The 130,079-nt window shown below is 37.2% G+C and overlaps 1 protein-coding gene across 1 annotated transcript; it reads left to right on the top strand.

The window, feature by feature from the left end:
- The first annotated feature begins 9,791 nt into the window (after window positions 1–9,791).
- LOC139729235 (cyclic nucleotide-gated channel alpha-3-like) lies at window positions 9,792–71,092 on the top strand. Its single transcript, XM_071640166.1, has 4 exons — window positions 9,792–9,865; window positions 24,611–24,754; window positions 66,434–66,650; window positions 69,430–71,092. The coding sequence occupies exons 1-4, from the start codon at window positions 9,839–9,841 to the stop codon at window positions 70,893–70,895; spliced, it is 1,854 nt and encodes a 617-aa protein (XP_071496267.1). The 5' UTR covers window positions 9,792–9,838; the 3' UTR covers window positions 70,896–71,092.
- The last annotated feature ends 58,987 nt before the right edge of the window (window positions 71,093–130,079 follow it).

The raw sequence follows: 130,079 nt of genomic DNA, 5'->3' as shown, positions 1-130,079 counted from the left end.
GAAACTTCCCAGAGAATCTGTATTGGGTAATAAATGCATACACTAAGTTTCAAGAAAAAATCCTGCTGGCATTGCATAGATAAGAGGGAAATAATGGCATTTTGATGAGTGGACCTTGACCTTTGACCCATGACCTTTGACCCATGACCCCTAAATTGATCACTGCCAGTCAGTGCATGCATATATATACTAAGTTCCATGAAGATACCTTGAAATATCTGTGAGATATGGAGAAAAAAAGTGAAATTTTAACATTTTCACTTGACCTTTGACCCTTGACCTTTGATCTCATGACCCAAAACTCTCTCTGGGGAATCTTTATTTGATAAAATACCTCCAGGCATTGCAGAGATATAGGGGAAATAGTATAATTCTGAGCATTTGACCTTGACCTTTTGACCTTTGACCTCGAGCGTGTGCACCCAAAAGTTGATAGGCACAACTTCACCCACTCATACATATACATGCCAAGTTTCATTAGGATTCCTCTCACAGTTTTTTAGATACGCTGTCCACAAAATTGATTACGGACGGACGGACGGACGGAAGGACGGACGGACGGAAGGACGAACGGACGGAAGGACGGACGGACGGACGGACGGACGGACGGACAACCCGAAAACATAATGCCTCCGGCGACACCTCGTGGCGGAGGCATAAAAAGGGAAAGAGCAATGTAACCTTTATACCTTAATTACCATGACAACAGAAAGCGCCAATTCACGCTTTCGGATGACACTCCACTTCCATTACCGCCTGCTCCTGGTGATAAATCTGGGAAGGTAAACATAACGTTGTTGACATTCCCAACACTTTAAAAAAATGACCGTTGATCGTAATATGAGAATCCAATAAAAGCACGTCACTTTTACATCTTACGACTCTGAACAATGGACGGACGTCTATCTAGTGTGATCAGGACATTATTTACAGCCAAAATGATCGACATCGAGAAAATGATATTGAAAATTCGATCGCTCAAAATCTCTAAACCTATCTTTGGTCTCCCCCTCCCCCACCCCCCGAAAAAAAAACACAACAACAACAACAATGTATTTCCATCTGACAACTGTTTTAATGGTAGCCTCTTAGTTTTGTTTCAAACGTGTTTAAAAAAATCACCAGATTTATTTACCATGTAATGACTGTTTAATGCTTACGTCATGGCCACGTCCGGGAGTTCTCTTCAAGTGACAAGGTAAGTCAAGGACTATCAACTACTGAGTATCAACTATGGCGCGTAGTAATCTCCCCTCCCCCCCCCCCCCCCCCTCCAGCTCTCTTTTTCTCTCTATCTCTTTTTCACACATACACACATTAACGTCTCCTTTTCCCTTTCTTGACGTCATTTCTGTATTTTTTTTTCTTTCCTCTTCTTTCCCCCACACATTTTTTCCCCCCTGCGTAGTGTGTGGGTTTCCGACTTGCTTACAAGTTTCCCACGTAGTACAATGGACATGTCATTAAAGAAAAAGAAGCATGGTACCTTGTTTGACTTTTAGTGTATAAGAAAGCGTCTTAAGATGAGAGTTAATGTATTGCAAGAAACACCATCTATGACGCACAAACACGAATGTACTTGTATTAAAACATTACAGTTCTCTGAAGTTTCTCTAAAAGTGCTTTGATAAGAAACTATTTTTGTTTCAGTATCTCCGCTCTTCTGTTTTCTGTTTTGTTTCCTGCTCATAGAATAATTTGATTGTTTGTTTGCTTCTGATAGTAATTGCCCGCGGGAACAAATGTTTCCTACTTTTTTTCCACTTGTCTTATTTCACTTTCTATTGTATTGACTCACATAAACACTCTCTGTAACGTATTCTTCATGTTCTTAGTGCAATTTCAAGAGACACCGAATGAAGGAATATGATCAAATCAAATGATTTTTCTGGGCCCTATTGCACCATCTTCCATTATGGCTCATTCTACTCCATTTTGTCATATTTCCCTCTATCTCTCCTTCCTTTTCTCTCCTTTCCCCCCTTTTCTCTTTCTCTCTTTTCTCCATCTTTTTCTTAGTGTCTTTTTTTATACTTTTGCTCCTCGTCTTACATGTTTGTCAGATTGTCATGTCGTTTCTCTGGTTCACTTTCGTTTTCCGGTAAATGCTCTCATCACAGATATTGTCTCACCAATCCCTCTGTGTGTACACGACTGTCCACATCTCCACCCCATCTTCCACTCACACACATACATACACACTCTCTCCCTCTCCCTTTTTGTCAACGCCATCTCCCCCATCAATATCTTTTTTTTCTGCATCTCATACGTCTCTCATCTGTCATCTCTCCCTCTCTCCCTTTGTCCCTTCTTCTCTCCTTCCATGAATCTTTATGATATATATGAAGAGTTTGTTCGCAAAAACCGATAAGTCTATATTTGCCAAATGGAGATATTTGCGATTAAAGGTCAAGAAAAATAAAGAGAATAATAAGAAATTTTTTGCTTCTTTTGACCATAACTTCAAAAATGTACCTTTATATGTAGTGAACAATATATCATTCAAAAGGTATTTTGTACTTTATGACAGAAACCGTACTTCAAAATCTTCAAAAATGGACTTATCGGTTTTTGCAAACAAACTCTTCATATATATATATATATATATATATATATATATATATATATATACATATATATATATATAATAATTGGTTGTTGTTGTTTTTTTAAACCTTCTTGTTGGATCCATGGCGTATATGAGACTCGTTCTTCTTTAATTATAAGAACGAGTCTCAAATACGCCATGGATCCAACAAGAATTTTTTTTTTTTTTTATTACAACATTTTCAGCCTGCCTCAGGCCTTCGTCAGTGTAGTGCACATACTGAGAACATGAATCATGAATCATAACAACAGATGTTGTTATCATTCATGTTTGCAAAAACTTATCAATGTCTCAGCATGTGCACTACACTGACGAAGGCCTAAGGCGGGCTGAAAATTTTGTAATTAAAAAAAAAAAAAACCTTCTTGTTGGATCCATGGCGTATATGAGACTCGTTCTTCTTATAACTATGAGAACGAGTCTCAGCATATGCACTACACTGACGAAGGCCTAAGGCAGGCTGAAAATTTTGTAATAAAAAAAAAAAACCTTCTTGTTGGATCCATGTCGTATATGAGACTCATTCTTCTTATAAATACAATGTATAAGAACGAGTCTCAAATACGCAATGGATCCAACAAGAAGGTTTTTTTTTTTAATTACAAAATTTTCAGCCTGCCTCAGCCTTTCGTCAGTGTAGTGCACATGCTGAGACAATGATAAGTTTTTGCGAACATGAATCATAACAACATCTGTTGTTATGATTCATGATTCATGCTCTCAGCATGTCCACTACACTGACGAAGGCCTGAGGCAGGCCGAAAATTTTGTAATAAAGCAAAAAAAAAAAAAAAACCTTCTTGTTGCATCCATGGCGTGCTTGAGACTCGTTCTTCTTATAATTACAACATTCGAAGTCCAACACGTGGAAAGTTCCAAGATGAACATTATATATATATATATATATATATATATATATAGGCCTATAGTAAACGAATCAGTAGAAAAAGAACGCCGTAAAAAACAATAATAAATCCTAGATCTTGAAGATCTTAAAAACGGAGCATAGCTCTCAAATACTGAAAGGCAAGGTCACACTCTTCATCAGTGCCCATGGTGTGACAAAAGATCTTAATCAAACCCGTTTCTGAAACAGACATGAAAACACGTCTGATCATGGGCAGACGGATTTTGAAACTCACCTTTCAAAGAAGTCACTGCGCTAAACAGATGGAGGTAGCGCACAGTGTCCATAGTGACGCATCCAATGACGCGTAGTCATGACTGCAAGATGACATGGCAAATCTCCGGCTCCAAAACAGTGAATCTGAAAAGGGCCTCATCGCCAACAGTCGGAAGAGTAGCAGAAAATGTACACAGTACAGAAACGTAATAAGAAAATTGGTCTGCTCGGCATCTTGATGATAATAAGTAAACGAATCAGTAGAAAAAGAACGCCGTAAAAAACAATAATAAATCCTAGATCTTGAAGATCTTAAAAACGGAGCATAGCTCTCAAATACTGAAAGGCAAGGTCACACTCTTCATCAGTGCCCATGGTGTGACAAAAGATCTTAATCAAACCCGTTTCTGAAACAGACATGAAAACACGTCTGATCATGGGCAGACGGATTTTGAAACTCACCTTTCAAAGAAGTCACTGCGCTAAACAGATGGAGGTAGCGCACAGTGTCCATAGTGACGCATCCAATGACGCGTAGTCATGACTGCAAGATGACATGGCAAATCTCCGGCTCCAAAACAGTGAATCTGAAAAGGGCCTCATCGCCAACAGTCGGAAGAGTAGCAGAAAATGTACACAGTACAGAAACGTAATAAGAAAATTGGTCTGCTCGGCATCTTGATGATAATAAGTAAACGAATCAGTAGAAAAAGAACGCCGTAAAAAACAATAATAAATCCTAGATCTTGAAGATCTTAAAAACGGAGCATAGCTCTCAAATACTGAAAGGCAAGGTCACACTCTTCATCAGTGCCCATGGTGTGACAAAAGATCTTAATCAAACCCGTTTCTGAAACAGACATGAAAACACGTCTGATCATGGGACGTGTTTTCATGTCTGTTTCAGAAACGGGTTTGATTAAGATCTTTTGTCACACCATGGGCACTGATGAAGAGTGTGACCTTGCCTTTCAGTATTTGAGAGCTATGCTCCGTTTTTAAGATCTTCAAGATCTAGGATTTATTATTGTTTTTTACGGCGTTCTTTTTCTACTGATTCGTTTACTTATTATCATCAAGATGCCGAGCAGACCAATTTTCTTATTACGTTTCTGTACTGTGTACATTTTCTGCTACTCTTCCGACTGTTGGCGATGAGGCCCTTTTCAGATTCACTGTTTTGGAGCCGGAGATTTGCCATGTCATCTTGCAGTCATGACTACGCGTCATTGGATGCGTCACTATGGACACTGTGCGCTACCTCCATCTGTTTAGCGCAGTGACTTCTTTGAAAGGTGAGTTTCAAAATCCGTCTGCCCATGATCAGACGTGTTTTCATGTCTGTTTCAGAAACGGGTTTGATTAAGATCTTTTGTCACACCATGGGCACTGATGAAGAGTGTGACCTTGCCTTTCAGTATTTGAGAGCTATGCTCCGTTTTTAAGATCTTCAAGATCTAGGATTTATTATTGTTTTTTACGGCGTTCTTTTTCTACTGATTCGTTTACTTATTATCATCAAGATGCCGAGCAGACCAATTTTCTTATATATATATATATATATATATATATATATATATATATATATATATATATATATAATATATATATATGTAATATAATAGTATATATATATGTGATATAATAGTATGTATATATGTATATGTATAATATCATATATATATATATATATATATATATATATGACATAGATTATATACAATTGAAAAAAGATACATCCCTGTCTTATTTTTTCTCCCCTTCCGTAAATCTTTCTATACATACATAATATATAGATAGATTCATAGATAGATAGATAGATAGATAGGCCTATATGTATGTATTTGTGACATACAGTTACACATAAGGAGAGATATGTGTAATCTTGATTACATTCCTGTCTTGCTGCCGTCTCCCTACTTCTCTTATCAATCTATTTTCCCTTCCTCTCTTCTTTCCTCGTTCTCCCCGTGGTTTCTCCCTCTCTCTCTATAACACCTGTACAAATTCTTTTTCACTGTCTCCCTTGTATTTCTCTCTTATCACTCATCTCTCTCGCGCTATCATCCTCCCTCTCTCGCTCCACATCTCTCTCCCTCTCTATCACGTCCAATCTCTTCTTCATCCATCCTCCTCCTCTATTCCATCTCCATCCTCCATCCTCCTCCTCTATTCCATCTCCATCCCCCATCCTCCCTCTCTCCCTCTCCCTCCCATCTCTCCTTCTGTTTCTCTCATGGACAAATCAGCCATGAGTCAGAGTCCCTTTTGCCTCGCGCTCCGGGATGATCATCAGTATGGCTCCTCCTCGCCTTTCAAATTAGATTTTCGCCGTTGCCCCTGGCAACGCGCAAATATCTCCAATCGCTGGAGCGTGTAGATGCCTGCATCCAAAATGGGTTGGCGAGAGATATGCGCGTAGTTGCGCTTCGAGTCCATTATTTGCGTCCTGCAAATTTCCAGAGTTTCTCATCTTCTCTGCACTGGAATGAAAAACAAAAACAAACGCGAACAAACAAACGATCAAAAATGAAGATAATTCAGCCATATCTTTTCTTAACATGTCAGCGTTTGGTTATTATCGTGAATGTCAAATAAAATTCATTATGTTCTCTTTTGATAATGAATTGGTGCTTATAAACATTTTAATTGACAGAGTAAATCAACATTTTTAGGAGAGCAACGCCCAAATGGAGTAGCTAATGATCTTTTTTTTTTTTCGTTTTTAATCAGAAATGAAATTATGCATCCAAAGGTCAACAAAATTCGTCAACAGAATGCTTATATTTCTAGAATAGAATATGAGAAAACGTTCAATCACATGGAAATAAATAATGATGAGGGGTTTTTTAGAAGTGTAGCTCAAGCAAAATTTCTGTAGAAGACTTGTGTTCAATGGCTATGTTAGTGTTTTTCATTCATTTTATTTAATCCAGCGATCAGTGCGCTTAGTTTGGTTTGGCTTGGTTTTATTTCTGCCTTTTTTTCCCAAATCAAACATGATAAAAGAATACATGCATTAAAAAAAATAACATTACACAACGCATAAGCTTAGCACACTATCTTACTAATTAATTCAAAGTACAAAGAACATGACAGTATTCGATGTATAAGACGTATAGCATGATATCACACACGAAAAAATGAAAGGTTCAGAAGGAAATCGTGAAAATAACAGTTGTTTAATTATCTAACTGATGATTGATTGTTCATTCAGAATGTGTCATGTCGTTACGATAAAAGAAATTTAGAAAAAAAGGGGGACTTAATATTAATTGATTTTAGAAATTGTGCATTTCTAGACATTGTAATAACAGAAAAGCAGGAGACCGCGATTATAAGCAGCAGCTTCACATAATTATATGATCGTAGGTAATATGTGTAATTTGTGATAATACTGTAAAGATTGATATCAATCTAAAAAAAGGGATGAAATTGTTCTTGTTACTATGTGACTCACCGTTCTAAACCTTTAAAGTCTTATAATAAAGTCAACCCAAAAAAAAAATGAAGACCAGTGACACGTTGCATATTTCATGATTTCTAAACTTGATTTCGCATTTTGTTTATTGTAAAAAGAAATATATATGATTTTGATAAGGTTGCGTGTGTAGCTGCATTCATCAATAAAATGCTGAAAACTATATGCTCACGCTTAGAATCAGTAGAGCGAAGTTTATTTGCCCTCGTAATGTAAAGATAATTACAGTATCAAGATTTATATGTCAGCAGTTGACACCTGTCAAGCAGTTATTATCGGTTTTGATAAAGTGGAAATCGATATTTTGTACACATTTTGCACTCTCCGCAGGAAAGCAGCGTCAGCTGCATAACGAAACGTTAATATCTACCGAAGACAGCAACCCGTGAGAATCTATGCACCTGTTGGCTTGTCGTTAAAACGACTGGGAAGCCGAGGTTACGCATGCTGATGAGATCTAAATCATCAGTTTGGAGGGCAAAAAACAGCGCTCACTACGAACAGCTACATCGCTCTCATGTGTGTATTCCCATCCCGGCTGTTTTGGTCGCTTTTGTTTTTGTCGTGTCTGTTTTTTCCCCCTATCTTAAACCGCCCGCATCACGATTGTTATGGTGAGTTGTGTGGTGATCCCGGGCAGGCGATTAACCGTTAGTGTCTACGTGGACTCACTGCGCCCGCCCGCGCTTCTTGCATGCAATCAGGGGCGAAAAGCCCCTCACAAAGAGACTTCCGCGCGCAGACGACTCCATGACACACAACAAGTGGGATGCCTCTTCAGTCCAGCCCTGTGGGTTACTGTGCCACTGAGAGATGGGGGAAAGCCATTTTGGAAACGCACGAAAGAGACACCTAACGCTTTGACTTTTATGGCCATTGGATTTCGTTTATCTGTTTTTTTTTTCCATCTTCGCAAGAGGACGGCCTATAAGCTCGGATTATTTACCGCCAACTTGTACGGATCCAAAGAAGTAGTCAATCTGTCCTGAGTGAGGGTTACGTATTTTACACCTGCTCTAATGATTTACTGGAGAATTCTGCAGGTCAAACTAACACAGTAGACTCATTTAAGTGCCTTGCGACAAAACCAGGAGAAAATCATTCATTCTGCAAACATTAGTAGCTCGTTCATATTTTCTTTGAGACATTTCTTTGAGATATTCACACCTGCTTTTCTCTTTGGATTCCAGTGGGACGTCGATAACAGCATTCTTCGCAAAAGTAGACACGACATGTCGTTTCTAGCTGTCTGTTTACTTGGCTGCAGCTTATTGGAATAGAAAGTGGAAACATCATTGTCACATACAGACAATTTTTTGACAGGTGGGAAGGATGTATCATCTAGTTTTTTGAGAAGTGATCATCAGTGAGTGCTCTTTCGCGATAACCGTCAAACTGGCCGACAACAGTGTGAACGTCTTCGCGCTCACTCACTGTGGCTTCCTACACGCAGGTGCAACGTCGCCTTGGTGACTCACGGTAGCTATAGCAGGTGGAAGTTGACTGTGATTTTCCATCCACGCATTTTTCTACTTTACCGAATCGTATGCGTAAATGTCGGTAAAACATCTGCCATTTTATACCGGAATGATATTCGAGGCGACTGATAGGTGATTAGTAATATCATGCATGCAGCGAGTTTCATCAACGAGAATGAGAGCGGAATAGTTTGCAGGGAGAGATGTCGGCCATGTTTGATGGCTTTATCATCTTTGAATGTCCAACGGCTTTCCATGCTTAACGCATGTCGTCACCTGGCGTGTGCACCCTTTTAGCATACAACACTGTCGTGTCGGGTGCATAGAATGTTCATTATTCTTTCATTAATCAGAGCCAAGCAGTAAATTACGGATGTGATCTTACGCGTGTGGAACAAGTTGGATGGATACATACTCACTCCGTTTCTATGTCATTAGATTTTCGTGGTAATATACGACAAAAATACTTGAATGACAGTCTAAGAGTGAAGATCAAAATTTAGTGCCTTAAAGATTTTACAACTAAAGAAATAGAACAAACTTGTAACGAACAAATTCTTTCAAAGATAGAGCACTTTTCTATAAATTTCACGTCAGCTGTATTTTCCGCTGTCACTTTTTCAGTACCGAACAAAAGCCTCAATATATGGATGTGTGAGAAATGATTACCAGGGAAAAGTATGTAAAGTAATATTTCACTGTCTTTATTATATAGTAGAAATATATATTATGCTTCATATATCAAGATCAAAGTTATGGCAGTAGTAATGGTTAGTTGATTAGTACATGTCACTTAATATCGTGACTTTCAATGCAGCGAATTTATATCGGAACAAAGTTTGGGTCTCTTATCGCCAGATAAATGATATATAACTAACAAACGCGTGATGGTGCAGTGACATAAAAGTGCTTTGCATCTAATAGACAAGAGAGGAAGCAAAATGGATCAGAAACAGGATCCGCCTGGTCAGCACCAGAGCCAAAATGATGACGGTGGTCAGCAGTTCTCCAGCCAGCAGGAACTGGTCCCGCAAGAGCAAAGTGTTCCCGTGGAAAGTGACTACTCGGACCGAGAGGGAGGCGGGGAAGGCACGGCGGGGGGAACCGCGGAGGAGGCCGAGGAGGAGAGGGAGAGGCGCATTAGCGCCATGGGAAGGATCGTGGGCACACTACAGGTTAGTTTTCTCCACCGTATTCATTACACTGCGTGTTTAAAGTATCACTCTGTCCCAGCTACTTAGCAGCGAAGAGAGAATGAAATAGATTCATTCTATGAAAGGACTTGTTTGAAATAAACATACTTTTCTTTTTAAAGCTATGTCATATCATTTTGCAGAAGATAGTAATTGTACACCAATCACATCACTATCGGACTGCTCATAAAATATTTGAAGAGTTTGTTCGCAAAAACCGATAAGTCCATATTTGCCAAATGGAGATATTTGTGATTAAAGGTCAAGAAAAATAAAGAGAATAATAAGAAAAATGTTGCTTCTTTTGACCATAACTTAAAAAAATGTACCTTGATATGTAGTGACCAATATATCATTTAAAAGGTATTATTTTGTACTTTATGACATAAACCGTGCTTCAAAATCTTCAAAAATGGACTTATCGGTTTTAGCGAACAAACTCTTCATTTGTTTCTAATCTCCTTACAGGGAAATCATCTGCGGTAGAATCAAACACGATGTTAACTCTATGGATATCGGATATAATGTATTGCAATTTAATAATTCCTGATCGTAGGGATGTACAAAATGAATAGTCCACATACGCACACTCCATTACAGCACAATGAAGCTTCGATGCTGTACATACTGCAACGAGATTTAATGTCAGAAAAGCCGGAAAGATAACAGAATAAAGTCTCTACGCTCTGGAGAAATTCTTGGAGTCAATGAAACGTGAAATATGAACATGAAAGTTAATAGGGAAGTAACAAGAATATTCAACAATATGATATATGCAAGCAACAGTGATATCATACAAGTTGACAATCTGTGTTATTCTTGATACACCAACCACTAATAACCGTTTGTACATGTGACCCACAGGAGTCATTTAACGACGTTTGCCTTTCCACTCTGGAGATTTCAAGAGCTGCGAAAAAAAAATGGATATCCTTTGAAGACGCTTAGGTTATTATAATGTTGTTAGCTGCAGTAAGCTCATGCACTCCTAAAAATAGGCTTAATGCACGTTGGAGATCCAAAATTCCACTGATCATGATACGCTATATCCTAATTGCATATTATAGACTAAAATTGGACATTTGCAGTTGTGATTCTTTGTAACAGTGCGCCACCTGGATATCCACCAACTATTATTGGCATGAAGAGCAGAATTACACACTAGTCCAACCAAGAGGGTATAGACTGAAAGCTCTAAGAGTAAATAGATTAATTTTGCATATTTGTATCATTGGTATACTTTTTTTCCGAGTAATCTAGGTCATAATTTAAGCTTTGCTTCTTATCACTCTTTTCCAGGATATATTTGATTTTTGGTCACCACTGCAATGTGTGCATTGTTCTCTTATTATTGATATTCGTACGTAAATTTTGTATAACACTTTAAGAATTGCACATCGATCAAATTGTGAACAAACAAAAAATGTGAATTGACCAATAATGCATACTTGGTATTCTGTATTACTTTTTGTTTGATGGAAATAAAGCACAATGGAATTGGATTTTAATTGCATTGAAAGAGAAAAAGAAAACAAAGTGAAGATCAAACAGTCAAAGATAATTCAATCCGTGAAATCAGTGTAGACTTCATGCCGATGACCTATAATGTTATTTCAAACGGTTATATAAGAAAAAAAAATATTTCGACCTCAAAACAAAATAAAGAACAAGTCAGGACCATAGTCACTGCAAGACATCTATTTCTCCTTAAACATGTTTAACATTAGGCCTAGGGCCTAAAGTTAGATGCACCGCGCCTTTTTTTTCTTGTTTTCAAATCCACCGTAACTTTCGCGCATGGGATGACTTTTGCATCTGAAAGAAAACACTTAAAAAAGAAAAAACGCATATAACAATAATACATTAACATTAACATAACAAGCATACATTAACATGTTGAAGGGGAACTTCATAGTGCACTTCAATAAGGCTCCAAAATGTCTTTCTTCGTGCTTACATTTTATAGTTTTTATTATGTTTGTAACATGAAATCTTCTCTTTATTTCAAAGCAAATACTGAATAGGCCTCGTTACCGTGTTTTTTTTTACTGCAGTTTCACGAATGGTGTAAGTTGTCATCATGACTTAGTGTAAATCACATCAACGTGTGATTCTGTAAGAGAAGCACCCCCAATAGAAAAAAAAAACCAACAAACAAACAAGCAAACAAACAAATCATGGGGGAATCATGTGAAGACGTGTGACGTTGCCAGAAATAATTTCATTCCTGTCTGGTTTTTTTTTATGATAACGTATCAATCATGTCAATATTTCAGGGCCCCGTTTCATAAAAAGTTGATATGATAACAACTCTTGCTGGAATGTCAATTGTCATGGTAACGACATGAATTGGTAATGCAGCTTCCTGATTGGCTGTTGCTATAGGAAGTTGTCATTCCAGCAAGAGTTGACATCTTGACATCTTTTATGAAACGGGGCCCAGGTCTATCTCTTTCAGTTTTTCATTCTGTTTGTTTACAACCTATCTGATAACCATATCTGATGAGTATGATTACGATAAGTCTAGTAGGGCAATTTGTCAATCAGTTGCTGAATGTTTCCGTTTTTATTTGGCAATATTAGGAAACACTTTGTCACTGCTTTCTTGCCCGTCATTAAACACATCATTTTCTTTGACTGACGATACGGCATAAATGATATTAGATCCAGGTAGATTTTGCCCCTATGTGGGCCTCGTAGGGAATGTTTGCCTTATATTATCCTCTTTGTTTTACTGGTTGTGGACACGCTTTACCAATATTTCAGTGTATAATGAAGTTTTAGAACTACGGGGAAAGAGTATCATATTAAGGTCGGATAAAGTATCACATTGTCCGAACGACGTAATAGCAAGGACCACTTTTGCATGCCCCTACCTTGCTCATCACTCTACACCTGTTGTAATTTGATGGAATATAGGTTCCCATAGCAACGCTCACTAACCAATCAGGACCCAATCAAGACATCCCTGCGTGAGCGCGCGATCGGAAGACTAAACAGATGTCCCTCGTGGCGTAATTAAGGAGATTGCAGTTTGTCTACTTTCAACTGTAGACTGATACCCATAGACCCGCCTGATACTAAGCGTCTTTGCAAGCTGCCGGGGTTAATACGGCGTTAATTTACTCTTACGTAGCACCACTGACAATGTCCCCGTGTACTGGGCTCCTTGAGTGCTATTACCCCAGACTGTATGATACTCGCGTGGCGTTGGTGAATGTTGCTGCTCTTTCACCCACGCTATCAAGTTCTCCGATTGAATTTCAAGGCTGTAGCCATGAGGCATGTGTGCATAAGTACCGCATTCTTCATGAAAAAGCCAGGTGCAAAATGTTATCACTGTGTGTTTTCTTCATGTTCTTTTCATGTTAATTGTGACCCTGGACCTCAAAACAAACAAAAAGTCGCCAGACATGAAATTTTAGTTAAGAGGATATTCTAAAAGAACAGACTTTAAGCTTTAAAATGATGTATAACTCAAATCAAATGGACTCTCCTAACCTATCTAAATATTGGAAAGAAAGCACAAACTCAGGAAAAGAGTGAACTGAGAAAAGAGGCTCTGAAGTACAGTGTCTATTCAAGCGCTTAATCTTTACCAAACCGTGCTGGCTGTGCGATGAACGGACAAAAAACAGGAAGTAAACCACCAGAGTAACAACAATGAAGGGATTATCAGATTAACTGAAATTAACCGTGCCTCATTAACACATTCTGTGCATAATTAATGACAACTTTCAAAGCAGTATCACCGAGGTGCACGGTCACAATTTATATATGCCTCTTCTGTGCGTATTATTATATAGATTATCATTCACATGTTTCAAGACACCCTTCTGAAGGCATGTGTATTAAGATGTCCTTATAGTTTACTTTCAGTTTGTCTTTGATTTTGATAAGGACACTTGGCAGTTTAAAGATAGGTCATCCCTTTTGCATGCAAATTTTTGAAAATTTGGTGAGAACACTTAGGTATTGAAGAAACACTATTTGGAAACCTCCAGTAAATTTTGAACTCAAGAGGGTCTTTATTTGTTGAGTTAAATTGACCGTTAAGATTCGAATAATCATTTCGTACTAGGAAAAATTACAAATCTAAACTACTAGTCTAGTTTTACAGACCTATGTGATGCACTTATCTAGTTCATGTAAGTGGTGTGTTGTTATTTGCCATAGATAACAAAGTAAAAGAAGCTGGTGAATTCTTCCTTTCTGACAGCTTTAACATGCATGTCTTTTGTTTGAAGTATAAGTATCATACAACCACAGGAGGATTAGTATATGCAGCTATGCCTCGTACACAGAATACGTTACGGTGAGCATTTGGTGCATTATGTGAATTCTAACGGCTAACAACCTTCAAATATCACAGAAATGTTATAGCTTTACAGTAGTCTTGTTATTCTGGTGGAATATATCATGTTCTGTGCTATACTCAGAAAAATGCATTAGAAAAAACAAACAAACATTAAAACTGCATGATTGAGAGCCACTGAAAAAAGTGTAATAGGATACGAACAAGAAGAATTGAAAAATGAGTGAAATGATATTGAATGTTTCAGTTACCCCTTCCCCTACCAAATAAATAAATAAATAAATAAATAAATAAATAAATAAATACAATCTTTTTTCAATCTAATTCTTTTGCATTATTTCATAGTGCTGGGGTTTATGAATCCTGAGAATGCTACTTTTTTTTTTCGTAAAGAGCAATACTTTCAATGTAGATTTACTTGCAGGATTTTGGCAAAATTAGAACGTTTTCCCTTCAAACAGAAGAGAGAGCAATCTCAACTTGCGAGCAAGAGAAAGAAAGCAAACGATATTTTTTAGGCAAATGCTTTTAGAACATAATTGTGGACATTCATCTTATATATTTCTGTGCAAGTGCGTGTGATCTTGTATGCGAATGAATTGAACACTTTGAAAATTATTTCAATGTAGACCTACTTATATACATATACGTTTCCACAAAATGATAACCACATACGCAAATTAGGCGAAATCCAGTTGGCAAAATTTGGTTGGTAAAGGTGAATTCCAGACGATTTGCATGATTTCACTTCATGTAGTACATATTAAAATCGATAGTGCCATGTATCATATTTGAGGAATTCATTTTTGTCCTTGAGCAGATAAACCAATACTCTGAAAATCAAAAACAAATTACACTGAGCAAGGATGATATGAGGTTCACATATTTCAGTAAACATGGTAAAGTAGCAATGAAATCCCATTACCACAGCACTTGCTCGACAACTTCATCTGTGTGGAATTTATGCATGCTTTCTTCTCCTGTTCTGCTTCCTTGAGCATCCAATCATGCATTCTTATGTGACGCTGCTATGTCATCATCCTCGTTCATTGTGATTTTGTTATGAATTTTGAAAACATACTTATTCTTTATCGCAATCCTAATAAATTCTACAATTCTGTACCCAGTACAGCCAATTTATAGATGTTCAAATGCAAAAGTCTGAAATCATCCGGGTGTCTCCTTTAAGGCTCCAGAATTTATCATTGATCTGCACACAAGTGTTTATTGAATACTTTTATTACGCGAGAATATTTTGTGGACTAAAACTTGTAAGACAATTTTGTAAGTGGTTGAACTGGCAATCGAATGTACTTGCGTAGACCAATTGACCAGACTGGCCCGTCAATACGCTTAGGGAAGCATCCATTCGATTATTTTGCTTTGGATTATCATGAAACCTCTCTCTCTCTCTCTCTCTCTCTCTGCTGATATTGCCAAATTATTGGCTTCAATTAACACATTGTTGCTGTCATGTAGATGTATTTGCGAGCACGACTTATAATGATTACTGGAATAATCGTCACATAACAGATGCTTTGTTATCTCAGTGAACGAAAAAAAACAACAACATGCCTTTTATTACGAATGATTTTCTTTCTGTTCATGAGCAAAGAAGAACTATAGACAAAATGGTTTCTTAGGGAGTTGAGAGGTTATATCATCATCAAATCATTTACAGGAAAAAAAGAAGGTAAAACTTCAGCTTTTCCTACCTTTCTCATTTTCTGCCTGGTATACATAAAATTTATACCGTTCTCTTATCTAAGTTTTCTCTGTTTAGTAAAGCCAACCTACATACTATGAGGTGTTTGATTGCAAAAGGATTTATCTCCATTCCCTTTGAAATAAGATATTTACAATTAAAGCTGGTGAAAACAAAGAAACAAAATAATACGAAAATGTTAGATATTTTTCATCATAACTCCGAAATATTTCTTGTTACGTACCAATTGAGGTATCGCTGGAAAGGTCTTACATTGCTCTATCTGATGACGGATATTACATTGTTTAAAATGTCACTTGAGCCGTTTTGTGACCAAACTCTTCATTCTTTGACATTGCTCTTTGACCCATGCCGTCCTAGGGAAATAAGGCTGCAGATTTTCATGTTGTCCTGAATGAAATTGACACCTCTGAATTAAATTGGTTTAGTTCGTTAAATCTTCATTAGTCATATAGGAATTCCGAAATTTGTCAAATTCGATTTTCGTTTGTATACATATCTGTAGAATCTGGTATAGATTTAGGAATGAAGAAGATTTTGAAAATATTGCAGCAGACACAAACGAAAATACATGTGAACAACAAAAGGGCTCACGAGATTGTATTTTACTCTTGCTATCTTACGAAAAACTGGCTGTGAATAGTAGGGTCGTACGTGTATGGAAAATACTAGAACTCATAACAGCCCCAAAGCAAAGAAATGTGGTTATTGGGATGCGATGGGTTAAAGGTGATATAGTTCTGCACTTGTGACGTCCATGAAATAAATCATTTCTCATTCACTGAACGTCAAGACTTCACTTTCATTCTGAGGCCACCTCAATGGAGGGCAAAAACAATTAAATTACTGGTGTCCTGATGAATGATTACGACACAAGTGCTTCTCAGTAAACAGACGTTGGTCCAACTTAGCCACGGGAACGAAGTTTTGATATTTAGGCCTACGTACATCCTTTATGAAAATGAGTTTGGCTGCTTGTTGGAATTGTGTATTGCCAGACTGACATTATGTTTTGTTACTATATTATCACCATTTATGTCTTAAGATGGAGTGTCACTTAGTGCGTTTTCAACAGTTTTGTTTTCACTCAGCTATGTTGACGGGGAAATTCCCTTTCAAGGATAACCGGTATAACCAAACATAATGTGAGGGAGGTGAACCTGTAGTGATACGATCATGCACGCATGCACATTATGCAAATCATGTGCATGCCCATGTGTGTGTGTGTGTGTGTGTGTGTGTGTGTGTGCGCGCGTAACCTGGTGGTTAAGTATGTTGTGCAGTAAGCAATTCCATTATTGCATTGTTGACAATGTTTTTCTTTTTCTTTTCTTTTTTTGCTCATCCTTTCCTTTCCCATTATATTTCGGGTTTTGTTTTTGTTTTGTTTTTCTCTCTTTTCTTCTCTCTGACAGCACATTTCCACTCTAGAATATATCTTAAATCATGTGAGAAAATGACTCGACGTAGATTTGGCAGCAATGCTTGAACGTCGTTGATCCTCGAGGACCTCTACACAAATATAATGTCACATATGATGCCATTTATCATCCAGCAAGCAGTGTTGTCAGGATTTGATAGCGTAATCGATGATTGGATGATTTATCCTCGCTGTTACAACGGTCATGAATTGTAATGCGTTTCCTCGAGGTATGTTTCATATCAAGGTGGAATGGGGGGGGGGGGTAGGGTGAATCAAGTTTGATGTATATCTTCCAGTGTGTTCAGAACACATTCGCAGTGTAAGAGGCAAATGGGCTTGAGCACGGATAATACGAGATCCTCTTATCATGAAACGATCTTTGATAAACACAAGATGACTTCAGGAAATCTGATTAACCTGTTTACATGATTATTTCTGAAACATCGCGAGACCATTGCAATTTTTTTCCCTTGGTAATAACAGTATGATTAGAATGGAGTTGATCGCTCTCAAAATTATCGAATAGAAAATGATCCCTTTAATGCTAATGAATTGATTACTCCTAATCAATGATAGTTCTTAGATCCTAGTTCGTCAGAACTTTGAAATCCCTTCCTCACCAAAAGGACTTAGAGATTCTGCAAACTTAGTTGAGAGGGTACACGAAGGTTCTCGAAGAGGATTGTTCCTAATTGTTAAACATGTTTGTTGTTTAAATGAAAAGCAAGGGAATATTAAGCAGAGGGGTGACGATATGGGCTATAAGTTTTCTTTAGTTTGTCTCCAGCATGTTTATTAAAAAATGTAGATCAGCAGTTGCGTTCTTTACAAGTTTCATTTACAGAGCGAGACAAATTAAAGAAAACTTACAACCATGTTTGTTTGTTGATGTTGATGATGACGATTGTTGTTGTTGTTGTTTTTATTATTATTAGTAGTAATAGTATTGTTGTTGTTGTTGTTGTTGAGTTACATTCCGATCATTGTGATCATACCACTGTCAATTCTCCTCTCACTCGTAAGAACGCTGCCAACCGCACAGGCGAGAAAACGAGCAATCAAAAACGTCTGCATCCGTGATGCGCGTTACCATGACGCAAGAAACAGTACACCTGGAAGCAGGGTCCGTCGTACATCGAACGCGCAGTCCACAAAAAACATGTATTGTGTTACCGATTGACTGGTTGTCGACTGCCTCTTCTAAGATCATTTTTATGATAATTTGCCACATCTTTGCATTTATTCGCGGCAGTGGTACCACGGGTGAATTCGATATGTGTGCGAACAACCCTGCATCTAGTTTCCTCGTAAGAATGGAGATGAAATAGTCGTTTCTCTGCGTTAAACAGACAATGCACTGGAATAGAAAGTCACAAACATAGTAGACCATGCTTGAGTGAATGCAGCGCACGATGCCAATGCAGCTTGTTCGGTTGACTCGCTAGGTTTACAGTCGGGGAAACACCGGTCTGTGTTCTGTCTAAATCACTCAGAATTGGGATGTGGAGTCAAATCTGATAAACTAATTGGCAAAGATTGTTGTAGCTTTAGTAGCTCTCTATCTCTTCAGCCTACTATTCATCCGATTACGTATGTGACAATTGAAAAAGCCTGAATTATGTACTAGTATTTGCAAACTTGATGGTTTACAGTAGTTTAAAATCAATACTTTATTAAAAGCATAATTCACCATTTACTGAAGAAAACAAAAGCCCAGCATAAAGTGCTTTGAAATAGTTCTAAAATGTAAGTTAGAGATAGAAGACAACCACTGTAAAAAATTGATTCCGTATAATCGATGTTAAGGATTGTTAAATACACAAAATGTGAACAATAGTTATAATAAAAAATGTTTCCAGACTAAACCGTCTACGGTTACGGTTTAATGAGAAAAATATTGATATCTCCTTGTATTTTAGGCTTTATTGCAAAAAAATTTATACGGAAGGATGTTTTGTGATTCAACAGACGTAAACATATGGATCAGATGTGATATCTTGAACAGTTTTTTAAATCACTGCTCCCAAAGGTATTAAACAGGACCTTTAACATCTATTTCAAGTCTTTTGTCAGTATTACCCATTCACCAATAAGCAATGCAATGGCCTTTCATGTGGCCCTAAAAAATGTAAAGATATATAGGTATATACCGAAGAAATTCAAATAGAATGACACGGTCCAAACCAAAGATATATTACAAACTAAAGTAAATGATTATTAGTATGTCATGACATGAGTTCAAACAGAATGGCGGTAGAAAAGAAAAATGACAAAAATCAAATCAATTCCAACAATTTCTTTATTTCAAATGAACATTAACCAAATGGATATTATGTACACAGAATCGTTTCAATATCACAGAATATGAACTAGTCTATGTTTGTCTGTGTTGTTTACAAATTACAACTTTGTTAAAGCAATTTTGAATAATGAATTGAAGAAGAAGAAGCTGTTCCGATCGAATTATCTACCCTATTCCATTCAAATATCATAGAAGATGCAATTTCAATACACTGTTGTAACAAGCCATTGCAAAATCTTGGCACACGTTCACTTCCACTGGCTATTTGCCTTGGGAGATGTACATCATTAGGCTTACCGACTGAGTCTACCTGAAAGAAAGAATGTTATTATCTCTACGTATTCAAAATTGCCTCAGGAACAATTGCCACAAATCCCTTTTTTATCTGATTTACTCATTCCCTGTATTTTTCCATCACTAACAGATTAAGAAACAAGGAGGCAAACCACGGGTATTATGAATAAGTGTAGTGCTTGAATGGTCTTCCAATGTGCACCTTGTGTTACATTCTTTTAAATCATTAAATGATAATAAATTACATGTGTTAAGTTGTGACTGAGACGTAACTTTGTTGCAAAAAAAAAAAATGAGAAGAAGTACACAGTTAATGCGAGTTTACAGCAACTGACGTGCATGCATGCGCACTGGCAGAAGGACATGAAGGACATCCCGTGGTGTACTGGGACCGGGAGAGAGCGTTTTGATGGATAAATGGCGTGTGTAAACATGGTGAATGGTGCTCCCATTGCGTACGTTTTGATGGATGGGACGTGACACGGATTCATACGATGTCACTTTTAAAAGGCAATTACAAGCAGGCGAGACAAACGCCTCAAACATCCAAAGCAAACAGACGGGATGAATTGAGTACTATCATCCCACAGTGTGCCTAGGGAACCTTACGAAGCCTGTTTGGGCCTGATATTAATGCTTCAAGTAACTCGCAAGATAGCTAACAGTTGGAATGAAGATATTTTGATGATGATTAGAAAAATGATTGATGATAGAATAATAAAAGAAGTGGGGTACCAACTATAATGGTAAATTATTGCAATATTAATGATGACTCCAATTAGAATACTGAATGTTCATGACAATGTTTAACATACTGTACTGCTAACATGCAGCGCAAATCATTGGCAGCTTTCACGCACATCAAATGCATTGTTACAATCATGTAAAACCATTAAAGTTTGAAGCATGTTACTCTATCACTTAACATTGAAATTGCCCTACTGGAAAGAACACAGTAATGCCACAGTGTGTTTATGTTCACATAGTCGACTACATTAAAACGCTTGAATTTAACAGTGTGAAGATAATTTCATACTGTGGTGTGGTTTGTCGCACACGTGTTCACATAGTGATGTTCTGTTTCACACTGTGAATTTATAGATGATTCACAATGTGTTTATGTTAAAACGCTTAGATTTTAACAGTGTGGAGCGATTTCACGCTGTGTTTCAAATAATGTTTCACATACACTGTGGGTACTGTTCAAATCAGTCAAACTATCCATAAGTATCCAAACACCTTGGAAGAGAGTGCAAGGTCTTGACAATGAAGTCGAAATCAAGAAGATATAACACTTTGATTTGCAAAAGATAAAATAGATCAAAATAAAACATGAAAACAAGCAATAGAGAGCCATGTCCATCGAAAAGACAAACACTGCCTAACGTACGAGATAGAATGAGAAAAGGTTTTGAAATAACACCAGTGCTTCCCTCTCCTTTTGAAAACTAATTAAAATTTTCAACGGAACACACATCGCACTGACCTCTCGAATGCAGTAGGAGAGATTAAAATCATCATGGTGACTTTCCATCACAAAATTGTACATAAAAGTACGTATGACATCAGCAGTAAAATATCACTATGAAAGAATTTCCTCAAAAATACATTAATTTTACATTTAGTTCATTCCTGGAAATGACGCTGATAGCGATGAAAAAGCAGCGCACATACAATACTGGCTTTTCGGTAATGTTTGAATCCATTCACACGTGAACATGGTGAATAGATGCTGACTGTTTGGTATTTCTGTTCAAACAATATCTGTCTTCACTCTTCAGATGATGAGAGTGAAATGGTTGTAGCAATAATGCTGCGTAAAAATGTAATGGTCATCGATGTGCCCTGATTTCGAAACAGGCCAAAGTCCTATTTCATACACAGAAGCAGTCGAATGGAACTGAGACTCCGCCTCCAGTGGTTTCGTTGGTAAATAACGAATGCCTTTTAATTGTATGATACAGAGTCTATAAGATAATGAAAATACTAATGATGATTAACCAAACACTGCAGAACGGTACCGGTAATCGTGATAATACTAACTACAGCAATATCAATGAAGCCAAAGTAACAATGAAAGGTTTAAAGGAGACCTCCGGATGATTTTCAGGGTTTTTTTTTTCATTTGAACAACTATAAATTACTTATGCTGAGGACAGAGTTTTAGAATTTGTGATAATTGGGATGAAGAATAAGAATATTTTCAAAATTTAGAACAAATCGCAATGAACAAGGATGATGACATGGCAGAGTCACCATAAGAATGCATGAGCTGGGGCACAAGGAAGCAGAACAAAAGAAGAAGGCATGCATAGATTATACACAGGTGAACTCGAAAGCAAGCGGTATCGTAATGGAATTACTCTGCTACATTTCTGAAATATGTGAACCTCCTATGTCATCATCCTTGTTCAGTGTAATTTGTTTAAGGTTTTTCAAAGTATTGTTTCTCTGCTCAAAAACCACAATAAATTCCACAATTCTATACATGGAGTCGTCAATTTATGTACTACATGATGTGAAATTATGAAAATCGTCTGGATTGTCCCTTTAAAGGCATCATTTACCATTTGCAAATGAAATAAACCCAGCCTTAGTGCATCAAGATAGTTCAAGAATGTGACTTGTGGATAGAAACAACCCAATGTAAAGAAAAAAAATAGTCCTTATAATCAATGTAAAGTATATTGTTAAAGGGATCGTATAGTTTTGGTTGAGACCTAATTTCAGGTTTCTAACATTTTTTTGGTGAGAAATGAGAAACCTCTTATGAAATATGACAGCACATGTAATTCCATGAGGAATTCAACGTTTATTTGATGAAAATTGGTTTTGAAGTGGCTGAGATATCCAAAACAGAGCGATTCTAATAAAGTGTGTTTATTACGGTCGCTTTGCTTTTCTTTGTTTTTGGATGTTTCAATAATTCCAAACACGATTTTCATCAAATAAACTTTGAATTAATCTTAAAATGGTATGCTACGTACTATTTCATGTTTTTTTCTTGGTATCTCGCAAAAAGTTAAAAGCCCACTTCTCATCTCCACCAGTACTGTACCATCCTTTTAAATAAAATGTGAGCAATAGAAAAAGTGTTTCTAGACTAAAGCGTCTACAGTTATGGTTTATTGATGAAAATAGTGATATCTCCTTATATTTCATGCTTTTTTTCGCGAAATTTTGATATGACAGGATGATTTGTGATACAACTAGTCTACACATACGCATCAAATGTGACAACTCGAACATTTTCTAGATCACTGCTCACAATACATTTTAGCATTGGAATTTCACTGTAGTTGAGAGCATCCAATCACATTTCAATAAGAACATGGCATTCTGTTGTTTACATTTTTTCTTTTTTTTTTTAGAACAAGACCATTCAGGAGAAATGGTGCGTAGTAGAAACATACACCTCGTGTGAGGGACAGGCATGCTATACAGGTATTCAGTTAATGTTGTTATCTCCGTTTTATGATTTAATGAAGATATTCATACATCGAGCAAAAATGATAATGACTATGATAAAACAGGATTAGTATCTATTAGCGATCAACTGGAAATCTCTGACTCGTCAACAACTATTATCATTCATTCATTTTTGTTTCCTCAGGACATGCAGCGTCTCCAATTCTCTAGCATCATCTTACAACTAATTCATTACTTATCTATCGCAAAATTCATCAGCGTCTTTGCTACAATTAATCATGAATGCGTGTAACGAGTTTCCCCTGATCAGCGTAGATAGCACTTCATTAACCAAACGATTACATCAATCATCAGAGTGAAATTTGTCACCGTTACCTTGAACAATAGTTGGATGTTTTTAACCGAAAATCATCATCACTAATATCAATTCAATTTCAATTTCAATTTCAATTAAATTTAAATTTCATTCATTTCCATCCAACAAAAGGTTGAAACAAGATACAAAGCATACATTCCATGAATCATATTGCTTTATCGACGTGTAAGAAGTACATCATGGCACGTGAGTCATGAAGTATATTATAAAACATATACGTGATATTATGTAGAATAACCATTGTAGCTGTATATACTTTGCAAGGAAGACAGAAAAAAAAGTGTAAAACGTGGATCACTCATATGTAAGATAAAATACGTATCATTCAGAAACTATTCATGCAGCGAAAATATAGCTGTCAAATGTATAAAAAAAACCTAGTAAGGATATTATTGTAACAAACAGTTACTATTTCAAAGTGCACGGTATCTGATACTAAGTTAACAATGTTACAATGTACAGACACTACTAATTAAACCGTGTATACGTATATACATAATTATGATGAAAGTAAACGCACATAGGACATACATCACCGAGACACACGAACTTGCCCACACACGTTTGAAATCTCATAAATACATCTATACAATCATCGTCATCGTCTACATCAATAGCTTTCTCTGCATGTATTCGATTTCTTCACTCCATCATAAGTATCAATCATCACCATCTCCCAAGCATCACTTTCTGATATAAAAATCGGTTTTACTCTCTAACTTTCTATTTCTTCCTCTGTATGTCTGTCTGTCTGTCTCTCACACACATACTCAGACACACCCTCTATTTATGTTTACATTAATTCCTAGTACTTCAAGCGCAGTTAACTGTCAGTATTTTCTTCTCCGTCTAACCTTTCCAGGTGATCAAAGGATGGATGACCAGAGGTGGTACGGAGGAGCCTACGAGGAGAGCAGACTCTTTCCTCGAGAGATTCGCCCTGGGAGGACCGCAGATGGAAGGAACACACAACATGTCCGGTGGAGGCACAACCGGAAATGGGTACGTTTACACAAGCCGTGTGCACACATACGCGTCTATGGTGGAAACCGAGGACCTGTTTTACCCACAAGAATTTTACCACATAACCGAGGACCTGTGTGTAAGTACGACTCCTGTCAACCGAGGACTCATTCGTATATTACCATTCAACCGAGGACTTATTACAATAATGCTAATTGAGGACCTACAAACATGTACCCCTGCATGCAAAAGCAGACCGTTTGGAATGGTCTGCAAAGCGAGGACGTCCTCGGTTTTCTGTGCGTCCTAGGTTTAAATGTAAAGTTCGTGTGTGTGTCCTCGTTTTTCACCATGGATAAGTGCACAAGCCTTTCTCGACTGTATCCCCCTTTTCTTCCTCCTCTTCATCCCCCTCCTCTTCGTCCTCGTCCCCACCCCCCTCCTCCTCATCCCCCTCCTCTTCGTCCTCGTCCCCCCCCCCCCTCCCTCCTCCTCCTCCTCCCCCATCACCGCCTCTGTGATGTTGGATAATTTATTTACCACTGCTACTTCTAATTTCCCCTATTTTTCTCTATATACTAGAATTACCACCACCACACTGAAAAAGAGAGCTTATTTGGTGCCATCACTCCAGTAATATTTTTGAGATAATACATGTTTAATCATTCATTTCATGTGAGTATGCGAGTGTATTTGTACAGTTCTGTGTATAAGTGTAACTTTTTTTTTTCAAAATCAGAAAATAAGTATGAAGATGGAGAAAAAAAAAGAACAGGAAAGAAGCTGTGAAAAGGAACGAAAACGAATAGAAGGACGGTGTAGATATCTGGATATCCATGTCAACAAATTAAAGATATTGGAACGCCTGAAAACTGGCGGTGGGTGCCGAAGGAATTCTTTTCGATATTGAAAGAAATTTATCTAAGCTACACGTCTATATGAAAAGGTACATCATTCACAAAGCTGGTCATTCATGCAGTGACCGAGTTTGCATGTCCGATGGGTGTGTCTGCACGTTTTTCCGTTAATTCATGCCGTATTTGTGCGTCTAGATGTAATTTGGTCGACTATGCACTACGTCAAATAGGAGGCAGTGGTTAAAGATTTTCAGATATGCAGCCGCCACGATGAATTCAAAAAAAGAAATGTTGAATGGACGTATTCGTCGGTAGAGCTTTAAGCGCAGACTCGCAAAGCGCCTTATCTCTATATCTCATCAATGGATTTATCTGTGGTATCTGCATTATGGCGTGTCTGTTCACTGAGATTTTTTTTTCCTGGCATTATGCCTAATTGGAGTGTAGTTTCTTCGAATTAATAAGACTCGTATAACATAGATACAGAAAATCCTACACAAAAGGAACGAGTGAGAAAGAAGAAGAATGAAAAAGGAGGGGTTGTTTTGTCATAGGTTTTCCCATTCATTTTCAAACTTTTTTCATTTAATTTCGCAAATTTTTACTTCATTTTCGTCGCGGAATGTCGGGAATAGGCCAATCTAATTTCACATTCGTCTTCCGTCCTTCATTTTCAAATAGAGTTCATTCAATTTAGTCATTTGGCATACATTTTCGTCATTTACAGTTCAAATTCGTCAGTCTCACTCGCAGCACTCAAAACAGCAGGATCGATTTCGTCTTTTGTCAATCATTTTCGTTAAATTTTCATTCATATTCGTCTCATATCTCTATCCGATGTGATTTCCCAGTCATTCATGTATTCTTTTTTCTGTAACCGTTCACATTTTACATTCAGGAGTTGACATACACACAAGTGTCCCCCCCCCCCCACACACACACACACAGAGAACCACAGATAGAGACACACACACAAGCAATCCGAGTACACACTGATACAAACAGACGTACCGTCTCGCATACGAAAACACTGACAAACGATTTCTAGGCAAACATGATGAAAGACAAAATTTTAAGTGTAGAATTGTATCCTGTTTAATGTCAAAGAATGGATAACATAATGTGTAAGGATACAATTTACTAGAGAGAGTAAAAATATGTCGGCTTAAAGTTGGTTCATCCTCAAAATAAAGAATCGACAACATCTGGCTAATTTGAATGAAAAATTCATGAAATTGTGTGAACAAACGAATTTGATCATCACATTCTGCGATCCGTCAGCGGGAAGGATGATTTGGAATAAAATTGACGATTTTGAATGCTATGTCTTCGAAAATGTTTGACGAAAAACGTATTACAATGACAATTGCCAAAATTGAGGTTAGGATTTGCGTTCCACGTGTTCTCGGGACGAAATTGAATAACAAATCTTTGAAATTAAATGACAAAAGTGCGAAAATAGATGGGAAAACCTATAATTTTTTAAAAAAAGATGTTAGTTGTAGTATTTGTGACAACATAGGACACTCATAATGCATTGCATCGTTAACACACACAATATCGAGATACCTGTGCAAACATTAGGTGTTTGACCTGCTGGGATTTATCTTTATAACCGTCTTATTTTTCAGGCATTACAACACCTCACTAGTAAATCCTAAAGATACCTGTTACTTAAGTAGTATTCCATGAAAAAGGTTGCGAAGCATTCATCATAAAAATGAATGAAAATGGATGTTAGATGTGTTAGAGAATAATAACGCAAAAATCATCTTCTGTGGAACCTGAAGTGATCGAGCTAAGTTAATACTATGAGTTACAAGTCGAAAGAACTACAGTGTTTGCCAGACTGATGCAGTAAATTTATTGAGATTTGACCAGCTTGTGGTTCAGTCGTATGAGGGGGATCTACTCTTTCTTCTCAAAACAAAACCCACTGAAAACTCAGGTCAAAATAGGGAAAAAAATCATGAAAATGGTCTTCACTCCTTCAGAGGATTAGAATGAAAGGTTCATCGCCGAAAAACAAAGACAAGAGCAGACAACACAAATAAAAAAGAAAAAACCTGCTGAGTTAACATTCCTAGTAACAGTACTGCGTGTAAGTCAGTATGGGGAGTCAGACATGTTCCGATTTCTCTGACGTTTAACAATATCGCGCATGCAAACTTCCCCATACGGCAGTTGCACGACATGTTTGATTGGGAGATTAAACAACATTGCGAGCAAATGCTCTTTCTTGTATAGTCCCCCTCAATATTACTGTTAGATCATGAGAATCGAAGCGTCGCAATACTAATCACCAGATCAGGAGGCAAATCACGTCTCTCCTCATGGACTCGCCTTCTCCCTTTCCTCCTCCAACGTGTATCGTTGCCTCGCTCTGTGTGTTGCCTGCCTATGCTTGTTGAAATTCTCGACGAGAGAGCTAAGACTCGGGGGAGACCGCCCGCGCGCGGGATGCGGTTGCCAAGCGACGCTTTATACAGCCATCTATGCTGATGTGGTATGATTGAATGCTGAGTGAGGCGTGGAGGAGGATTTATGGTTGGACGGGTATCTCTATGCACAGGACGCTCCAGGAAATCATGACAATGCAAAAAGCAGGATTTCCATTGCATCGTTAACACACACATATACACACCCATGCAAACATTAGGAGTTTTTGACAAACAGAACAGACCTCGTGTTGGGATTTATCTTTATAACTGTCTTATTTTTTCAGGCATTAAAACACCTCACTAGTAAATCTTACAGATACCTGTTATTTAAGTAGTATTCTATGAAAAAGATTGCGAGGCATTCATTATCAAAATGAATAAAATTGGATGTTAGATGTGTGGAAGAATATGAAAAAATCATCTTCTATTGAACCTAAAGAGATCGAGCTAAGTTAAAACTTGGAGTTACAAGTCATTTTTGTACATGCAAAATGCATTGAAGTAGGTGGAGAAGCATTAATTATCAAAATGAATAAAACTGGATATGTGGTGTGTTAAGTTTAAGTTAGTCATTTTGTGTGTGTGTGTGTGTGTGTGTGTGTGTGTGTGTGTGTGTGTGTGTGTGTGTGGGTGTGTGGGTGTGTGTGTGTGATTGCGGGGGAACAGGGTATTTCCTGCTCTGTTTATTGTGTTTCATGAACTCACTGATCCAAGTTACCAGTCGTGGGAAAATTTACTACGTAATAAGTGGCCACAAAATCACGATAAGGACACTCGAAGTCAGACACTTACTGAAGGTTTTATTCCCCTCCTCGAGTTGTAAATCACATAAATTATAGGAGAAATCAATACCAAAACAAATATTGGATTTTCCACTGGTCGTCAACGGAATATTATCTAGTGTCACAATGGCAAAGAGTTGCTATGCAACCGGCTGACACTAATCTATGTCGATGTGCTGCGATTGTATACATACAGTGGACGGCAGGGAAGATATATTTTCGTCCGAGTAACCCGCGCTTTTATTCTTTCTGTTCTTACGCGAAGATCAATGCGATGACGTCATTGGCCTGGTCTGTGGTTGGGTTGGTTTAATTTTCATAATGTTGAGCCAGTCTTCCTGTGCTGAAGGCACTAAGGTCGCGCCTTTAATAGGCAGCGCTCAAATCTTTGGTCGCCATCTTCCTTTCAGCAGTGTCTATTATACGTCACACTGGGCTCATCCAGCTCAGCAGGGAGGCTTTTATTCCGTGTCTTGCCATGCTTACTTGTCGAATTCTAAGTTTTATTTTGATATTGAGAAGATAGAATGATCCAGTATGCAAGCACAGACACTTAATTGAGTCAACATCACTGAAAAAAAAGGTCACATGTAAAAAAAAAAAAGAAAATTTGGTAGGGACATTACATTTAAACGAAGAACACAAGACGCAAAAAGTCGTTAAGTGGTTAAAACGTTTTGCCCCCCACACACAATGACTATATTCCACACATAAATCACACGCTCACACACAAATCTTTTCTTTGCGTCTTCCACATCAATTTACAATGTTCATCTTAATTTGAGAACAAAGCGATACACCGTATAAAATGCAAATACAAAATGAAAGCCTTGGACATGTGTATGAAAATAATTATGTTGTAGTGTATCCATAAATCATTAGTATCATTAAATGAATTTCTCTGTATGTTTTGAGCAAATGCGTTTTTCTAATAACAAGCTGAAGCCATGGATTGCTGACTGTTAAAAATTATCCAGTTATATCAACTAATTCCTCTGCACTCATTATTTCAAATTGTGACATTCACTGTAGAATGTAAAAGGAACTTCGGGATCAAATCTGAACAGTACACTCTCAGATGTGTTATCATCTCAACCTTGTCTTCGGATACAAACTTGGTCATCAGTCTCAATGATTTACAATACCATTTTGATAAACACACATGCATGGACACACAACACACACAAACAAACACACACACACACATGTACATGTATGTATCTATGTACATGTATGGGTTAAGACCACAGGTATAGTAAGATATCTTTTGAGAAAATCACGATTTAAAATTCCTTTTTTTGTTCATGTGTACTAAAAGTTAAGAGCATATACCGTTGTCAAATATTCCGTTATGGTTTGATACGGGTTGGAAGCAAAGAATTGTCCAAAAAGAAAAGAAAAAAAAGAACTAGGTTGACATGAAACCGAGAGGATATATACGCTAAGAATGTGTTGATAATTGTTTCTCTTCCTGCCATAAAGCTGAATGTGCCATTGAACAATTTCCAGCAACTGTTCTTCCTTGAACTGTGTTGTGAAAATTCTTCAGGTGCAAGTATCATTTTGCATGATTCCTAAACCTCAGAATTCTTCGGGTTTTTTTTTTTTTTTTATAGCATTACGATCAAAACTTAACATGTACTCATGAATGGTTTCACAAGTATTTCACAGCTTGAATCCCCAAATAATCGATGTTAAAACAGACTCGATAAAAGACAAAGTCGCGTAAAAACATAATAAATACATACAACTGTAAGAATACAGGGATAAGCGTTTGATAGCGTTTTCTTGTTACCCCCTGCGGCACGATACCATCCAATAGTGTGCACCATGCAGTAAATTGCCACAAATCCGCGATCTCGCAACGGACACTGTGCTGTGAGACACGCGCCGGTGTCTTCACCGGACAACGAATGCGAACGTGATATATAATCATCGCGATATTTTACTCGATCTTCGAATAGCCGAGGGCAATCTTTTTGCGCTGGGATTGGAATTGATTTTGGAAGAGCCTCGAGGACTGCTCTTTCACGAGGAGATGACAAGGCAAGTCTGCCGCATATTAATGATTAGGAAAGACCTCGAGAGTGCAGAACTGGGGGAAGAGAAACGCATGCACGAAATGGCCTGTACCATTCAGTGGTTGACTGCGGTTTTGATTCACAATCGTGTGCACTGGATTGCCATTTGTGGCAAGTATTTCACATAATATTGTCATGAATTTCATTAGAATCGAAATTATCCTCAAATGACAGTTACAATAAAACAACATTTTCATCAACTGTATTATCATTGACATGTATACTCTTCACTATTTCTATCTTATAAATGAAATTATCATTTTCAATAAGCCAGTTCGGAGTTAGCTTATTGGGACGCTGGTACGAATGACCTTTCTTTCTTTTTTCTCAGTCGGTTAGGGGCACTTCACTCATTTTCAGAGCGACAAAACGCATTTAAGCTTTACGTAACAATTCATGCATGGGATTCACCAATCCTGTTCAAACAAAGAATGAAAAGACCAGAAGAGTAGAATAATCTGTTAATTAACACTTTGGAAATCATTCATTTCACTGTTTTGCATTGTATGCTATAACAATCTCTTTCCATTGATATTGCCAAATACCACTTTTGCTGTCAGGTGTATGCACTGGCAAACAGCATTTATAAGGGTTACATGAATGATCATTACGCTTATCCCAGTGAATTTAAAAACCAGCATGCCTGTTTGCACGATTGACCCTTTCTTGCTCATGCGCAAAGTGGAACTGCGAACTTGCTTATGCAACTATTGTATAGGTTTTCCCATCCATTTTCGCACTTTTGTCATTCAATTTCAAAGATTTATTATTCAATTTCGTCCCGAGAAGCACGTGGAACGCAAATCCTAACTTCAATTTCGTCAATTGTCATTGTAATTCGTTTTTCGTCAAACATTTTCGAAAACATAGCATTCAAAATTGTCAATTGTCATTCAAATTCATTCCTCCCTCTGACGGATCGCAGAATGTTAAGATCAAATTAGTTTTTGTTCACACAATTTCATGAATTTTTCATTCAAATTAGCCAGATGTTGTCGTATGCGAGACGGTACGTCTGTTTGTATCAGTGTGTACTCGGATTGCTTGTGTGTGTGTCTGTGTCTGTATGTGTGTGGGGGGGGGGGGGGACACTTGTGTGTATGTTAACTCCTGAATGTAAAATGTGAACGGTTACAGCAAAAAAAAAATACATGAATGACTGGGAAATCACACCGGATATAGAGATAATGAGACGAATATGAATGAAAATTTAACGAAAATGATTGACAAAAGACGAAACCGATCCTGCTGTTTTGAGTGCTGCGAGTGAGACTGACGAATTTGAACTGTAAATGACGAAAATGTATGCCAAATGACTAAATTGAATGGACTTTATTAGAAAATAAACGACGAAAAACTAATTTGAAAGTAAGATTGGCCTATTCCCGACATCCCGCGACGAAATTGAAGTAGAAATTTGTGAAATTTAATAAAAAAAAGTTTGTAAATGAATGGCAAAACCTATAGTAATTTCAGACTATTTAGTATCCTTATGAATGAAAAAAAAACAACTTTATATAGAGTCGAAGTGATCCTTGTCTGGCTGAGAAGATATTTTTATACTGGTTTTTAGTTATATAGGTTTTAACTTTAGCTTTAAAGGTAGTTTCGTATTCACTTTGGTAAACATGACTTATATCAAGAAATGAATCTCACTTTTAAAGGAAAGCAAGCAAAGCAAAAAAGAAATGAAACAACAAATGTTACTTTGGCATCACCCTAGGGATATTGATATTCACTGATATTGCCGTATGAGAAAAAAAAAGGAGTTAGAAAGAGAGAGCACAATTGCATATAATACCTTGCCTTCACTTACATCATCGAAATAAAAGAATTAACAATTATATTCTAACTTCGGTCAATATCAAGCAACGCGCAGGGCTCGATGCTGACTGTAAACACCTAATTGGCGTATCATTCATTTCTTCTTTCCTATAATATGCTTTTTTGATTAAAAATATTAAGTTCACCAAAGAAGTCGGGGATATATAACTTCGGGGAAGTGGAACATTGACTAAAGGGAACGTCTACAAGGTATGATTATCATTGTCTCTTACAGGCAAAGCCGCGAGGTAGGTGGATTACGATAATGGTGGAAGGATTAGACTGAGAGACTGTTTACACTTTTTCTTCATACAGCTATAAAAGAAAAGTGTAGAGGACAGGACTGAACACTGTACATCGTATTTTTATGAGGGTATTCGATAGATGAAATAAAAACCAAGTTCTACAGTCTTTCCAGAGCTACCTCACTGCTGGGGAGTAAGTCTATTGTAGTCACCTGTAATGGTAAGCATTAAAGTGGAACTTAATTCTCACAGCCGTATAGAGAGAAGGTGCAGTACAATGACCTTTGGAAAATAACCACATCCCCTGTTGAAAACCTTGCTAGCACTCATTGTTATTCCTTGCCAAAAGCATAACTTTATGTCAGTCATGTACCTCATTCTGCACGTGACGCACAGTCATATCGACTTCAGCATTTTCGTCTATGATGAGTCGAGCATTCTATCCTTTATGTCTGGTATACTGTATGTCTTTGTCTCCGCAAAGTTTCTCTTTTTCTTTTTCTGTTTTGTCTGCCAGGGTAATTTTTTTTTTTTTTTTTTTGGGGGGGGGTCTCTTTCATCTTAATTTCATTTGTCATAATTGTACGGTTTAGTTCTAATGTATATCGTGTATCTATACATCAAGAAATTGACTCATTTTACGTGTTGTATAATGTAGAATTATATGTATGTGTACATATTATATTTGTGTGTGTGTCTGTGTGTGCACGCGCGTGAGCGAGCATGCGTCCACGTTCATGTACAATTTGTATAGGTGAACCGTGTAGAAATATGTTAGGCATATTTACAATATGCAAATCTTAATCACATCTTTATTTTGTAACTCTCACATTTGTAAAATATTCAATTTCAAATTCTATCTTAAATTTACTTCACTTCCGCTTCTGCCTCTAGCGACATCAGTGGTATAGGTGCCAGAATGATGCGATCTTAAAGTATACATAAAAAAATCAATGGTATAAGTCGATGAGTTACTGCATACTCCCTCATCTATATTGTGAGAATAACGTAGCAGTGCTCATTTCCAGGTGACCAAGGCTATTTTGAAAAATTGTCACTTTCAAAGCTTAATGCTGTAATAAACAAGCTAATACTGGTGCTAGCTAGATATCAGAGTTATCTTAAGCATCTTCTAATAAGGACCGCTTTCTTGTGCACTCTAGGTTACAAGTTTATGTTTTATTCGTTCTGAACACTAAAAACAGTAAATAATCATGTCATGATGACCCAATGAGGCTGTCATAAAAAGTAATTTATGTCAGTAAAAAAACCTTAACCAGATCCTAACGTTTCAACATCCATATGACAAAGTAGACAAAGTAATGATCATGATGGTAACAAACGTTTGCCCGAGAAAGCAAACACCTGACTAAACTAGAAAAAGTTCTAATTTTCTGATTTATATCAGTCGAATAGGTTCACAGAAATGAGAATGAAACTTTACACCAACTCAATAATTTACAGCAGCTCATTGACATTCGGCAGGAATAAAACTACTAAAACGAAAGTATAGAAAATTAATAAAAAGATATCCTTGCTTTCTCATTTATGTCGGTTAAATAGGTTCACAGAAATAAGAATGTAACTTTACACCTACTCAACACTTTACATCAGCTCATCGACATTCGGCCGGAATAAAGCTAATAAAAAGAAAGTAGAATATTAATAAAAAGATATCTTCATTTTCAGATTTATATCGGTCAAGTAGGTTCACAGAAATAAGAATGGAACTTTACACCTACTCAACAATTTACATCAGCTCATCGCTATCTGGTGAAAATAAAACTACTAAAAAATGAAAAAAGAAAAGAAAAGAAAACCAAACAAACAACAGTATCATACTCAGTAAGCCCACATGCAGACGTCTAACTTCCCATTGCGGAATAGGCCAGGTGATGATAAGTCACAGAATAGGGATTTCCTGCATGGTTGCTGTGTTTCTTATATCGTAGCTTCTTCGTGATGCATAAGTTCTTCCACTTTGTCATAAAAACGAATAAATAAACAGAGAAAATAAGAAATATCTCAGATATTGCAAGAAAGCCTGAAACCAGACAAAATTTTTTGCTAATTTGTTTGTTTCTATTTGTTCGTTTGTTTGTTTTTTAATCGGTTTTGATTTGGAGCGGCTTCCAGGTGTGCAAGAGACCAGGTATTCAGTCACAAAAACAGATCAATGCTATGATCATTACATGTTTTCAATTTCAAAAACAGTCTTAGCCTTTGACTTCCTGGATATCTGGCTTCTGATCCCCCAAAACAAAGACTACTGATGGTATATAATTTGTCTAACTGTCTTATTTTGTAGTTTTCTCAACTTTAACTGAGTAAACTATTGCTGTGAGTTGGAGACGCATCTAGATTGCGAAGAGCTCGTGTGATTTCTACATAAAGTTAGTTGTTGACACATACAGATACTTACGCGAATACGATGCAAGAGGACCGAGAATTATAACATTGTTCACTTCCGACACGCGCGCTGGTCCTTGACAGCCATTCAGTTGTCATGGAAACGACTCACATCCTACGATGGTCCTCCGCTGGTGCATCATCGTGCGAGAATTGGCGCTGCGCCATCGGACGTGCATGCATGTGTACACTTGACCTTTAGTATTTTTCTCGAACTTTTGCCGAGTTGACGGAGCGGGAGTATGGCAAGCCTTTTTTACATTTAAAGTTAATTTCTGATATCACAAATTCCATTTTGTGATATCAAAAAATAAAATTTTTGATATCAAGAATTCAATTTGTGATATCAAGAATTAAATTTGTGATATCACAAATTCCCGTAAGTGTAGCACATGAACTTAATTTGTGATATCAAGAAATCGAATTTGTGATATCACAAAATCCATTCTTGATATCACAAATTCAATTTGTGATATCAGAAATTCGAATTTGTGATATCTAAAATTCAATTTGAGATATCACTAAATGAATTTGTGATATCAGAAATTCGAATTCTTGATATCAAAAATAGGTTTCACGTGAAAACCAATGGTAATTCGTGATATCACAAAATGATTTTTTGATATCACAAATTCGAATTTGTGATATCACGAAATAAATTTGTGATATCACTAATTTGAATTTGTGATATCAAGAATTCTTATTTGTGATATCACAAATGCGAATTTCTGATATCACAAATTCCATTTTGTGATATCACGAATTGAGTTATTGATATCACAAATTCGAATTTGTGATATCAGTAATTCACAGGGAATTCGAACGTTAGTTTTGCGCTGAAATTCAACTGTGAATTTGAGCGTTAGTTGAGCGCAGAAATACACGGGGAATTCGAGCGTTAGTTCAGTGCAGTAAATCCTTGTGAATTCGAGCGTTAGTTGAGCGCAGAAATACAAAGTGAATTCGAGCGTTAGTTTTGCGCTGAAATTCAACTGTGAATTCGAGCGTTAGTTGAGCGCAGAAATACACAGGGAATTCGAGCGTTAGTTCAGTGCAGTAAATCCCTGTGAATTCGAGCGTTAGTTGAGCGCAGAAATACAAAGTGAATTCGAGCGTTAGTTTTGCGCTGAAATTCAACTGTAAATTCGAGCGTTAGTTGAGCGCAGAAATACACAGGGATTTCGAGCGTTAGTTCAGTGCACTAAATCCCTGTGAATTCGAGCGTTAGTTGAGCGCAGAAATACAAAGTGAATTCGAGCATTAGTTTTGCGCTGAAATTCAACTGTGAATTCGAGCGTTAGTTGAGGGCAGGAACACACAGGGATTTCGAGCGTTAGTTCAGTGCAGAAAATCGCTGTGAATTCGAGCATTAGTTTAGCGCAGAAATACAAAGTGAACTAGAGATTGTAATTTGTCATCACTGACAAATTAAGGTGATCCGATTTTTTTATTTAATCAATTATTCAAGTCCTGATCGCAATAGGCATGACCATGACAGGTTTCATCTGTGTTCAGAGACATTGGCCGTGTGATGTTTGGATTCTCATTTAGAAAAGGTAGTCATATCTGCCATCTTTGGTACCAAATCTGTATACACTATAACGAAGATACAGCAACAAGTACATATGACCTTTGACCCCACTTTGCACAACCTAGATGGCATCTGAGCAAAAAATGGTTATTTTGTGAAATGATTCTTGTAACATGATCTTTGCGTGTGCAAAATATGGGAAAGATAAGACATGTATTCACCAAGATACAGGATGAAACATTTGTGACCTTTGACCCTAATTTACATACCCAAGATGTTGACCGATCAAGTAGTTGTTATTTTATAAAATAATGTACGTGACATGAGCTAAACATGTGCAAAATATGGGGGTGATAGGGGCTGTTTTTCTTGAGTTATTGCAAAGAAAGTTGCAGAAACATAGAAATATCTCAATACAACGAAGATAAGCTTAATTTCAACCAAGTATTTTAACATGATCCCGACATCATATGAAAAAACAAAGGGCACGTAACGATAGCGCAAAGACTAAGTTACAACATTTTAAAATCTGAGAAAAATTCACCGAAGGGTAATTGAGCTAGTGCTCGATAAAGACAATCATGTCAATTTTCACATCTAGAAAAATTCCCTCCCATAGAGATAACACGTCATAACGAAGAAACAGAAAGAAGTACATATGACCTTTTGACCCCACTTTGCACAGACAAGATGACATCTGAGCAAAGAGTGGTTATTTTGTGAAATGATTCTTGTAACATGATCTTTGCGTGTGCAAAATATGGGAGAGATAGCACATGTATTCACTTAGATACAGGATGAACCATTTATGACCTTTGACCCTAATTTACATACCGAAGATTGTGTCCGATCAAGTAATTGTTATTTCATGAAATGATGTACGTAACATGAACTAAACATGTGCGAAATATTGGGTAGATAGGGCTTGTTTTTCTTGAGTTATTGCAAAGAAAGTTGCAAAAGGAAATTAATATGAAAATACATCGAAGATAAGCTTTAATTTCAACCAAGTTTTTGGACGTGATGCCGACACCGTATGAAAAAATGAAGGGCACACTTACGATAGCCCAAAGTCTCAGCTACAACATATCGAAATCTGGGAGAAATTCACCGAAGCATAAGTGAGCTAGTGCTCGAAAAAGATAGTCATGTCAATTTTCACTTCCAGAAAAACTGCTCTCCCATAGAGATAACACGTAAACTGGTCAAATTTTACAAGGATGCTTTCAATCCATTTTTACGAGGTGATGACGTCATCCAATCAAATTTTTGTAATTATAAATATGAAAGTACATTTAATAAGCTACAACATACTGAAAACTGTGTGAAAATTGGCAAAGGATAAGTGAGATACGCTCGAGTGAACTTGAAATTTGATGACGTCATTTTGAAAATTTACTTTTTTTACTTTATTAAGAAATTTGATATCTTTTAATCATTTTTTCAGTATCGCCAACCCATGAAATGATATTTACAACTCATCAGCTTTCAAAATATGTAAAGAAAATGGGGGGTTACCGTCCATCCTGACGAGTAAAATCGGATTTAAAATTGGCGGTTTTTTTGCATTGTTGCACTGTATATCGCCATTGACGCGCGCGCGGAATTTCAACTTTGACGGGCCCGTATGACGTCATATTGAGTCGGATTGACTTGAAACTTGGAAGAAATATTCCTTGACATTTTAGGCATCTGATAAATGTGAGAAAACGGGAAATTTCTATTCCATATGACCTGTGCGTGCGTATATGTGCGCGCGCGTACGCGTCCGTCCGATTTTTTCAATTTTTCAAAAAATGCTCTAAATGGTCTGAAACGTGTGCAAAAAGATTTTGAGCTCGATTGGAGCATACAAATATTTCAACGCGCGCGTACGCGCACGTTTTAATAATAAATATGAATTTTGATAATATGAGTAGAATGCGCTTGACTTGAAATATATGTGACGTAAATTTCATTGAAAATGTCCATTCAATTAATGAGATATGAATGAAAATGTGTTTTCATATAATGACGTCATAGTGACGTCACGGTCGACTGATCACTATGATTTTACTTGCGCTGTCGTCTTTGCGACATGATACATATATGGTATAAGTTTGACATTGAGAGGCAATGCACTTTCTGAGCTAACCTCTGCACAACTTTTGAGGAGAAATAAAGAAAGAAACAAAGAAAGAAGAAAGATTCAGTACAGATACAGAAGGTGATCCGAGAGGATACTCGGATCACCTAATTCGAGCGTTAGTTGAGCGCTGAAATACACAGGGAGTTCGAGCGTCAGTTTAGTGCAGAAACTCGCTGTGAATTCGAGCATTAGTTTAGCGCAGAAATACAAAGGGAATTCGAGGGTTAGTTTTGCCCTGGAATTCAACTGTGAATTCGAGCGGTTTTGTTTTGTTGTGTGTTCTTTTAGCGCAGAAATACACAGGGAATTGGAACATTACTTTTGAGCTGATATTCAGATGGAAGGTATACTACTGCTAACTTTTTTTAGAACAATGTTCAAAATACCAATAACTATATATGAGAGATTTACACATCCATCATTCCCTAAATAATCGTCAAGGTATATTCGATGAATTATTGATACAAATCAATTGTTTTGCAACATGTTATCATGAATTCAATGATACTATGTTCACTTAAGGCCTACATTTAATTCATCGTTTTGGTCCTCAAATTGTCATCTATTACCACATTATTGTGGATTATGATACATTTTTCATGTGGTAATCCCCTTTACAGTAAGACTCTTCCACCAAATCGATGATAACTATGTGCGGTTGTATGTGTATGTGTGTTATAAAAGCATATACCATGTGTTTGTATTGCGGAGGACCGACCGAGGGCAATCAACAATCTGGTCTGTGTATGTCAGCAGCGGAGAATATAGAGAGAGAGACTGTGAGTCATGCGGGGTGCGAGAGGGAGTCGTAAACTTGCCAATTTAATGTCCACCACTGGTGTCGGCTGGTGGTCACATAAAGCAACGTGTTTCTCCTAAAGACATTTTCTCACTCCTCAAAATCAGTCCTCCAAAACAAAGGGGTGTATCCATTAAGACCAATAGTGTTGGGTGTACAGTTTGCCTGCCCCACTATGTTTATGATTTTGTAAAATAATTTAAAGTGTAATCATATAGGCAAGTTTATTCAAGAATCAAAACTGGGGAGAACAAAACTGGAATGCACAAGCCCAAAAGTCTTCAGACCAGATCAAGAAGAGTGAAGATATCCAGATCTTATGAGGAGTTTATGCAGCAGTATCCATGGTAAACAAACAGTTAGAATTTGTAGTAAGAAAAAAACAGTGGTACGAAGGACTTCATTTTTGTTAATCTGCGCAATGAGAAATCTCTCTTATTAACCTCGGAGGACTAAGAGGGGGAGGTCGGGAGAGAGTATCTTTCACGTGACAGAGTAAAGAGAAACGCAAACAAAAGTTGTAAGTCAACCAGTCTCTGTCAAATCAGTGGCGAGAAATGGAGAAAAAAAAATATAATAATGCCTTTGAAGTAATTGACGACATATCAATAATGGCATTTTAGATATGTTGCTAAACGATTTATTTTCATCGATTCTTTTAAAACCAATTCCTAATCACTTTAAATGAAGACGAGTTGCCAAAACTCTTCATTTAGGTTTTTTTTTTTTTTTTTGTAACTATCGTTATATACTATGAAAAGATAACACCTGAAATTCCATAGGAATATCTGCGCTAAACTAATGCTCGAATTCACAGTGTATTTCTGCGCTCAACTAACGCTCGAATTCATTGTTGAATTTCAGCGCAAAACTAATGCTCGAATTCCCTGTGTATTTCTGCGCTCAACTAACGCTCGAATTCACAGTTGGATTTCAGCGCAAAACTAATGCTCGAATTCCCTGTGTATTTCTGCGCTCAACTAACGCTCCAATTCACAGTTGAATTTCAGCGCAAAACTAATGCTCGAATTCCTTGTGTATTTCTGCTCTCAACTAACGCTCGAATTCACAGTTGAATTTCAGCGCAAAACTAATGCTCGAATTCCGTGTGTATTTCTGCGCTCAACTAACGCTCAAATTCCCGTTGGTTTTCTGCACTGAACTAAAGCTCGAATTCCCTGTGTATTTCTGCCCTCAACAAACGCTAGAATTTACGGTTGAATTTCAGCGCAAAACTAATGCTCGAAATCAAATTATTTCTTTGCGAAAGATATGTGCTGAAATTCCATGTAAATTAATGATATCACAAATTGGAATTAGTGATATCACAAAATGTATTTCTTGATATCAAGAATGTGATTTCGTGATATCTCGAATTGAATTCGTGATATCACGAATTTAATTTGTGATATCACTAATTCGATTTCGTGATATCAAAAATTGGTTTTACGTGTAAACCAATGGGTATTTGTGATATCAAAAATTGAATTTGTGATATCAGAAATTCGAATTTTTGATATCACGAAAGGGAATTCGTGATATCAGAAAAACTTTTTAAAAAGTAATATGGCTTGCCATACGGGAGAGAGAAACGCAAAGTAATAACCATCTTGCTTGAACATGCTTGCTGATCACTTGTATGTGTGTATGAGTGTGTATCTTATCGTTTTGTTTTGTTGCATTTCTCATAAGAATACAGTCCGACCTCTCCTATCCGGCCTCTCTTCATCCGGATCTCTCAATTATCCTAACGCGATTTCGCTGGGATTTTTTTTTTCAATGTGTATGATAATTACGGGGGAAGGGGGATTCTAAACTCAGACAAAATTCCTGCACAAACTCACATGAATTACATATTATTCAAAATATAATTAATATAGGTTTTCCCATTCATTTTCAAACTTCTTTCATTCAATTTCACAAATTTTTACTTCAATTTCGTCGCGGGATGTTGGGAATAGGCCAATCTTACTTTCAAATTCGTCTATCGTCGTTCATTTTCAAATAAAGTCCATTCACTTTAGTCATTTGGCATACATTTTCGTCATTTACAGTTCAAATTCGTCAGTCTCACTGGCAGCACTCAAAACAGCAGGATCGATTATGTTTTTTTTTTTTGTGTCAATCATTTTCGTTAATTTTCATTCATATTCGTCTCATATCTCTATCCGGTGTGATTTCCCAGTCATTCATGTATTTTTTTTTTCTGTAACCGCTCACATTTTTACATTCAGGAGTTAACATACTGAGTACACACAAGTGTCCCCCCCCCCCTCCCCCTACACACACATACACACACACACACACACACACACACACACGCAATCCGAGTACACACTGATACAAACAGACGTACCGTCTCGCATACGAAAACACTGACACTAATTTGAATGAAAAATTCATGAAATTGTGTAAACAAAAACGAATTTGATCTTCACATTCTGTGATCCGTCAGCGGGAGGGATGAATTTGAATGACAATTGACGATTTTGAATGCTATGTCTTCGAAAATGTTTGACGAAAAACGAATTACAATGACAATTGACGAAATTGAAGTTAGGATTTGCATTCCACGTGCTTCTAGGGACGAAATTGAATGACAAAAGTGCAAAAATGGATGGGAAAACCTATATATATTTACATCAAATTTTCATCTAAATAACATGCATTCAGGCATACACTGCCCCCAATCACAGCGATAACATGGACAGAAAACTTTAATTATTCAAAATCAGGGCACGGTACAGGCGATTGGTCATAGAGCAAGTTATCAGAAAATTCTGAACGCAACCTGCACTAGAGAAGAACTTGCTATATAACTGTATATTTGTACTTTTTTATTTTGTTTTTCTCTTATGTTCCGGTCATTGTTGTACCTGTGCTCCCCTTCTCAATCTTAAACTCGTTTTTAACCGGGACCTACGCTCAACAAGCTCGCTTTTAAGTAGGTTCCTTCATATTTCTTTAGCATTCATTCACAGATTCCAAACTTAACAGATCGACCACTATTATGTTTTACATGATTATTTGCAATATTCTATGTATGTCATGTATTTAATTTAATTTTGTTATATTTGATGTAATTTTTCATCGAGAAATATGAAAATAAATTGAAATTGAATTGAATTGAAAAGGATGTTACATGTTCACGCAAAATTGATACATGTACATATAGCTACAATTGGGTAGGCAGCTACGTGTATTTTAAACATTGAGTCTTCCAAATCCGGCCAAATCCCTTATCCGGATGAGCGCCGGTCCCGACATGTCCGGATAGGAGAGGTCCGACTGTATGAAGAAGTCTCAAATCGAATGTTAGTTTCCAAGGCTCTCAAATTTCGAATGGCTGTCGTCTAGCTGCCCTGACAGATGAGCCGCAAAGAAAACAATATTAATAAAGTCTATTGTTTTTCCCAAAAAGCTGTATAAATATTCATGAGACATTTAGCAAGGCAGCCATTGGAGCGATGTGTTTTTGTACGACCAGTCGACTTTGATAATCGAAGTATATCCTTTACGTGAAATGTCAGTAGAACATTGATGCATAGGATATCACCGTTAATGTGATGAAACGTTTTCTCACCCTTGAGTCAAGTCTTGAATTTTGGAGAATTTTTCACATGTCGTTGGCTTTATATTGCTTCAGTTATTATGATCAGCTAGACTAGAAATTTCTCTGTTAAAGTAGGAAACGCATCAGTGCATGGTAACGGGGAATCTACAAACTGGGGGAACATAAATGGCGCTCACTTCACGATACCCTCTCCCCGCCCCTCCATCCACCCGCATACCACCACTTCAAGCTTTTCACTCCTTTCCTCTTTCCTTTCCCCTCTGCCTTGAGACACCGACCGCAAAATTTTTCACCATGTTCCATTTGTCACCTCTTCTTTAGTATGATATGTGTAGGTGTCTCCGTAAATGTGCACGTAAGTCGTTTGTATGGGCATAGACGCATGTCAAATTTTGTATGGGTTTGAACGCGTAAGTGTAGATGTGCATGATCAAGTAAACGATGTATTTTAGTTGAAGGTGATTTTTTTTTTTCATTTGCTTGGCAGCAACTTCAATTTGATAATGAAAACAACAACAAAAAAGAAGTCCAAATGGGATAACATTTCTAGAATTATTACTTTTTTCTTATTCATTCTCAAAATGAATGTTACAAGAAGGAAATTCATGACTACATCCATCAGCTAATGCTGACTATATAATACATTTATTAGATAGCGCTCCTTTCGGAAAATTGATTTTATTCCTACATCAGAGTCACGATGGAATTGCGAGTAAACCATAGTCGAATGTCAGACGTCAGAGGGGCCACAGAACTGTCATCTGACTGCGTAAATATCACGTGATTACCACCCAATGATATTACGTCACCTGAGAATTCTTGTCTGTATGTGCGTTTATTTCAGGGATATCTTCATTATAAAACTTTGAATCAAACACACACACACACACACACACACACACACACACACACACACACATCTTAGATGTGTTTGTACGATGCACCTGGATCTTGCAACAACAACAAAAAAAGGAAAAATGTCACAAGGGAAAAGACTCAATTCATACCCCGCTATTCTTGCAAGACATGTTGCTGTCCTCCGGGACTTCTTGCTACACTTTTTAAATACTCATGACGTAATTCACTATTCAAATTCTTACATGGAGCTTAGTAAAGGCAAAACGGTATGACGGAATATATATAGGGACCCCATACGTCGGAATCCAATTCCATCAAATTTGATTCACGGGGTGGATGCGAATAGATGGAGGAACCCATTTGCCAAACGCGTAATTAAGATAATGCATTTTATCCAGCCTTCCGCGCAATGAAAAGCCGACTCATATGAATCGCGTCCATTACTTTCTTCCATAGCGCGATAAACAATAATGAAGATAACAACGAGAATAACGAAAGACTCGCCTCGGTCAGACCTCGACCTGCCATGATAATTACTTGATGATAGAAACGCTGTCCTTCAACGACATGTAAATTCTATGCCAAAGTGACAATCCGTTAAGCTTCACAAATGCACCTTGTGGGCATGAACGCGTCGGCTGTGTTATAATAGCTATACACACGCACTCACAAACACACACACACACACACACACACACACACACTCACAAACAGACCAAACAAAAGGCAGACGCAAACAAGACTTGGACTATTTTATGCGAAAGCACTGGACGCGATGTTTACAGTTTGTAGATGAATTATTATTGGAATGTCTGAAAATTTCCCTGGTTTTAGCATATTCTGTAATAAAAAAATAAAATATTTCGGTCATAATCACAGATAGCCTCCAATTGCAATGTACACACACACACACACACACGTAATATATATATATATATATATATGTGATAAAAACCTTAGATCTATTGCCATTTTAGGTTTTTATCACATATATATATGTATATATATATATATATATATATATATATATATATATATATATGTATATATATATATATATATTCAAATTGTGGTGCGATGCAATCTACAGTTTCTGAACTGTCTTACACTCCCCAAACAATGTAATTATACTATGACATTCCATTTTAAATGCGTGGACTAACCAAAATAATAATATAATTATTCCAGTATTTCTCATTTCATTTCATTTCATTTTATTCAGTATTATTCATTTAACAGACGGGATGGTGCAATACATGAGCGTATAGCATAATTATATACGCAAGTGTTCACATATTATAAGAAAGAGTAAAACTAAAATAAAGAACTAATTCATATAACGCAATCAAGCAAAGAAAGGAAAAGAAGAGAGGGAGAAAAAGGAGAAGAAGACGAATAAGAGCTCCAATAACATAAACGAAGTGAAAAAAGATAGACATATAGACGGAATATAAACAATATAAAGGGAAGAGAAGTCAGACATAAAGTATATAGCAGGTAGAAAGACATGTTTGGATTATAACAAGAAAAACAATGCAGGCCTTGCTTAAACAAGGACAGAACATCAGCGTGAATACACGAGTGGAAATAAAAACAATGATTTGAAAATAAAGTTACACTCTATAATACTCCTCCAGACTGAAGGTTTCAACTGTCATACATTCAAAATTCTTGTACTTCGACCTTTTTCGACATTATTTGATGTTTACTTCAACTTTCAGGTTACATCACTCGCACCGAATTACCTTCTTGAAAAAGAGTGTTGAAAGCGCATTTGACTTCAATTAGGGAACAGCCAGAAGGAGGGGATTAGATATTTTGATTCCATGATATTGGAGAGACTACAGCTACTTCATCTCATTGTCTTGAACGTTTTTGAAGGACTTCGGAGTCAACGACCTAAAGCTGCTTTAACAAAGGAAATACAGTCACGTGACTGCGTAGTTTTCATAACTCCGCCACAGTCTTCGCACTAAGCACCTTCAAGCAGAGCTGAAATGATGGAAAATAGATACGTTTGGCATACACATTATCCATCGCCGAGGGATAAGGTATTTAGGGGCTCTACAGACTTTACTCCGTTGCCTGATGAGATTACCCTTTCTGGTTCTTTCCTTTTTATTTTTAGCCACTTTCTACTTTTTTTCATGTTGAAAATGCCAATGAACGGAATTCAACAAGAGCATATTCGCACCTCAAAATCAGCTGATCAATAGACAAACTAATTTAAAGTCTGTCACTTGTGTAGCTAATGAATTCATGAATTTGTATTAGAGTTGTTGGTGAGAATGCAAAATGTGAAATCCTCCGAAATCGTCAATCTAATCAATATGCATTGATTTCTGTCTGATATTGATGGTCTTTGGAAATAGGGATTTCCAGTTACTGGCAATGCATGTTGAAATAATATGCCTTTCAAAATTACATGTATACAGTACACATGATCAGTTTTATATAATTTCCATAGATAGAAAGAATCTGTACGCAGAAAAGGCTACCAGTCTTCTCCTAGGTGTGAGGCATTATTGCAATGATAAATGGCCCTTGTTATGGAGTATATATTGTGCTGTTATTTTCGTGGTGGAACATAAAACTGTGTACATTTTTTTTTTCTCGAAAATTCGATATAGCACCAGGCTAATCGGTATCAGGCTACGTTTCAAGACAGCACGGAATTACTCAGGAAAGACTTAAAAAGAGGGAGGAATGCACGAATATCAGTTACTGGATTGTAATGTTATTTCACCTTCAAGACGGCGCTCAGGAATAGAGTAGTCCCCCCCCCCCCCCCCCCCCCGCAAAAAAAAAGCAAACCACCGTGACATACAACTCTCAAAATTTGACATCGACTATGAAAGCGGTAGCATTTCAAATATCTGTTCCTTTGTCCTCAAACTCGGAGTCTATAGCTATCAGTGTTGCATGCATGTCATGCGTATCCAATCGCGAAAGTACAAAGAGTATTTGGAAGGATAACGCTATACGCGGGAAGATAATCACTCGTTTGATATCTGATTTCTGGGAAAGGTCGCATCAGTATAATTTTCATCATGAAATTTATATGAACGCACACCTGCACAGTGATAGAACAAATACTAAAATAAACGTTTTAAAAGTATACCATATCAGCTTTGTGAGAACTGAGTATACATGTGGTAGATAAAGATGAATTCATTTACAAAATAAATCTCATTTCGAAGCTGATTTTGATTTCGTTTGAATTTAGAAGGAAATATTTTTGTTTCGGCGTACATTATCAAAACATGATTATGTATTTTTCCCATTTGTGGAAACTAGTTTTCCTTTTTAAGACCCTCCAGATGTAAACCTTTGTAAATTCCAGGACTACAGAAAAACAAGTTGGTGTACTCGAAAAAAAAAAAAGCTTTGGAACTATAATTCCACTCAACCACTTTTGATTACCATCTAACCATTGCTTCCATATGTACGTGTGTTCCTTCACTTCATAAATTTACCCAGATTCGAAATGAAAGCACCATTATCCAGGCTGAAATAAGGATTTTTTTCTTCATGCTTCACATCGTTTTCTGCAGTCAACCTATTTTGATTATCAAAATTTTATGACGCTATCATCATAAGACCATTTTAATTCTGCCAAACATTGCTCTAAATTGTAAGGAGATATGCACATGCACGATGTTGGTATTTTTTTATCCGCTTTCACAGTGTGTTGTAATAAAAAGGTAAAGGTTAACGTCAAGCTCTGCGAACTACAGTAAATAATAAAGGGTTTACTAAATCTCCGAAATACCGCTCATACACACGCACACACACACGCGCGCGCACACACACACGCACACACACACACACACTAAAAGAAAGGGACAGACACACAGATATATTTACAGACAGACAGTTTTCCAAATAAAAGTCTTATTACTTCTAGAACATTAATCGCAATAGTACTTACGCCATGTATGGGTATGTCTGCATTTGTATCCGTGCAAATAGGGAAAAACTTCATTTGGTATTGATTGCGACGATATATATTTATCTCAAACGCATGCTTGTTTGTGTGTGTCTAACGACTGTCTGTAATGACGATTCCAAAAAAAAAAACCAAAACAAAACAAAACACACACACACACATAAAATCCCCCAGAAGATTTAATGAAAATGTCACGTGTACATGGTGCGCTTCGTGAAGCGATTGTACGTCGTGTGCTCTGTGAAGCGATTGTTCGGATTGACATCATCAAATCCATGAGGGAAGTATAACTGAAGAATAGATCGTGACTACTGGCAGACAGTAGTATGCGTCTGTTCTAGACTAACGAATACACCAAAACAGTATACTAAAAATATTAACATTTATAAGACAATACGCTGTAATCTAAAATACAATTAAGGTCTATGAGAGCAATAAGCGATTCCTACAATGACAAAAAAAGTGTTTGGAAATTAAAAATTCAGTAACTAAATAATTGGTATCTTTACCTAACATGTCATTTAAGGCATAATTTACCATTTGCAGATGAAACAAGTTAAAAAACCAGCATTAGTACTTCAAAATAGTTCTAACATATGAGCTAGGGATAGAAACAAGCAATGTAAAATTTGAACCAGTATCATTGATGTTAAGTATTGTTATATAAAAAAATGTCAACAATAGTTCTAATAAAATGTTTCCAGACTAAATCGTCTTAAGGTTTAATGAGAAAAATAGGGATATCTCCCTATGTTTCAGGCTTTATTGCAAGACTTTTATATGGTAGGATGTTTTGTGATACAACTGACCTACACATATGCATGAAAAGTGATATCTTGAGCATTTTTAAAATCACTGCTCCCAAAGGTAAACAGGATCTTTAATGTATTTAATGTATGGCTGGTTAAAGTTAGGATACAATGGTGAGACATGCGATATTTCATTATCTAATCTTTTTGTTAGCTGCCTTTTTGTACAGCGGTAATACCACTTTCGTTGTAGAGAGGGGTAGGTATTCATAATGTATATGGACTTCTATTTACTTTTCTTTACAAAAGAAGAAAACGAAAACTAAAGATGCCAACAATTAGGTTAATTTTGGCACGCTTATGCATGACGTGATTCTCCGAGTGCAGTCATCTTGAAGTAAAACTTTATACACTTGATATCACCCAACTGAGGCCATATGAAACGGAAAAGAATAGATGATTTTTATTGAAAACCCCAAAATGAGAAAAGAAAACACTTTTTTTAATCCAAACGCTACCTAATTCACTGAGACAAATACTCGAGATTAAGACAAGGCTTTTGTTCAATTCACCAGTAGGCCTACTGTCTACCCCCAACGACTTATTGGCAACTCTAAAAAGCGGAATAGCCAACTCCCTTTTCCAGTTAGGGAATTGTAATATAATTTGCATTACACGAATACACTTAACTATTCGTTTCTTAGTGCCACATGTCTCTAACCAAATAGACAGCAAGCTCGTAATGTAATTAGCAGGGATGGTACGTCGCCTGATTGAGCGCCGCCATCCACCGTTGCTGAAAGTGATGCGGGCGCGTCACTATGGTAACTGCATGCGCCTGCATTATGTAGGAAAGTGAGAAAGGCCGGCGAGCAATCACGAGGACTATGGTAATTATGGCTGTCTTTCGACACTCAAACGTGAAGTGCGGGACTTTCGGACTCTCGCCACGGTATACAGAGTTGTCGGGCATCCGAACAATGAGCGACGAGATGTTGCCGAATTTAGAATAATGCTTACTATATTTATCGCGTTTTATGTTACACATAAACTCAGCAGTGGTCGGATGATGAGCAAAGTGACAGGAGGCTAACCAGTTTTTGACCCATTGCGTAATGCAGTTTTTTGTAGTGTGTTGTGATAGGAAGGAATTCGTTTACCAGAAGCTTTTCAAACTACAATTTACTAAATCACCGAAACGCACATACACACACAGACACATCAGGGAGGCGGACACACGCACGCACACACACACACACACACACACACACACACACACATTCAGAGCACTGAAAAAAAGAGGCAGAAACACATTGGTACATACAGAGCCTTTCAAATAAAAGTCCTGTTACTCATGTAATCTTAATACTTGCGTGCATGTCTACATGTGTATCTGGGTAAATCAGGGGAGACTTATTCATGAAAATTGATTAGAACGAACATTGCAGCAAAACGCATGTTTGCTTGTGTGTGTCCGTGATGAAACTAAGAATTCGCTTGATATAATGCATAATGTCACGTGTATGAGGTGTGGTTTTGGAACCGATTGTTGGGACTGACAACATCCAATCCATGATTGATTGATGAAGAATAGGTTGCGACTATTCACAGACAGTCAGCAGTATGCCTTTGCACGTACGACTTGGCATCTTTGCGTGGCTCCTGAGCGCGATAATAACAACAAACACTGCAGGCTCATCAGCCAGAACGGGCAAAGCTCACGGGAGCCCGTGGCAAACAGTCTCTTGTTTCAAGGACTACTTTGCCTCGGAGAGTGGCAGCCGTTTGGTAAAACCCTTGGTGGAAAATGGAAAATATTACCATCATCAGCCATCCCCTCACCATGGTGACGATCTGCAGGAGTCAAAGGAACCTACCAGGCGTATAGGCATGAACTCATCAATTTGATTAACAGGCAGCACACATCCACAAATTACGTTTCGGAAGCCTTGGAGCTGCTTCGTCCCAGATCCTTCCCCACGGAATTTCAACACGGGTGATAATGGCAACGCTAAAGGCACACCTCGCAATCTAAATATGGTGTTTGCTATTTAATGCCACCATCCTGCTCTCAATTAACAAATTGAATATAATCATGTGCGGCTGTACTGGCCACTGGGCCTATACCACCATCACGCACTGGACCAAAATACTATGAAAGGTCGCGAGGGGTTCTGTTTCATATTTTATGCCTGCATGTTGTGGTTTGTTTGTTTTTCACCGATATCTTTTAGTCATCTTCACTTTGAAAAAGCAATAAAAACAATCTTCCTTGCAAAATTAGGAATGAATGTAAGAAAAAAGGAAGAAGAAAAACAAACAACGCTACGGTCATCACGGTCACGCGACTTGGACAATTTTATAGAAATCGTATAAAGGTTGGAAGGTAATAACATGAAACGTTGAAACTTAAAACATGTTTTTACAAACATCGATAATCAAGTTGCAACAATATAAACAAGTTAGGCAAGAATGTGACGTAATGGCCTCGCAACTGTCGCTTTCTTTGAGGTGTTCCTAAAGATATTTTTTCAGTACATCAGTCACTTTGTAATCTCCCTTTACAAAATCGTCATTGCTGAATTTTGACACTTATTGAAGATTGTCTGGAAGCAAAGATTATTTATGACATGACGTCATCACCTCATCTAGTCGGTCGATATTCGTTATTCCGAAGGTTCGTTAATTCGAAAATGAAGAAAAGCTCAATATTCCGAAGGCTCAATCATTCAAATACAGAACAAGGTTCGTAATTCCGAAGATTAGTTGTTCCAAAGGTTAGTTGATCCGAAAATGAGATAAGGTTCGTTATTTTGTAAGTTCGTTAAACCGAAAATCTAGACGGTGTCTACTAACGAACCTTCGTTACGAACATTCTTCATTCGTTTTCGGAATAACGAACCTTATTCTATGTAGAAAGTAACAAACATTGCGAATGACGAACCTTCAGAATATCGAACAGTAACGGTCAAGTTTGCATTATTATCATCTGTAAGGGGCTATGAAAAATATCATTGTTGTCGGAAAATTTGTGAACATTAAGGCCATTGAATTCTTAATCATATTATGTCCACTTTTCCGGATAATTTTAATGTTCTGTTTGTTTAGTTTAAATATTCATTAGAATTTACCTAAAATCGAAGAGAACATTTTACTTTTAAAAAAACCCCGCAAGAACAAAAATGTTGCATCGAATTTTCCCCAAATCCAACCAATGACATCTTGACTATCGCAATACATCATCAAACGACAGCTTCTCTTTATCATTAGGAAAATCGATACTCTCATTGACGCTTTGTTACGCAGGCCAACAAAGAGGAAATCCATCAATGTGGGATTTGGCTCATGGGTTGTCATGTAATGTATTAGCATTTCATTTAAAAATCCTTGGTATCCAAAGTTTACATGGAAATTTCAAATTCATACATTGTTCATTAACTGTATGCATTTTCACACGCAGTATAGGTTTTGATGTCGGTAGTCATTTAAGAGCTGACATACATATATGCAATGTATAATTTTTTTTTTCTTAGTAGTATTTTATTTAGAAAATGACCTCTGATATCTGAATGGAATAAGAAAGATTGGAAGGTTCACATATCTCAAATTGACACTTACAAAGAAACAGTTGTTTTGTTTTTGTTTTTTATGTATGCCTGTTAATGAAATTTGTATTTTTTATATTGTAAACTGACTGTTTTGAGTGCACCAGGTGGGTTGGGGAGGATGGCCTGAGGGCCTAAGTCATTTAGTTGGCTCTTTCCAGACCCGGGCTACCCAACCTGGTGCCCCCTTACCACTCCAATGTACAATTTTCTGATTTCGAAAAATGTATTTGTGATTGAAAGCCAAATAAAATAATAATAATAATAATAATAATAACCCTGTCTGAACACAATTCTATCGACTTGTTAATAAATTTTCACTACATTTGATTTGATTTAATTTGATTTGATTTATACGTCTCTGCGTTATCATTGTACATGAACACATTTTCGACAGTATGTATCCATACGTTGTTTACAATGTTGTATAGCGAAAGTTCTTTCATAACGTGAAATCAGTAAGAAAAAAGCTAGATTCTTTCCGCCATGCTATTGTAGTCCTGTTATAGCACAGTAATCACGAACGTGTGGAAGAAAGTAGAAAAGAAAACAGTATCTTGAACCGTGGATTAAGAAAAAAAAAGATCAATTTAATGTTTGTGTGTGCAAAATGCGATGACAAAGTTTGAAGGTAATAACTGACTGCAGCACTTTAACATACTTTTTTAGTGTACAATGTTGCGTCCAATGTCGCTGTTTTGTGACGACCTGTTAAAACTCATAAATTCCTAAACTTCCATATATTTCATCCTATTTCTCATGAAATGTATTTCACCATTCTGTTTATCTCATTTTACTCTATTTACTAAAGCCAACTTTAGTATACATGTGATGTGAAATTTTACTTCAAACCATGCCTCCTATTTCTTTCACACTTTGTTTATCATCACCTGAAGTCGAAGAGATGGCATTTGTGGCATTCTCTCCTCTTTGAATAGCTTCTCACAATTTCTTCGAATTCCTGATAAAGGATAAATAATTAAGTATGTTCAAACATCACCTATTTTTCCAACAAAACATAACGCAGAATAAATCAGAAATTATTTCATAAACAAACATTCGACTTTGCAAAGGATAAATGATGCAGATAAACATAGGAATACATGCTGGCAAATATACAAAGTTATGCTTCAGTTGAGATAAAAAAAGAATTGAGAGGTCCACTAAAAAGCAAGCTTGTATATTGTGAACCACTCAAAATAATCATTTGAAATACTTATTTACAAATACAAATATCATCAATGAAAAAACAAAACAAAGCAAAACAAAGTAAGGAGCAGGTACTGTATAGTATAAAGCAGTGTGATAGAACAACCTCTAATGTCCACTCACAATATAAACCTCCATTATTTTACTCGAATATAATCTAACATTACACTTATTTAGTCAGAGATGTAATGCGCGCAAACGTTTTCAAATAACCTTTTTTTTTCAATGTTTGATTCGCTGAATTCACTGAAAAATGAAACGAGTATGGAGCATCCACAAGCGAGAGTGGAGAAATTTGATGCTAAAAGTCCGCGTAGGATACATGTTTCTTTTCACATTATTTAACTGCATCTGCATGCACCCACAAATGGTAGCTATCATTAAAAAAAAAATACTTGTATTATATGTGACCCTGCATCACAAAACTAACAAAAAGTCACCAGATATCGATTTTAGGTTAAGAGCAGATTCTGAAAGAGCAGACTTTAAGCTTAAAAAAAAAAGAGATGTATAACTCAATTCAAATGTACTCTCCTAACCTATCTAAACATCGGAAAGAAGGCATACACTCTGGAAAAGTGTGTAATGAGAAAAGAGGCTCTGAAGAATAGGGTCAATTCAAGCGCTTACTCTGACCCTTAGCTGGCTGCGTGCAATGAATGGGACGAAAAAAAAAGATGTAAAACTTCATAGTAACAACAATGAAGGGATTATGAGATTAAGCTGAAATTGATCATGCTCTATTAACGCATTCGGTCCATGACTATTAAAATACCAACTTTCAAATCAGTAGCATTATATTTCCAAAAGTGATTAGAGTTGACAATGAAAAGTGTGTAAAAGGTTTCTAAGAAATGAAAAGGGGACTCTCAGACACACCTAGTCACACTATTCTACAAACAGGTGTCGTTAAAAAAAAAACTGTTGAAAACAAAATTTTCCGTTTGTTTTATAATTCCAAACTTTAGCATAATGTAAAAGATGACTTGCTCTTTCAGAAAATATGAAAAACTCAAGATTTACTAGATTGACCCGTTTCACCTTTTTTTTAGTCCGCATACAAAATCATTACAAAAATGTGTTCAAGTTTTGCTGGCAATATTATTTAACCCTCCTTGCACCGCCCCTTCATGTTCTGGTTTAGTCCATTGCTGTCACTATATGTACTAGGTGTTACAAAAAAAAAGCATTTCCCACATTTTCTGATTCTGATTCTGATTTTATTTCTGAATTTCTTTTTCATTCATAAATGAAGTACAAAGTCAATTGAACAAACTTTTGATGCTTAATAGCTGGAAAACTGTATGTCAGACAAAACTGTAATTGATATGAGTAATAGCTGAATAGTGTACAATTTAGTTGGAGGTGATTTGATTATGAAAACCTATATCAGTTTCATGAAATCCGTGATTAATTTCAAAGTTAGGTTCCAGATTTTGATCAAATTTTAACCCTCTGTACAAAACCTGAACTTTACACAGGAACTAATGATGTGTATGCGAGTCTGTACTTACAATGACCCTCAACAATGAACCAGGATACCACCTGTTCAGAGCTCTGCTCCAAGGCACATGAATGCTCTATTAATTATTCATGATGGATTGCCCTGGGCACTGCTAGTATGAATTCCTAGCAAAGGGTGAAACGCATGCATGCTCATATATTCAATTTGTCAATTCTTAACGGTGTGTTTCCCGATAAAATGAAATTAGCTAAAGTAATCCCAATATTTAAGGCAGGTGATAAGTTTGAAATCAGCAATTATCGCCCAATTTCATTATTATCGTCATTGTCCAAGGTCTTAGAAAAACTCATTTATAAGAGAATGATTAATTTTTTGAAGGCACATGAGGTTATTACGAATTATCAGTTTGGTTTTCGCGAGAAACATAGTACTACGCATGCTCTTTTGCATTTTGTTGATAGAGTTGTTCATGCAATTGATAACCATTCTCATTTAGTTAGTATTTTCTTGGACTTCTCCAAGGCCTTCGACACTATCAATCATGATATTTTACTTTATAAGTTATCGCATTATGGAATACGTGGGAAGGCCTTGGAGTGGTTCAGGAGTTATTTAGTTGATAGAAAACAATTTGTAACAATTAAAAACTATGATTCAGATGTCAGAGAAGTCAAATGCGGCGTCCCACAGGGAAGTCTTTTAGGGCCGTTATTGTTCATTATTTATATCAATGATTTTTGTCGCGTATCCGACAGCCTCTCTTTTATTCATTTTGCAGATGACACAAATGTATTTTTTGCCCATAATGATATTGATTTTCTTGTTCATAAAATCAACATTGAGTTGAAGAAAGTGACAAATTGGGTCAGGGCCAATAGGCTATCACTCAATGCTCAAAAAACGAAATATATGCTTTTTAGTAACACTGTTGTCAGTTTAAGTATGAATATAGTATTAGATGACTCTCATCTACAAAGAGTCTCACATACCAAATTTTTGGGTGTCATTGTGGATGACAAACTTTCCTGGAAATCACATGTTGATAATGTTTGTAATATAGTATCACGTAATATAGGTATAATAAATAGATTGAAATTTTATATTTCACAAAAATCATTACTTATGTTATATTCGTCGTTAATATTGCCTCATCTTAATTATGGAGTATTAGTTTGGGGCAACACTCATCAGAATTTATTAGACAAAGTGTTTCTTTTACAAAAGAAAGCTCTTCGTGTTATCTGTAATTCCTCTGTATGTTCTCATACAAATATGTTGTTTGCCTCCAACAAGCTCTTAAAAATGACAGATTTGTTTTTGTTTAATTTAGGGCAATTTATGTACAAGTATTGTAATAACTTGCTTCCATCTATTTTTGATTCTATGTTCCTCAAAAATCAATCATTTCACAAATATCCCACTAGGCGATCTGGTGAATTTCATTTACCTCTTTTAAGAACGATTTTTGCTAAAAACTCACTTATTTATGTAGGCCCAAATTATTGGAATTCTTTGAATCATGACTTAAAAGATGCTCCATCCATATACTCTTTCAAGAGGAGACTGAAGTCTTTTTTATTGCAATCGTATGACTCTACAATACTGAATTAACCTTTTGGCTTTTTTTTATACTAACCTGTTTACTTTGCCCCCTACTCGAAGAGGTTTGCAATGTTGTCATCTATGCCATTTTTTACCCATAGAGTCTAGTAGATGACTCTCCGTGTGCTACCTCGGTTCATATACCCCTCTATTTTCTATTTTCTTGTCTTTCTTCAAGGCGTCAAAATTTCGCTTTCCCCAGCAACTATCTTCTGTTTCTCTCGGCATGCTTCTGCCGAAGATCGCTGTTTATGTTTATGTTGTTTCTGTTGTTCTGTTACTGTTTCTGTCTCTTGTTTGCGTTCTTGTCTGCTATTTTGTCTTCAGTTCGTCAGTCTTGTCCGCCCGTTTTGTCCTTTACAACCTTTTCTTTAGTAGTTGTCTTGCTGTCTAGTCCTGTTTTATGTTAGTTCGCGTCTATGTAAATGTATTTATTTGTTAATCTAATTTCTAGTGGGCTTCCAGACTTCTTCCACTTTGTTATCTGTTTGTATATACGACGGTTCAATTTAGGATCTTTTCGTTGATGTTCTTCTCCAGAGGGACCCACATACTACAAGCTCTGTCTTTTTAGTGGGTCCCTCCATTTTTCGCATTTAAAACAACGGTATACATGTATTTCGCTTTGATCACTTATGTTTCTTTCTTGCAATACAATGTATGATTACTTTAGGTCCTCAATTGTTATACTCTTTTTATTTCACTATGTTCTACTTACCTTATTTTCTGTTACAAAATGAAGTGAAACATATGTTTTTTGTTGAAAAATGAAATAAACTTTGAACTTGAACTTGAACTTGAACTTGAAAAAAGTAAGCACATGTTTCCAAGTGCTTGCATACACCATATTTCAGAATGAATAAAGACTAGCTGTGATAGTGGAATTCCTCATGAATAAATAATAGATCATTCAAATCCTGGTCATTGTCCAGGACCATTGTCTCGGTGTCAATTACACACTCCCATACACACCAATTGACCTCTGTGCAAATTTAAAGTTTTGTACAGAGGGTTGAAAATACAGCAAATTCTGAAACTTAAATGAAAAATTGATATTTAATTTGATGAAACTGAATTATGCTGTCATTTCAAAATTGCCTTCACCAAAATTGCGCACTATTCAGCTATTGCTCATATCAATGTCAGTGTTATCTGATATACAGTTTTTGAACTATTAAGGATCAAAAGTGGAAAATGTTTTTTTTGTAACACCTAGTTTATGTGAAAATGCGTGCAATAGCACACCTATTTACACATGACTTCTGATTGGTTAAAACTGCATCACGTGAAATCAATTTGCTCAAATCGAGTGCACAGTGGTGCTCTAAACCATGAAGCCATTTTTTAAATATAAAAACAAGTGTTTTGAATAATCATAATGTGTTACATTAGTCACAATTGCCAATGATGTGTGACATGATATTGGAGTCCATGTGCGGGAATATCATACAATCGCATAAACGTCATGCTTCTTTGTTTCATATTTTCTCCTTATTGAATTGAAACTATGACATTTCAATATATTATTAAAGCTTACATCTAAAACTATACGTTCTAGGTAATAATAATGACGTAATTTTATTATTCATATGTCATATTCATACGTATAAAATTACAAATTAATAAAGAATAACCATGCATGTATATGAACATTTCTCACAAAATCCTGTGTGACATGATATTGGAGTCCATGTGAGGGAATATCATACAATCGCATAAACATCATGCTTTTTGTTTCATATTTTCTCCTTATTGAATTAAAACTATGACATTTCAATATATTATTAAAGCTTACATCTAAAATTATACGTTCTAGATAATAATAATGACGTATTTATTCATATATCATATTCATACGTATAAAATTACATATTGATAAAGAATAACCATGCATGTATATGAACATTTCTCACAAAATCCTGATGAGATTGCCTAGCATTGGTTTCTGATTTGGAACTAATTAATTATTCAGACAGTTAAAAAAGTTTTATGCCCGAAACAAACTTGTATGATGTCCACGCTATTGGCTGACAACTGGGGCAAGGTAAAATTATATACCATGTATGCATGTACTTTAAAGAACCTTCTCCTAAGCGTTTGGCACCTGTGGCATGTATGTCTTTAAAAATGAATTAAGGTGATTACGACCGCTGAGATCTTCTCACACTTTTGACCTACCTTCGTGTCAAAATACTCCCCCCGGGGGCACGAGACTCGTCTTGCAGTGGGTCGTCATCTCAATGGTTAACTCGCGACCACTACGAACCTCTCACGCGATCAGACATGTGCTCTGCTCTCTAATAAATAATAGATAATGAATAATGAATGTAGTACTTGTACGAATAGCACTTCACTTGAAAACCATTTCAATTATCTCGCATAGTCCAGTGGAGCATTGCTTTCTGTATCCTACAGACCAGCGGTACATTTAGATTCAAATTACATGTAGTCTGACGACTTTTTTCCCCTTAATCTTTAAACAAAAACGAACAAAAATGAGGACCAATCTGGTTACAAAAAAAAAAAATATGTTTTTGAATCATTTAGGACGTGGTAGTTACCTTATGATGAAACCTCTACCTTTCTCATTGATAGTGCATTGAGTTAGTATGAATGTACGTATGTATGCATGTTGAGATACATAATTCGTATTTCTGATCTTATCGCCATTGTAGGCATTGATGATGTCTGATTAATATCAGCGCGACAATATTTTGAAAATGATTATTCTAAACCATTACTCCAAACACATTCCAAACGTGACGAGTCTCCCGACGTGATGTGATCATCAACTTAAAGTGAGACGCTTTTAGCACAATTTATACCTCATGAGTTCCTTTATCATGTGCCTATGAGAACTGCGAGTTATCGTCATTGTTTTCTTTTTTTCCCCATTTCCCCTGTATCGTGTAATATCTGCATTCTAACAACAACCATTTTTAGGATGTTCTTATGTATGACACACCCACTAAATAAGATATTTTATATGACAATCATATTATATACTGTGTCTTATAGCAGCACAAAATTTGCAGCATTTCTATTTTTATCATCACCTTATATCTGCGATGTAGGAGCAGATAATGAATTTACATACTTAGTCCATGGGCCAGGCCGGATATTGGTACCATCTGAGGTGGCAAAACATTTTTGGTGTCATTTTGTTTGCCCCGCATAGATATGCTTATCAAGCTATGATAGCATTTCTAAATGAGTAGCGTAGTCATAATAAATTATTTTTTACCAATTTGGTCTCTTTTTTATATCCCTATACTTCTGAATCGAAACTAACCGCTATACAAAGAAGAGCACTGTCTTCTGTATGTCCACAGGTGTTCTGTTGTAAACGCGGTGCTCTTGGTCTTTATTCAAGGCAGCGAAGGGAAAATCCAAAGGTTATGAGGTCCACAGCGCTTAGTCTTTATTCAAGACGGCGAAGGGAATATCCAAAGCTTATGATACAGTGTATATCCTTTTATCTAAAAACAACAACAACAAAAAGCAATTCCTCGTGAATTTTACCATATTTTTCAATTATTTATCATTTTCCGGTGAAAACGCTAATGCCACGCCAATGTCGCTTTATTTCCATCTGACAATGAGAGATAATACAAAAACAATGTACCGGTACACTACAATACATTATGATAAATAATATTGTAAATGAACAAAGTGATTTTTGTTTAAAACTGATGTATTTGTTGAGAGGGTAGCATAAAAACAGCATAGATAATCCCTTTTATTATGAACTTTAGATATGATAACGGTACATGGATGTAGATAAAGACTACACGCACTGCGTGACAGATGTGGACATCATAACCCTTTGGATATTCCCTTCGCTGCCTTGAATAAAGACCAAGAACACCGCGTTTACAACAGAACACCTGTGGACATGCAGAAGACAGTGCTCTTCTTTGTATAGCTGTTCGTTTCGATTCAGAAGTATAGGGATATAAAAACGAGACCAAATTGGTTAAAAATCATTTATTATGACTAAGCTACTCATTTGGAAATGCTATCATAGCTTGATAAGCATATCTATGCCCGACAAGCAAACTGACACCAAAAAGGTTTTGCCACCTCAGGTATACCAATAACCCATTTATATACACATTGTATATATATATATATATATATATATATATATATATATATATATATATATGTGTGTGTGTGTGTGTGTGTGTGTGTGTGTGTGTGTATGTGTGTGTGTGTGTGTGTGTGTGTGTGTTGTCAGGGAGGCAAATTCCATGATACATGCAGCATCCAGCATCTAGCAATTCTGTTACGAATCAAAATTATTTAAATGAGTGGATGACTGGTAAAATGACCTGTTAGCTGTAGAAGATAATTAGATATGCAGCTTTACAGATAATCAATCACCAAAATGAATACATTCATACAGAGAAATAGAAATTGGCAGGTATGTGTGACAAAAGGGGATGAATAGATTTACGCACATTGATATATGTATAATACACATTGGCAAAAACCCCTACAGTCACCTTTCCATTTACAGAGCTCGCCAAAGAATGTGTAATAATCAACCAGCGAAGACCATGAAGAGTGAAACTAAATCCGTTTGTATACAGGCAATGCAGCTCCCGATGCAGTCTTCCCAAAATGCGGAGAGAGAGAGAGAGAAGAGAGAGAGAGAGAGAGAATAGGGAGGGAGAGAGAGAGCAGGAGAGAGATGAAAGAAAGGAGGGATGGAGGGGAGGAAGAGAGACCTGTCAGATTATGCCACTGTGTGTCCATGGTAACGGGATGTAGAAGCAATTTCACAAAATGCCAGTACTCAGTATACGCATCGAGGTTAGGGTTCGCTCCTAATGTCTCTGCTTTCATTATGATAATTGCTCGGACCTTTTCCGTACGAAAGTGTCGTTTCTCTGAACGTCAGGGTTTGTTAATTTCATTCATTAGAATTTTTTTATATGTAATATATAGCAAAGTCAGTAGTCATGGTAGTATACCCCTCCCCCCCCCCCCCCCCACATCCCCGGAATTCTTACTCATAATTCATCACCAGAACAGGTATGCCAATAAGTCTGTTAATGCATTTATCTCCCTTGAACATGGATGAAATTAGAAATGATGTTTGCAACATCGTTTGATATTCTATTCTTAATACATATTTTCATTGCATTGGTATTTAGTATGTTCGTTTAGGAATATGTTCTTACAGGAAATACGCATACCGTATGTATGCGTATAATTATGCATGTACATTGCATGTATGTATTTAGAACGCGATATTCAATACCGTTTCTCCCAGCCCCAAGTAACCCATCCAAGGAATGCAAGGAATGCAAAGCAAAATCATTCGCATACACTTTTTAGAATGCACTCCCGTGTAATGATATTGCACGGCACCCCCCCCCCCCACACACACACATTTAAAAATATATGTATATATATATATATATATATATATATATATATATATATATTACAAAGCTGTAGAATTTAATTTGATTTGAGAGGAAGGTTATGCGCACGTCTGTGTGCATGCCATCAGTGCTGATGGGTTTCTTATCTTCTTTCTTCTAACTAGTTTACCTTTTTGCGTTCATTCAGATATCTCAGTTTCTTCCCGGTTCAGTTATATGATATTGACATTCTGATTGTGTATCTGTATGATACATGGATATTGTTTGAATCACAATGGTTTGATTTGTGTTATTCATGTACATATTAAGTTCAACGTAATTTCATGATGGCCCATTTGTAAAAATCCATGCAAAACTTCAGGGCGCCTTTGGAAGGTAGTTTTGTACAACTGAATAGGCCAACGCTGTAGGATAATAAGTTAAAGAAAACATATTACATATATATATATATATATATATATGTAGGTGTAAGACAAAGTGTATATATGCATGTGTGTAGGCTTTTGTCCATATCAATATGTTTCGAACTTTTTACTCTTATGATGTACGTACACCCACACGCTTAGGCGTAGTATAGCATACACATGTATCGATGACATTATGTCGACTCAATCTTTCCCTGTTATTATGAGAAAGGGCCTACTGTATTAAAATTGACCATAAAAGAGTGGTATCAAATCAGGGAGATGAGACATAACACCTCTCTTATCAAATATAACCTTGATAGATAATGAATTAAGAGAGTTTGGTTATTCTGTGCTACCACGAAATGGTGATTCATGGCCGCACTCACATGCAAATTGAATGCGACAATGATGCCATCCCTTAAAAAAATATCCCATCAGCGTACATATACCTGCCTCTACTAAATGTTCATTTTCAGCATAAATTGATCTAGGATATGACGTCATCACTTAGATAGTGTTCCGCCAGCGTGCATACTTTTTTTTTCCACTGTGTTTCCTTTCTTTTAACATAATCTCATCAAGGAAATATTCATACACGTACCCTGCGTTTAGTTGAAATCATTCTCGCATAAAGATGTTTATTTTACTTGCATACACTGAAACATTTGCGGTGATAGTTCATTTGTAGTGATATAGCTGCAAGTGTGACGTCTTTGTTGTATGCGAAGCTAAGTTACTAGGCTAAGAAAAAGATGCACTCAGAATATCATTGTGCACACTCATAAAATAAAAAAGTAAGGTAATGAACTCATCTGCTCATCCTCTCTGCAAATTTGACCATAAATCTGTAAGTACAATCCCTGTTTCATGAAAACAGGTGAGATGATAATATAAAGATCCCGTATAGCTTTCTGAATGAATCTTTCACACCCCCCCCCCTTTTTTTTTTACTATCCCCACAAACAGAGACATTGCGATTTAAACGAAAACATGTTGACTTTTTATAACCACCTGTACAGATTACTGAATCGTGGCTTCTCCAATGTTGTCTAAAATTCTAAAATCAAGCATTACAATAGTTTGTCTGTCACCACGTAGTCCTAGCACCAGTGTTTTGGGGTTTTTTAAAGGTTTTTTCTGTTGTTGTTTTTTTCTGCTTCATCATCTGTACTAATTTTGTTCTTTGTCCAGTCAACATAACTGGAGACAAAAAAAGCTTGAAGAAGAAAACAAGCTAGGTTAGCATAATTATTTACTCGAAAAATTAGTTTTGCCAATTTCAAATTGATCGAACGAGGAAGACTGTTACGATAAAAAAAAAACAATGCATATAATGATGTGGTCTGAACAATAGACCACATAATTATGTGTAGGTTTATTGGTGTTGTAATATATTCGTATATTCAAGATCGGGCCTCATCCACGTCAAGCTCTGCTTATGATGACGGTCCTCTGTATATATTGATTTCTCCTTTGTTCATATATAAATACAGTATGCCTTAACATGTTGCTTTGATTCATAATGTTATCACAGACTGATGTTGTTATGACATTTCTTACATTGACTTGTGTGTTATACTTTCCTTTATTTGCATACTCTGTATCACTTTGTTTTCATTTGTTATTGTATTTGGAGAGAGAAAATGCAGAAATAAACCAAACCAATTAACCAACAGTGCACGTGTCAATATAACAACTTGCTTACAAAGATTCCCCTTTAACATAATCATATGTGAATTCAGCAGAGACAGAAATAAATGGCGACAAAAACATTCAGTCACTTGAAGAAAATTGACTGAAATCTGCTTTAACAGAGATGAAGCTGTACAAAATATGTTTTGTTTTTTCGTGCACGGCCGTCCTTTCAAAATGAGAAATTTAACGATAATTTGTGATGTCAAAGAAGTAGAAAAATTCAACAAAATGTTAACAGCATTTCACAAATTTGTATTCTTTAATGAAAGGTGCGGTTTAACTTGACCCCTCACTGACATTTACTGAGACAAATGTTAATATCCAAAATTGTCTTTTGAAAGAGTTAGATTAAGTGCTCTTCGTTGTCTTGCATGCGTTTGTATACGAGTATTTGAGAGTGGTATATTATGTTCATTATGTTGAATAAGATTTCCGTATGCAGTATATAACCCTGGGATGATTTCAACTGAACCAGGAGTGACAATAACTGATGAGATGGTGATTATAGTGACAAAGATGAAGTATAGTGATACTATCTATAAAATATATGGGCATTTCCAGGCATGGAAACACACACACACACACACACACACAGATTAAAAAAATATATTTACTGCATAGATGAAAATATATTAAAGATAGGTCATCCGTTTTCATGCAAATTATTGAAAATTTGGTGAGAACACTTAGGTATTGAAGAAAACACTATTTGGAAACCTCCTGTAAATCTTGAACTCAAGAGGGTCTTTATTTGTTGAGTTAAATTGACCGTTAAGATTCGAATAATTATTTCGTACTACGAAAAAATACAAATCTAAACTACTAGTCTAGATGTACAGACCTGTGTGATGCACTTATGTAGTTCATGTTAGTGATGTGTTGTGATTTGCCATAGATAACACAGTAAAATAAGATAGTGAATTATTCCTTTCTGACGACTTTAACATACACATCTTTTGTTCGAAGTAAAAGTATCGTATTACAACCATAGGGGGATTAATGTATGCAGCTGTGCCTCGTACACATAATAATGTTACGGTGAGCGTTTGGTGCATTATTTGAATTTTACAGGCTAACAAAAACCTTCAAATATCACAGAAATGTTATAGCTTTACAATAGTCTTGTCGTTCTGGTGGAATATATCATGTTCTGTGCTATTTGAGAAGGAATGCCAAAGGGATGGCCCATCTTTAAGAGATGTTAAGATTTTTATCCGGTGGATACTAGATATTCAATGATTATCATGCTCTATGATCAAGGTGACAGGAAAAATAAATGTGCTCAACAGGGTTCGTGTTCCCCCCCCCCCCCCCCTTATGAGATTGTGAAAAAAACCCATCGACTTTAAAGGCATGTGCAGATGAAACAAAAACGCAGCTTTAGTGCTTTAACAAAGTAGTTCTAAAATGTGAGTTAGGGACAGAAACAACCAATGTAAATATTTTACAATCAATGTTAAATATACAAAATGTGAACAGCAGTCATAATAAAATTGTTTCTAGACTAAACCGTTAGTCTGGAAAAGTTATGGCTGTATAGTGAGAAGGTTATATGGTTTAGTGGAAAAAAAAATAGGGATATCTTCTATTTTAGGCTTTATTGCGACGTTTTTATATGGTAGGATGTTTTGTGATACAACTAACCTACACATATACATCAAATGTGATAACTCAAAATCATTTTTTAAAATCACTGCTCCCAATGGTAAACAATACCTTTAACAAAATCCCCTATACATTCCCTCATGGGCAGTGGGTATTACAGAGGAACACTTGCTGTGGAGTGGTGCTTGTGGAAGAGTATCATCGATCGTCAAGCCCGCTAAACTTGGAACCTCCGCCCCTCCTCCTTACACACACACACACACACACACACACACAAACACATACGAATAAACCGATATTTCTTCGGAGTCTGGGACAGAGATGGAGAGAGGGGGGTAGAGAGGGAGAGAGAGAGAGAGATATGTGCAATGCTCATCGATGATGTCCAAATGCAGACTATTATAGTTCAGTTGGACAGAATGCCACATCAGAATAATAATCTTAATAACTATATGATAATACCACCTGACATCTTTTCTTGCAACCTTCCAAAACTTGCAGGAATGCACAGCGGGCCAAGCCTCGCATCATTGTCTTTGACCGCTCAAGCACCATGTACACCCGCTGGCTCTTCATCATCACACTGGCAGTGCTTTACAACTGGTATCTCATCATCGCGCGTGCGTCGTTCACCCAACTTCAGACCAAGTACTCAGTGCTGTGGTTTTCGCTGGACTACATCTGCGACGTCATTTACATCCTTGACATATGTGTACAGCTCAGAACAGGTACCAGCAAAACTCACTTTGAAATAATTGTTATATACGTACGTGTAATGATTTGTTGTTGTTGTTGTTGTTGTCTTCCTTTCTCAGGATAGTCATACTCAATACTTCATTTCATCTTCCCAAATTTGCCGCATGTACGTTGATAACAATAATAGTGTCTATTTGCATAGGGCACACTTTAATCCTTCGGTAGACAAGGTTACAGTAGAAGTTCACGAATTTTGGAAATCAATCTGAATTGGTGTTAAACTTCTGATCTCCGTACAAACCACTTACTTCCCAATTTTTTACCTGTCAATGCTTCAACCTTCATCAGTAGAATGACCCGTCTTCGACTTGATCACGTGACGGTCGATGTGTGGGTCACTGATTCTCGGAAGTTTGTAGGGCCCTTCCCATCGCCACCCCCACCCCCTCGTCTTTGTTTGGAGAAAGTTGGTAGGCGTTGATGTAAAGTACTTCTTTCCTCTTTCAAATAATCGAGGTTCCTGGTCCAGAACCTTCTACTTATGTTTTGAGATTAAAGTTTGACAACAACTTCACATGTTACACTGTATTCACAAAGTGCATAATCAATCGTTACAATAGCAGTCCACAGTGATTCATCAACATCCCTCAGACGTGAATGAGATGAGTTTCCATTATAAAAAACGAGTGGGGTATTGTTATATAGCTCTTCTTAATTTTTCTATAAGGCCTATACCTATAAGATCTATATGACTTATACAGAAATAGTCATTTAACAATACAATGTAACATCATTTAATGAAGTAATGGCCTTGAAAAAGTTGAAAAAGATATTTCTTTTCTCTCTTTTTTAAATTTTTTAGACGGGGTAATTGCGGCCCGCTACAACTGCTGACGATATCCACAAACATCGATTTTGTGATTGCTTGTTTTTCTTCTTCTTCTTCTTCTTTTTCTTTAGACAATAATTTCCTAAAGATGATGCATTCTTAAAAGATTCTTTGATTACATCGCTTCTCAGCCTTATAGCTATGACTATGACCCTTTATCAGTTTATCAAGAGGAAAGTAGAGACACGACACGTTAGAAGCTCCTCCGCACTCCTTGATAATTAATAGACAGTTATCTGTTTAAACAATTAAGGCCTCGGCACACCCAGCACGGTAACTGCAACGGTCCTGTTATTTGCTATAGTGCGCCAAAAGGAACTAAGTCTGGTTCATGTAAAAAGAAATGAGATAAGAAAATAAATAAATGAATGAATAGATAGATAAATAAATAAATAAATAATAATAATAATAATAATAATAATAATAATAATGATAATAATAATGATAATAATAATAATAGCAATAATTATAATAATATTAAAAATAATCCGGTACGATGATCCCAAATCTTATTCTTATGTCAAAATCAAGAGCATCAAAATCACCAGCTGAAGATTTATTTTGTGACAAAATTATTACCGGAGAAGTGATATTGTAGCAGAACCTGACATGGTTCCTTGTGGCGCACCATAACAACAACAACAACAACAACAACCAAAAACAAAAACAAAAGAAAACAAAAAAACCCGGACCGTTGCCGTTACCGTGCTCGGTGTGCCGAGTTCTTAACGCTCCTCACTACCTTAAATACGGGTTATGAGTTCCTCTCTGTGAGGTGTTTTTGAGCCTAGGGAACTTTGAGGAATAAACTAATAGCCTTAATGACTAGCTTTGTCGAAATATTTTCAAACCCGGTGACTAGCTGTATCATTTATTCACGACTGCCCAGATTATTTGCAAATGTGCCAATTACCTCCCTTACACAGATGACGCTGTCCATAAATATTTTCAAAGTTAGAAGAGACTATGTGTTTCCGGTTTTTATGATGTAACCAGTGGCGGATCCAGAGGGGGTCGCACCGGGCGCGCGCCCCCTCTTTATTTTTGGTGAAAACACAAGAAATTCAAAAAATGTCGGGGGAGGGGTGCGCGCTCCCCCACCCCCTTCCCCTTTGCAAAGGCGCCTCTCCTTTACGGAATTCCTGGATCTGCCCCTGGTAACACTAGAATATGTTAACTTTGGCTTCACTGTATACAGTAGAACGTACAGTATAGAATCAAAGACACTTGTGTATTCCACTCCAACATACGCCTGGACGTGCATATTACTTTCGGACACTCGCACACATGTACTCAAATTTATTCACAACGAAATCAAATACTTCTGATGTAAGAACCTTTTGAACAAAAACAAAACAAAACACATGACCAATCTCGAATTCCCTTCATCCCCCCCCCCCTCTCTCTCTCTCTCATATATATATATATATATATATATATATATATATATATGCAAACATCATAGTTAAATCAAACTTTCAAACTGTTTCCACTCTTAATCGGGACAACACGAAGTTCCATGTCTTGTAGTCTAGAGTGAAGGTGTGTCTCTAGTGCCTTCTTTTCCTTTTGAGCAACCAACTGCTTATTAAACTCTTTGAATTTCCGAGGTTGTTGAATCTTTCATTATGAAGCAATAAATCGTATGAGTAATGTGTTGTGGTAATCTCGCTTCTTATTCTCCCGTTTTGATAGATTCACCACATTGACCGTCATTGTCAGTTACAGTAAACCGCTACCTGTCAGGGCCCCTTCTTCTTGCATGCTGTGGTTTTTCTTCCTCTTTTTCTTCATCCTCCTCCTTCTTCTTTTTCTTCTTTTTTCCTTCTTCTTTTCTCTATTTTTGTCTTTCAGTGCTGTCAGATTCAAATGACTTCAATAATCTACCTTTGGTTTTCATTACCATGTGTTTATCTTTTCAGGCTACCTGGAACAAGGCATGTTGGTAGTAGACTCGAAAAAGCTGAGGAACAATTACATGAAGGACCGGAAGTGGACGTTTTACTTGGACATGCTTTCCATCATTCCCTTGGATCTGCTGTACATTCAAATTAGTACCATCTACACTATTGTGAGGTTGCCCAGGCTGCTGCGGTTCGGCAGAGCCCTGGAGTTCTTCGAGCGCACGGAGACGGTGACGAATTTCCCTAACGTGTTCCGCGTTGTCAACCTCGTCATCTACATCATCGTCATCATCCACTGGAACGCGTGCATCTATTTCTCCATCTCCAAAGCCATTGGTCTTGGAAGCGACACCTGGGTGTACGACAGCAACGTCAATCTAACCGACAGCAATGGCAATGAACGTCCTGCAGATTCTCTGACCAGAAGATACATCTATAGTTTGTATTGGTCAACCTTGACCTTGACCACCATAGGAGAGACGCCAAAACCTGTGACGGATCACGAACACCTCTTCGTCGTTGTCGACTTCCTGGTCGGCGTTCTCATCTTTGCTACCATCGTCGGTAACGTCGGTTCCATGATCAGTCACATGAACGCGAGCAAGGCGGACTTTCAAAACCGCATCGACGGCGTGAAGCACTACATGAGTTTGAGGAAAGTTAGTAAAGAGCTGGAGCAACGCATCATCAAATGGTTCGACTACATATGGTCCAACAAAAAGACTCTAGACGAAGAGGCTATTCTGAATACCTTACCAGAGAAACTTCGTGCAGAAATTGCTATACATGTACATATGGACACGTTAAGACGTGTCACCATATTCTCTGATTGTGAACCCGGTCTTCTTGTGGAACTCGTGTTGAAACTGAAACCGCAGGTATTTAGTCCTGGGGATTACGTGTGCCGCAAAGGGGACATTGGTCGCGAGATGTACATCGTTAAACAGGGTAAACTCCAGGTAGTCGGGGAGGACGGAAAGACGGTATTTGCGACTCTGAGTGATGGCAGCTACTTTGGGGAGATCAGTATTCTGAACGTACCAGGAAGTCTATCGGGAAATAGGCGGACAGCTAATGTGCGCAGCGTTGGCTACTCGGATGTCTTTTGTCTGTCTAAGGACGATTTGCTCGACGCGCTGAAAGAATACCCCGAAGCGCGCGTCATCTTGGAAGAGCGCGGACGCACAATACTCATGAAAGATGGACTCATCGACGAGGAGGCGGCAAAACGCGGCGGGCGCACCGCAGAGCAGGCGGAACAAATCGAGAAGCTGGAACGACTCGATGTGAGTGTGACCCGTCTTCAAACGCGGTTCCATCGTCTCTTGCAGGAATACAGCAACTCGCAGATGAAACTCAAACAGCGGCTTACCAGGCTCGAGAAGAAAACAAAAGGAATAAGGAGCTCACAGTCGAACAACGAGGCGACGCCGAGGTCAGGACTCGATACGGAAATCGATACGAACAGGGGATATGTTTCATGATCGAACACTAAAACTCATGAAATTATGTCCAATATGCAGTGCTCGTATTGAAATAAGTGTAATTTGTTATCAAACCAACCAAGAGAAACAGAGAACAAAGAAATTCCATATCAAATAGAACAAAAAACTCTGAACAACTTATCGACTCTATGCTTTCTCAACAAATTAGAAGTACATGACTTCGATTCTGATAATTCATTCATATAAGGCTGACACGTTTACATTTGTACATTTTATATACTATAGATGTCCTTTTCCTTATATTGCAAAAGTTTGTAACATAAGATATGATAGTTTTGATATGTCAGCATTCATAGATGTTATGGTCGCATGTCGCGCTGGAATGTATATGAATATCTAAAAGGTGAATCTCTAACGACGGTGAGGTTTCGTTAATGTTTGCAATCTAATTCAACTGCAGCATTGTCAAAGCGCTGTGATGCACGATGAAGAAAAACTAGGAAATATGAATAAAAAAGAGAACTAGCAATTATGCTATAAATGTAACCATGCAATATGCACATCCCAGCTCTGGTTTCAAATCATATTTTCATGTAATGATCGAAATTTGGTGCAGCATAGGTCAAAGTGTTGCCTATAAATGATTTGTAGATTGTCTTTTACGAGCTATCAAACTGATTAACTGATTCGATCCGCTTTATTATTTCAGGTACAATAGATTTGCATGATGGGTTGTGCATATTCATCATGTAGCCGGTACTACCGAGGGTTTGATTAACATTCTCAAACCGCAAATCAAAAATTTTAGAGTCAGTAAGGTATAATCTTTCAGCGTTGCTCTTCATCCTCCGCCCCCCTTTTTTTTTTGAGTATATCAAGTACAGCCAATCTGTGTTTGCTATTTTTAAAATATTCTTATTCCTGAAAATTTTGATAGGGTCAAGGCTTTGGATGACAGAACCTCTTCTAAATGCCTCCTCTTTGGCGGGGGAAGGAAGGGCTTGTCGTTGTTTTTCGCGCGCAGCAATGTAAACATCGCAATAAAAGCGCAAGCAATTCTCCCGTTTTTGTTTTTTTTTTTTTCAACATGGAAAAACATGGCTTACTAGGGATGTTCATACACTAGACATGATCACCTAATATCTTGTGCTATAATCTGCTCGCAACCTTTTTTTTTTCTTCTTCTTCTTCTTCTCCTTCTTCTCCTTTTTTAAGCGCACCACAACGCAAAACGGCCTCAGTGCTGTTCGCAGAGCACTCGCTGTATGAGTGTGTCGCAAGCTTGAGCGTTTAATGGTGGACGACTGTTAAAAAAAAAAGGAAATAGTATCGCAAGAGGGCGTGCCAAACTCCAGTGCAATTATCACTATGTTGCTAACGTCATTGACCCTCTGATACCAGTGTACTGTCTCCACGGTGTTGAAGCAGCGCAATGTTACAATGGGTGTCGAAATACAAAGAGATGCATTAAGGCCATTTGCTTTCAGGAGGCCAGAAGACTGAGTTTCTTTTCTTGTTTGTTTTCATATAGATTGTCACTGAAGAGGTAGGTTACTGCTCGAGCAGAGTGATTATCATGTCCACGTCATATTTATGTTGAGATGATGTTTCGAATTCGAGGGATGGGCACCAATACACCTGAGGCATATCGAACAGAGAAGGTTGTGGCGTTCATATCTAGTGCCTTCCTTAGCAGTGCTCAAAAATTGTCACAAACTAGCTCATAATATAACCATTCGCAGGTAAGAGACTTCTGTGCAGATCAAAGCATTTTGAACTTTCCATACATACATTGGTAGTGTGTGTCGGAAACATTCGTGGAACTTGTAAAGCCTATGCGACCGTTGTAAAAATTAAGCAATGCAAATGTATGGACGTGTGTGTGCGTCAGCGTATGAGTGTGTGTGTGTGTGTGTGTGTGTGTTTGCCGAGCAGAGGCGGATCCAGGAATTCCGAAAAAAAAAGGGGGGGACAAAAGAAATTATGGCGCCACCTCTTCGTTAAATCAGCTGACAAGCATTTTTTCGTTGTTGTTGTTGTTGGTTTTTTTTTCTGGTGCCGCTACAATCGGCTGACAAAGATATTTTTTTTTTGAAAAATTAAAGGAGGCGCACGCGCTTCCTTTCATTTCTTTTTCCTATTTATCTATCTTATTAAAACATAGAAAATAAAGGGGAGGCGCCCGCCCGGTGCGCCCCCCCCCCCCCCCCCCCCCGATCCGCCACTGCCGAGTCAGAATGAAAAGCAGAGAACGAACCTTCTCCTGATTCTCTGGCTTTCGTCGTCGTTTCGTTATCGTGAAGAATCAATTATGGATGAGTTTGAAAACCTATGCTGATTAACATATAAATAATCATTACAAGATGTCTTCAGTTTACTCACTAGAGGTCGTCATAAGCTAGTGATATACCTCATTTATTACGCTGAGATGTTCATGCTGTAGTGACTGCTATTTACTTTATTACATATTTGTGTCAATTGTAAACGTAGATAGCGCAGAATATCATGTGCATTTTTCTCATTGTTTCTTCAAACAGCTAGTACTCCGATAGTGAGTATTAGCACATAAGAAGGGCTCGACACTATTTTTTTTTCTTACTGGGGGTTCGTTCGGGCCACTTAAATCTTTGAATTTTAAATTTTGGTGGCCCGAAAAAAAGAAATGTACTTGCCCAAAATGAAACAATTACTTTTTGAATGATAGCTGCCAGATCGGGCCACCAAAGGAAGGCCTTTTTGGACGTTTGATGATCCGGCATTAATCTTTGGTAGCCCCGGGCCACCTCTAATGTCGAGCCCTGCTATAGGTATCCGGATTAAAGATGCTTTCACTGTTGGATTCTGATTTTAACCTAAGCACACCTGAAAACAACGACGGGGACGCGTTCATCAATATGCACCATTATTACATAACATTTCAACGCTTGCAATAATCCAGTGTACATATAGAAAACAGAACAATTTACAAGAATGAAATAGTAGACATCAAGTAAAAATGAGTCGGATTGAGAAATCGCTAGAAATCATGATACTGGTGATAAAAAGATAATGGCATGGTGATAATTGTTAATGATAGGAACGGTAGGACACTTCACAGTGATACACGTGAAGCATAATATTGTCTCCATCTCACTAGCAAGAGCTAGACGCTAACTTTTACCTCTGGTGGCCCGTTCGGGCCATTAAAGTCTTTGAAAATGATATTTTGGTGGCCCTAGATAAAAAAACAACATGTAACAATCTATTTGGAATCTCAGGCGCACGATCAGACCACCAAACGGAAAGAAATATCTGAGTAGCAAAATACAACGTTCTATACATATATACATATTACAGTTACAGACAGGAAAGCACAATAACTAGTCATTAATTCATTTTGCAAAAATCTGTACATTCATCATGAGTACCGCAAATTGTGACACGAAATAAAACCTACAAATCAATTTCGTTCTCAATAGATTTATTTAGACACTTACTTATAACAATCGTGACAACAAGAATGACATTATTAAGTTATTACTGTGAGATCGTTCCTTTGAGGTCAGCCTTACTGTGAGATCATCATCATAATTACCATTCGTTGTTATAGTGTCTGAAAGGAAGGCGCAGAAATAGGGACCCTGCCATTATGTTAGCTTGGCAGGTAGTCATTTTTCAACTTCACTTTCATCCCAATTGCGGATGTAGTACCCGGAAGGACTCAACCTTATGGGCTCAGATCCTTTCCAATAGTGGTATCATTATGTAAATTTTTTTGTGATCGATTCTTTCTCTGAGGACTCATGTTTTACATAAATTTGTTTGAAAAATACACATGGAGAAACCAGGCAGAGTTTAGGAATGATGGTTTCTTCATGACTACTAATGTATTGAGTACCTGTATGCATAATACATGCCATATAGATGCAGTATAATGTGAAATCTTGTGATATCATTGAACGTAACAATCGTGATAAGCACATTTCCGTGCGAACAATATTGTATTTTGGAAAAGGATTAAATATCTACAAACGATCAAATAAACGCCTAAGGTCACCACGTGACTCAAGTATTTAATGCATTGAAATGATTACTGTTGCGACATTTTCTTCCTAAGTATATGAACACGTTTCATGTCTTGTTATGTAATCCACTTCTCGTTCGAACAATGAACAACTTTTGGGACCAAACGATTTCTGTTTATTGCAGGCTGTACCATGCTTTACGATTTGTGCTTATCTCTGAGGATCAAAATTCTATCTAAGGCCAACAGGCAGTTGAAAAGTGAACACTAATTAATGAACAAATATTCAGAGCGAACAATGAACTTACAGCTAGGGGCTCTCTGTTCACCAAGAAGGTAGAAGGATTGAAATCGCTTAACCTCCTTCTTTTCTACCTTCCGCTGCAAATGCATGCTTGTTTTTGTCGTGTATGTCCCAAATGAAGTATGGCTGTAATCGCTTGTAAATCCGGAGAAAACGAGCGCACTGAATTTCTGTGGCTTTCCTTAGCGATGGCGGAAGTCAGTATGAAGCCTTTCAATACTATGCGTACTTGTGGGCATGCGTTTAGCTCGACACTACCTATCTGCTCATCAAAATTCAGTAGATAACGTACACAAAAATGTAGTTGTATTAGTACTGTGACATGTCATTACTATTCGATAGTCCACATGAACTACCCATACCTATCGAATCTGCAAACGCCCTACTTTTATTAGTATTAACAGACTTCCCGTACCATGCCGCACACTGTAAAATGTTTTGTAGCTAACAATATCCAAGGGCATGTAAATTATACCTGTGTTATAGGCATTAATTATAATGTATGCATATTAGCATACCGATATTCCTTTTTCATTTCTTGAGCACATCACTGGTGCAAATAATAGAACAGTGGAAGCTTCATTCAAGTGTTGGTTCCAAGACATTTGCTTCTGCGATAATTGCTCCCATGAAACATCTGCAAGCTTGGCCAAATATAACTTTATAAACCTACCCACAAACATAACCCTAACCCTGATCCTAATGCTCACATCAAATTAAACCTAAACACTTATCACAACTTTAACTCTAACCATAACCCGGAGTCCTTGGTGAAAATAAGATCGGAGCAATTGTCGCACGAGCCTCATATGATATGAATCTGCAGGGAATTCATATTTGGAGACAAAAATCAGACAAAAGACAAAATCAAAGAACACGTAACGTAAGGAGATGATCCATGTATGAGCCTATGCTATCTTAAAATGACTGGCTGATGAAAACGCAAGACTAATTCGTTTTAGAAGTCTAATTAGTGTGACCTTCCATTGGACAATCAGTGTCGGCCAGAATCATACTTAATATTGGTTAAATCAATGTACAAAAGTGGATGAAATTTCAAATAAGATGACTCTCTCTCTCTCTCTCTCTCTCTCTCTCTCTCTCTCTATGGCTTATATGGTTATTTGTATTCATACTAAAACAATTCCTTGATATCAGCGTGCTATGTAACCATGGTAACGTAAATATCTATCACGATATTTTTGATCTTTTCCAAAGTAGGATATATCAAATCATTTATCAAATTTGCATAATAGGCAGCTCTTCAAAATGAAGACAATCTTGAGAGAATTGAATGTTTTGAAAGTTCATAATGGAGAGATGATGACATAATCTATTCTGTGTAGTTGCGTAGCTTTGTCTGTTTTGAGTTACTTTGTCCGTGTGTGTTTCGAAGGTGCAATAATTATTACTCACTATCTGCAGCAGAACAAGATCTGACCTAGTTATAACTCGCTTAAGATTAGGAAAAGCTATCTAGCAATTAGAAACAAGTGGTATCACAATAGTATTACTTTATATTTTGTGGATGAAGCTGTTGATTTGCATACGAGCAGGTGTTGTAACTCGCGGCAAACAAATGTTTTGTGTAGTGCTCATAAATAATATGCATCATTACTTGTTTACAGGAAAGTCAAGAACAAAGAAAAGAGTAATTCAACAATGATAAAGTGATACAAAACTACTTATTTGTATATATACGCCATGTAGGCTGTTTGTACATTTCTTGTATGATAAAGACTGATAGTAATAAAATTTTTCCGATTAAGAATGTCTTATACGGTGTCCAATATCTGGTTTTCCTTCTTTTTTGTTCTTTTATTTCTACCGGCAGCCACGCACAGTCCATTTTTTAAGCAATAATATATACATTATCAAAATTACATTTCAACGTGAAACTAATGCAATCTCATATTATTACAAAGACATGTTTCTCTAAGAGGTATGAGTTTTTCAATTTGTCTGCCCTCTGTTCAAATGAAATTTGAAAGATCGCAATTGCTGATCTATATTTTAACAAACATGTCGCGAAAAAAAAGTATCCATCGGGAATCGAACCTATCATCTGCTGCTTCTCGGGCATTGACGCTACCTCCAGGCTAAGGATGAAAACGATTTATCACATAAATGCTTTCCAACTACAATGTCTTGTCTTGAAAATATTTTTGCAGTCAGTTACCAGTAGCTATACTCAATCAGATGAGTTCCCAGAGCATTTACAATAAAAGTGCAATCAATAACAAAAATCAAATTCTCTCGTTCACAGAACTTACACTCTTACGTACACATGGTTTCATTATTTTCCACAGTGGTTTAAACTAAGGTGCATGGTCATTTTGATACGAAGAATATTTCCAATGTTTCGCGAGAATTGCTTCTTTCTGACTTCCCTCGAAGAAAAAATTATCTCAACCTCTAAATGCTTTTTTCCCTTCAAAAATTACACAAAAATATTTAGACATTATTCAGCAATATTTTCTAAATATGCGTAAGATGGCGTTTGTTGTTGTTGTTGTTGTTGTTGTTGTTGTTTCTTTTCATTCGACTTGGGTTTGCTTGTTTTATGTTACTTCTCTGGTTTTGTTTGATTTTCAGCAGTCATTAGGATATTTCCAAAAGTATAAGTACACTAGACTACACTGCTGTGAATAACATTATTCCTAAATCTTCGTGTCCAACTTCAGTATGTCCTGAATACTCTGGGCCTCCTCAGCATCATCGGCCGCGGCATCATCACGATCTCTGGGCTTCCACAACCACGCCGTGCTCGAGCCACGGATGCTCTTTTTCGCGGCCGCTCCCCTCTTGGTCGACTCGGAGCTTCTCGAGACTCGCTCGCAGATCACAGCCGAGTCTTCACGACTACGAAAACGAGAGCGATGGCTAGACAGAATGAGATGATTGACAATGCCAGCAGGACCTGGATACTCGTGCTAGCTTGGTGAGCTGTGAGCTCCAAACGAAGTTTTCGTATGTGGACAACAACCTGATCTGAAGGACCCGTTGTCGTTCCGCTGGTGTCATTGTACAAAGAGGAGTCGGATATCAATGTAGGAGATGTGTTCAGTTCTGCTCCAGTCGTTACGACGTTGCCAGGTGAGGTGATATCACAGTCCATTGTATCCAGGTAGCTCTCCACCTGCGGGACCGTTACCTTCCAAAATGCCACATCACTCGCCTTGTAGTGGTCGCCGACCTCTATGCCGGTAAGTGTGAACGCAAGATGACGTCTGTCTGCTGTATCGTACGTCGGCCAGTTTAGAGTAAGGCTGTCATTCATTTCGCCAGATCGACCTCTGTTTGGATCGCTGAAAAAAAAAAAAAACGTTGGTAAATAATAATGGTAGCTAAAATCACGAGTACTAAAAACAGTCAGCAATAACGTAGACATAACTGGTGCTTAATGCGGACTAAACTCCGTTCTAGCACATACAATGCACCTTGAACCAAGACGACGCATCATCATCTTCATAGAGTGAATCTGAATTAAATTGCTTTCTGAATTTCCCAATTTCCTTTCGTCATGACATCGTCATTTCACAAATATGAAAAAGATCACACTACATACCCATCGATGATGAAATTCATGAAGTAGTGACGAATGTCATCCGATAGTTGGCGCTCTTCAACCAAGCGTAATGTCTGGCTGAAGTTCGTGCCGAGAAACCCTAAGACGTCCAGCAGGCGAGATCTGTGTGGGTTGGTCATGTTTGATTCGCACACAAATAGATACACTTCTGATGTGGCAGATTCACTGGTTACGTCTTCGAGGAAAGAATAGCTTGGCAAAAGAATGTCGAGATCACTCACAACTTCCGCCGAGCTAATAAATCCCAATGAACTTTGCGTTTCCGGTTGTGACCAGTCACCATATTGCTGTCGGATGAGGGTTTGCAGAAGACCGGGTACAACACGAGAGAGTTTCGTAGAGGCATTGTTTAAAAATGGAGGCAGGATACTGTTACCAACGTAGTCAATATTTCGATTTCTTGCCGCTCGTAGACCAATCTCGTTGTCAGCAGAGGAAAACCCAACAATGACGTCGACATTTTGCCGAGTAATAGACGTTGACAATACGTTTGTATCGAAAAATGGTCGCCAGATATTTGATACATTGTCATCATCATTCAGCAAAGCCCCAGCAGCGGCAATGTCATCCTCTGATCTTGAACGTAAACACTGCAAAATCGCACTTTTCTCCGAGACAGTGCAGTTAAGCAGGAGGCCCAATTTGTACGTGGCATCAACAGGTGGTTCTTGTAGAATGTCTGCGGGTGTCGTAGCTCCACTGTCGGCGATTAGCTGTTGGAAAAGCGGTCTTTGGCCGGTGTTGCTCGTGGTGTACAGGTGCAGACTGACGTATGACTGGTAGTCACCGAACACTGTAACTCGATGAGGATCGCCATCAAGGGAGCCAATGTTCCTCTGTATCCACCTGAGAGCTAGCTCCTGATCTAAGAGACCAAGGTTTCCTGGAGCATCAGGGGTACCTGCGTATGCCCCCCCCCCCCCAAAAAAAAAAAAAAATAATAATAATAATAATAGTAATGAAGGGTACTGATTCCAAAATACAACATACAATCAACTACTGATATTAAACATATGTCATTTCTTATTTGAAAGTGGGTAAATAAATCTGTTAGACTGCACTTGTGAAAATGAAGGATAGAACAGTTCTATGACTCGTTAGAGTCACTTCTTCAGCTTTTTCTGGCTGGCGAGCATTCAGAGCATTCACCCGTGACGGGTAAAAGGGCGATGTTACTACCTTAATTGTTTGGAAGTCAAGGAATTGTCTGGATCACCGACTTGTACGTTTGAGTCACGAAAATGTTCTCTCTGATTTTCAAGGTTAAGTCCAATCGAACATATTCATTTACGCGTTTTATCATACCACCTGATGGATGCATCATAATTTGCATTTATATGCACAATAATATTCCTGATTTCTCTCCCTTTCTTCCAGTTGCCAACACGATAGTTTCTTATTTTGTTCTTCAATTGATCGTCATGTCTGTTATGCGATATTATCGTTATTATATGGGGGGGGGAGGAGTGTAAAGCTAAAACAAATGGGAGGCTTGTAATAAAACTTAACTACAAAAATAACACAAAAGAGAAGACCAAAGGAGGAGAAAAAGCAAATCATGTTGTGAGAAGGTGATAGGCCTACTATGAAAATTATTGATTAATATCTAAACACACAAAAGGTGAAAATGATAATAAAGATGATAATAACATAAAAACATAGTTTCGTGTACTATAACGAAGAGTTTTAACAACTACACTCACATTAGGAACAAGAAAAGTACGTGTCATATGCTGAGATTTAGTGAAAATACGGTGAAAATATTATTGCTATTTTGTGAAGGATTGGAATGAACATCGTTTGTCGGCACTACTGACTTTAAATCTGTGGTGCGTTATCCCAAGCTGTGCAGAGGTGTGTGAGATTAAAACCCCATAAAAATACACCTACAGCTCTTTTCAAAACATGTTATTAGTATAGATACAATAGAAACCTTAACACTGGTTACGCGGTTATGCAGTGACTGCATTTACAGCTGCTTCCAAATGATTTAATGTTTATGATGTCAAAACAATTAAGTGAACAACAATGTGGCGGAAACAGTGGGAAATATGGACATTGATTAAAGTGATATGCATTTACGCACCAACAGACAGATATCCAAAGACACCGAAGCGATGTCTTATTACGACCACGATGATCTCATCGCGGGTCAACTTGGTTGAACCGTCCCTGCCTACTTCCGGATCACCGCTAATATAGGCTAGAACAGCCTTTCCTCTTCCGGTTCCATCGGCATGAGAGGAGGAGGCATTTCCACTCGCATTCCCAGATTGGGTCCCCGCGGCTGTGGATGGCACGTAGATATCCAGCGTCAGGCAGTCAGCAGTTCCGCTAAATCGAGGCCCGCCATCGTCACGTGTTGGTCGCAGTTGCTGAATACACGGGTCAGCGGCCCTGTTGTTAACGTTATTATGTAAAATAATGTTTGTCGCAAGCATGTTTAACGTCAGGTTATTGTGTCTATCATCGAACTTAGGTAAGATATTGCAGAGTGACAGTCTATACGTTTTCCAAATCATAAGTTTCGATTTCTTTCTATCTGCATAATGGTATATACGGGCCTATCATGTTTATTGATTCACGACCAGTGCGCTACATTTCTTGTATTTTTTTTTTCAGAGATGACAGTGCTTGCTAATAGATAAATTCACACGCTCTTATCTTGTCTATTGGTCCTTGCAAGTCAGTCTGGTAATCGCTCATTAGACTACCCCAGAACTGATCTGGTTCTTTTTCTGTGTTCCTTTTTGACGAATCAGATCATGGTTACCATAGTAACTGCACTCAACGTACACGAAATATATCACTCTTTTTTTTTTCTTTTTCTTTTTTTTTTTTTGGGGGGGGGGGCTATATCATAACGGCAAATTCCAAATCTGGTGATCAACTTTGGAGACCCCTTGCAAGGAAATTGAAATATAGATAACCATTGAAATGACTGCTTTACATCTCATTTTGCTGACATTACATACCCATAAACTGAAAATACGAGAAAAATCACGTTACTTGTTTTTATAGTATTTTGGTAGCTAATTATCATAGCCACTCTATTCATATTCCGTAAACCCTCCTCCACCTCCCTCCACCCCTACAAAAATAAGTAAAAAAGAAGGAAAAGGAAATAATTAGAAAAACTCATTATGAACTGAAAAGAATTTAATTAGATTATATAACATCAAACTGCATTGATTGATTATTCAATGTATTAAACAATAATAATAAAAAGAAAAAGAAAATGACTATCCAAGTTCGAGGCTAAATGAAAGTCTTGTATCACCCCTAAATGTAATATCAACGCTAAATGTAATATCAACGCTAAATGTAATATCGACCCTAAATGTAATACACCTTAAGCCTAAATGTAATAACAACCCTAAATGTAATACATTTTAACGCTCAATGTAATAATTGAGTCAACCCTACATGTAATACATTTTAACCCTACATGTAATAACCGGAGACAACCCTAAATGTAAAACGTGTCAACCCTAAATGTAATAACAACCATTAATGTAATACATGTCAACCCTAAATGTATAATCGACCCTAAATGTAATACTTTTTAACCCTAAATGTAATATCGACCCTATATGTAAAACATCTTAACGCTAAACGTAATATCGACCCTAAATGTAATCTATCTTAATGCTAAATCATGTAAATTTAATAACAACCCTAAATGTCCTACATTTTAACGCTAAATGTAATAACAATCCTATATGTAATTCATGTCAACCCTATAAATGTAATACATTTTGACGCTTAATGTAATTAAGACCCTAAATTTAAAAACCTCATTGTAGAGAGTGTAACCAGCACAGAATATCGGGCAAAAGGTCAAGGGGTATACGAAAGGGATATGACGCAACTTTTTATAGCACTCTTGAAAGAGCAGCAATATTTTCATAGATTTTCTTTTTTGTTGTTTACCCAGGTAAAAATCACACAGTCTTATCAATTCCTTTGTTTGCTGCAAAGTTAATTAGGTCCATTTGACATAGTTTTTTTTTTAAATATGTACCGTTATCATACAATCACATAAACATTTTGTATTCCAATCTTCATTCAGTGTTCATGATTGTTTACAGTTTTGATGAAAAAGATTTAAAAATGGGTAAAAATTCTTTGCAAGGAAATTCTGAATATGAATAATATTGCAAGAAACAAATATATAAACCTACTGATGAAACGGGATGATAGAGCGAGTAGATTGAGAAAATTAGAAATTAAAAAGATTTAGAAAGATTTTGCAATTTTTTATGAACCATCATTATCTATAATTTTATAATGATTCAATGACGAAATATCTGTCACACATTGACATGGCAGCAAAAATCACTGTCCGAAATATTAGCCTCATGACATTGTTCACTACTCCTGGCAATCACTACTATACTTAGTGACACGAAACTTGGACAAGTTGTCGTGGGGAGGGTACTCGAAATGAATTTAAAAATGCCAGTAAAGCAAAAGGAAATAGATGTCTTTTTTATCATCTTTGAGTCACCATTTGTATATTGACTTTCCTCTGATATATGAGTGTATGAGTAAGGCAAACTGACTTAACTTTTGCCCATTTTTTTTCTTTTTCAACGAAACTGTAAGCAATCATGAACACTGAATAAAGATTGGAATACAAAATGTTTGTGTGATTGTATGAAAAAGGTAATAGATTTAAGAACTATGTCACATGGATCTAATTAACTTTGCAGCAAACAATGGATTTAATAAGACTGTGTGATTATTACCTGGGTAAACAACAAACACAAATCTAAGCAACTATTGCCGTACTTTCAAGAGTGCGAGAGAAAGTTGCGTTATATCCCCTTCGTATACCCCCTGACCTTTTGCCCGATATTCTGCGTTGGTTACACTCTCTATAATGAGGTGTATTGAATTTAAGGTCTTAATTACATTAAGCGTTGAAACGTATTACAATTAATAGGGTTGTTATGAATTACATTTAGGATTGTTATTACATTTAGCGTTATAATGTATTACATTTAGGGTTGTTATTATATTTAGCGTTAAAATGTATCACATTCAGGGTCGATATTACATTTAAGGTTAAGATGTATTACATTTAGGGTCGATACTACATTTAGGGTTGACATGTATTACATTTAAGGTTGTCTCCGGTTATTCCATTTAGGGTTAAAATGTATTACACTTAGGGTTGACTCGATTATTACATTTAGCGCTAAAATGTATTACATTTATAGGGTTGTTATTACATTTAGGGTCGATATTACATTTAGCGTTGATATTACATTTAGGGGTGATACAAGTCTAAGGTGTTGGTTATCTCATGTGATAACACATGGTTACGTTATAAATAGCCCTGCCCTATCATTTCCGAACAGTCACATTTTTATCACGCTCATGAGAGGCTGCTGTGAGCATGTACTTCCGCAAGGCCAACCGCAAATTGGGTGCTTCAAGATACGGTAACATTGAATAATCAGCTACGGGAACAGTAATTTAAAGTTTCACTTTTCTGAAAATTACCAAACTAGAATAGACCTACAATGTTAATTGGACGCAATCTCAAATGTATTGGGAATTGATATGCAGAATGTGAACAGATTTTTTAACAAGTAACAATTATTTCTTTATTGTTAATAGTTGCAATCTGTATAAGTAATCATAATGTTATATGAAATTAAGAGGTAACTTTTGGTAATATAGTAAAGATGCTTTTATAGCTTACCCCGTAGCATTTCTGATACCAGTCCACGGGGAAATTTCTCTCGGTGGCATAAATCGCAGCGGTCTGACAGGCGGCTCAGCATACGGCACCCCGAGGTATACGACATGCCTCACCCCAGACACTTCTCTCTCAATCCCTCTTAGTATTCCATCAGCGGTGGTGCTTTCTACAAAGTTTGGATTCTCCTCTAGCGCTGACACACCCGATGTCAAATGGCACGAAACAAGAAGTACAAGAACAGGTAAAACTGTGGAAGCGTAGTGATCCATTTTGATCCTATCTGCGGCTCTATCAATTTTTTGCCCCTGGCACTCCGCTGCAATAACTGTCAAGGCTTGTTCGAATATTACACACTGTACGTCACTGTTTTATCGTTGCGGGAATCTTACACACTTCCAGGTCAGGAACACATTTCCTACTTTTGATGACGATAACAGATCTGTGTGTTTGACATTGTGAAAGCCTTTTGATGTGTGGTTTGTCGCATTACGATTGTACACTGACATGAGCTTAAAACCAACACAAAACAAAACAAACACAACCCGTAAAGTGAATTTTATCGAAGTATTCAAACGAAAATAGCAGGAACTTGCGGTCATCACCGACTAACACACACACACACACACAAACACACACATACACATACACACACACGCACAATATATGTATATATATAATATATTGATACATATAATATGTATATATATATAAATATAGGGTCAATGTATATATGCATATATGTATATACATATATATGTACATATATATTGACATGTTTATACATGCCTATAAAATCTTATAAGCTTGGCGTACATAATGTATCGTGCCCTTTTCTGCTTGGATTGGATACTGTCATGCTTAGGGAAATAGGCCTAAGTTCAGTAGGGCCAAAGGGCACCCCCCACAAAAAAAAAATATATAAATACATATATATATATATATATATATATATGCCCTATTATCATAGCAAGAACTATACAGTGTGAGATAGATACCCATATACAGACTTATATCAAGACTTTGAATGAATAAAGACAAATACCAATTTCATGTTTTTTTTTTCCAAAATCATCCCATATTATTTCAGTTATTTCCTTTATTTGCATTTAAGCTGTTATGAATTATATATATATATATGTATATATATATATATATATATATATATATATATAATATTGTGATACATGTAAGTGTTTGTGTGTAGTGTGTGGGCAAGTCTAAAGAGAGAGTGATAAATTGATACTGATATAGGTATAGACATATCAATAGACCTACATTTTATAAAGCTAGATAGACGGCTAAGAAATGTACACTTGCGGAAACAACCAATGACTGTAAGAGACCAAGACAAGGTCGTTTCCTTAAAGATATATGAAGTTTTGGTACCTCAAAAGTTTCCCTGAGTTTCCTTGTCTTAGTTTGTGTTTCAGGTTAAAGTATCTTTCATATAACTAACACGGTGAGACTTTCTCGCCTCAAAGTGCTCTCATGTCTTAGTAATCATGCAATGATGGTTTCGTACAATACGTGTATATTGATTCTCGCGGTACCGCGTCGAGTCAAACTCAATGCGAACGGCTCGTTTGAATTTTTCAGAGCCCGCTCTGCTCTGGTACGAAACCATTATTGTATGATTACTAAGACATGAGAGCACTTTGGGGCGAGTAAGTCTCACAGTGTTAGTTATATGAAAGGTACTTTAACCTGAAACACAAACTAAGACAAGGAAATTCAGGGAAACTTTTGAGGTACCAAAACTTTATTATTATCTTTAAGTCAATTCAAACGAAATCTAAATCGACCGGCAGGCAGGATGCGAACCAACACCGGTTCACATTTCGAATAACTCTTTAATGATTGGATGACAATTATAAAAGTATCCGGTGTTTTTTCCTCTCTCTCTTGCTATTTACTTTCAGAAAAAAACTTCCAATCGTGTAAAACGAGAAGCAATATCCTTTCTCCAAATATTTCATTTTCGCTTAATTTGATCTGCGTGACAAACTATACGTCGATTCTAAAAGTATAAGACTATTGATGCCGTTTTATCATCTTTGAACGCCTTTCCCTTTGTGATTCCTCTTGCAGAGCTTTAATCAATTGTGCGCAATACAGTGTATTGAGAAAAATCTCAATACTTCTCATGTTTCGTGGATGTATATATATATATATATATATATATATATATATATATATAATAGCATATATATATATATATATATATATATATATATATATATATATTCATAATAAGAATTATGCTGGAAACAAAATAATGAGCTGCCTGGAACTGCACACTACCTAGCATCTGTACGAACCAAAGTTATTGAAAAAGTAATGTTGACAGTAATCACTTAATGGCAAGACAGAAAAATAGGTGAATAATCCGATTTACTATGAATATCCCACAGGCAGTGTGTGTTCGTCCCTCGTTCTCGAGGATGACCAATGACATCAATTGGCTCGATGGGTTCGGAGGTGGCTGATGAGGCCAATCTGGGCAAGAAAGCCTCTCCCACAGGTAGGGCAGAAGTGGGTAGTTCGGAAATAGTTTACAAGTATGATACCGTCGGTTTCAGTTCGTTATTCCAAGATTCCTCGTTACAATTTAGCATGTTTAGTTATTCCGAAGAATCGATATTTCGAAGAATCGTTATTTCGAAAGTTTGTTGAACCGAAAATGAAATAAGGTTTGCATTAAAATCTGAAGTACGGACCTTCTTCATTTTCATACCATTGAAACTACGGAATAACGACCACTATTTATTTTCATTATATAGATAAATGCATCTTAATGATAATGATACTGATATAATAATAATACTAATACTACTACTACTAATAATAATGATAATAATGATAACAATAATAAAATAATAATAATAATGAAAATAATAATGACAATTATAAGATAATAATAATAATAATAACTACAATAGTAATAACAATAATGATAATGATAATGATAATGATAATAACAGCAAAAATGACCATGATAATAATTCCCATAATCTCAATATTATTCCATATCATTCAGGTGCTTTCAGATAATACAAACATGACAAATGTTAATTCTATCATGCTATTGACACCATAGATTTTGCTGGATAACATTGAATGGCCAAGAGTTACTCACGGCTAGTTTAATATCATTACACAACTCAACCTTCAGAGGTAGACATTTGACTTTAATAAAATTGTTATGAAGTGAATTTGGCGAAGATTTGCAACGGCAACCCTTACTTTTGCTAAATATGGCTGAGGCATCTCTCAAATTACAGTTTCAACTGTTAAAACAATAACTTTAAACAAAACTGGAAGTGGGGAGTCACGATTTGGGGATATTTTTTCCTGTGCATCGGCCTTTGACAATGGCATTCCTCTTGCACTGCTTTCCTCTCGCACAATGGTTTGCACCTAGCTTAAGGCCCCGTCACACTACAGCGAATGCCCAACGAATGCCCAACGTATGTCCAATAAATTTGAAAATTTGAAGATATGTTAACATCCATTGGTAATACTAGAATAGTTCGTAACATGCTTGGCGTTCTTTGTATTCATTAGCTATTCGTCGGGATTCGCAGAGATACGCTGGAGCCGATTTTATTTTCTAAACATGTCTAAAATCTCCAGCGTATCTCTGCGAATCCCTATGAATAGCTAATGAATTCAAAGAACGTCAGACATGCAAACTGTCTTCACATTTTCGAATTCGTTTGGCTTTCGCTTGGCATTCGTTGGGCATTCGCTGTAGTGTGACGGGGCCTTTAAGGGGACTTTTGTGAAGAGCAAAGGATGATCTGTTTTAAATTATGTTAATGATCACCGACAAATTATGAAAAGTCTGTGTAACATCTAGCTTTACTTTATGCTGATCGAGAACATTGTAAACTGAAACTAGCAAAACAAATTTCTTCTTTTTTGTTTGTGGAATATTCCATTAGTGTTGAAAGAGTTGGTGTGAGAATACCGGAGCGTATACTCAGGCAGGCTAACATGTATTTGACACAATGAGTATGTAAAGGAAGGTTGTACTATTCACTGTCTTCGATTTTTTTTTGGACTATTGCGTTCTTTGTACGTCAAAGTACAGCAGATTGTCACGTGACTGTTTTTTTTTAATTGCATATAGGCATTGGTGATGCAGACATGAAAGAGAATCAGGTATATACAAACAACGATGACTGTAAGGTGTGGGTTTTTTTTTGGGGGGGGGGGCAAATTTAGTATTGTTCTATTAGGATCAACATGTCTCAATGCTAGTCAGAGGGGAAGTTTCCCTGGACATGTTTGTGGAGTCGGTAAATGCAAAAGTATAGTCAAGAATAATGAAATTTTGGGAAATTCTGTTTTATCATAATAGTGTTAATACATGTCTATTCAACGTTAAGCTTTAGTTGAAACAGTAAAAAAAATCAGGCAGTTCTATTTATATCTGTTTTGTCTCCATTCGATGGCAAAGGGGAAATTGTGGGCTGAGGAAGGAAACCACAAAAGAAAAAATCACATTTTACCTGAGCTGATAAAGCGTCTTGTAACCATAATGCATGTATTATGCAAAAAGTTAAAATCTAGCCATTTTCCTGCTACCGAAACACACGCAAGACTGGTATACGGGTTGTATTTTCGTCACAATGTAATGTTGTAAAATAAGTCCCGAGTATACCCGCATAAACCTGAAAAGTGAAAAAAAAAAACAGACAATGGATCGATCAGGGATTCAAAGGGGCACTGTTAACTCATTATCTCAAGGAAGTTATATGATTTACAAATAAGACAAGAATGGGTGAAAGCAAGGGGAACAAAAGAGGAGGAGAAATCTACGAGTTTGAGACAAGCATACGGAGAATCATTTTAAAAAAAGGAGACAGATGTAGTTACTTTTCCCATAGGGCTGATTTATTTTCACCACTGAAAAATCATTGTCAATTGAATGAAACCTTTGTTACAAATGAAATGCAAATTTCGTTCCTGGAAAAAAAGGGCCTTGGTATACAAATTTGACAACACAATCAATTCTAAAATATGGCGGTCTTTCTTCCCTTGCATTTTTAAGATTAAAGGGGACCTCCGGATGATTTTCAGACCTTTACATTTGAACAACTATAAATTAGTTCAACTGAGTACAGAGTTTCAGAATTCATAGTGATTGGGAAGAGAAATGAGAATGTTTTCAAAATTTATAACAAATTGCAATGAACAAGGACAATGACATGGCAGCCATACCATAAGAATGCATGAGTTGGGGCTCGAGGAAGCTGAACAAAAGAAGAAGGCATGCATAGATTCTTCACAGTTGAACTTGTTGAGCAAGCGGTATTGTAGTGGAATCACACTGCTACATTTCTGAAATATGTGAGGCTCTGATGTCATCAACACTGTTCAGTGTAATTTGTTTGAGATTTTCAGTTTGTTGGTTTCTCTGCTCAAGAACCACAATAAATTCCATGAATCTACATACATGGAGCTGTCGATTTATGTACTACATAATGTAAAATTATGAGAATTGTCTGGAATGCCCCTTTAATTCTCCAGTGAATTTCCAGAATTTTTTTTTTATGTTGGCGGTAATGAATACAGTAGAAATTAAACTCTCAAAATAAGGTTCCTCATAAATCGAATAAAACAGGTCATTATTATGATTTTATAGTTTCACAGGTTTTATCGAAAGCTCTACGTCAGTATATTATAGTAAGCCTTGCATAACAAAGTAGACAGAGTAATGAAGTACCCCGCTGATCTAAGCAAAAACCTTCATGGAAATTCCTTCTTTGACATAGCATCAACAAAGAATGTTGTACCCCTCGCATCAGTCGTTGCTGTGTGTTTCAATTGCCAAGAACCCAGGAATGAAGACCTGTAAAGGAAACGACTACATGTTGTTAATCAAAAACTTGATTTCATGTAGAAATTTCTTAGTTTACATACCTGTGGGAAATACGTGGGACCTATATAATAGTAAATGATGACCTGACCACCTCAGCTCATTTGCATACGTTATGTCAATTATCAAACTATACTGTGAAAAAAACTCATCTTTCGAACTCTATTTCAGGTCCGCTTTTGTTAAAATCACTGACGTACTACACTCTATAAACTGGTCTCATTTTACTCTTTAAACCATTATCAATTTGTACAGGTTATGGAGTTACCCTTTAATATAAAAAGTGGAGACGATGTTTATCAATATGCACCCTTGTAGTTGAACCCTGTACCTCCTTCTTGAACGGGTGTTCCTTATCAAGCTGTTCGTGACGAAACAACCTTTTTTTCAACCTGGCTTTATTTGCTAAAACGGTGATCAGTTTCAATTCTACCCCTGGTTCAGCAACACACATCACGTATCAAACACAGCAGATACGGGAAACTATTAATATTCAAGTACGTACAATAGGTTCTTACTGCAAGCGGAGGGGATTTTATACTGAATGGGGTCACGGTGAGATTCAGTATGCACCGACCTGCCTGCAGTTCAAACAAGGTCAAACAAGGTTCGATAAAACCCCGCGTTGTATGCTTCGTGTGTTATGATATTGCAGCATGATATCTTCTGTGTAAGCACCAACCTGTTTCGCATCGGCAGAGCTATTCAAATATGAGCAATTTATAGCTTCGTAGGTCGGCTTCAGAGTTCGTGCACTTGTTCCAATAAGATGGCCCTCATGTGGAGCAAGATATCACAAGTTAGACTTGTTCTTCTTTTCATGCATGTGTTAATGCTCGAAGAGGGTCATGGAATGGACATCCTACTGTCCTTTGGTTCAGGAAAGGACAGTCACTTTCTGGTGGCTTCATACGTGGGTAACAGTCTGGTCAATCGAGGGCATAATGTAACGGCACTAGTGGGTGAACTGGGATACAGATATCGATCGGGTGATCCGCACTTTGCCAACTTGACCTTCCAGGTCTACACGCACTCACTACCACCCGAGGAGGTGGAGGGACTAGAAGACAAGGCCGTAGACGCCATGTTGGAACTCTCCGGCCTACGCTTCTTGGAAGTGGTTCACATGATAAATGGACATTTCTTCAACGAATGCAGGGCCATCATGACCGACAAGGATTTACTACGTCGACTTGAGAGCGTGGAGGTGATTGTATTAGACCCATCCTTGCCTTGTGGGCTCCTTATAAAGTCCTACATTGAAAGCAAGATGAAGCGACAGGTACGCCTCGTCGCTCTGATCCCCTATGCCACGCCCTCCTTCATGCTTCGAGACGCTGGGTCGCCTTATAACCCGGCGTATCGACCAGATGGTCTCACTGGTCTAGCCTACCCTATGACATTCTCCCAGAGGCTACTCAATTTCTTCTTCTCAGTCATTATTACTAAACCAATGGAGTTGCTCTTTTTCGCTCCGTACTGCGACCTAGCAAGCGAGCTGGACCTGGCGCCCATCGTTCGAGAAGGATGCCACATGGCTGGTACGTACGATCTGTATCTCTTCAACTCGCATTTCACAACGGAAATCCCCTATCCCACAATGCCCAACGTGATGAATGTTGGTGGACTGACTGTTCGTCCCGCACAGAATCTCAACAAGGTATTTTATGTCGCCATTTAATATGCACATTGATTGAATCGTTAGAAAGGTCCGATTTACGCGCAATGTATTCAATATACATAATTTCATACAGACCACTGTATGTAGTATATGCGATTGAAGCTATTATATCAAATACATTATTAGAGCAGTGCAAGCAATTCAAGGCCGCACTTGAAACACTCTCGATTGAAAGAAACTAATGTTAAAGTATGCTGGCGTTTTAGAATAGTGTGCAAGTGTTATGGTGTGCATGTACAGCTAGATGTGATTATCATGATGACTATGATTATTAGAACTTTTTCACTTATTTTGAGGCTGATTGATCTACCGCACTTATTCTCACATTTAGTGAAAATTGTCAAATTAAAAAAAAAATGACAAGTTCAAGTTCAAGTTAAAATTCAAATATGTTTTTCATTTCCATCAAATAAAAAGAGAAATTATATATAATTTATATTAAAGCCGAAAATATTAGGCTAGAGCTCTTCGATGAACTGTTGATTAGCTGAAGAATCGGAAAATTATCAGTAGATGATTATAATTTACGAATACTTTGCTGGTAAAATGAAACTGCATTTTTAGGCCCAACTATACCTTTTAACACTGTGTGACTCTTTACGAATAAAAAGTGTAACCCATGACAGGAATTAATTTTTTTATATGTATTCAGTAATATTTCATTCCGTGAAGCACCTTGTTTCTTGTTATTCTCAGAACTACACAGATTATCTTGAGCAGTCAGGGGAACACGGTGTGATTGTATTCACCCTGGGTCACATATTCGCTACCATGGCGACGAAGAAGCCAGAGATAGCCCGGTTCTTCGCCGAGGCGTTCGGCCGATTGCCGCAGCGCGTATTATGGCAGATGCCCTCTGAGTTGCCTTTCCCGCTACCGCCAAACATCATGACAGCGCGATGGCTACCACAGAATGACTTGTTGGGTGAGTTTGAAGATGATAATAAGATGCCTCTATTATACTCTGTGAGAAAAGGGGTTAAAAGAACTCAAGAAATAGGCCTTCTCTTGGTTAGATGCAGCGAACACTGATTGGACTGTGGTGAAAGTAGCGATGAACAATGATGATAATGATCATGTTGATAATGATAATGATGATAGTGATGATAAAAAAAGATTGTATGACGCCCATTGAATTTTTTTTTCCAAGCAAATAACAGATAATAACAGGAATTAACATTGCAATTAACAAAAAAAACAACTAAAATGTCGATTGTCGATAGGATTTGAACGCAATGCCACTTAGCCAATCAATGACAAAAACATGACGAAATAGAATCAAGGTTAACATTTGAACTTGATGTCGAAAAAAATATTGACACCTTTGAAACTCTATAAAAAACTGGAAAAAGGACCAAAATTCTCTTATTTGAATTGCTTGCTGATGACCAGAAATATTGATGAAATGCGTACGTCACTAAATTCCCTGCTGCAAAGAACACAGTGTCCCACAGTGTGTTCACAGTGTGTTCACATAGCCGACTATGTGGAAACGCTCGAATTGAACAGTGTGAAAATTATTTCACACTGTGGTGTGATTTTTTTTTCACATGCAGGGCATTCAAATAGTAACGATCTGTTTCACACTTTGAATTGATGATTCCCGATGTGTTCACCCTGGTGAAACGCTCGACTTTAACAGAGTGAAGAGATTGCACACTGCGTGCAAAATGTGTTCAAATTATTACTACCAGACCTAAGTGACGAATCGCTATAGAAATGATTGCAGCTGAGGTTTAATACTGAATGTAAAACCAATTATCGTCCTATGGTACAGACCGACACCATCTTTGAAAAGATACAGTAAAATTCGACCAGTTATATAACTATTTAGCAAAATATTAATTATGCTCTCTGTTACCACCAATCAGGTTTTAAACTCAACCATTTGACTATTGCTGCCTTGTTAAAAAAGAAATAACAAATAGATGTTTTCATAAACTTGATCGGGTTAATCTAGTTTGGGTAGTAATATTGGATGTACAGAAGCTTTCAACATGGTCGATCACGGAGTACAACTGTCGTCTCAATTGTGAAGACTGGAATTCCATGGGAATGTCCTGATGCGTAGCGTAAGTCGTTTTCACATCAGCCCGATGTTTCGAAATAGCGCGCTATTTTCTGACTTGGGAAGTAAAAAAATATCTCGAGCTTGGATTTTTATCGGGCTGACGTGAAAACGCCTATTAAGCATTTTGTGAAATCGTTCAGTAAATGGGGCACAATCCTCCAAGCGAGTAATTGAGTGTGGCGTTCCACAGGAGAGCATTATGAATACATACCAATTTAGCGGAATGCCTTGATCAATGTAACGTGTCTTCGTATGCCGATGGCACTGCACATAAGAATATTGAATTAATGGTCGAAACACTCAACAAAGACTTGGAAGCAAGCCACTAGCACAAATGGAATAACATTTTTATTCTAACATAAACTAATGTTAGTTTTTATTACTCTGCACAAGGAAACAAAAACGCGACTGAAAATGTAAAATACCTTTATGACCAAATTGCATCATCAGAATCAAACAAACAAACAAACAACAAACGAATACTATTATCTTGGAGTCATAATTGATGAAAATCTAAATATTGTAATCATGCGACATTGAAAAAAAAATCAATGGAGGAATTTTGGGGTTTTTTTTAACCTCGTAACACAAAAGACAGACTTTATAAATATGAGTATTAGACAAAGAAATGTTCATCACTGTGATGTCGTATGGGAAAATTAGTAGTTAGGTAGTTAATGAGATAAGGGAAAGGTAGGCTATAGGAAAATATTTTTTTCGCTGAAATTGCACAAATAGCAACTTCAGACGTACTTTACATATTAATATTTGAGTCTGTCAGTCTGTAAGTTCTTGATTAATATCGAACGCAGAAATTTTACAATATATAGAGGAGGTAAAGAGTGGAATAAAATTCGATATGACATGTATGAGATTGAAATGTAAAATGATGGGTTTCAATAATTTCAGGTCTCATTTACAGCAACAAATAGTGCAGTTTAACATTTTGAAACAACGACAAATCCCACCTACAAATACCAACTCTTGCCGTTTTGCATCTATTTCTTGTTTTTATTTGTATTTTGTTCTGTACATGTCCCCCTCCCTCGTACAATTTCTTTTTTTACTTGTACTTTGTAATGGGTCCATTGGCCTTTGTCTTGTATACTGGCCCTCTGAGTGAGGTCATCGCGGCTCACAGACATATAAGCCACATGCTGTATGCAGATGATACCCAGTTGTATGTTGTCATAAAACGTAATCATCTTGCTGGCGGTCTTTCATCTATGGAAGACTGTGTGAGGGACATAAAGGCTTGGGCTCGTGGCAACAACATGATGTTAAACGAAAACAAAACAGAAGTCGTCCACATTGTGTCACAATTTCGGAAAAGAATTGAGTCTGTTAGCCTCACCATCGATGGAGCTGTCATAAATGCGTCCAAATCTGCCAGAGATCTCGGCGTTATCGTGGACAACTCCTTGGATGTAAAGGAGCACATTCGCAAGGTGTGCCGGGCTGCTTCTTCTGGCATCTACAGGATCAGGACAATCCGGAAATACCTCAACCAGAGCTCCACAGAACGACTTGTTAATGCTCTTGTAACATCGCATCTGGATTATTGCAACAGTTTGCTCATCAACTTACCTGCATGTCATCTCGCTCCACTTCAGCATATACAGAACACTGCTGCCCGTCTCATCACCTGTACTAGAAAGTATGATCGCATCACCCCTGTCATCCGCAATCTCCACTGGCTGTTAATCCCACAACGAATCAAGTTCAAGATTCTTCTCATCACCTACAACATCATCCATAACCGTTCACCTATATATCTAACTGACCTGATCTCATCGAAACCCAGACCGGATACACACATTAACCTAAGATCATCATCTGCAACCCAACTTAAACTTGGCCCTCGCACCCACAATCGTTATGGTGACCGTGCTTTTTCCGTTTGTGCCCCCCTTCTTTGGAACACTCTCCCTACTCACATTCAGACCTCCACCTCCGTTGACATCTTCAAAAAGAAACTTAAGACTCATTTATTTTTAGAGCAGAATTAATGATTATGTAGGCCCTGTATGCATTTGTAGTAAATTATTTGTTATTCTAAGCTGATTTGTATGTTTGGTTGTTTAGCATTGTAAAGCGCTTAGAAACATGTTGTATTAAGCGCTAAATAAATATTTCATATTATTATTATTATTATTACTTTGAATGCATTGTACTGTGTTTATACTGATATATTTTACCTACGGACTGGCAGAATAATTTGCGAGTGGGGGAGCAAGTTCATTGTATCACTGCCTTGAAGAAAATTAGATATGAAATGATGGTGCAAAAAGAACGTAGGTCCTATAGCTTCAACTGAGTGTCTCTTTATGTGCTAGCAAGAACATACTACAACAAACAAAATACATCAAATACAACACGTGATGCATATTTTGCATATTTACTTTGTACCAAAATGGTCACAAAAGAAGATTTTTCCCATGAGTGATAAAGAAATCATTAGAATTTACTCATTCAGATATCTGTTATCTGATTTCTTTTCTGTTTCCTCCTCATTGCACAGAATGATGTGTTCGACTGGGTCATTTCTGTGTAATCACTTATTCGTTTCATAATACTTTCAAATATCCTATCATGAAATTTGATGAGTGTTAACTGTTGTAGTAACATTAAACAAAGTTCTATTACCCGAGTAACAATTCATCTAAGCTGTCAGGCATCGTAGCATTGATAAAGATTGACAGAAATTGGTCTCTCAACATCTGTCAACCGTGAGGACTGGTATTAATCTGTTAAAAAAGCAAACAAACAACCAACCAATCAATTAAACAGAATGGCCCGAATTCACGAAGGTGGTACAAATGAAACCATGGTTTAAACCATGGACAAAAACCATGGAGCGCCAAGTGTCGCAAGGAATATTTCGTTACGAAATTGGTCATTTCGTCGACAAAAATGACCGTTTCGTTAACGAAATTATCATTTCGTGGACGAATTAATGTTCATTCAGTTACAAAATGTTGTCATTTCTTTACAAATAATCATTTCATCGACGAAATGACTGATTTCGTAACGAAATATTCCGTGCAGCACTTGGCGCTCCATGGTTTTTGTCCATGGTTTAAACCATGGTTTCATTTGTACCACCTTCGTGAATTCGGGCCAATAAGGTCTAACTGGTTAGCCGAGAAATTTTACTTTATGTCCTTGCCGATGTTTGGGTCTGTGAGGCATGTCAGTTGCACAGGCAAACTCCGTGTTGTGCATCAATTGTCGTAGATGGCAGCATTGATAGTTTCAGTTTGATGTCTATAGTTGCTTTTGCTAAAGGTATGTGCGGATATGTTTGAAAATTGAATATTATGATGTTGCTACCGATTTTTTTATTTGAAATTTTTTTGTTTGTAAGAATTCAAAGTGTCCGTCACTCCTAGTGGACACAGAATGATCTTGTGCATTAATATTCATTTCTTCTTCTTTTTCTCTTTCGAGTTGAATAATGGTTATTTGGTTTATAGGTATTAACATGATGTTGAAGGTGAAGTGTAATAATGATATAAAGCACATTGGACGAAGAAGTATCACAGTCACTCACATATGTTTTCAGGTGCTTCACAGACTCGTGTGTTTGTGTACCACGGGGGCAACAATGGCTACCACGAAGCCGTCTACCATGGCGTTCCTATTGTCGTCTTCCCGATCAATGCCGACCAGTGGGACATCGCCGCTAGGGTCGAAGCTAAGGGAATCGGGAAAATGATCAGCAAGTACAACGTCAACGCCGATATCATTTATGACACCTTGACCGAAGTGTTAAATAATGATACGTAAGTACGGAGACAGTGACCCTTCGCTGCCGCAGGGTAGTCCTCTCCGAGGTTTTCTTTGGCAAAAAAAAAAGCTGGTTTAACTTCTGAAACACAAAGAGTGTCTTTTTTTCCACAGAATGTTTCTGTCAATTACCCTATATCATGCAATGTCATTAATCTCTCTTAAAATGAGGAAGCTCAATTTTAATTAAAAAGTCAAACAGCCTCTATTGCCATGATACGTCACTTGTTTCCTTTTCACATAGCTTTAGTAGACAAAAAGGAGCTTAGGGACTTTTGGCTGTTTATAACCTTTGAACAAGTCAAGACTTAACTAAAGAGGTTGAATGTATTCACGTTACATGCAATTCTCTTTCATATTTTTTATGTCTTGCCAAAACTCCACTGTTGCCTTGGTTACAGTTCGTTAGGTTCGAAGGTTTGTTAATCCGAAAACGAAATAAGGTGCGTAATATTCCGAAGGTTCATAAATCCGAATTTGAAATAAGCTGCATTTAGTGACAACATACGGTGTTGGATACGGATATTACGCAATGGAAATTAAATAAAACACACACACCCACCTATACACATTCATGCACAAACATGTATGTACACACACACAAACACACACTATACTCGAACTGGAATACAATCCTAATCTGTAATTGTGTTATTAATGAAAACAAGACGTATTTTCTCCTCCACCTCCTCCTCCTCCTCTTTATACATGCCATCCTCTCTCGTCTTCTACATCAACATCGGGATGACCATGTATGACGTAAAACAGTTATTATAGGTGGCCACTCAAAGGCAAACAAAAAAAGAAAGCAAGAGAAAAAAAATCGCAAATGCATGTACTGGTCATCCCCTTCGAAAGGTATCCTGCGTGCTCCCCTGGTCATCCCCTTCCCACCCTCATAACTTCTCGACAGAAACGATGACCCCCCCCCCCCCCCCCTCCTTGACCACAGATTGTTACAGTTTGGCGAATAACAAACCTTACGTCATTTTCGGATTAATGAACCTTATTTTCATTGTTGGATTAACGAACCTTATTTGATATTCAAATGAACGCACCTTCGGAATACCAAACCTTATTTGATATTCAAATTACCGCACCTTCGGAATAAAGAACCTTATTTTATGTTTAGATTAACGACGAACGTTCGAAGTTCGAACCATAGATTTTCGAATAATTAGATAATTAAACGAACATTCGGAATAATATTTTATTTTCGGATTAACGAACCTTTGGAGTATAAACACCAGAAATGTTCGGATGGGCAAAATCTTTCCCATTTCCGAATGATCAAATCCTCGAAAAACGAATCCATTTATTTTTATTTTCGATTTAATGAATCTTCGGAATACCGAGCATCACCCGACTGCCTTGATGTCTTGAATGAAAAAAAACTGTGCAATGCAAATGCATGTTGAGTTGAGTAGATTCATTATACCCTCAGCATCACTAATGTGGTCAAATGAATGTCTGAATGGACATTATTTTTTCCACCATTTTTATTCAGATTTCCTGGATACGCCCACAAGAAAAATCCAAGCCAGAATTTTGACAGTGACATCATCTGTCAATCATTGCTTAAATACTGATATGATTAACAAACGACATTGGAATGCACCTTTCTCTACGTTGATCAAAACTAATATGATTTACAAAAGGCATTGCATGCAAACGCGCAAGTTATGCTCGGTCTAGGGTAAGGTGCATTCCGATGTCTAGATGATCATAACAAAAACTATAAAAATTGTTTACATCACTGGCAAATCTTGGTTTACAGGAGTTTTTGTGGGCACACCCAAGTAATCTGAAAAAAAAATGAATAAAAATTGAATCAGTGGCACAAGTTCAGATATTGTTTTTCACCACATAAGTGATGATAAAGGTAGGCCTACTATGAATCAATACAAGTCAACCTGCATTTGCATTGCACAGTGCCTTAAATCTCAAAACACTCGATGAAAATTATCATATTAAAATTGGATTTCTACCTCCCCCGCATCTCACAACCTCCAAACGATTTTTTGATTGAAACAGCGACAGAGCGCTTCAAACATTAATTTATGACATATCAGCATGCATTGACTTCCCCATGAAGCATCCATACACATGCTCGATGTATCGAGCAAATATTCAATAATGCTTCGGGTAATAATAGTTATTATAATATAGCAATGGACGCGTCTCCAGTGTGTATATGCACTGCTCTATAAAAGGGATCTATCATTGTTATTACCCATTGTTAACTTTGCTGATGTATATACGTATTCTTTTTCCTGTGACAAACTTAAGTTGAATCCAGCTAAATGTGAATTTTTATTAGTTGGCACACGAAATCGGTCTAAACACATGTTAAAGGGGATGGCGAGTAACTGATCAGTGGGAATGCTGGGGGATGATTGTTCCAATTCTTGTGGGATTCATTTAAGAGTGCATTATATGTCTATTGTTGTGTGAAAATTATTTGCTTCAGAATGGTCTCATATTCAAGTAATGTGCAGTTTAATGTTAAAAGGCCAACCATCGCCCCGTCACTGTACAGGCATGCTAACCACAAGGATTGGAACAACCATCCCCAGCATTCTCACTGATTCCCACTGATCACTTACTAGCCATTCCCTTTAAGATGGTAAAAGATTAAAAAATACAATATCGTTAGATGGTGATGTGATTGATATAAAATATCTCGGCATTGTTATCGATGAATAGGGAGGGTAGATGATCTGGGAGGCGGGGCGGGGAAATCTTATAGGTCAGTTCTCAACAAAACAATATTAGTTCGTAGATTATTTTTAATTGAATCTTATTTTTATACAGTGTATATCAGTTTTTATTCATAATTTATATATTTGATATTTGGGTACTGTAGATTTGTGTTACGAAAAATATTATGCAAACTCTTCCCTCTGTTGATGTAGTGCAGCAAAGGTCGATGTTCTTGTTTGTTTTTATCTAAATCATTTCTTTTTATGTTAATATGATTCATGTACATTGATTCACGGCCCCATTGAAAAACAGATTTTACCAATTTGGCACTTTTGTCCGTGGTAAAATAAAATGAATGGAATGAATTGAAATATATGTACTCCTCCATTAGAGCATCAGGACACTCAGTGATTATGGCGTATAGCTGTTGTTATTACCTCATAATACCACTGATAATGATAATGCTCTCACGTAAACAAGTTACCCACATTGGTATAATCACACAGTGTTATACGAGAGGGCCCTGAGTGCCCTCTCGTATAGCACTGTATGATTATATTGCAATTACCATTAGCCCAGCAACATTGCCCAGGATTGAAGGGTAGGGCTGCCAACCTGTACACCATGGACAACAATGGTCAAGCTGACGGACATTGAGTAAAGCATCATCATGTTGGCGGGTCAATGCGTCGGGCGAGATTCGAACCAACACTACAGAACTCTCAGAGTGAGGAGATATCTTTATCTTGCCTTCTCCTCATAAATAGATTCATTGAAGACAGATTATTCATATGCATAGCTTTCCCATTAAATGTCACAGCTTAAAACAGGAGATTCTATAGATACACCCGAACCTAAATGTTGACATTAAATTGTGAGTAAAGTTATTGGTTAAATCGTAATGAAATTTGTGTTTGATACTTCATGTTTCAGTTATGTAAACAACGTCAAGCAACTCTCCCGTGTATTTCGAGACCGCCCAATGACACCAGCCGAGACTGCGGCCTTCTGGATCGAACACATCGGGAGACACGGCGGCGAGTATCTGCGATCGCCCATCCACTCTCTCAACACCTTCCAGTATTTAATGTTGGACGTTGTAGCGTTCCTCACAACCATAGCTGTCATATTTATCATTTTGATATCTAGATTTGTCAAATGTTGCTATCGATGTTTCTGTAAAAGGTCGAAAAGTGGAGTGGAGCAGAGCAAAAAAGACGACTAGAGCGACTCCTCAACTACAATGACCGGATGAAGTAATTTATTTTCTTACTTTGATTCATCATATTTTGAAAACATACTTATTTCTTATTCCGGTCACTATCAGGTCTAAAACGCTGTACCCAGTGAAGACAATTTATAGTTGCTTAAATGTAAAAGTCTGAGAATTATCCGGTTTCCATTAATCGTGGTGTTGTTGAAAAGTCGTGTGTGCGTACGTGCGCACATCAGTGATTTTTTTTTTTTTTCAGTTTTCTATCTATGCCGGTTCTGCAGGAGATTCCTCCCACACAAATGATGATCAGATTTCACCGAAAGCCGTAGACACTGTAACCATTAACATGATTATTTTCCCCCACTTATGTAACATGTTCTGTTTGCTCTGTGTGTTTTTACTGCATTACATGGATGCTTATTGTATGGCAGGTACTCTCTACTTCCTAATTGGTCCCTTTGTTCGTCAATGCACCATATTTTATTACCTGCGAAGTTCCAAACTTGCAGATGATGGTTTCCGTCAAAGGAGACTTTGGGATGATTTTCAGAATTGTCCATGTGATCATCTGCCTCATGCAGAACAAGAGAAGAAAGCATGCATGAATTCTACACTGGTGAAGTTGTTCAGGAAGTGGTATTGAAATGGAATGGCACTATTTACAGGGAATATTTGTATTTACCAACTTCTTCAAGATTATGCAAGCCAAATCCGATTTTTAGAAATAAAAAGCGTTTCAGGCTTCTTCTCTGAATGTCATCATGAAATTCCTATGATGATAGTGACAGACATAAATCAAGGTATACTACATAAACTTTACTGCTTTTCATAGAAGACGATAGTGAATTCCAGGATTGTTAAAGTTAACAATAGATGAGAGCAACGTAAAGAGTCGTATATGGAATTTAAGTGCTAGTTTACTCTAACTTTGTTTTCTGAACTTTGTTGCATTTATTCCGCTGCACACGTGTCAAATGTATCCCATGAAATGTCCAAAGAGATTATTTTGAATAAATGTTTCACCATAATTAATCTTTCTGCCATGTTATTGAGTGATTGAGTGTCGTGTTTCCCTGGGAGGAGAGTGTTCCACTCTACAAATGTTGCATGGAGACAGTCAAGGATAATAGAATTCTGGAATTCTGGAATTCTCTTGATGATAATTATGATAACAGAAGCCGTTAAGTATTAGCATTTTTTCCTTAAAATTCAAGAATTATTTAAAAACTTCTTATGAAACACAGTAAACGTGGTGAATTACTTTTTTTATTTTAATTTTCAAAAAATGTTGTTGCTCCGGTTTAATGTTATTACTTTTTGTACCTCAGCGAGCCTAAGCTTCTGTGCCTCTCATGCCCTGGTCATTATGACCCACCATTTCCTCCTCCTCCTCCCCCCCCCCCCCCCCCCATTCTTGTCCACCTAGGACTCACTACCTTCCTCACCAATCTTTCTATCTAATCTTTTCTTCCCTTACAAGAGAGCCGCCTCGTGATTGTTAAAGTGCGTCCTTGTGTGTGCATGTTTGTGTGTACTGTCTGTCTTTTTTTCTCTTAGGCTAATTGTCTTTTTATTTGCAATTTGATTTGTCCCCCTTTTATGAGGGTACTGCATACTAAAAGCTCTGCTTTTAATAGCAGTCTCCTCAATTTCCATTTGTTTCTGACTTTACCGTATAGGTGTTACATTTTTCAGTTTCTCTATTGATAATTTACCTGGATCTTTATTACATGTTATTACGTTCATAACATTGTTGTACCGCTTTCGTAACATAATCTGTATATGCGAACATTTCATTGTATTCCTAATTATTTTGTTGGGGGAAAAAATAAATCAATTTGAATCAACTTGAACTTGAAGGAAATGTGGGGGGGGGGGTGGTCGTATATTGTGATCCAGTGGAAATGTCTTTTTTTCAGTAAGATGACATTTTTTATTCAAGAGCATAATGACATTTCTTTGAATTTCTGAATTGAATCAATTGTAAGCTAGTGAAAACTTCACAATATCCAATGTCATCTGGAATGTGATGAACATGATGACATAAGTAATGTCTTCTGAATTTTATGAATTGAATCAATATTTGCTTCTTCATTTGGAAAATTATTGACTGTTAGTGCCCTTAGCTCTCCTCAGAATGAGATGAATACCACACCACATTAAGTTTAGGTTATGTCTGGACAGGATTTACATATCAGCTTCAAATTAGGTGTTAAAATTTCTTTATCTTGAGCTCTCGAGCCAACACGCATGCGAAAATGACGCAGTTCAGAGGGAACTTGAACATTACTTTTTAGGTCAACATTCTAATGAGGCTTCTGTTCCTGGGGATGTGTTTATGTTGTCCATTTTCGGTTGTACTTTACAAGGTGAATTCGCGTTTGAAGCTCATGTAGCAGCCATATACATTTGAGCAATTTATAGAGTACGAGATAAGTTGAAAGTTTCGTGATCATGATTTTTGTTTGTTGTTTCTGAAGGTTTAAAGAATAAATAGTAATTACAAATGTTCGATATGTATATAGGCTTTTGAAAGTGACAAAGAAAAAAAGTGTTGAGGATCACATTCAAATCTCTTCGCGTGTCTTGTGCATGCCTTCTTGAAAAGTGCACGGCAGGGTTGAATTCGTAATCCTTTCTACGCCTAGCTCTTCCTCGAGTATTGAACCATTCTGAGAGAATGAAAATATCGTTTGTGAAATACAGTTTGAAATTTTAATAAACAAAATCACATTGTAGTAAATGTGTTTGTTACTTTTTTCTGAGCATGGGCGCAGGCAGAGTGACGTACATCATTCAACTCTTTGTACGCTGTGTTTACCCAGCGGGATCGCGATGATTTCATGAATTATTTAGGCTGTATTCCAGGATATTTGCACCAGCAGGGGTTGAAATTGCGTTGTGTATTTTTCTTCCCAAAATCTCTTCGCATCTTGTACATGCGTTCTTGAAAGGTACACGACATGGTTGAATTCGTGATCCTTTCACACCTACTTCTTCCTCATTATAACGGACCATTCTGAAAGAATTAAATTATTCATTTTTGAAATTCAGTGTGAAATGATAATGAACATCACGATAATTTCATTAATCATTTCGGCTGTAATCCTCTACGTGGTGTACACGTCAATGTTTCCTAACCAGCAGAACAACTGAAAGTCGGAACTAACATGGGAAGGATTTATATGATAAGCTGCACGTGCATTGTATGTACAAGGTGCATTCCAAAAACATATTTTTCCATGTTCTGCCCCCAGTTTGTTTCATAGGATGAAATGTTTTTGAATGAGATCTTTTTTTTTTTTTTCACGTTACGGACTGGTTTGAGCTTATCAATTACGCGTATCTCGCAAAAAAGAATAATGAAATGTTTATGTTCAAAGACTGAAGAACATATCGGACGGTATCCGTGTGTCTTATCGCATGGCTTATAAGAAAACATACAAAGAGCGATACTCGGCATTTGTCACTGATAATGGAGGATAAAAGAGGGATAACGGGATTCATGTAGAGAGACGGCATGGGGATCGCTACAATAAAGCTCACGTGTTTATGCACATAATGGCCCGAATTCACGAAGGTGGTACAAATGAAACCACGGTTTAAACTATGGACAAAAACCATGGAGCGCCAAGTGTCGTATGGAACATTTCGTCGATAAAATGATTATTTTTTAACGAAATGACAACACTTTGTAACTGAATGAACATTTCGTCCACGAAATGATAATTTCGTTGACGAAACGGTCATTTTGTCGACGAAATGACCAATTTCGTAACGAAATATTTCGTGCGACACTTGGCGCTCCATGGTTTTTGTCCATGGTTTAAACCATGTTTCATTTGTACCACCTTCGTGAATTGAGGCCATACAGTACAAACGCGCGCTATGTGTTCACAATGACTCTGCAAAACCATGAGAACGTGAAAGAGAACAGAAGGAAAGCGTGAATTTGGTTTTCAATGTTTCGTTTGTCGCATGTTTGAAAGCGGCAGGTCAAGAAATGGAACCTCGTTGTATCCGATCAAATTGCTTATGTTTTTCTTTATCATGACGCACCGAAGATGTCGTCGTTATAACCGGAATCTCGTTATAACAGAATTCGTCGAAACCGATCCGTTTTACCATAGGTGTACACTCAAAGAAAAATGGGACCGACGTGATCACCTTGTTAAAAGTGGTTCCTCGTCATATGGAACTCGTTATAACGGGATTTCACTGTATGTCTAAACAATGCAGTTGACAATCTCACTTCTTTATAGGATTTCTTTATTGCCTGCTTCGTCTACAAAAAAAAGGGCGTTGGCAATTGGGAGTGGGGGTGGGGGGCTCGGCCCCCCCCCCCGACTTTTTTTGCATGATACACAGGAATGCATAGGGTCTAAAACACTTAGACCCCTCCCCGCTTTTGTTTCCCCCGGAAGTGCATGGTTGCAGTTTAGGCTTAAACTCTGATTAAATCAGGACACTGCGGCTGAAGGGACGGTGTTTTTTGTTTGTTTGTTTGTTCGTTTGTTTGTTTTTGTTTTTGTTTTTATTTTTGCTTGTCAGGTGGTGAAACCCGGAAGTAGCATGAGAAAAATAAATTGCCCCCTCCCTTAAAAACGCGGCGCCTTCATTGAAAACAACTGTAGACATCAAAAGTCCATTAGATTAATGATTTCACAAGATCTAGAGTGCACAAACCAATTGTGACTGTGCACCTCAAAACGAACATAAAGTCGCACACACTGATTTTGCGTGAGGACTGAAAATAAGTGAAATGGGTCAACCTAGCTGAACTTGACTTTTTCATATTTTCTGAAAGAGCAGGTCTTCTGTTACATTATGCTAAATTTTGGTACCATAAAACGGGCAGGAAAGTGTGTTTTTTAGCAGTTTTATCTCGAACATTTTTGGTAGAATAGTGTGATTAGGTGTGTCTTTAGAATCCCTTTTTCATTTCTGAAAAAAAAACCTTGTCCACACTCTTCACTTACAACTCTGATAACTTTTGAAAGGATAGGGCTACTGCTTTGAAAGTTGGCATTGATTATGGACAGAATGAGTTAATGAGGCATGCTTAATTTCAGTTTAATCTGATAATCCCTTCATTGTTGTTACTCTGGTGGTTTACTTCCTGTTTTTTTTTTTGTCCCATTCATCACACAGCCAGCACAGTTTGGTAAAGATTAAGCGCTTGAATAGACACTGTACTTCAGAGCCTCTTTTCTCAGTTCACGCTTTTCCTGAGTTTGTGCTTTCTTTCCAATGTTTAGATAGGTTAGGAGAGTCCATTTGATTTGAGTTATACATCATTTTAAAGCTTAAAGTCTGCTCTTTCAGAATATGTGACTCTGCACCTCAAAACAAACAAAAAGTCGCCAGACATGAATTTTTATTTAAGACCATATTCTGAAAGAGCAGACTTTGAGCTTTAAAATGATGTATAACTCAAATCAAGTGGACTCTCCTAACCTATCTAAATATTGGAAAGAAAGCACAAACTCAGGAAAAGTGTGAACTGAGAAAAGAGGCTCTGAAGTACAGTGTCTATTCAAGCGCTTAATCTTAAACCGTGCTGGCTGTGCAATGAATGGGACAAAAAACAGGAAGTAAACCACCAGAGGAACAACAATGAAGGGATAATCAAATTAAACTGAAATTACGCATACCTCATTAACACATTCTGCCCATAATTAATGCCAACTTTCAAGGCAGTAGCACTATCCTTTCAAAAGTTATTAGAGTTGAAAGTGAAGAGTGTGGACAAGGTTTTTCAGAAATGAAAAAGGGATTCTAAAGACACACCTAATCACACTATTCTACCAAAAATGTTCGAGATAAACTGCTAAAAAAAACACACTTTCCTGCCCGTTTTATGATACCAAATTTTAGCATAATGTAAAAGAAGACCCTCTCTTTCAGAAAATATGAAAAAGTCAAGTTCGGCTAGGTTGACCCACTTCACTTATTTTCAGTCCTCACGCAAAATCAGTGTGTGCGACTTTATGTTCGTTTTGAGGTGCACGGTCACATATAGTCTTAACTAAAAAATCATGTCTGGCGACTTTTTGTTTGTTTTGAGGTGCATTGTCACAATTAATATTGACAATCAGTGAAAAGTGACTTTCAGCTAATCTCATTATTTTGCTTTGCGCCATTGCGGATTGCCCTCTCACACAGTTGCAATGATTATCAAGGGTTATTGCGTCATTATCATCATTATAATCCATGCTTCTTTTATTCATACAATGTGGTTGTGAAGTGACCGAATAAGATGGCAATACATCCGATGACGTGGTTTCCCCGCACTTTTTTATTTTGCCAATCAAATTCTCGACCTTCCTGAGTTTTGATTGCGGATATAATACAATAAACAAAGTCATGACAAATTACACACACATACACACGCACATATCATGTATATATATATATATATATATATATATATATGCGTGCCTGTGTGGGTATATTATGTATGTGTGCATGTATCAAGCGTTTACGTTTATATCTAATTTCATATGCCATTAGAGATACAGGTTGTACCTGTATGAAGGCTTCAGCCTTCACGCCATGTATAATGCTAATTGGTGACCATGAAAACAAATTTGGGCCTTCCACTGCACTCTATGCCGTAACATTTGTTTCTTGTTTTATTGGTGTTTTTATATTAACATCTCTTCGCGTGTGCAGTCCGAATCAATAGCAATTTATGAATACATAAGTCAAATTAATCGTTGTTGCCACGGACAGACTGATTTTCATCTGTCATGTGCAGTGGCGATTTTTTTTTCAACGGATTTTTATAGGCAGTTAATGGCATGCAGATATTAGCTTTTGAATGGAATCAACATCAAGTATCGATCACTAACTTATAATGTCAAACCACTTCTAATTAAAAACTAGCCTGTATATATTCGTATTATCATGCAATGGCCCCAAAACACATTGTACATGTATAACCGTTCGGCCCTACGTGACCTTATATTCCGAAGGAAATATCAACTCAACATATTCATACAAAAATCAAGAGAACTGTAAAGTGGTAAAGGAATTAAATTGATGTCGACACAAATTATTATCCAATCATCTAAAACAACAGTAATAATAACCATGATGATAATAATGATAATACAGGGTACTTATAAACAAGGGCGATTTCAAAGGTTTTTATGATACATGTTTTTTATCCATGTGATTTAATTGGAATTATATTCATTTTATGATGATTACATGAGTCATGAATACAATGCGTGAACATTATGAAAACACTTTCCCGTTAGTCTTTACTTTGTCATGCAAACAATGAAAGACAACATTCATTAGACCACGGCTTTATAAGCTTTGAAATACTATAAAATCCTATTAATAGGTGTATTTAAATCCTTTTAAACATCCTTATAATTTTGATACGCCATGCTGAAATTCCCATCAACCTTGTGCTGTAATTCTAAGATCCATCAATCATATCATCAACTCTGTGCTTTAATTCTATGATCAAGACATAAAACGCCGAACAGCGTTCCTGCAAGTGCGCTTGGCCTCACTATTCGTCAACACGTACACCAAGGGCTGCATCCACGTCCCTGCTACACCCACGGCATCAAGAATGTTGAAGCCTATAAGGCCGGGTTGCCAGGTCGTCACCAGGATGGGTATCCAGCACGCACATGATGTCATCGTCATGAGGAATATGGTAAGGAGTCCTTTCACTCGCGCCCCATTTTTAGGCCATTTGTTGGGATGATCCCCACCATGGCGCCACCACCGTCGCTTTGAGGGTCCTGGGGAATTCACTGCAGACGTGTCCATAGTGCGGAGGTTATAAATGGTTGATTCTTGGCGTACCTTCGCAGAGTGCTTCCTTCTAGCAATTCGCAGCAGTGCAAAGTAGACCGTCGTGGATAGCACAAGAATGATAGCTACAGGACACGACAGGGTAACTTTCCGTATCAACTTAATGTATTCCGGCACGACGCAAGTGTCGTCGAGAACGCAAAGACACACGATGCTTTGAATGAAAGGAGAATCTGGAATTGGCATGAATAAGCAGTAGATTATCATCGTGACGAGAAAAATCACCAATCCCACCTTTGCAACATTTGTTTTTGTGACTATCGCGTGATAACGAAGTGGCCTGCTAACCATGATGAACATATTGACGTTAATCCCACATAAACATGCCAGGTCGCAGCAAAACAGCAAGCGGTGGATAAAAGGGAAAGCCGTCCCAACTATCCGGCAGAGATTGACGTCTGTGTGAGCAGCTACCCAGAGTATCGAGTAGAGACCCCACCATATCCCAAGTATGAAGTTAAGACTGCCGTAGACTTGGTAAAGCAACCTTGTAATATCCCATGAATCCACCTGTTGGCTAACTATGGCCAGATAGAACAAGTTCGAAAAGAATGAAAACATCATGTTAACCATCTGAAAAGTGCAGTACGGCGTCCAGACAAATCCTGTGTCGTTATTCATGTTGCCACAAAGATCACAAGAATCTTTTAGAGTAGTAACAGCTTTATACAATGAGCGTCGCGCAAACAAGTTGAATTACCCTCTCGAGACCGAGTATGTACTGACACAAGCGTCTGCTCCACCACGATCGCCACCAATGCCAGAGCTGCAAAAGCTGCACGTTCGGCTGTCGAGCATTCCATTAATGTCTCTGGCCAAATTGTGTAGACTCAACAATCACAGCCAAACTAAAGGTCGGCGATGTGACATCGCAGCTATTAGTTTAATGAATCAGTCGCTCATTAGTAGTTGATGAGTGGAAACTGGTGGAGATGGTGATTAATTCATCAATGCTCCCCCCCCCCTAAAAAAAATATTTAAAAAAATAGAGCACATAAAAATTCACTCTAGTCATTCACGTATCCACCATGCCGAAATATTATTTGTGGAATATATCTCGTTTGGAAAATGTAGTATACATACAAATATTCTTGGAATTTTCCTGGCGTCGGTGCAGAGATTACAAACACTAACTGTCATACCGGGTGCATTTCATTTCCGATGTATGATTTACTTCCTTGTGAATGTACATGCAATTATAGTTTTTAGGGATTTCTACAACTTGTTTTGTTTGAGAATGCCAGAATATACCATCGTTAATTCTCCGGGTTTTTTCTTCTTGTCAGAACTTGAATAATCTTGCTTTATACAACCTTAAAATAATCACAGATAATGGAGCCAACATATTCTTTTCTATATTTCTTTACTGTACCAAAAGTTCAACAACCAGACTACAATAGACAGTAAACCTTGAACAGTATGTGCCCCAACATGCACAAACCATTTATATACATTCATAAATTATACATACGAGATATCCATATATACCTATAAATATATCTATATGCATATTAACAAGCAAAGTAAAATGACCATTGACTATGCGGACGTAAAATTTTTGATGAATACGATTAAAGTATGAAAATGGACCATATTGAAGTACTTTGCGAGTAACAAGTTCTTTGAAGGTTATTTTTACACTGGATTTTAACAGAAAGAAAAGCGTCTTTGAAGAGATACATATGCTTTAAAAAAAACACTCTCTTGTCTGAATAATCATAAAGAAATGAGCATCTGATTGAAAAAGGCGCCTGAGAAGAAGGTGGTTTGTTAAACGTGACAGAAAATGTGATCTTAAAAGGATGTGTTGCTTTTTGCTTTACTGTAACTTGTTCTTTAAATACACATACGATACAGAAAAAAGAGCATATTACTTCAACATCGGCAAAAATAGAAATATCAAGTAAATACCCTGTTTTTATAAGAAAAATCAATGTAGGACAAACTATTTTTAAAAGCTATACTGTTTGTCATTTGGAACATTGATTAAAAACAAAAAAAGAATAATGTTAACACATTTGATGCATAGGTATAGCTCAGTTGTATCACAAAACATCGTACCATACATACTTTGCTGTAAAAACACAAAAAAGAGATATCCCTAATTTTGTTAAAAAATAACAACTGTAGACGGTTTATTCTTAAAACGATTTGGTTCATTTAACAATACCTGACGTTAATTGTACTGATTGACATTTTCGCAACTAATTGTTTCTTTCCCTAACTCACATTCAAGAATCATTTCGAGCACTAAAGGTGGTTTTTTTTTTTTCATCTGCAATGATAAATAGTGGCTTTAAACGTACAATGGAACTCTTGAAATGACCGCTTAATAGAGAACAGCAAAAAAAAATCAATCAAATCGAGAAATGTTAAAAGGGCCTAAAGTCACAATAATTTATCACGTGAATATAACGGTAATAAAGGAAGCGTTTCGAATGTCAGCAAGTATTATTGTATTATATCTTGACTGCCTCGAAAGTAATTGTGGCGTATATTTGTTCACAAAACAAAAATGATTGTTGTATACAATTATGTACTTTACACGTTACTTCTTAATATTTGTGAGGTCAGGGTATATATTTTGAAGCGACAGTTAACTAATAACTGTTCTACATTATTTGTCTGATGTCGCTGAAATTTTATGGCCATCTTTCAAATATTACACTTGCGTCTTTAAGGGGCTGAATTATTATCGTTATTATCTATTGACTTATTAATTCATTTATTCATTTATATATTTGTCCACTTATCTATTTTTTTATTTGTTTGGCATTTCAACATAAAATATATAATAAACTCCAAATGTTATTGTCCAAGAATGGAAATTCATTTTGCCCAATTGATCGTGGGCCCGGCAGCCACTGAGCAGCGCCAGATCGACGTTGCTCTAGCCTTTTCAACTGATGAACGGCAAACAAGGTAGCAGCAACTCCCATCTTTTAACGTCTTTTGGTATGACGAGGCCGGGGTTTGAACCCACGACCTCCCGATTGTGAGGGCAGCCGCTCTACTCACTGAGCCAACACATCGGTAGGAGGAATACAAGGAGAAATATAAATCACATGATAAAAAGAAATGTGGTGATTCTAGGTGTATATAGATGGTTGCCAGGGGAGGAAAAGGCAAACTTAATCGCCAAGGCTCGAGGCCTTCTTCCCCGACCAGTACAACACCCAGAATCAACTATATCAGTGTAAAACAAATTACAAACAATATCAGTGAAATACGTTATAACATAAAACAAAAATACACTTCAAATGAAAAGAAAATGTAAATATAAATAGATCTACAAATACAATCGTCAGCTTTGAAGTCAGCTACCATTTTTGAACCAGTTCACAATTCAGAATGGCAGATGAACTGCAATCCCATTCTTAGATATTTTCAGAAATAGCTTAGATGAACACATACCTTTATTGCTTATTGTTAATTTTTACTTGATTTGACTTCCTCTTGTTTTACTGTACTATAATTTATGAAGAGAAACATTCCCATCACGTGCCCACTGCGCCACGCTTTATTCATTATCGCAGAGACACTTCTGTGTGTTCTACAATATTCTTCTTTCGTCATTTGTGTATTCCACCAAAGGAATCTGGAAAGGAATTGTTGTTTTTTCACACAATGTGCATATCCAGAGAATCGTGAACCATTCCACGATTAATCCATATCATAATCTAAACACATTTTGCGGCAATTATCAGAAACTGAGTATTTATCCAATGTCTTTATTTCAGTCTCTCAGAGATCTAGGATCCATTCTTGATGTCTTTTTGTTCGAACTTTAAACCTGTGATTGGTAGAGACATATATACGCTGGGAATCGACATTCAAAAGGGCTATAGCACCACCACCGACGATGATTCTTTTCCATTACCTAGTGTTTATTATTCCGATGCGATGATCGAAGAATTATACACCGCTAAACCGATCGCCATACTATTTTAGTCTTTAATATGGAAATTTTTGACGGGAGATTAATATCTAAAATTACCCTGTCCATGCACCAATACAGTCAAATGGTTGTCATTGTAAGCAACATTAGATATTTCATAGCTTTACAAAATTGCTTTGTTCCAATATTGCGTCAGTTTCCCTTCTGAACTTTTTAAATCTTGCTGCTTCTCAATTTCCTTTGACAGGCACACACGTTCTTGTTTTGTTTTGCTTTGTTTTGTTTTGCTTTTTTTACGTTGTCGTTTTTGTTTCGCAATACAATGTGTGCCTGAAGATTTTGATAATTGGCGTATCAGGTTCGCGAAAGTGATTAGATACCAAATGTGACCCTGCACCTCAAAACAAACAAAAAGTCGCCAGACATGAATTTTTAGTTAAGACCATACTCTGAAAGAGCAGACTTTAAGCTTTCAAATGATGTATAACTCTCCTATAATGGACTCTCCTAAACTATCTTAATATTGGAAAGAAAGCACAAACTCAGGAAAAGTGTGAACTGAGAAAAGAGGCTCAGAAGTACAGTGTCTATTCAAGCGCTTAATCTTTACCAAACCATGCTGGCTGTGCGATGAATGGGACAAAAAAACAGGAAGTAAACCACCAGAGTAACAACAATGAAGGGATTATCAGATTAAACTGAAATTAAGCATGCCTCATTAACCCATTCTGTCCATAATTAATGCCAACTTTCAAAGCATTAGCACTACCCTTTCAAAAGTTATTAGAGTTGAAAGTGAAGAGTGTGGACAAGGTTTTTCAGAAATGAAAAAGGGATTCTAAAGACACACCTAATCACACTATTCTACCAAAAATGTTCGAGATAAACTGCTAAAAAAACACACTTTCCTTCCCGTTTTATGATACCAATTTTTAGCATAATGTAAAAGAAGACCCGCTCTTTCAGAAAATATGAAAAAGTCAAGTTCGGCTAGGTTGACCCATTTCACTTATCTTCAGTCCTCACGCAAAATCAGTGTGTGCGACTTTATGTTCGTTTTGAGGTGCACGGTCACAAATAAGCAGATAAGGGTTATCGTGATTACTGAATGATTAAGTGAGCCATCAATAATGTAAGAATAGATTGACATGCCAAGACAAAGGTTTCTGTGTCTCTATATACGTTTCTAAAAACAAAAGATATGTGGATACATCAAAAGATCAAGTGGTTATCAACTACGACTGAATTGCACTCCATGCATACATATTACATACGTACATAAGTACATACATAATGTGCATGTACGTAAATGTCAGCGCACCTCTGAAAATTATGTTTTTAAGTGGAATGAATTTTGATTCAAATTCATGAAAATAACAATATTGCAAACAGATGATAGCGATCATGATATCTATGAATAAGGACAACATTGTGGGACAATATAGGTTTTCCTGGCCAATTTCGCACTTTTGTCAGTCCAATTCCTTATTGCTGCAATCGATTTACCAATATTTAGCATTAAAATTATCTTAACATCATCACTTTTTTTCAATTCAAATTCGTAAAGCAAGCGCCATTTCGGTATTTGTTCATTCAATTTGGAATGATGTGGTCACGTGATCACGTATATGCTGCGCTCGTTCATTCGAATTCATTTTTTGGGCATCCAATTTAACATGTTTTGCGGTCAATTTAGCACACATGTTTATGCTTTGGTTCTTTCTTTATTTTATACAACATACAATGTTGAGTGTTTTGTAAGAATCAGTACACTTCATATTTTCGTATTTATTTGAATGAAAATGTATCTATTTGAATGAAAATGTTCGAAATGTAACTCTCCATTCGCGATATTGAATGACTCAAGTATTTTGAATGCCTTTTTTACGAATTTGAAAGCTTTATGTTCAAATTTCATCGATCGAAATGCTAAATTGAACGCACAAGTTGCAATGTTGAATGACAGACTGTGCGTTAATGAGGGGTTTTTGCTAAATTGAATGAACCTTCAATCAAATGGAATAACAAAAGTGCGAAATTGGCCAGAAAAACCTGTAGTATTTTTACCACATGAGAATTGACACTTAGATATGTAATCTGTTGATTTATTTGACCAAAGAAGCCTATTTTCAGTTAGCATCGCTAAGTAGGCACTTAATAGGCTTTACCCTGGATTTTGAAAGTACATCTTCTACTTTCAGGTGCAGTATGGATATCACATCGAGGAACAAATCCCCTGAAATATAGCCAGACCCCTGCATTATGTCCCTAAAAATAAGACTTGTTCATTGTGCAACTGACCCCCCCCCCCCCATAAAAAAAACATACTGTGCAAGCTGCAAATAAATATATCAACGGGTAACATATCACACATTCTTCAACACTCAAAAATTTCTTTTTCAATATAAGTGGTACTTTTAATCCGAAATAGTATTGTCTTAGTCAGATAGAAGCTTCCCTGCCTGTACTGAAACTTTCACAAGAAGTCTTTAGGAGATTTGATAATGAAATTGATATTGTTGTTACTCGACAATTGAAAGTGTTGTTACTTGACGTAGGAAAAGTAAATACACGTAGGTTAGTTAAATACATCATCACGTTAACGTATTTTCTACTCGGACTTTATAAAGTTAGCTGTGATTTGGTTTCACTTTGTATTCTTTTTCTTTATTTCTTTTTTTAGTTGGTGTCGTCATGACAGGATAACAATAAAACTGTGATGTGTCGTTGTATGTAGACCCGTACTGTAAATATCTATCTTGTATTTGTAACAGGAATAAAAGCAAAAAAAAAATACAAGCGCTAATTTAATGTGATTGGGACAATGAATAGCTTGTGTTTGACAATGAGGTGAAACAGCGTCTAAAAAGATTGTGACAGATCTGCTTTGCCTCACTGTTCGTAGCCATGTAGACCACTGGTTGAAGCCAGGTTCCAATCACCCCGGCCCCGTCCGACAGGTTGAACGCAACCAGGCTCTCCTGCCAGACCGTGGACACTACGAACGGGACCCAACAGGCGTACGAAGATGTCGTCATCAACATCACCGTCAAGACACTCTTCATGGCTACTGGTGGTCGACCTCGCCTCACTGATGGACGATGTCGTGGCTCATGCTGTGGTTGGTCCTCATGATACGATGGTCTAACGACTCTGGTGATGAATGTTGGCTCAGGTGACTGTTTCGCAAGAATGTGAACAGACCGGAACTTCGCTCGGGCTATTTGCAGCAGTTGTGCGTTCACCGCAGTGTTAATGAGAAGATTGACAGCCACAGGTGTGATTAACAACACCTTTCTAGTTATGCTAACCCAGTGTGGAATGACACAAATGTGACCAGCAAGACAATGGCAAACAATACTGTTAGTAAAAGGGGTATCTGGAATTGGCATGTGCACTGAAAAGAGGATAAATGTTCCAGAAACGCTGAAAACGACAGCTTGCTTAAACCGTTTCACCGTCACTAAAGTGTGATAGTGCAATGGCCGGCTTATCATGATGTACGTGTTGAGAGCGATACCACACAAGCTGTTTATCACCAGAGAGAAGAAGATTCGGTAGACGAAAGCAAACAGCGTCCCAGCGATCTTGCAGAGGACGTTGTTAGTGTACGCCGCCACCCAGACGAGTGAATACAAGCCCCACACGCATCCCAGCGAGAGGTTGAGGCTCCCGTAGAGCAAGTACAACATTCTGGTCACGTCCTGCAGTTCCACCTGCCGCCGCACGATGGCGAGGAAGAAGGAGTTTAATCCTATCGACAGAGCCATATTTAGTACCTGACAGGTACAGAATGGAGTCCATGCCGAGATGGTTACGTTAGCCATAACTTCAAATCAACATGAGTTGAGATCCTAGCGTTCCAACATGCTCAAATAAACTTTGAGAACGTAATGTCTCCAAAAACAAAGACAAAATACTGCTGTAGTACACTAGTCTCAGAGTGAAGCTCTTCGTTGTAAGGGTGGCAAACGCTCATGTATGTCAGACAATTGACAAAATTTCAACATTTCTAACGATCAACCACGTCAACGTTATGAAAGCGCCAGTATACGACTTTCAAATCACATTTTTCAATTTTACCAGTAATTGAATAGAAATGCAATAAGGAAAATTGAAAAACCCTCTCGACATCGGCATATTTACTCAGTCAGTGCCACGGCATTGATCGACATCTCTTTACCATTTTAAGTGGACGATTCAATTTGCAGTCACGCACTTCGCTGGTGTCATTTCTGATGTTACAATCTTGTCCGATGTGTACTCCAATGCCAAACTGATCAAGCCACATCTGTTTAGCTTTATTTTGTTTCATGTTTTGTTTGTCATGTAAATAACAAACACAATCATTAGATCGGGTGAAGCAGCTGCCTGTTTACCAAGCTTTCACAGCCAATTATTGTTCTTATATAAAAGCGCAAAAACACGGCATTCCTCCTCGCCATTCACTTTTGCTACTGTATCCTACGAGAATGCGTGCAACCAACATCCATTAAACAGTATCAAGGATTATCGTGGTTCCCTCCAGTGAAAGAAGAAGCATTAAACAAATTCGTTTGCCCTTACAGCGGATCGATCAACTCTATTAAGCGATGATGCAATGTTCATGATGTCCCCAAAAAAGAAATCACAAGTGACTTCAATCTCGTCACTACCGAAAATGCCAGCATGACACTTCTTTACATTGCACGCATCAAAAAGAAACTTCCTCAATGATTAAAAGTGTGTTGTGAAGGCGTTGTCAGGGAGTGAGAAAAGCGCACAGTCGTCAGAGCACGAGAAATCACGCCTAATCCTAATGAGATAGCCCTCGACAAGTCGTTAGTAGAAACCACATTTAAAGGTAGGAGGAGGGCGACAACGCAATTTATTGATGATGTCATCGTGCCATCCTTCGGTATGTGGCGATAAGTGGTACTGAGTACTCTGCCCAAGCGAGAACACGTATCAATGGGCCTCCAGAGCTGCTCTGTCATCTCCGGCGGTGGCGGAGGGAGAGGGGCAATTTGCTACCGTGATGCAGATACAGGATAATATAATGATAGGGAAACTGATGAAAACACGCACGCTCCTTAACAAACACACATACATGTATGATTTAATCATCATGTCTTTCACATCGTATTAGTAATTATATTACCTCCTGAGAAACGGATGCAGTCTAAACCAATCTATCTAGAAGAACACTGTCTGTCCTATAAAGACAAGCAGATATCATCCAAAATCAATGATGTATTCTACAATCTTTTTCAGGACAAAACACATTGATACATTTTTTTTTTGTAAAACACAACACCCACACAAACACACGCAAACGCACACACCATTCCTTGCAGACATGGCAATAGAGAGGAAACACAAATATAAAACTATTCACAACAAACACAAAAACTATACAATAGAATTAAACCGTTGAACATAAGCCATTAAGGACCCCCCCCCCCCCCAAAAAAAAAAGAAAAAAAAAGAAAAAGAAAAAAAATCAACTCCGGAAAAAGGAAAAAAAGATATAAATGCACAAGCATCCACCAAAATGCAAACACAAATACACACGCGTGCGCGCGCGCGCGCAAATATATATTTATGCATATATGAAAAAGCTTGCTTCCGATAAATCCATCATTTTTCAAGGGATTTAGCGCCTTTTGGAAGCGAACTCTTCATGTATTCATATATATATATATATATATATATATATATATATATATATAAACACTCAACATTACATATATTACCTCAAGTTCATCAAATAAACAAAGCACTTTGCGATGCCTTTTAAATGAGTTTTAACAACACAGCGGTAGTGTCTTTCAAGGAAATGCAGTGAATTTTTCCACATTTTCGATCCATGATAAACAAAATATATAAAGAGAGTTTAGTATCTCAAGCAGAATCATTTTTTTAATCTATTTTTCATTCCCGACAAATTGTAATCATGAATGCAGCGTGACAATATGCGCACTTCTCAGGTCAAATATCAACATTTGAAAATGATTTGCATGATTAAGGTAGGTGGATAAAAGTCATACGGAATCAATTTGAAATTAAACTGTGAAATGTGACGAAATTGAAAATGTTGAATGTTCCTTTATAATTCCATATTCTTTTTCACCTTTTCAAGTAAGGGGTTACACGAATGCATGTTTCCCCATATAGTCGTTCCAAAGTATAGCAATGCAAGGAAATAATAACTATTACAATGTGCAGAGAACATGCATCAACGTTGCTGTAAGTTACACAAAATGATAATGATATTGTCAATATCATTATATTGAAAGAAATGAAAATAAAACCTTTGAATTGAATTGAATATCAAATATACACGCGGGTATTATGTGAAGCCAGGGCTACACCACATTGTCTAATTTACGAAATTGTCTGATTGTTAGCAATGCAATTTCTTAGCTAGAGCATAGAAAATACATTGAATTTACTTGATTTGTGTAGGATTTCTTTATTTTAGGGTAGACAAATCAATATAGGGCGTAGTCCCTTTCGATGCTATCAGTTAATATCTGTTCAACTGCATGGAGGTGTCTCTTAAGGGTTCTCGAAGACTTTCTTAAACAGTTGTTAAAGGGGCATTCCAGACATAACCGCAAATCATGTCGTACATCAATCGACAGTTTCATGTATAGATTTGAGGAATTTATTGTAGTTCTTGAGTAGAGAAAAAATACTCTGAAATTCTTATGCAAATTACACTGGACAGTGTTGATGATGGAAGAAGATTCACATGTTTCTGTTTCGGAAATGTAGCAGTGTATTCCACTACAATATACCGCTTACTGAACTAGTTCACCTGTGTAGCATCTATGCATGACTTCTTCTATTTTGCTTCCTTGAGCCCCAACTCAAGCATTCTTATGGTGAGGCTGGCATGTCATCATCCTTGCTCACTGCAATTTGTTATCAACTCTGAAAACATTCTTTTTCCTCATCCCAGTTACTATGAATTCTGAAACTCTGTATTCAATAAGAAACTAAAATGAAATAATAATTGTTCAAATGTTAAAGTCTGAAAATCATCCGGAGCCTCCTTTAAACCCTATTTTGGCAAAACCTAATTATTTAGATGGGTGAGGGTCTTGGTTTTCTAAACGATGCAACCCATTTTATTGCCATTGACTCATTTCTACTTTAAGAGAAAGTCGATGGTATTTCCATACTAGTCGTTTCAGACCTTTTCCTGTTTTGCCTTCATTTTATTTCCCTGTAGGGAGAATTACATGTATTTTTGTATGATTGCCGAAAGGCAGTTTGACGATGGCTTCCATGCATTTCCATTCGACCTAAGTGCTCCAGATTTGCTCTCTACAGTAGAGAAAAATCAGGCTTTGCGTTCGTTCATATTTTTCCCTACACATATCCTCTACGAATTTCAATGGGATGACAGGTAATCAATAAGTTATGGGAAGAACATGCAATGGTGAAAGAAAGTCATTTGAAAGGATAAAACTTATAATTGCTTTTTATTTGCCTATGTGGTCGTCAGTCCTTTCCAGATTGGACGACAGAGTAATGTTGGTTTGTGTTTGGTCTGTCTTTAGTATCCCTTCGATCGGTTTACAAATATATTTTGATCTAAAGATCAGAAGTGATACATTTCGGGAAAGTCAAATTTAAAAAAAAAATGGAAAAAAAAGATCTATAGCAACAGCAACATTGTGCAAGGTCAATTGTTATAACACACTAGACGTAATGTTTTATATCAACATTTGATATCAATGCTTGAGAAAAAAATCTTGACACTGTCAAGCACACGCACACACACACGCACACACACACAAACATATATAAACACATTATATAGATAGATACATACGTACATACATATACATACATGCGTACATGCAAACACACACACACACACACACACACACGTATATTATAATATGTAAGTGAACTACTGCAACGTCTGCTATCAGCTCTTCTTCCTCCGTCAAGACTATACATAAATTGTATACATACTACACACACACACACACACACACACACACACACACACATATATATATATATATATATATATATATATATATATATAAGAGCTCTCCTTTCAGCAGTTTTTCTACAACCCTTTTTGGGGGAGAAAAGAATGATCAGGTATGTTTTAGAGGACCTTTTTCATTTCTTGAAATCCCTAGGACACTCTTCAATTTCAAGTCCATTAACTTTTGAAAGGATAACACTACTGCTTTGAAAGTTGGCGTTAATCATGGTCAGAGTGTGGTAATAGAACATGGACCCTTTTCATTTCTTGATATCCCTTAGAACACTCTTCAATTTCAAGTCTATTAACTTTTGAAAGGATAACACTACTGCTTTGAAAGTTGGCGTTAATCATGGACAGAGTGTGGTAATAGAACATGCTCAATTTCAGCATAATTTGATAATCTCTTTATTGTTATTGCTCTGGTGGTTTCCATCCCGTGTTTTTCCCTTTCATCGCACAGCTAGCAGGCTTGGTAAAGATTAAGTGCTTGAATAGTCCCTGTACCATGGAGCCTCTTTTCTCCGTTGACACTTTTCCAGATTGTGTGCTTCCTTTCCATTATTAACTTCTATTAACTTTTGAAAGGATAACACCACTGCTTTGGAAGTTGGCGTTAATCATGGACAGAGTGTGGTAATAGAACATGCTCAATTTCAGCTTTAATTTGATAATCTCTTTATTCTTATTGCTCTGATGGTTTACATGCTGTGTTTTGTCCCTTTCATCGCACAGGTAGTACGGCTTGGTAAAGATTAAGTGCTTGAATAGTCCCTGTACTTCAGAGCCCCTTCAGATCCTCCGTTTTCAGATCGCGTGTTTTCTTTCCACTATTTAGATAGCTTAGGGGAGTCCATCTGAATTGAGTTATACATCATTTTAAAGCTCTTTCAGAATCTGCCCTTAACAAAAAAAAAAACATGTCTGGTGACTTTTTGTTGCTTTTGTGAAGCAGGGTCACACACACCCACCCACACACACACACACACATATATATATAATTACACAAACACTTTCATTCATACAAATACACAATATTTAGTACAATGACCAACGTATTTATATATACATGTATATGTGTGTGTATATAGATGGATACAACTGAACGTTGGAATTCAATGCATGATATGTGATATACACGTGAAAAATAAAAGAAAGGAATAAGCGTGCACTTGAAAACTAGTATGTAGAAGAGAATCGGTATGTGTAAAATACCCAGAGCTCATTATAAGCTTCCGATGAAAGCTATTCTTTTGTGATTCAGACAAAAGTTGAGACGACACAATGCTACCAGAGAATCACATTATCGACTCAATTCACGCCAGTCAATCTTTATCTAACGTAAAAGCAAACGCGGCAATAAAATAGCAGGAGGGAGTACCTCACATCAAGAACGGAACAACTCAATCATGTCAATATAAGGATCCACTGTTTTCAACCAAATACGTACATACGTATAAGTGGCTAATCTAACGTAATAATCACTGATAATGTTGAAACAAGTGAAACAAGTTATACAACAGACAACAGTGACGCTATTAAACATTTCAGATCCAAAGGAGTTGACTAATTGAGTGCTAATTGCACAACCATCGACATGATGTTCAAAGTATAAATGTAAACAAAGACGTGTACTTCTATCTTGGCGTAAAACAAACGAGTAATGACACTATTACAACATGTTGTACTGTAGATGGAATCCATAATTACTTGAAAAGACGTCATTTAAGAGGTCATGTCCAACACTTCCTTGATGATTTTGACTCGTATTCGAATTGCTCAAATATCAGTGTTAATGAATTATTGTATATGTCATGTATATATACATGGCGAGAGATAGAAACATGTATATTACTTACTTATTTGTTTATAATGTATTTTAACTGGGAAACCTACGGCTACTTCTATTTTGACAAAACATGATGGATGTGACCATGCCGTACTTAGCCTTACACTATCAAATATCTGTCAGCTAGGTGCCTAGATATCGACAAGTTGGGATTATTACATGACACATTTACTTTAAGTCTGTCAATTGTATCCTTTAGAAAAGTGAATAAATAATTATGTACTAAAACAAACTATTTCATGATATTTAGCATGTTTACTGCTGCAATATATCTATGTGTTTGCAACAACTTTGTTTGCAAAATGCAATATGAGATGTTGAATTTTTCCAACACACAGAAACAAACAACGACATTTTTGCATTTTTCAGACACAATAAAGGGTTCGAGAGTAGAACCAGTATCAGCAAAGCAATGTAAATTAATACTTATGTTATTCACGAGTTAAGTATATAATGAAAATGAACAGGCAACGAAACATTATACATCTTGTTTGCATTTCAACGATCACATGACTCTCACACTGTCCTTGTAAATACATCGTCTTCGAGAGCACGAACATACAGTGAGTAACAACACTTGCCCACTGAACTTGATAAGCAAAGTGTTTGATGGTCAAACGAGTATATTTCGTTCTTTCTAAGTTGAAATAATCGAGGTTAAAGCGACTAAAAAGAACGCAAATGATGAGAAAATTTAAAATGTTTTTAATCATTATACTTTGAGAAAATTCCTTGTTGTACAAGTGATATATTACTGGAAAGGTTTTATTTTGCTCCATGTGCAGATGGATTTGCTTTGAAGTGCTTACAAATATGGCTCTTTTAAATTGACCCATTTTGTAATCAAACTCTCCATATGTACAGCGTAATTCTTTCACTGTAGTTCCGCCAAATCTTGACTACATTATAAAATCCAAGTCTGTTCAATGTCTACCGTTCTTCCCGGGCAGTAGTGAAGCGGAAAATGCGGCTCGCAAAATTCCGGCTTATTCTCTTCGCTTCGCTGTTCGTCACCAGGTAGATGATCGGTCTCAGAATGGAACCCATTCCCGCCGCCCGATCAATGTGTCCATGCGTTGAAGGGTCGTACCTCAGGAATGTGTGTAGTGCTAGCGGTATCCATGATGCAGTTGTTGTAACAGTCAGAAGAAGAACCGTTATGACTCCTTTAAACCGCTTCAAGCTGGACAATACAGATGTGCAGTCCAGTGAACAGTGATCGCACAACGATTGACAATGTCGAGCGTTTTGGTCAGGAGTATTTCTCTCACTGACATTCATAACCTTTAACTGGAAGTCTCCATCACCCACAGCCCGACATTTCACGAGAACTATCCGTAATAAAAGAATATTGATTAGGATTGTAACTGATACCACTATCAGACAGGGGGCGGTAACGGTTCCGATCCTTACGTTGAAAAGCCAGATGAAGAAGCGATGGGTCATACATTCCTCGACGTATTGTCTGTAAAAAGGTAAGGATGGTAGTGGTAGAAGTACGACATTTAACAGCCCGGCAAAAGCGATGGTAACAACGACAGCCACCCTGAATCTCTGCTGAGTTACGATGCTGTGATAGTGAAGTGGTCTACTCACGAGTATGTATTTGATTAAACTGATACCACACACACAAGCCATCGTCAAGGTAGTGAGTAGTTGCTCCACGAAAGGATACAACCAACTCGTGACCGTACATGAAATAGGGCCATTGAAATGTAAGTAAATCATGCTGCCGGCATTCCATAACATACCAAAGAGCATGTCCAATAATACAAGGAGGTGATGAAGAACTCGCATGACGTCTTGTAACTCTCTCTGATAGCATATCACCACGAAAATAACTCCGTTCAAAATTAAGGCAAGAATCCCATTGAGTAGATATATACTTAACGAGCCTGTAGTGCCCATGTTCGCTGTCTGATTTAGAGGTGGACTTTCCATTGCGAGAAAACAGTAACTTAAGAAAATTGTAATGTTATTGATGGAATGTGACGAGACCGAGATCAAGAGAGTCTTTTTGTCAAAGCCAGATACAGATGATAGAAATTGTCTACTTCAGTGCTCATACGTCATACACTCTATCACGTTGCGCAACAATTTGCTTCTCTCTTCCGTTCAAAATGCTCTTACCCGTTCCTTGGTGGACCTGCCGTAATTTCAGTTCTGCATGAGACTTCTAAAGGAGACCAAACAGTTGGGACATCTACATTTATACAAATTCTAATGTCGATGCAGGTCTTCATTCCTCTTCAAATATAACGACTGTCAATTAAAGAGTAAATATCATTCCACTCCCAGGTATGTCATGTCTGTCGTTTGAATGGAATGAAAGGTTCACTTAGTATTAAGAGAAAAATCAGAGAAATCAACCAAACCTGCCCAAATGAATTTGACAGAAAGGGCAATTAGACAATAGGGAATAATATCTTCTGCGTAAAATTAAAGCAAATTTGAACATGTCTCCAGCTGTCAGCGGACTTCAAGCTCTTATGACGGGTCAACTGTTCTGATGTTTCCATTGTTCTGATGTAATCATTAAATACAGCCAGCGATTGATGACATATTGAAAGAAAAAGAAGTAGAAAAAGTGACCGGTTTAAGTGTTCACTTGAAACAAATTTTTACTGACAGCATATTATTCCGCTCAAGGAGGTATATCATAGAACATCATTAGATCAGTGCTCTGACGCGTATCAGGGCAATTACCCCCGAGGGCAATTACCCCCCCCCCCCCCCCTCCCCCCGGCTAAATACAGTTTTTTTGATAAGGTTAGAATAATGATTAGGGTTAGGATTAGGGTTAGGAATAGGTTCAGGATTAGGGTTAAGGTTAGAGTCAGGGGACAGGTTCGGGGTAATTGACCAGGGGGTAATTGCTCATGTTCCCGGGAGATTATTGCCCTAGATCCCTCTGACGCATCTCCTCCCAGGTTGGACAATGACAGATCTATTAGGAACAGTTACCACATGCGCAAAGCATTTTTTTTTCAGAACCAAATAGGAATGTCGTAGCAAAAGCGGGGGCATCCCACTTGACCGACACCCACTAGTCATTCAGCCCATGGGATCGACACTATGTAAACAGGGCCCACGAGCAGTGACGGGTTCGACGAAGACAGCACGCGGCTTAATGTGTCGGTCTGGTGGGCCTTGTTTGCTAAGCGTCGAACTCATGGGCTTATGGGTCGTATAAACTCGTGGGCTTGATGACTCGTGGCTTGAATGACTCGTGGGCTGTATGACTCGTGGGTGTCGGTCTTGTGACGTGCTCCCGCAAAAGCGACGCAGGTAAAGTGTGTACATGTGTTCGTGTGTGTGTGTGTGTGTGTGTGTGTAGGTGTAGGTGTGTGTGCACGTGTGGATAGAAGCTAAACTAGTGTTCTGTCAAATAGCCTATCGTAAAAAAAAAAAAGAAGAAGGAAGTTGTCTTTATACTCAAAGAGCAAACATGTCTCCTATAAATCGCTATTAAAGTCGAATAAGGCTTTTAGCCATCGGTAAAATATTAAGTGACAGCACACCTTTCTGAACCCCTCAAAATAAGTTCTGCAATTAAAGGTTCATATATCATATTTCTCTTATCCCGTCGTAATCTTCATTAAATACGACATCATAAGAAAGCCTAATTAATTATCTTTAAAATGACACCTTACTTGCTATGATTGGATGTTCTTAAAATGTGCAAAACAGCTGAGTATGGGGACAAATCAAAAGTGAAAAGTCGCAACAATTCTGCTATTGATAATGTACAGTTTTTATGTAAAAAGGCCACTGGAATAAGCAATGCTGAAATAAGAGCACTTTCAAAAACTCCCATTTCCTAAACATTAGATGGCTGTTTGGTCAACCTATATGTTTGATTTTAATCTGCAGATACTGCTGCAGTTTTTAATTCATGGATGGAGCCTGGAATCTAATGATAATCTCACAATGCATTCTTTTCAAGCACATTCCTTATCTCCCTGAAACGACAAAGCAAGTGGGAATATTATACTGTTTGACATAACACGTTTGCTCTTTTTTGCAACATTTCACATTTGACCTTTCCTCATACTCAGTCGTACTGTGCATTCCAGGAATGCATAATGTTTAATAACAAGTTGTCGTTGTAAAGAAAATTAACCAGGCTTTCTTATGATGTTACATTTGAAAGAAATGATGTAGTTTTAAGGAAAACATGATACATCAAATTGGAATTGCAGGACTTTTTTTGAGGAGCTTAGATCAAAATGGAATGAGAAAAGAAGACCTACTTGACGGCACTTTTTAAAGATATGGAAATCGTTTGGAAGGGTAGCGACTTTTCATAAAACAATAATGTATCATTAAGGAGTTGATTGAACCATGTAATACGCTGAAAAAAGTAATTTTTTCTCGTTATCCATATTTAGGAAATTGCAAGCTTGGTGCATTGACTCACAGTCTTCAAGTAGATCAAAATTGTTGCATATGTTTGTCGCCTGTCGTAGGAGATAAGCTTTCGTTTGCATCGTACCATAGTCTTCAGAATTATTAACAGTGATTCTAAAACCTCATTTAAAACTTTAGTACATTATGTAAACAGTAAGAGCAAAAACAATGAGTAAACTTGCATTATGATTAACAGATCAAAGCCGAGACACCTATGAAGCAACGAATGTTGTAAATTGGGTTAGAAACAGATTTATACAAAGTACATAGATGTCTGATAGCATTACAAATTGTGAAAAACAAACGCATCTAACAGAAACCACATAATGGATAAGAAGCAGAGTTTTACACCTGCCTCTCAGTATATACACCATGCTCTACTCACGCACAAAAACATACACACAGGGACACATTAACATTCGGATGCAATGCAAGGATCAGGTAAGGAAAAAGAAGAAGAAAAAACAGTTTACTCAGTCATGGATAACATTGAATACTGTTTGAATGGTGTGCTGAAGTGAGAAAGTGCAGCACTGGAGTGCTAAACTAATTAAATTCCATTCATGTACACCTGTTAAATCAACCAAATGAGTCATAATGGTTGAACGGGCCGATGACGTTCGAATGCTATCATTCTGTTAAACGAGTAGAGTTATTATGAAAACATGAATTAAGTTTAACATACCATGTAAAGAAATTGGGAGTATCCGTTAATGATAATTTAACACAAACACCAATATATTAAATCGAACAAGTTATGGACCCGAAGGAGCGGATGAACAGAACTTAACAAAACATTGGTTAACTTGGACCGCAAATTTACTCTTGGTAATCAATTCTATTGCACACTTTATGATATGCAATTTTTATGCCTCCGCCACGAAGTGGTGCCGGAGGCATTATTTTTTCGGGTTGTCCGTCCGTCCGTACGTACGTCCGTACGTCCGTCCGCATTCGTTTACGCGATAACTTGAGTAATATTAACTGAAATTTTACCAAACTTGGATCAAGTATAAAGTGTGATAGGGCAATTACTTGATTAGATTATGGGGGTGAAATCAGCAGAAGGCCAAAGGTCAAAGGTCGAGGTCAAATCATGAAATTGTATCTGTTTACGTGATAACTGAAGACTGGATCAAGCAAATTTCACCAAACTTTGTCCGAGGATGATGTATGGTGGGACAATTACTTGATTAATTTTTGAGTGAAATCGGACAGAGGTCAAAGGTCAAAGATCAAAGTCAAATCCTGAAATTTATCAGTGTACGTGATAACTCAAAGCTGGATGAAGCAGCTTTCACCAAACTTGGTCCAAGGATGATGTATGATGGGGCAATTAGTTAAGTAAATTTTAGTGACATTGGCAAGAGGTCAACGGTCAAAAGGTCAAGGTCAAATGCTAAAAATGTTGCTATTTCCCCCACATTCATGCAATGCCGGAAGGTATTTTCTTGAAACTTAGTGTAGGCATGTACTGCTGCATAAAGATTCTCGAGAGAGTGTTTCACGTCAGAAGGTCAAAGGTCAAAGGTCAAAGGTTAAGGGATCAAGGCCAGGTTTAAATGCAAAAAAAAAGAATCTATTTTATACTGTAATTACACTCTTTCTTCATACCCTGAAAATTACTCAGTGCATAAACTTATAAAAGGGTCAGTCAGAAGTCAAGTAAAAATCCTCAGTTCCCCAAATACAATACTGCACTCTTTGATAAATTGTAGCAAACCTAGTTCAAGGAAAGTGAACATTCAAGATATCTCTGACAAACCTGTCATTTCAATGTTTTGCCATTTATGTGAAACTGTCATCACACATTGTGAAGACATTGCACTATACACCTATTGGGAGAATCATGCATTATGGCGGAGGCATCAGTCGCCATAGCGACACATCTAGTTCAATATGAATCTTACCCATATTTCACTACAATGATTAAAGGTTATTGTAATATTGCATTGTATATGTGACCCTGCACCTCAAAACAAACAAAAAGTCGCCAGACATGAATTTTTAGTTAAGACCATATTCTGAAAGAGCAGACTTTAAGCTTTGAAATGATGTATAACTCAAATCAAATGGACTCTCCTAACCTATCTAAATATTGAAAAGAAAGCACAAACTCAGGAAAAGTGTGAATGGAGAAAAGAGGCTCTGAAGTACAGTGTCTATTCAAGCGCTTAATCTTTACCAAAGCGTGCTGGCTGTGCGATGAATGGGACAAAAAACAGGAAGTAAACCACCAGAGTAACAACAATGAAGGGATTATCAAATTAAACTGAAATGA

The sequence above is a fragment of the Diadema antillarum genome, unplaced genomic scaffold, assembly GCF_040938485.1.
Source record: "Diadema antillarum isolate AM-2024a unplaced genomic scaffold, OU_Dant_1.0 seq00000229_RagTag, whole genome shotgun sequence".
NCBI lineage: Eukaryota > Metazoa > Echinodermata > Echinoidea > Diadematoida > Diadematidae > Diadema > Diadema antillarum.
Note: the sequence above shows the minus strand (reverse complement) of the source record. Positions and strands in the feature narration are given on the sequence as shown.

Excerpts from the sequence above, each read along its gene's own strand:
- LOC139729235 (XM_071640166.1), top strand. The coding sequence starts at position 9,839 with ATGGGAAGGATCGTGGGCACACTACAG. Across the intron at positions 24,755-66,433 it reads GCACAACCGGAAATGGGTAC|CGGGCCAAGCCTCGCATCAT; the intron begins GTTTACACAAGC and ends AGGAATGCACAG. Across the intron at positions 66,651-69,429 it reads ATGTGTACAGCTCAGAACAG|GCTACCTGGAACAAGGCATG; the intron begins GTACCAGCAAAA and ends TTATCTTTTCAG.